This window comes from Myotis yumanensis, unplaced genomic scaffold, assembly GCF_028538775.1.
Source record: "Myotis yumanensis isolate MYYU_CA2020_CCGP unplaced genomic scaffold, mMyoYum1.0.hap1 SCAF_19, whole genome shotgun sequence".
In the NCBI taxonomy this organism is placed as follows: domain Eukaryota; kingdom Metazoa; phylum Chordata; class Mammalia; order Chiroptera; family Vespertilionidae; genus Myotis; species Myotis yumanensis.
The window spans coordinates 9,717,175-9,832,141 of record NW_027223770.1 but is presented as its reverse complement, the minus strand read 5'-3'; the positions used below and the strand labels follow the sequence as shown (position 1 = coordinate 9,832,141).

General features: G+C 45.4%; 3 protein-coding genes across 6 annotated transcripts; 2 read left to right on the top strand and 1 right to left on the bottom strand.

Annotated features, from left to right (window-relative positions):
- Positions 1–17,117: 17,117 nt before the first annotated feature.
- BRAP (BRCA1 associated protein) lies at positions 17,118–96,746 on the bottom strand. Of its 3 annotated transcripts, none has more exons than XM_070400226.1 (12): positions 96,496–96,746; positions 46,322–46,483; positions 44,981–45,179; positions 43,413–43,602; positions 37,204–37,317; positions 35,772–35,920; positions 33,142–33,217; positions 31,043–31,181; positions 30,311–30,420; positions 28,149–28,238; positions 22,443–22,546; positions 17,118–19,753 (listed from the first exon to the last, which is right to left on the bottom strand). In XM_070400226.1, the coding sequence occupies exons 2-12, from the start codon at positions 46,473–46,475 to the stop codon at positions 19,390–19,392; spliced, it is 1,689 nt and encodes a 562-aa protein (XP_070256327.1). In that variant the 5' UTR covers positions 46,476–46,483; positions 96,496–96,746; the 3' UTR covers positions 17,118–19,389. The 3 variants fall into 3 exon arrangements, with proteins under 3 accessions (XP_070256327.1, XP_070256325.1, XP_070256326.1); XM_070400224.1 differs by lacking the exon at positions 96,496–96,746 and adding an exon at positions 48,184–48,435; XM_070400225.1 differs by lacking the exon at positions 96,496–96,746 and adding an exon at positions 46,863–47,036.
- Positions 48,521–84,335, top strand: ACAD10 (acyl-CoA dehydrogenase family member 10). Of its 2 annotated transcripts, XM_070400222.1 has the most exons (21): positions 48,521–48,573; positions 53,638–53,837; positions 56,703–56,851; positions 58,900–59,094; positions 61,293–61,451; positions 62,165–62,324; positions 63,640–63,781; positions 64,666–64,734; positions 67,224–67,405; positions 68,324–68,474; positions 69,471–69,616; positions 71,646–71,819; positions 74,094–74,494; positions 76,555–76,695; positions 77,402–77,539; positions 77,640–77,730; positions 78,605–78,763; positions 79,372–79,544; positions 81,741–81,884; positions 82,885–82,962; positions 83,520–84,335. In XM_070400222.1, exons 2-21 carry the CDS (start codon positions 53,651–53,653, stop codon positions 83,658–83,660), a joined length of 3,180 nt encoding a protein of 1,059 aa, XP_070256323.1. In that variant the 5' UTR covers positions 48,521–48,573; positions 53,638–53,650; the 3' UTR covers positions 83,661–84,335. The 2 variants fall into 2 exon arrangements, with proteins under 2 accessions (XP_070256323.1, XP_070256324.1); XM_070400223.1 differs by lacking the exon at positions 71,646–71,819.
- ALDH2 (aldehyde dehydrogenase 2 family member) lies at positions 89,890–113,240 on the top strand. Its single transcript, XM_070400227.1, has 13 exons — positions 89,890–90,067; positions 96,635–96,739; positions 97,771–97,911; positions 99,003–99,082; positions 103,155–103,266; positions 103,688–103,816; positions 104,244–104,357; positions 105,210–105,312; positions 105,888–106,072; positions 108,833–108,997; positions 109,684–109,841; positions 111,427–111,541; positions 112,855–113,240. The coding sequence occupies exons 1-13, from the start codon at positions 89,945–89,947 to the stop codon at positions 112,885–112,887; spliced, it is 1,563 nt and encodes a 520-aa protein (XP_070256328.1). The 5' UTR covers positions 89,890–89,944; the 3' UTR covers positions 112,888–113,240.
- The last annotated feature ends 1,727 nt before the right edge of the window (positions 113,241–114,967 follow it).

Genomic DNA, 114,967 nt, shown 5'->3' with positions numbered 1-114,967 from the left:
CAACATGACTGTGCCATTTTACATTCACACTTGGAATGTTTGCAGGTTTATCATTAAAATTTGACTTCTGGCCCTAACCGGTTTGGCTCAGTGGATAGAGTGTCAGCCTGTGGACTGAAGGGTCCCAAGTTTGATTCTGGTCAAGGGCACATGTCCAGGTTGCAGGCTCCATCTCCAGTGGGGCGCATGCAGGTGGCAGCCAATCAATGATTCTCTCTCATCACTAATGTTTCTCTCTCTCTCTCCCTCTCCCTTCCTTTCTGAAATCAATAAAAATATATTTTTAAAAAATTGATTTCTGCTTTCATATTAAAATGAAAACCGAGAAAACTTCTATTGTCATGCTGTTTTATACACCCTCCCCCATTTTTCTTTATGGAAGGATTACCACCCCAAACCAAGGAATATCTATTATTGCAAATTCCTCACCTGAATTCTAGACATCATGGTTATTTAACAGCCACTGTGGTGTCAGAGGGCTTTATATCTTATGACAGGATAATACACCTTAAGACAAATAGTGTGGCAGGCAGCCTTTACGATGACCCCATATGAACCTGTTCTGGTGTTCAGACCCTGTGAAATACTCTCTACTTGAATATGAACTGGACCTAGCGGGTTCCTTATAACAAAAAGAAAAAACTAAGGGTTTTCACTTCCAAGATTAGGTTACAAAAAGACTGTGGCTTCTATTTTACACTGCCCTCTTTTGCCCACTTGCTTTAAAGAAAGACAGCTGCCATGTTATGAGCTGCCCTATGGAGAGGCCCACATGGCAAAGAACTGACGTCTCCAACCACAGCAGTGAGGACCGGATGGCTGCCTACAGCCACGTGAGAGAGACTGGAAGCAGATCATCCCCTAATCAACCCTTGATTATGACCTCAGTCCTGGTCAATGCACCTTCATTAGGCTTTGTTAGAGACCCTGAACTAGAGATGCTCTGCTAAGCCACACCAGATTCCTAACTCTTGGTGTTTAAGTTAATAAATTTTGGGGTAACTTGTATGAGACCAGAGATCATTCATATAGACGACCCCCCAAAAGTGATTTCCTATGATTTCCATGTGCATTCAGAATTCTTTAAAGACAAATGCTGAAGTCGGAAACGAATATCATATCCAATAAAAGTTAAATTTTTGAGTGCCCACTCCATCCCAAATGATTTTGGGGGCAGCCATCTAAACAAAACCAAGTAACATTGGAGATTTGTCATCAAAGACTGTGAGGAACACTGTCCTGAAAGAGTTCTGATATTAAGAAGTATTGCTAAAAAATTAACTTCTAAAAAAGCAGTGACCACCCTAACCGGTTTGGCTCAGTGGATAGAGCGTTGGCCTGCAGACTCAAGGGTCCCAGGTTCCATTCCGGTCAAGGGCATGTACCTTGGTTGTGGGCACATACCCAGTAGGGAGTGTGCAGGAGGCAGCTGATGGCTGTTTCTCTCTCATTAATGTTTCTAACTCTCTATCTCTATCCCTTCCTCTCTGTAAAATATCAATAATATATATATATATATATATATATATATATTTTTTTTTTTTTTTTTTTAAAAAGCAGTGACCATTTCAATCACTATTTCAGAAATGAAAAATAGTATCAAGTGAGAAGTCATATAAAGACTTTCAAACCTGGGAATTGAGTCCTGTGGATTATGTACTTGGTTTCTGAAACTCAATGACCCTTCAGCGAACCACATGGCCCTCTCATTTTCATCACTTCAATGATTAATCAAGTCTGAGGATTTGGGATAAAAAACTGATACAGCCATGCAAAGAATGATTTGCTATCACTCTGTACAGCAGCATGCATCTGATGATCCAGTATTTCCAGCAATTCATTTCTCTGCAATCATTTCTCTTCAGTGCTCTTCATTTGATCATGTTTAATGTATGATGCTACATTACTCACTCAATACTCTTGATTTCGCTTTCAAAAGCATGAAAATTAATTCAAATCAAAACTAACATGCACTGGCCCCCCATCTACAAAATCCATCCTCTTCAAATTTTTGCAAAGACCAAGCCTCATTTAAGAAAAGAGAGAGAGCAGATGTAATTTCAAAAATAGGACCATGGCTAATTAAACCAGTGTTGTTTCTTCTAACCATGGTTACTCGGAATTCTTAAAGGCTAATCTATTTGTAGACACTCCAGGAATCCCAAAAGACTAAAAGCAATAAAACTTTTTAAAGTGTGTGTGTGTGTGTGTGTGTGTGTGTGTCAGGGGGGTTGCTTCTAAGACGCATTATTTATACACCTTGTATGCAAAGTAACAACTTTCCCATAGGTTCAAAAAAAACCTGAGGATGTGTGGTAAAATAGGAGGGAACACAGCAACATTACTTGAAAAAGCTTTTAAATGAGCCCTTTCCTCCACACAAGCACACTTCTGGTGGTTAAGTTGCTCATTTTGTTTTACCTTGAGGGACAGAATAATGATGTGGTGACATTATTCACAAGGCAAAAGCGGATGCCAGCTGAAATAGATACAGAAGAAAGAATTCTTTATTTTTCATTGGAAATGCTTGTGCTGCAGAGAGCCAGAAATTTAAAGAAACTCAGTCTTTTTGTTCTTCCTTATTCTCCCTTTTTGTTTTCATTGGCCCCCTTTTTGGGGTGACTGTTGTGGGCAGCCAGTTGTTTCAAGGGGCCATAGATCCATGGAAAGCCAGAGATGTGAAGTATGCACCATTTGGAGAACTTGGGAAGGGATGTGGAACGGATGTGTGCAGCACCCGTGACAGCTGAACTGGCCATTAGCATGGGATCTTGTTAAATGTGCTACAGGATACCGGGAGCCCCACAATGGAACCCCGGAGGGATCAGACTATAATTAATACTGACATTGCTGACCTATGATCTTAGAATAGGGACTTGGATTCTTGTTCCGGAGTGGAATCAGATACGGGCTTAATAATGCTCCCTGTCTTGCTCAAGCCCCCATATTATCAAAACTATTTATTTTCCGTAAGGTAAGCCTTAGGGCTCAGGAGAGATAATGATGATAATAACTACAGGCCTTTATATAGCATTTATTATGTACCAGCTCTGTTCTAAGTGCCTTTTACATAATAACTCACTCATATAATCTTCACAGTAACCCACCGATGCTCAATGGGAGGGGAGAATTTTGCCTCCCCCGTCTCCAGGGGCCCATTCGGCAGTGTCTAGAGACATTTATGGTTGTCACAATTGAAAGGGAAAGGCCACTGGCATCTTGTGGGTAGAGGTTAGGGATGCTTCAGTGCACAGGACTGCCCACTCCCTCAAACAGAGAACCATCCAGCCCTACATATTGTTATGCCCAGATTTCAGGATCCCCAAGAAACCACATCAGGGAGCCAGCCATGTATGATGCAAAAGCATAAGAGTCTGTATTTCAAGCTAGCTTGAGCTCCCCGTCCACCACACTCACCGACACAACAGCAAGTCAAGTGGCCAAGAGAGAAAACTCTGTATGGAGACGGGTTTTATAGGGGGTTGGAGTAAGGGGAGGAGAAAGGACTGTGCTCTGCCGATTGGCCAGGCGCAAGTCGGTGTCTTGTTCCTGGGTGTGGCTAGCAGAGTCTTAGACTTCCAGGAAGAAGCTCTTTGCCAAGCACGTGGCCAACGTAAGATGGAGGGCGTAGCCCTTACCCTGGGGCAAGATGGAGGGCCTAGCCCTTACCCTGGGGCAAGATGGAGGGCCTAGCCCTCGCCCTTTCACATATCAGTAGTGCTGAGGGTGATTGAGAAACCCTGCAGTAACTCTATGAAGTAGATGGGATTAGTCTTTTTACCTGACAGACAGTTAAGTCACTTTGCCCAAGGTCATACTCAGTATGAGCATGTTAGAGCTGGGATTCGAACCCAGGCAGTCTGTCTCCAACATCTGGGCTATAAGCCACTTTGCTATATGAAATAGTAAAGGCGCAATTGCTCTCTGGGAAAAAGAAACCTCTCACCTTGGGTTCATCAAATGCAAGCTTCTAGTAAGCTGGCACCACCGATGACTGCCTGCTCATAGATTAAAGAGGGAGCTTACTATTATAAAAGTCACCATCTGCAGGGGACACGCTAGCAGTGCCTATCAAAACTGAAATAGCACCTACCCAACAGGGTGAAAACTGAATGTACAAGGATAATCATCACAGTGTTGTTTGAAACAGAGAATAGGAACTCCAGCAGGAGATGGTGAAATGCCTTGTAGGGTGTCCCAAATGCAATGGAATACAGAATGTTCCCAGCTGTTCAATAAGAAAGAGGTAGATCTTTGCACTGATCTGGAAGGATCTTTAAGAACCTGTGTTTAAAAAAAGAAAATTCAAAAGGTAACTATGTGAGGTGATGGATGTATTAATTTACTGGATTGTGGTCATTTCACAATGTCTACAAATATCAAATCACATTGTACGCTTTAAATACATACAATTTTATTTGTCAATTATACCTCAAGAAAGCTGGGCAGGGGAAAGACCTGGCCAGTGTGGCTCAGTTGAGCATTGACCTATGAACCAGGAGGTCACTGGTCGATTCCCAGGTTGCAGGCTTGATCCTCAGTGTGGGGCGTGCAGGAGGCAGCCAATCAATGATTCTCTCTCATCATTGATGTTTCTATCTCTCTCTCCCTCTCCCTTCCTCTCTGAAATCAATAAAAATATATTTTAAAAAATTATAGTAAAATAATGAAACGTACATAAATGTGCAGAATATTTTTATGTTGTACACCAATTTGTGTTAAACCAAAGGGATGTATGAATATATATAAATATGTGTGTATATGTTTCTATTTTTTACTCCATATGCATAAAAAAAAACTGATACTAGGAAGGAGGGAAACTTATTGTATACCTTTGGACTATTGGAAAATTTACTTTTGAAAATTTATTTTACTATGTACACATGTAACCTTTTCCAAAAACATAACAAAATAAAATGGTAGGGTATCAGAAGGAATAAGTCATATTTGTATAGCACTTCATGTTTACAAAGCACCTTTATTTGCATTGTTTCCTTTGGCGCTCACCCGGGATGGCAACACCAGAGCAGAGAAGTGGCATGTGCTCTACCCAAGGTCACTCCCTGCCAATTCCCCCACATGCTGCCCTTCCTCGTTTCCCACAGTCAGATCAATTACTGTCTGCACCACTTTAATTTCGTTTTATTCAACCACAAGCTGCCACTCTCAAGCTCTGGGCAGTAAAACCCTAAGTTACATAAATAGGAAGAAAGGCCTGTTTCAGGAACTTTTCAGCCTGCATCCCTTTCTGCCACATTTGTATTGTTTTCTCCTGAAATATCATATTGGTCAAATACAGAAGCTGCAGAAACAGATTCTTCTCTCCCCCATCAATGTAGAGTCCCTCTGTGCCTAATGGGCACTTAACAAACCTGAGTTGCTTTGATTGGATAGAGACTAATTCTTTCACTTTATCCACGTTTGCTTTTTTGAGCCTGAAATGCATATGCTTCCTATTCATACCTGCTCATTGCTACCAGCCATGGGCCCCCATGATAGGGCCAACATCCAGGTCGCCCCCTAATGACCCCAGCATTTCCAGGCAGTGAGGGGGACAGTTGGACAACTAGCCTTCCTTACCCATGTTTCACTCACAGGTGGTTTGGGCAGGGTTTGCATTCACCCCTGGATAAAGTTTAGCTCTCTTCCAGTGACTAGCTTGTGATGTGGCCTTGTAGGCAGTTGGGAAAGTGTCCATAGTAGTTCATCAGGAGACACTGGAGCCAAGAAACCATGATGGTCCTTCTGGAGAACTACTTTTAGTCACTAGCTTCCTGCAGGCTTACAGGAGGTTGGAGCTGAGGCCCTATGAGAATTGGTTTCACTCTCCTTTGATCAGGGTTTTCTTCTATTGCACATGTGGTTCATTTCTGTCCTCAGAGGGTCAATACAGGGCAAGTCTTCACATAGCACAGCAGTTCTCAACCTGTGGGTCGCGAGTCCTTTGGGGGTCGAATGACCCTTTCACAGGGGTCGCCTAAGACCATTGGAAAACACATATATAATTACATATTGTCTTTGTGATTAATCACTATGCTTTAGTTATGTTCAATTTGTAACAATGAAATTGGGGGTCACCACAACATGAGGAACTGTATTAAAGGGTCGCAGCATTAGGAAGGTTGAGAACCACTGACATAGCAGGAAGCAAATGCTAGGCTTCTGGTTTCCTGAAAATGACTCAGGAATCCTGATACTTGAACTTTTTTTTTTTAAGTTATATAAGTCTTTTTAAAAACATCCTGAATATTTGTGTATTGGTCAGCATTTGCTGTGTAACAAACCACCCCCCCAACATAGTGGCTTAAAACAACAAACATTATTTTATCTTAAAATTCTGTGGTTGGTTGAACAATTCTTCCATTCTGGGCTGGCTCATCTGGGATTGAATGGTCCAGGATGGCCTACTGTCACGGGTAGCAATTGGCTCCCTATCAGCTGGGGATGATAAAGACAACATGGCCACATGTCTCTAATCAGACAGCAGACTAGCCTAGGCATGTTCACATGGTGATGGTCACAAGGTTTCCCAAGAGCAGCAAAAGAAGACAAACCCCAAGGCACCGGCACTGTTCAAGTCTGTTCTTGTGTCCCATTTTCTAATGTCACATTAAGTCAAAGCAAGACATATGGCCAAGACCGGGTTTGAGGGTGGGAAAATAAGACTCCCTATCACTTGATGGAATAAGCTGCAAAATCACTTTGCAAAGGATCAGCATGCAAGGTGGAAAGAATTTGCAGCCCTTTTTTTGTGATCTATCGTAGTGAGATGGGATATTTGAAAATCAATTTTAAAACTTTAAAAACACACACACACACAAGATGTCTACTAATATTCAGAAGAAAGCTGAGAAGCCTACTTTTATCAATCTGATGACTTTCAAACCTCCAGTTCTTGTCACCTCACTCAGGACTGCTAGAACGATCCTGATGAAAATAGCACCAGGTATTGTTTCTGCAAAACTGACTGTGATGATTAATTTTTTTTTAATATATATTTTATTGATTTTTTACAGAGAGTAAGAGAGAGGGATAGAGAGTTAGAAACATCGATGAGAGAGAAACATCGATCAACTGCCTCCTGCACACCTCCTACTGGGGATGTGCCTGCAACCAAGGTTGTGCCCTTGACGTGAATCGAACCTGGGACCTTTCAGTCCACAGGCCGATGCTCTATCCACTGAGCCAAATGGTTAGGGCTGTGATGATTAATTTTATATGTCAACTTGACTGGGCCACAGGATGCCCAGATATCTCATTAAACATTATTTCTGGATGTGCTTGTGAGAGTGTTTCTAGAAAAAAAATTAACATCTGAATTGTTAGACTTAGTAAAGCAGATGGCCTTTTCCACTGTGTGTGGGCAACATCCAACCCATTGAGGGTCTGAATAGAACAAAAAGGTGGAGGAAGGGAGAATTCTCTCTCTGCCTGACCACTTGAGCTGGGACATAGGTCTTCTCCTGCCCTCAGACTGGGAATGATGCCATCAGGATTCCTTTTTCTCAGGCCTTTGGACTTGGACTAGAACTTATACCATCAGTTCTCCTGGTTTTCAGGCCTTTGGACTTAAGACTGAAACTATATCACCAACTTTCCTGGGTCTCCAGCTTACAGACAGTAGACTGTAGGACTTCTTAACCTCCCTAATCAAGTGAGCCAAGTCTGTCTCTCTCTCTCTCTCTCTCTCTCTCTCTCTCTCTCTCTCTCTCTATATATATATATATATATATATATATATTTCCTATTGGTTCTGTTTCTCTGGAGAACCCTAATAGACTGGTTCTCCAGAAAGGCAATCGCATGACCTTGGGAAGGTTATCCTCATTATCTTTTTTCGACAATGAGAACTACATTAGATGTTCTTGAGTTACATAGGACCTTTCAGAGGCTGTGTTGGAGGAAAAATGAATGGCCCAAGCCCTGCTCGTAGAGATAAGATGTCCAGGCATGGGGCTGAAATTTTCAGCTTTCGTCCAGATTTTTGGCATGGTCTTTGAGCCTGTGATTTTCAGCTTTTTCTCCTCTAGGCCTGATTAAACCCTTTGATCTCATTTTATTGGGCAATATTATTACACCACTTTGCAAATACACTATTTATTCTAGGCTGACCTTAAAATCTTTTTCTTTCCCCCATTCCTTGAAGGGCATTCATGGTTAGTAGAACATTCAACAATGCTAGATTAAAATGGGGGAAAGGCATATAATAGGTGCTGGAAAATATTCAAATAGCCCAACCGGTGTGGCTCAGCGGTTGAGCATTGACTTATGAACCAGGAGATCACGGATCACAGTTCAATTCCCAGTCAGGGCACATACCCAGGTTGCCCGCTTGATCCCCAGCCGGGGATGTGCAGAAGGCAGCTGATCAATGATTTTCTTTCATCATTGATGTTTCTATCTCTCTCTCCCTTCCTCTCTGAAATCAATAAAAAAAATATTTTTAAATGTTCAAATAAATGAAGACCAGGTAAGGAAGAAGGAGAGGAAAGCAAATGAAGAGAGTCCTTAAGATATCCAAGTTGGACTATTCTTTTTCTAGCTTTGCTGACATAAAATTCACATTCTAGCCGAAGCCGGTTTGGCTCAGTGGATAGAGCGTCGGCCTGCGGACTGAAAGGTCCTGGGTTCGATTCCGGTCAAGGGCATGTACCTGGGTTGCGGGCACATCCCCAGTGGGAGGTGTGCAGGAGGCAGCTGATCAATGATTCTCTCCCGTCAATGTTTCTAACTCTCTATCTCTCTCCCTTCCTCTCTGTAAAAAATCAATAAAATACTGTAAAAAATCAATAAAATATATTTTAAAAAATTCACATTCTATATAATTCACCGCTTTAAAGTGTGTACAGTTCAGTGTTTTTTAGTATCTTTACAGAATTGTACAACCATCACTACAGTGGGGTGGTGAGGCCCTTCCCCAAATCTTGGGAGGTGAATCATACTTGGCCTCATGGAATGAAGGAAAGTGTCTTAAGAGCGCTTCTGTACCTGGTCTTTGGTAAGGTTGCTAAGCCGCTCATTTAATCAATCCAGAACTTGACCTACCTCCATTCTTGCCTTGTGAGATAATAAACCCCCTCATTGTGGGAACCATTTTGAGTCGGGATTCTGTTACTTGCAGCGGAAGGCATCTCACACATCCATTCCTCCAACTCACACAGAATTTGCCCAAAGCAATACTCTCCAAAATTGCCTTAGCATTCCAGATAGAGACAGGCCAGAAGCTCTGTCCTTTCAGATTCATCCCAAATGCCACCACGTCCCTAAACCATTCCAGGCATGCACAGTCATAATCACCTTGCCCTTTTCTCAGTCCCTCAGGCATTTTCCTTATTGCCCTTTCCAATACATTGCCAGCGGCTATTACCGTACATTCCCCCATACATTCCAGGGGATGTGCTAGGTGCCAGCATCGTACAGGTGAGGATGCCCCTTACTTGCCTTCAATCATGCAAAGTCTGCTTCATTTCATCTGCTGAGCCTGTGTTGGTTCCTTCATGCCTTCCAGCAGTGCTGCGTTGAGAGGATTCTCTGGACCAAGCCTTGTGCAGATGAAGGAAAATGGTCCCGGCTTTCAAAATGCATGTTATGTCTAGCTGGGGGAGAATGACAGATATAAGCACAGAGGCCAGCAGGGAGCAGGATAGGAGCCACTAACACAACAATCTTGTGAGGGGCAGATATTTTTATCATCAGAGATGTCAAATAACTTTCCCTAGATCACTCAGCGAGCAGCAGCAGCGCTGGGATCTGAACCGAGGCAGGCTAACTCCAGGCCCAGGCACAAACCTCTGCACCACACTGCTGATGCAAGCTTGGTGGTATACTGGCCAGATCTCTGCTCGCCAGGAGAGGCCTGGAGCAGAGCCTTCCCCCACAGCCCTCAGGAGGAACCAATGCTGTAAACACCTCGATCTCAGACTTTTGGCTTCTAGACTGTGAGACAGTAATTCTCTGTTGTTTCAGTGTGCGGCCCTTTGTTATGGTGGCCCTAACAAAGCAATACACCATGTACGTCTCAAGGTAGCTGGGAAGAAATAGAGGAGGAGAGTGGAATGAGATGAGATTAGAAAGGCAGGTCAGGGCCAGAGCACACAAGACCTTGTAGGCTTAGGTAAGACTTTGGATTTTATTCTGAGATCCAGGAAAACCATTAATAGGTTTTATAACTGTTTTCAGCAGAGTTTAAAGTTGACGATGGGAACAGGAGTTGGCGAGGTGGAAAAGAATAGCTGTCAGAGGGAACAGAAGCAAAGATTAGTGTGCTAATTTCTGAGATATCAAAGTACCACAAACTGGAGGGCTTAGAACAGGGGTGGGCAAACTTTTTGACTCAAGGGCCACAATGGGTTCTTAAACTGGACCGGAGGGCTAGAACAAAAGCGTGGATGGAGTGTTTGTGTGAACTAATATAAATTCAAAGTAAACATTATTACATTATTTTTTTTTTAGTTTTATTCATTTCAAACGGGCCGGATCCGGCCCGCGGGCCGTAGTTTGCCCACGGCTGGCTTAGAACAACAGAAGTTGCTTCTCTCATAGTTCTGGAGGACAGAAGTCCGAATTAAGCTTTTTTAAAAGTTTCTATTATTATTATTATTATTATTTGCATATAATCGACCATGGAGGTATTCCCTGACTAGCCTACCTAAAAATAGCCGTGCCCTTCTATCCCTTTACACCATATCATTTTTATTCCTATCATTTATTACTATTAGAAATTTGTTTGTTTTGGGGATGGCAATGACTGGGACTGTTATATTTGCTGCTTCATCCTCCAAATCTAGATAGTGTCTGGCACTTAGTAGGCCTTAAAGTAATTACTAAAAGGACAAATAAACCATCCTATAATAAAAGGCTAATATGCAAATTGACCAAACAGCGGAACGACCAGTCGCTATGATGCACACTGACCACCAGGGGCAGACACTCAATGCAAGAGCTGCCCCTGGTGGTCAGTGTGCTCCCACAGGGGGAGTGCCACACAGCCAGAAGCCCTGAGCCGGGCTCATGGCTGGGGAGAGCAGTGGCGGTGGCAGGAGCCTCTCCGCCTACGTGACAGTCGGACATCCCCCAAGGGCTCCCGTACTGTGAGAGGGCACAGGCCAGGCTGAGGGACCCTCCCGAGTGCATGAATTTCATGCACCGGGCCTCTAGTTTAAAAACAATATGCATAGAAAATGCTGGAAGAAACACTATTAAAGCACTATAATGATTTTCTCTCTTGAGATAAGGGTGCTTTTAATTCTCCTCTGTTTTTCTGCTTTAAAAATAAAACATCCTACTTTTAAAGGGAGGTGGAAATGATCTACATCTTGATTTGGTGGTGATCACACAGCTGTATACAATTGTCAAAACTTATCCAACGGCCCTAACCGGTTTGGCTCAGTGGATAGAGTGTCGGCCTGTGGATTGAAAGGTCCCAGGTTCGATTCCGGTCAAGGGCATGTACCTTGGTTGCAGGCACATCCCCAGTAGGAGGTGTGCAGGAGGCAGCTGATCAATGTTTCTCTCTCATTTATGTTTCTACCTCTCTATCCCTCTCCCTTCCTCTCTGTAAAAAATCAATAAAATATATTTAAAAAAAAAACGTATCCAACGGAACACTTAAGAGCTGCATTCTATTATATATTAACTAGAGGCTCAGTGCACGAAATTCCTGCAAAGGGGGGGGTGTCCCTCAGCCCGGCCTGTGCCCTCTCACAGTCCGGGAGCCCTTGGGGGATGACCGACTGATGGCTTAGGCCCGCTCCCCACGGGGGGCCTAAGCCATCAGTCAGACATCCTTAGCACTGCCGCAGAGGTGGGAGAGGCTCCCATCACCACTGCTGCGCTCACTAGCCATGAGCCCGGCTTCTGGTGCACTGATCACCAATGCACGAAATTTGTGCAAGGGGCTCGGCCCTCTCAGCCCTGGCTTCATCCGGAAGGTCGTCCAGATGGTCGTTCTTCTGCTGTTCAGTCTAATTAGCATATTAGCTCTTTATTATATAGGATTATATCTCAAGAATTTTAAAATATACAAGTAATATACTTATGTATTTTAAAAATATAACACTCTTGTTATTACTTTATAGCATTTAGAATATATAATTATAAGTAGGATAAATAGAAATAAGAGTTACATAACACAATATAGGTATTGGATCTATAGTATAAATTAAATTTGACTGTTATAATATTTTAGAAAAAGCTCTTGGGAGACATTTGCACACCACACACATACCCACTTATACCTGCAAATTAGCACTGCTTTATAATATCCCTCAGTAGTTTAAAACAATTTTGTTCTAGGCTTTCTCTCTCCCCTATTTTTCTGTAATAAATTGAAGCTACCAATTAAGCTGATTGTGCCAGAATCTAAAGTTTCCAGTTAGCCTGTTTATGCCTGTTTGACAGTGCCTTGGCAGGCAGTAACTGAGTCTACACTCTTAAAAAGTCTGGACTTTTGTTCTAGAAGCAACTTTTCCAGCTAGGGAAGCACCTTGGTTTCCATGAAGCTCTGTATAAAAGAACTGAGGCGTCAGCTTAAATGGTTGGTGTGTATTGGGCCCAAAGCCTCCCAGAGTGAAGGGGCCACAATAGGCATTGCAATGATTTCCCAAAAGCCAGCCTTTGGACACAGTGGGGAAAGCCACTGGCATTGTTTATAACCTCCTTTATCAGCTCTGGCTCAGGTCCCGGTGAAGTGGGACAGAAGACAGTGAGAAGTCAGAAAGTCCCGTGAAGAGTGTAAGTATACAGGACGGGTTTATTTACTCAAACATGGTCTTAACTCAGTTTTCACCTTAGTTAAGCAGATGTACTGAGTTAAAGCAACCACAGAACAGACACTGGGAACGGTGTCCTTTCTGCTCCCAAGATCCAGAGTTAGGGGAGTAGGGAGGGGAGGAACCCAGGTTTGGGGGCCAGAGAATGCTGAGGTTGTGCACCACCCTCTCACATATTAGCTATGTGACCTCAAGTCAATGCCAGTCGAGTCCTGAACTGTCTTCCACTGAGCCCTGGCTTCCCGATTTTTAAATGGGGCAAACTCTACCTACCTCACAGGCTGATGTTGAGGATTGAATGAACACAGGACATGGCAAGTGCTCAGCACCGTAACTGTAGTTGGGTAAGTGGTTCGAAATCCAAGATGTGGAGCTAGGCTTGGAGTCAAACGTCCACAGGGCAGGACTTGCTTCCGCCTCTGGTTTCTCAGTGAGTGCCAGGTGCCTGGATCAGCTTTGGGTCCTACCAAATGAAACAGAGATTTTGGGTCTGCCCCTCTCCCTCCACATTGCCTACCTGGGGTAACCAGCACTGGAAGTGAGGTCTCTCATAGGAATGTTCTTCTAGGTTTTCCTAGTGGGGCTCCCACAGGAGAATAATAATCCAATCAGGGATTTTAGCGTCAATTGCCTCCCTTCCCACAAGAATGTTATCTCAGAAGGTGAAAATAACACTGGTTTTAAGAGTTCACCAAAAAGGCAGCTCTCTCCTGAGGGGTAACCAAGAAGATGGGGGGAGGGGCTTGGTGTGGGTTATCTTTTTCGAGCTTATTCTGGTTCTGAGAAGCAGGCATATTTACAACGGTGAGGAGCAAAGGGCTGCAGGAAGAGGAGGATCCAACATAGAGGGAGAAAGGCACAGGGGAGAGCTTTAGAGTTTCTCCGGCTCTAGAGAGCCAGGAATCTCGCCAAAGAGAAAGTGAAGTATTGGCAGCAACTGAGAGATCCTGTGTGGACTTTTAGGAAAGATTTTGGGCTGCAGCACGAGGCCTCCTTTAGCAGGGCCAGGAGAGTTCTGGCAGCAGCCCCCAGCCCAGGCATGTTCCCACATAATTGAAGTCGAATGTGCTGGGGGGAGGGTGGCCGGAGGAGGCCTCCGGGTTCTTCCTGGCTGCAGAATCTCAGCATTCTGCAGTTGGCCCTGTTTGGGATCCAAGCCAGTTTGTGTTGATTTTCCGCAGCATGGAAACAAATGCAACGAAGCTGTTTTCCTGAGGCGTGCATTTTGAAAAGAGGATTTTAATTTTTTCCTCCGAGGACAGGTGGAGTGGGGGTGGGGGACAGGGGAAGCTGTGACGTGGCTCTTCCATTGCTGTCCCTTTTGCAAACCCGTTCCGGCTGTTTCCGAGTAAGCATAAGCTAATGAGTGTGTGAGTGGGCATAGCTGTGATGAAGGCTAAGTCTTTCACAAAAGCTAATTCCTGGAAAATGCTGCTGGCGGACCCTCTGGCTATGTGCGATACATCACAATCCGCCTTCCGCTGGAATGTGTCCAAGAGAGCAACTCTCCTCCTTCCTCCTAAAATTTTCCGCTTACTCTTCTTCTCTTCCAGGTCTTTCTCAGTGATCGGTTCTTTCTGCCCAGAATTTAGTTTGCGCTTCTTCTTTTCAGTTAGCACCCAAAGTCTTTTGGTGCTAAGTATAATTATATTAATGATGTCAAGTGATACAGGAACGTTTTCTCGAGTGGCGGAAACAACTCGTTCTTTTAATGGCAGCGGTTCTCAACCTGTGGGTTGCGACCCCTTTCGGGTCGAATGACCCTTTCACAGGGGTCGCCTAAGACCATCGCAAAACACATATATAATTACATACTGTCTTTGTGATTAATCACTATGCTTTAATTATGTTCAATTTGTAACAATGAAATTGGGGGTCACCACAACATGAGGAACTGTATTAAAGGGTCGCGACATTAGGAAGGTTGAGAACCACTGTTTTAATGGCATTCACCTTCTCCCAACCCCCTAGGCAAGATCTGAACTTTTGGCTCATTGGGCCACAACCCAGGGATTGAGAATTTACAATCAGGAATTGATACAGCTGGAGAGGGGGATCTCGGTGGGCTCTTCCTTTTTAAATGAGGAGATTTGTTCTGGGACCTGCTGTTTCTTGCAGCCAAAGATGGCAAAAAACATGGAGGCTGCCCAGCTGGTGTGGCTCAGTGGTTGAGCATTGACCTATGAACCAGGTCAGGGTTCGAGTCCCGGTCAGGGCTCGGTCCCCAGTAGGGAGTGTGCAGAAGGCAACTGATCAATGATTCTCTCTCATCATTGATGTTTCTCTCCCCGTCTCTGAAATCAATAAAAATATATTTAAAAAACAAAACAAAAAAATGTGGAGGCCAAGCCAGAACTGTTTTTCCTATTCAACATTTATGTGCAGTGCTATAGGGTTATCTTTTGGAAAGAACTGCAACATCAGTCATGTGCTAGGGTAGATTTATCCTGGGTATCATAAACCTTCATGCTCCAAGACCTTGCAGGTGATTTCACACTTTGATTGGCTTCACCCACTGGACAAACCTCTGCATTTATTTTGAGAGGCTGAATCTGAAAGGAGTCTCAGGTCAGGGGATTTAGAACTTGGTCTGCAAAAGAGCAAAACAGCTTTAGTTCACTTAGTGAGCTTGGTAATTAGCCTTGGAGTAAGGCACGTTATCTGCACCAGCGCAGCCCCGTGCCAAGTCCCAAACCACATTTTCCAGATGAATCCAGTGAGAAGTTTCTGACCCGATGCAATTCAACATTAGGCCCCAAGGACCACGGTCATGTTGTGTAAAACAACAGCTTGTTCATCTCTCCCTGGCCTTCTTTACCACAGCAAGAATGCAAAATCCAGATTAAGAATCAATGCAGTGCCCCTTTCATGCTCTCCTAAGCTTCCGAATTACAGTGAGAGGCTGCTCCAAAAGTGTACTAGAGAAAATGACTCTGAAATAGTTTTGGCTCCTGGAACGACAGCTTTCAAAATTAATGTTTGACGGAACCCATTATTGGTAAGTGTGTGAGCATTCCGGGGTGGGCGTGAAGTTTCAGGCATGCAAAGTAAGGTTAGCATTAAGTGGTAAAGGGTTACCATTAATTTAAAAAAATGAAAAGAGCAGGTAAAGGAATAGATTATGAGATTAGCCAGAATAAAGAGGCCACAACCCCTCCCATAAAGATTAAAAAATAAAAGAAGCCCTATTAAGTTCCCCTGAAGTCCCCAAAAACTCAAATCCAAAGACTGGCTTTCCATTCGCTCCAAGCTGACCGCAGTACAGTGTTTGGGGGAAAATCAACTTCAGAGGACACACTTGGCTTTGGCTCTGGGGTAAAACTCAGGGTTCCTGAAGGGAAAGGCTTTTCTCCCTATTACCACTTCGCTCTTTCTTGTCATTTAAGCATTTAACTTTAAAAGCTCCATCTGCTGGTGAGGCCACTAGGTAGATATTCTGGGATTCTCGTTTCAGAAATTTTCGCAGGCAAGAATGAAGTCTGGCCAGCGCGGAGGCCTGCCAGGGAACACTTACTTGGTGGCTTCCTGAACTCGCCAAAGGTGATGTCTTTGAGTGGCTTAATTGTCCCTCGGCGCCATGAAGGAGCAGGAGTCAGGGCTGGAGACTCCTGAAAAATGCCCTTCTGCTGCCAAGAAAGAAGTACCATAGCAGAATCACCTCAACAGTTAATTCAGTTTTATCCTGGAGAAAACGAAATATCTTCCCTCAAATGCTGTGAGTGGCTTTCCTTTTTTAGATCAGCCCATGGACTTCATCACAAGCAATGTGGCATCAGGTATAAAGCAGCCAAATCTCAAGGGTAGTGTTTGTAGCTTGTGGATCCCAACTGCACTAGGAGAGGGGTTTCCAAGTGATGACAGACGGTCGTTCATTTGTGATCTGCCAAATTCTCCACACTCAGCTGGCTGGCTATTTAGGTAGGAGTTCCTCAGCCCTTTTGATGAGGACACTTTTCACTATGCAAGCAAGGAGGGGGTCTGCCTCAGTGTATCCTTAGGAAATCACATTTTGTGACAGTTTCCAAAAATAAAACAATCTCAGCATGGTGTCTGGCCTAGGAAAAAGTCTTAGGTGTATAAATTCATTGCTTTTGGTTTGCAAGAGTTGTGCCTGGGTCTTCTACCTCGAGCCTCCAAATTAAAGTAATTTTTCCTATCCTGTATCTGTTCAGGTACTTATTGTTAGGAAAGTTGGGAGCAAAGGGGCAGAAAAATGAATATAATCTAGCTGCTCACTACATTGTTGCAAGACTGAAATCCAGGCCACTGACACTTTCTTACATTATTTAGATATAAACTCCCAAGCAAATGTCAATAGGAGACACACAAATTTCACATGAAACAGAATCATTTCAAAGTTTGGTTACTTTAATGCAATGTCATTGTTCAAGGTAGTATGGGTATGTTAAGTGGTTCATTTCCACCCTGAAGAAAACACTGACAGTGTCTATCTTATGTAATTTTGTCAAATTCAAATATAACTCTTTAACAGCTTTTTAAAAAACATTTTCTTTCCATATCTTAATAAGATTTGTATTTTCTGCAACATTTTTTAGAAACCTTCAAGTAGTTTGGAAACATTTGCCCATTTGCTCATTTCTCTGGGAACAGGCTTCCAGAACATTTATCCCACCTATGCAGAAAATCTACATTTTCCCAGCTGGTGGTAGAGCTGCTTGATAGAAGTGATCACAGAGAAATGAGGAGTGTGCAAGCTTTGTAAAGCACTTGTAATTCTCTTCATTAGTATGCTACAATCCACCCCAGCTTCTGCAAGGTCAGACATGCAAGACAAGTACTTGGCCAAAAAAGCAGGATTCTAACTAGTGTAAAAATAGATTTTAAATAAAATAGAATCTCTATAGGAAAGGGAATTAGATTATGTTTTACATTCCCACTGTTGCTCTAAGATATCTGAGATATCTGGTAAGTCCAAAGAGGACTTACAGTCGGTCTGCCAAAAATTGAGAATGTCTTAAGTACATTCATTTTGCAAAGTTACAGGTAAGGTTCTTTGGGAATGCTGCAGCACATCCCACAACAATGGATGGTGATTAGCGATACAGTTGGTGTGCTAACAAGTAACTTGTAAGACATTTAGGTCAAAGGGGATGAGGCCTACCCATAGGCTGGCTAAAAAAATTCTGAAATGTGATAATTTGAACTTTGGCTAATTGTAAAGCAGAAAACAAACTCATCATATAACAGTATGTCTTGTTAACCTATCCAACTTACCACTTTTGAAAGCTAAATTCCAACAGCTCTTATTTTAATTTTGCTCATTACTGCATATTACGAATTATTTGGAGTTTATGTTTTTAGAAAAAGTACACAGCCCCTCCGTTGGCCTACAACAAGCATTACATGACAGTTTTAAAGGGGGCTCTGTTAAAATTCTAATTTTTGGATTTAGAAACACCCTTTGGTTACAGCTTGAAAGCATAATTGAAAATCTGCCCAAGCTCCCTCTAGCCGCAACCTGAACATGCAGCTCAATCTTTTGTAAACATTCAAAAAATACTGATTCCAGCAAAATACACAATCAGCTAGTCAGAGGCCTCACTCTACATTTTCACATGGATGATAAATCTGACTGCTCATTCTTGCTAGATGCAAGGAAATTCACTCTGAGATTTGAGTCTTGGAGTCACTATTAAGTTTCCTCCTTATTTGAGGTTCATGGGGAGGTGTAGAATCATCAAAAACAAAGTTGCCTTAGCCGGTTCAGCTCAGGAGACAGAGTGTCAGCCGGCGGACTGAAGGGTCCTGGGTTTGATTCCAGCCAAGGGCACAAGCCCGGGTTGTGGGATCATTCCCCTGTAAGGGGTGTGCAGGAGGCAACCAATGATTCCCTCTCATCATTGATGTTTCTCTCTCCCTCTCCCTTCCTTTCTGGGAGAAAAAAAAAAAAAAAGGCTTAAAAAAAGAAAAAAAAGGAAAGAAAAAATAAACAAAGTGGAAACACCATTTTTCCTACACTGGGTCTACTCAGTCTGCCCTGGATTGTTGTTTTTCCTGGCTAGCCCTAGAGCAAGAAGATATGGCTGCTGGAGACAAGCCAGTGCCTGGTTTACAGGCCCAGCCTCTTTTCATATAACATTCAACCAGTCCTTCAATTCCCTAGAGGAAGGGAGGGATGACAATGATATGAGACTAATGCTCCGGAATTTTCATAAATCCTCAGTAGCCAATGCAAACCTCTCTCTAAGGCGGCTTCTATGACCTCAGGGAGGTTTGGTGCTTTAGGACTAGGAATGTTACCCACCGACCCCATAACTGAATGTCAAAAACACCAACTCAATAAATACAACAGAAAAATGTACAGCAGATTTGGGGCATCTATCAAGTAGGAAGGCAAAATGGTCATTAGAATGTCTGAGGTTAGTGAACTATTAGGTTGAAAAAAGCAGCCACCATTTAAAACATTCCCCTTTCCATCAGTTCTCCTAGTTGTCAACCCTCTACATTCATTACACCAAACACTAGCAAATGAAAGATCCAAACAACTGCAGCTTGATCCTCACTTGTACTTATTTCGGGCCCACCCTCACATTTAGGCCCCAGCACGCCCTCGCCGTGCCAGGGAAAACAGTCTCAGGGACACCTGTTTCTGCAAAGGTCACTTGCCCCTCTTGCTGCGGCTCTTCCTGGAGGGCAGCTTCCCACTGCCCCCGGAAGAGGCGGGGCTCGAGGCTGAGGCCATGGCAATGTTGATCTGCCCCTCTTGGATTTCCTGGCGGGTCTCAGCAGGCAGGTGGTTGATCTTCTGCTGTGCCTCCAGGTAGAACATGACATCACGCAGCTGCTCCTGGATCTCGGTGATCTGCAGATCCTTCTGGTCACAGGTCTCCTTCAAAACCCTCTCCTCCTCCTTCAGCTTGTTCTGCAGGAGGACCTGATTGGCTCGCAAACACTTGTTCATTTCCTGCTCCTCTTTGAGCTCTGTGGTGAGTTTGGCTACTTTTGTGTTTAGCTGAGTGCACCTTTTACAAAACAAAGGAAGATAAAAGCACATTTTTCATTTGCTGACACAGACCTTTATCTACTGTGAGCTTGAACAGAGGAGCTATGATCTCAGAATCATTTAGGGTGGAATCCTCCCTACCTGTTCAGGGAGACTGGTTTGCTACCATTGCAACAGCTACACAAAGCAAGAATTTTGCACTACTTAACCCAAGTATAGCTTTAAGACAATTTTTCATTTTTAGGTATAGAAATTTTTCCATAGCAGAAACTATTCTGCGATTCATGGTTTATGGTAAAACTTCTACTGCTTCTCTTGTTTTGCAGTAGTGGTTAAATAGGTTTCAGAAAGGACAATGGTGATAAAGAAGTTATGAGGAAAAGTTACATTCTTGGAGAGTCAAGTGATCTGACCTCACTGCATTTATTACTCATAAGTAAAGAACCACAGATTTAAACACCATTTTTATGTATCAGAATGCCAAAGAGCTCACACACATGGGAAGAGACACTCCTACACATGGCACTGGAGTGGGAACTGGTACAAATTCTCAGAGTTAACTTGGAGCTAACTAGAAAGTCGAAATTTCACATGGTCCTTTGATACAGCTACTCTACTTTTAGGAACTTATCCTGTAAACTAGATATACTCAGGAATGCGCTGAAAAGACACACGGAGAAAGATGCTCATCACAATGTTGTTTACAATAGTGGAAGACCTGAGACAACTTAAATGTCCATCAATGGGAACTGCTTGAAATTATTATGGGACCGCCCTAGCCGGTTTGGCTCAGTGGACAGAGCCAGCCTGTGGACCAAAGGGTCCCGAGTTCAATTCCGATCAAGGGCATGTACCTTGGTAGCAGGCTCCCCACCCAGGCTCTGGTTGGGGCTTGTGCAGGAGGCAACCAATCGATGTGTTTCTCTCACATCGATGTTTCTCTCTGTCTTCCCCTTTCTTCCAACCTCCCTAAAAATAAATGGAAAAATGTCCTTGGGTGAAGATTAACAACAACAACAAAAAGTTTGCCTTAGCCAGTTTGGCTCAGTGGTTAGAGCGATGGCTTGAGGACCGAAGGGTCCCAGGTTTCATTCTGGTCAAGGGCACATGCCCAGGTTTCGGGCTCAATCCCCAGTGGGGGGTGTGCAGGAGGCAGCTGATGGATGATTCTCTCTCATCACTGATGTTTCTATCTCTCTCTCCTTCTCCCTTCCTCTCTGAAATCAATAAAAATGTATTTAAAAAATTATTATGGGACCTACACACAATGGAATACTACACAGCCATTACAAAGATCATGACAGAGCTAAAATGTGCCAGCATGAAAAAAATCTCCAGAGCATTTTACCAAATAGAATACGTAGTATTATTCTAATTGTGTAGAAAAAAAAGACTGTGTATGTGAGATGTTTATATAGGTACAGCAGATCTGTAAGAGTAAATATTCACTGGTACTGTTAAATAATGGTTACTTCCAGATATTGGGATCTAGGAAAACACCTCCAGTTTTCACTTTTTAATTCTTTAATATAGTTCAATTTATTAAGGTGGTAAAAGTATAGGAGGATTTTAAATTTGTATTTCTACTAATGTTGGGATTTTATCACAGTGGTTTTTTTTTTTAAACCTTTGGTGAAGAGTTTCTGTTTGTGGTGATGAGAAATTTTGGAAACAGATGGTGGTGACAGTTGTACAACATTATGAATGTATTTAATGCCACTGAACTGTACACTTAAAAATGGTTACAAGTTGCCCTAACTGGTTTGGCTCAGTGGATAGAGCATCAGCCTGCGGACTGAAGGGTCCCAGGTTCGATTCCGGTCAAGGGCATGTACCTTGGTTGCGGGCACATACCCAGTGGGTAGTGTGCAGGAGGCAGCTGATCGATGTTTCTCTCTCATTGATGTTTCTAACTCTCTATCCCTCTCCCCTCCTCTCTGTAAAAAAAGTCAATAAAATATATTTTAAAAAAAAAAAATGGTTACAAGTTTTTTACCACACACATATAAAAAACTATTTTTAAACATCCAACTTTTGGGGGAATGTGTGAAGGGTATACAGAAACTCTGTGCTACCTTATAACCTCTGTAAATCTACATTTACTCCAAGATAAAAGGTCTATTTAAAAAACTTTTAAGAAACAATTATCACCCTTACATTTTTTTATCCATTTGACTGGAGGTAAAAATCCAGTTATTATTGTGAATATAACATAGACCAGAAAAGTAATTTCAATCAGTAATAGGTATCTTCACATATAGCAGGGGTAGAGTGATGGTCTTGCCATGCTGTTCATGAGGTTTTTGCTCCATATTCAGTATCTTTGGCCTTTAATTCCTGTCGAAGGTCAGAACACATGCCATCTCCAGCTTAGACATGGTCTCTTTCCTATCATCTCTCAGCCACCATGGCTCAGAGAAGCTACAGGCTCTGGGAACAAGGAAATTACTTTCTACAGGCAAATGTAGAAGATATTTGCACATTTCAGGAGAGAACACTGCATTCCCTACAGCATCCATCTGGCATGAAACACCGTGATTTTAATAAATAGGAAGTCACAGTAAGTTTGCTCTACATATAGATAGACCCCTGAAAACCTGGTGATACACTTGAAAATGGGTATTTCCTTAGGAGTGAAGGAAATTATCTGTTTATGTTGCCTGTTACAATAAAATGCCTCCTTTAAAGAACAGACCAAGTATACCTACTTTCTTTCCATGGACTGCTTTTCTTTTAGAAGGTCATTTAGTCTGTGCTCCAGATTATCACATTTCTCAATTGTTTCTTTAAATTTGGTCTTCATATTGTTAATCTGAAAAAGCAAACAGAGATCAGTTTCATTTCACAAAGACAAAGTTGTGTGGCCTTTGGAGCTAATTTCTCAAAAAATTTTTTCCCAATTACCTGTGTATAACTTTGACAAGCCAATTTTAGAAAAGGTGAGATAATCATTTTAAAGAATTCCAGTAATAGGAATAAAATATTTAAGAAATTCTTTTTTTGGTTACTATTTCTCTATACCAGGATGAACAAAGGATCAGGAGCTGCTGAGGGTCAAGTGAAACTGCTCGGAAGTAAAGGAACAGTTCCAGGCAGTAGAGCAGGAGATAGTTTGTCAGAGACACTGGAACGGGGCCTCCCCTCCCATGCTCAACTCACCATTGTTTTTCTCCTCCTGAGATTACATTCCAAAAACTATTATCCAAATAATGCAAGAAACTCATCTACTCTAAGAATGATGTGATAACTGATTCTGTTTGGGGTTCCCCAACCCAACTCACTATTCAATTTCTCATGTACCATAAAGCCATATGGTACATGAATCGGTTCTTGTTTTATTGAGTTCATTTATAAAGGCAATATATATGAACTAATTCTTATTACACTGTCTTAAAAACTTATGAGAATTGAAAAATTCTGCTGTTTTATGTCAGATGGCAGCAATCCTAGCCAAGAGTCTACTGAAGTCTAGCTAGGCAGACAGTAGATTCACTCAGGTGTGAAAATTTGGGAAATGCCTCAACTCTACCATTCTAACAACATGGGAAGATTAGGTGAAAGGGGAAGTAGTGAGGCTAGGTCAGTGGTTGGCAAACTCATTAGTCAACAGAGCCAAATATCAATAGTACAATGATTGAAATTTCTTTTTTTTTTTATTCTTTAAAAAAAAATTATAATAAGTATTACGAAGGGTATTACATATGTGTCCTTCCCCCACCCCCCAACCTTGACAATCCCCTGCCCTTCCTTACCCCCCAGTGTCTTATGTCCATTAGTTATGCTTACATGCATGCATACAAGTCCTTCGGTTGATCTCTTACTCCCCTCCCTTCTGCCGAAATTTCTTTTGAGAGCAAAATTTTTTAAACTTAAACTATATAGGTAGGTACATTGTTATTAACTTAATTAGGGTACTCCTAAGGCTTAGGAAGAGCCACACTCAAGGGGCCAAAGAGCCGAATGTGGCTCTCGAGCCACAGTTTGCTGACTACGGGGCTAAGTGAATCGTGAGGCAATAATCATAGGAACTGATAGTAACTGAGAATTTAAATCCTATGGCCCAGGCACCTGCTAGGTGTTTTGTAAGTAGTATCTCCTTATAATACACCTATAATTAGGTATGTCAACTTTTTACAGAAACAGAGGCTTTCAGAAAGGTGAGGTAATATACCCAAGGTTTACCCAGCTAAATAAAGTGTGGTGGGTCCAGGACTGGACCCCAAGTCTGGGTCCAAAGCCAAGTTCTAAACCTCTCTATAGCAAAAGAAAAGTGACCTCCGGGTGAGTTCTAAACTCAGCAGAGATCCAGGAGAAAGGGCCATTGCTTTTAACATTTCCTTTTTAAACACTTGCCATATGGCCTAATAGGTCTGTAAAAGCACTGTCCACCTTTTTAAAAAATATATATTTTTATTGATTTCAGAGAAGAACAGAGAGAGAGATAGAAACATCAATGATGAGAATCACTGATCGGCTGCCTTCTGCATGCCCCTACCAGGGACTGAGCTCACAACCTGGGCATGTGCCCTTGACCAGAATCGATCCTGGGACCCTTCAGTCTGCAGGCCTATACTCTATCCACTGAGCCAAATTGGCTAGAGCTGTCTCCCTTTTTGAATAATAAGAAAAAAACTACTTTGGAAAAATTAACTTTATAGCCAACTACCATTAAGTTATAAAAGTATGCAATTAAAGGGAGATTTCTGACAGTTTTTCTATGTCATAAAAATAAAAATAGCCTTAAAATTGCTTTAATTCTAGTTTGGTATTCATTTTTCTCCTCAATATCGCTTTAACATAAAAGACCACTAAATCCTTTGACATTTTCTCCTAAACTGGCTCCTGTTAGTTTAGGGGAATTGGAAAGGACAGAAATGGAATCAAATTGTAATGTTTTGGCCCTAGTTGGTTTGGCTCAGTGGCTAGAGCGTCGGCCTGCAGACTGAAGGGTCCCACGTTCGATTCCGGCCGGGAGCACATGCCTGGGTTGTGGGCTCGATCCCCAGGAGGGGGCGTGCAGGAGGCAGCCGATCAATGATTCTCTCTCATCATTGATGTTTATCTCTCTCCCTCCTCCTTCCTCTCTGAAATCAATAAAGAAATATGTATTTTTTAAAAATTGTAATGTTTTGGTCATTAAAGTGACTTAAACCGAACACATTTAAATCAAAATGAAAAATATCAAGCAACACCAAGAAGCTTTCTAATATTGCTATAGATGATGTTACAATGGGCTAAATTAGTGCTTTTTAAAACATTTCTGACCATTAGCCCAAAGTAAGAAACACCCAGGAACATAAAAAGACACAACTGAAACAGGAGTTTTGGAAAACAATATTTAAATGTGATGCACTCTGATATTTTACGCCTATCCTATTCTGTTTAATAAAAATGCCAGTTGTGGTCCACCAAACTCATTTCCCACCCACAGCTGGAGAAAAACTGTCTGAAAACATGGGTCTAGAGTTCAGAGAGAAAAGTGGCACCTGTGTTCTTCATATGTGGCCCCATTAAAACTAAGCACCTTCAAGTGGGGATGAGCTTCATTTTCTACCACAGACTCTGCTCATATGCTAGAATAATTGTACTACCTAAGGCATTGGGGGACAGGAATAGTATTATAACTGAAGTTCACAATCCATTTCAACCTTCACCCTCTCCCTCCCCCTCCCCCACATTAACTTTTTATGAGGCCATGAACAAGAATCTCTGTCAGTGAGATCCAGGTCGGTTACTGTTAATCCTTGCACATGCTGGAGGTGCCAATGAGCAGAGAACTGGGCAAAAGGAGAACAGTGGCAGCAGGAACAAAAGGCTTGAACCATCCATTACCTTATGGATAAGCAACATTTGTTATTAGAAAACAAAGCATTCTTTTCAAGCCCTTCAAGCTTTTCATTTAGGGCCTCCATATTACCCCTTCCTAAATGGAAACACAAGTTTCACAGTTTTTAGCTCCCCTGTCCCTGGACTTTTCATGGGCATGTGTTAGAGAATGCAGTTAATCCTAAAGAATCTTAAAAGGCAGAGAATCCTGAACTTAGCTCTCAAGGGTCTGCATGAAGCACTTCATGGTCACGCTGGGATAGCCCGTGGAAAAACCAATTAGTGAGGGTGCTCGGGTTGCCAGCTCTCTCCTGAGTGCTGTCAGAGGTGTGTCCTTCCCCCATGTACCCAATCAAGCCCTATTCAGAACTTGAGCGCCTCTGGAAAGGCATTTCCATTACTTGGAAGGGTCGTAAAGAGTTTCATCAAGAACTTTGAACTAAACATCATTTTAAAGTTGGTGTTAAGCCTTATGTTTAAAAACCCAGTTTCTCCTCATTTGTAGGCATACCCAGAAACCAGGGCCCCTGGGCCTGGCATAAAGTGAGAGCTCGGCCCTGCCTGCTAAGCTCCAGGATAATGCTACTTGGAGGTGAGCCCCAGGCCCAGCTCTGCATTCTCCATCTGAAGACCCAGTTACTGGTGGGGATTCACAAAATTATTAAGACAATCATTTAAAACATCTCAAAGCCTTTATTTAATACTAAGGGAATTGATGGATTAAGAACACTGCCCATAGGTTCAGAAAATGGTTTCTAGCATCCTAATTATACATGAACCCTGCAATGCTCACTGGTTTTCAACCTCCTTCTTTGGGAACCTCTGGACTCCTTGTACATGCTGGAGACAAAGGGAAAACCAAGCAGGTGGAGCTCTGGGCCCTTCATCTAGGTTTCAACCAAAACTTTTCTCTTTTAAATATTGTAGTGAGTGGCATCTCTTTGAAAATGGCATCTTTGTTAAAATCTGAAGACAATGCCTGAGACCAGCAATTTTTAATCTTTTTCATCTCATGGCACACATAAACTAGTTACTAAAATTCTGCAGCACACCAAAAATGTATGCTTTGCAATCTGACAAAAAAAAAGGAGGGGGGGTAATACATTTTGATTTATTCACACCAGGCAGCTATTGCTGTATTGGATGTTGTCATTTTTTTTATTTGACAATCTAAGGCAGTGGTCAGCAAACTCATTCGTCAACAGAGCCAAATATCAACAGTACAACGATTGAAATTTCTTTTGAGAGCCAAATTTTTTAAACTTAAACTATATAAGAAGGTACACTGTTATTAACTTAATTAGGGTACTCCTAAGGCTTAGGAAGAGCCACACTCAAGGGGCCAAAGAGCCACATGTGGCTCGCGAGCCGCAGTTTGCCGACCACGGATCTAGGGGAAAAGAGGTCCATGCCCTTGACTGCATAGTCAGGTATTCTATGTTTTAAAAATTCTGCCAAAACTGGTTTGGCTCAGTGGATAGAGCGTCGGCCTGCGGACTGAAAGGTCCCAGGTTCGATTCCGGTCAAGGGCATGTACGTTGGTTGCGGGCATATCCCCAGTAGGAGATGTGCAGGAGGCAGCTGATCGATGTTTCTCTCTCATCGATGTTTCTAACTCTCTATCTCTCTCCCTTCCTCTCTGTGAAAAATCAATAAAATATATTTAAAAAAATAAAAATAAAAATTCACACTGGTGTGCCATGGAACAACCAGTTGAAAATCACTGTCCTAGACCAATAAGGAAACATGGTTACCATTGAAGTTCTAGCATTTCTGCCCAATTTTGTTCCCATCAACTTCTAGAAGTAACATCTTGTTGGCTCAGAGGCCCATGTTCAGTTCCCCAAAGCAGCTGTTCCCAAGTTCACAAACCAACTGGCTGACTCAAATTACAAACGCTCATGTATATACTTCTATTTTTTAAATAGAATAACACAAGGCACTAGAAAACTTTATTGAAATTACCAAATAAAACCCCAAGCCCAAAATTTAAAGCTTTTAAATGCAAGATTTCTATTTTCCTTTCTTTTTTTTAAGGTACATGCCAGGTATTTTATTTCTTCCTTAACTTAGTTTGGTATAGAGCTCAGTATACAATAAGATTTTAATATATTCTTTTTGATTTAGTAATCTTAGGTGAGAATACATGTCTGCTTCTCTCCCCTTCTTATACTATACCTAGCTGATTGCATTTGCCTTTTTTCTCTTCCTTTTTGACTAATTTCATTCTCATTGTGGTCTAGCTTGTCCCACAATAGTGCCTTCATAGGCTAAGTCTCTAATATAATGAAAATTCAGGTGTTTACCACTTCTCTCTGGAATCCTTACCTAGAGTTAGGTTACTGAGGTGAGCCAAATGATTCCAAATTGTTTTCTTTTCTTCTTTCCCCTAACTCCAGCTTTACTGCAACATAACTGACATACATAGAACAAAGGTTTCTTTTTAGAGGCAGAACAGTTCTTTACCTGTCTACCAGACTAAGAAAGATTCAAAGATTCCTTTGTCTCTGTACACTGCCTTTTCCCAAACCAACATCAGATTGCCCATGCCACGTGGCACTTCATCAGTCACTAAACCAGAAACTTACTTCTTCTGCTGTGTCCTTCTCTATCCGAACTATCTTGTTTTCCCAGTAGATTCGCTGTGATTCCAGCTGGCTTGTTAGTAAATATGAATACTGAAAACATAAATAATAAAACATAAGTCATTGTTGTCAGTCTCTGAAATCCAATTAAAAGCTTACTTTTAATGGTCTACAGAAGAGTAAGAGTAACCATCAAATATATATTACACCTTGGTTCCACTCTACTCACTAAACCACAATTATACTCCTGACCTCCTGGAGCTTACAATCTAGTCAGGAACAAACAGGGAAATGTGCAGTAAAAAAACATATGTTCCTGTTTAAACTGACTTTCAGAACCACATGGTGCCCTAGCTGGTTTTGCTCAGTGGACAGAGTGTAGGCCTATAGATTGAAATGTCCTGGGTTCGATTATGGTCAAGGGCACATGCCTGGGTTGTGGGCTCGATCCCCAGTAGGGGGCGTGCAGGAGGCAGCCAATCAATGATTCTCTCTCATCATTGCTGTTTCTCTCTCCCATTCCCTTCCTCTCTGAAATCAATAAAAATGTATTTTAAAAAAGAACCTCATGGTTTTTAAATCAAAGGGTAACTCAAATCAGGTTATCCATCTACCCTGTACCTCCCAGCCTTGGGTTACGTGCCCCCTTTCTCAGTTCCCACAGCACTATGCCTATCAATAGCACTTATAACACTAGCACCTAATTGCTGGTTTATCTGCCTGTCTTCCACAACTGGCCTCTTTGAAAGCAAGAGTTCTATCTTTATTTCTATATCCTCAGTGCCTGGCACATGCTGGACGTTAAGAAACATTTGCTGCCTGATTACATGGATGAATGAACAGTGCTGTGTAACTGCAGGGAAAGGATAGATGGCTTCTGACAGTAGGACATAGTAGGACTTCTGAAAGAAAGAGATTTGAGAGGGCTCTTAACAGACGGGAAGAGGAGATAAAGAGAGAGGTATGGTTCCAGAGAACTACTGGACCTTGATGTGAGCTGTGATGTATATGTTTCTTCAGAGATGAAGAAGTACCAATAAGGCTGGGGTGTAGGGTGTGGAGAGTTGGGGTCTATGGAAGGCTCTGGGTTATCACATTGAGAATGTGGGCCAAGGCTTGGTCAGATCACACCTGCATTTTGGAAAGACTATTCTAGGAGACTAGCAGAGATCTAACCACATTCTAGAGAAGAGACTGAAAGTGCAACAGAGGGAAAGGACAATCGGGAGAATATGTGTGTGTGTCACTAGAATGTACACTCCATGAGGGCAGGGAGTTTGTTTAATGCCACATTCCCACCACCAGGAGGACTGGCTGACAGACAGCAACCCTCAATGAATACTTATTGAATGACATACTATTATTAACTATTACGGAAGGGTTACTCATTCTAAAAACTTAATGTAAAAGATGTGAACTACTGTGATATATCAATATAATATTTTTTCAATATAATTTATTAACGGTAACAACATAAGCCTTATTTTAGGCCATTATACTGATCTATCAGACCTTAAAAGTCTGGAAATGAGCAAGTTTTTAAATGTCCATTTCCTCCCAAGGTTAAAATATTTGTTTTTAAAACAATTATTTTTTAATTTATATAAAATAGGACTTGTGTTAAACTTCTTCATTAACATTAAATGCACATGACATCAATTTTATAGTAGACGGGATTTACTGGTATGGAGAAAACACAGACTGTGCTAATTTTGTTGTTTCTTCAAATATATGAGTACCCAAAAATGGCTTTATGTATATAGGCATCAAATTCATAAAATGCCAGCCAATATATAGGGAAAAGCTCCCTGGAAAGATACTACTGAGGTTTCCTCATTCCAACCAAGTCTGCTCAATTTACAATTGTTACTATAATGCCAACAGAAAGATTCTTAACTTCCAGTTTTAGAGCAGCTACAGAGGACAACCTTAATACTGAAACTTGAGACAACTCAGAATATCACATTGAAAATAAGGCACAGTGAAACTTAGACTTTCAAGGAAGAAAACCAGAATAAAAATATTCTAATAATCATTTATAGCAGTAATAGAACTTTTTAAAAAAAAGTTGACATGCAGAGTAAATGGCAAAATTAAAAATCTAAAACACCTTTCAAGTTAGAATAGTAAAAAGCTATTTAGTAATTACTAATAACTTATCTTACCTCTAACTGCAAGGCATCTATTTTCTCTTCTTGGCAAGTATCACCCTCACATTCATACTGTACTATTTTTCCATCTGTTTTACTTGCAACCAGTCGATGGACATAATTATCTAAAGAAAAGAATGAGTCAACCAAGGTATATTTCTCTCAGAATGAAAAGGGTCTCCCATACTATTTTAACTGACATTTTTGTTTTCACAGATCTAAATTGCAGTATATCTTTAAAAGTGAGCTATCCCTAAAAATAATAAAATAATAAAATAAATAAATAAATAATAATAAAAATAAAAGTGAGCTAGCCCTAGTGGATAGAGCATCAGCCTTCGAACTGAAGGTTCCCAGGTTCGATTCTGGTCAAGGGCACGTGCCCGGGCGGCGGGTTCAATCCCCAGTGGGAGGCGTGCAGGAGGCAGCTGATCAATGATTCCCTCATCCTTGATGTCTCTATCTCTCTCTCCCTCTCCCTTCCTCTCTGAAATCAATAAAAAAAAATATTTTTTTAAAAAGTGAGCTAAAGCATTTGAATTTAAAAAAGAGTGAAATGCAAGAGTGGAAATATTAAGGTGCAAATATTAATTTCTTTATAAGGTGCAACTCAAACCAGTCATAGGAAATAGTGCCCTATAGGGCTTGAGTTTGCCACAGCTGTCAGAAAGGTTTCAAGCTGTGCGAGATTCTGACAGAGTTTTCATACAGAATGAACCCAAATTCGAGAATGAGAGTGGTGTTCACCTCCAGCATAGTCCCAGACTCGATGGTTGGTGAGCTGCATGGCATACGTGTGCTGGGTTTCCTCAAAGTGCTTATAAGCATGTCGACTTACATATCGTCCACATCCTATGTGGCCACATATTAAGCAAATCCAAAGGTTCTGCCAAGAAAAAGGTATGATTTTAATTATATAAAAATACATGACAGATAATCTCTTTGCTGTTAGAAGCTTCATTTTGTAGAAGTAAAAGTACTGGTACTTTGTTACAGTAATCTGAACAGAGTAAGACACCAGCCATTCTAACTTCTTCCACTGTCATCCCTGAGTCTAAGCCCCCATGATCGCTGGCCTGGACTATTCCTGCCCATCTACATTTTGTCCTCCACACTGCAACCAGAGTGAACTTTAAAAATAAATCCATCAGCCCTAACCGCTTTGGCTCAGTGGATAGAGCGTCAGCCTGCGGACTGAAGGGTCCCAGATTCGATTCTGGTCAAGGGCATGTACCTTGGCTGGGGGCACATCCCCAGTAGGGAGTTTGCAGAAGGCAGCTGATGGATATTTCTCTCTCATCGATGTTCCTAACTCTCTATCCCTCTCCCTTCCTCTCTGTAAAAAGTCAATAAAATATATCAAAAAAATAAAATAAATAAATAAATCCATCAGATAGTTTGTCCTGGCTCTGCTATATCCAAGCATCTGGGATGATGTCATGAAATCTCTGTGGGCCTCAGTTCCCTTATCTGTAAAATAGGGATGGTAATGGCATCGATCTCATAGGCTTGTTAAATGATTGAGTGCATAGCTGTAAAGCATGTAGAGCAGTCCAAGGACGTAGTCAGCGCTGTGTTTGAACTTTTCAAATATAGTAACTGAAACTCCCTTTCCTTCTCAGTACACTTAAAACTCCAGACTCCGCCAGAACCGGTTTGGCTCAGTGGATAGAGAGTCGGCCTGCAGACTCAAGGGTCCCGGGTTCGACTCCGGTCAAGGGCATGTACCTTGGTTGCGGGCACATCCCCAGTGGGGGCGTGCAGGAGGCAGCTGATCGATGTTTCTCATAGATGTTTCTGGCTCTCTATCCCTCTCCCTTCCTCTCTGTAAAAAATCAATAAAATATATAAAAAACAAAACAAAAACCTCCAGACTCCTTACCTTGAGTCCCTAAGGCTCTACTCTACATCAAGCATGTCAAACTTGCAGCCCACAACGAATATTTTTGCAGCCCAGTCAATATAACGGTATGGAAGAAACATTTTAATAAAAATTTCGTAACTTAATTTTTACAATATCCCGTTATACATAATTAATAACGAACTACAACGTTCACTAATGACTGATTACTATAATTGTGTTGCATTCATTTCCCTTACATGCCTACGTGCAGGTGCACCATTTCTCTCTACTAATACTAGCAGCGAATATTTTAGCAGCCGATGGCCACATCATTAGTCTTGTACTGTCTTGTTTGGTGTGCACAACAGGAAATATTTCGCTTTTGGAAAACAAGAAAAATAGGTTTATTTGTGTTACGCTTATTAATCTGTGCAGTTATTCAGTGTCTGGTAAGTTAATGTTCAAGAAAAAATATTTTTATTAAAATGTTCTATTATTTTATGTTAACAATTACTCATTTATTTCAGCCCTTTGTCTTCAGCATGTCTCTATCGAAATAAACCTATGTTTCTATGAAAAAATAAAATAAAATAAAAATACATGACCTGCCCGACTCATGGTAGGAAGGGGCTGACACAGAATAAGATTTAGAGTTGTTTCTATAGGAGCTTTGAATAAATATATATTTAAAATCCAAAAGTAAGGATGCTTTTTATGGGTCAATCATTTTCTTATTCTGACTTTAATGGAACTCCATGCAAATAGCAAGGAAAAATTCATAACTTATCAATAAAAGTATAGGCTTTTTCAAAGAACAAAAAATAAAACCATAAAGTATTTTGCTTAGGTGTCAAATAGTTTTTATAGTTATATTTCTTGCCTGACACTAGACAAAAAGAAAAAAAATCAGTCTCACAAAAGTATTTCAAGCCTCGCAAGGCAGAAAAAAATCCCAGACAATTAAAGCGGTGTTCATTATTCGTTCCCACCATGCATTACTTACTTCCTGAACACCACATTCAAAACACTTATTTTCTTCTACTGGCTCTGGAGTTTGACAGTACCGGCAAACAGGGCACCTATCCAAGACACCAAAAGATAATGACAGATTAAACAGAAAACAGCTGTTATACAACCCAACAGTAAAAAACTGAATTTTAAATACTCCTTCTCTAATATCTTTTATCATAACTAAAAATAACACTCAAAATATACTTCTGAGCTATTTGCAAACAAAATGAAAAAACAACAACAAAACCTTGATAAAACAGAGGAAAGGGAGAAATCTTCATCTGCCTCATACCTTTTCCCACTCTCCTGTCTAAAGCTTACATAATCAAAGGATTACATAATGGGCTAGAATTAGGGACTTGAGACAAGTTATTAATTTTTTCATGTCTAGGTACCCATAAGTTATTTTTACTTTAAATAATCTACCTTATACCCACTTCGAAAAGTTTAAATTATTTAAAATGAATCCAGTCCTCTCAAGGTTGCTCCTAAGAGTTGAAACTAAACTCTAGTAAATTTCACCAAATTAAAAATAAAGTAAGTCAATGTATTTCCTGAAATGCACATGACACTTTTACATATAAGGAACATCATGTGGAAGAAGATACCAGCACTCTGTGAGTACTCAAGTTTCAATTTACAAAATGCAATAAAAACAGCAGTGAAGTCCTAGCTGGTTTGGCTCAATGAATAGCGTAGACCAGTGGACTGAAAGGTCCCAGGTTTGACTCTGGTCAAGGGCACGTGCCTGGGTTGCAGGCTTGATTCCCATTGTGGAGTGTACAGGAGGCAGCTGATCAATGATTCTCTCTTATTATTGATGTTTCTATCTCTCTCTCCCTCTTCCTTCCTCTCTGAAGCCAATAAAAATATATTTTAAAAAAAAAAAAAAAAAACGACAGTGAAGCCAAACTCATAGATACATAGAGTAGAAAGATGGTAACCAGGGCCCAGGGGATAGGAAAATAGGAAGATGTCAAGGGATACAAAGTTTCAGTTATGTAAGATGAGTAAGTTTGTAGAATTGGTGCACATTAATGTGACTACAGTTAATATTATACTGTGTACTTGAAATCTGCTAAGAGGGTAAATCTTGGGTGTTCTTACCACACACACACACACAAAAAAAAAAAGGAAAAAGGGAAATGGTAAAAGTATGAGTGATGGATTATGTTAATTGGCTTGGTTGTGGTGAATATTTAATATTTCACAATGTAAACGTAGACTGGGTCATCAAGTCATACATCTTAAATATATAATTTCTTCTTTTTTAAAATATATTTTATTGATTTTTTACAGAGAGGAAGGGAGAGGGATAGAGAGTTAGAAACATCGATGAAAGAGGAACATCGATCAGCTGCCTCCTGCACATCTCCTCCTGGGGATGTGCCCGCAACCCAGGTACATGCCCTTGACCGGAATCGAACCCGGGACCTTTCAGTCCGCAGGCCGACGCTCTATCCACTGAGCCAAACCGGTTTCGGCATTAAATATATAATTTCTGACTGTCAATTATACTTCAATAAAATTGAAAAAGGGACAATGAAAAAATCCATTAACCCTTTTCAATTATACTTAAGACAAAGTGACTGAATTAAGTACTAGCCATTAATATTTTTGTCAGATGGGCAAAGATGATACAAAGTGAATTATTGTTGAGGCTAACTAAATTGGCACAAGAAGAAAGAATGCTCAAGAAACTAGTATCAGTTTGTTACCCAACTGCATAAATAAAACCAACAAAAGGAAATCAGGGAAGAACACAGAGTTCTTGTCACAGAAAGAGTCTTTGTTGCCCTAGCTGGTTTGGCTCAGTGGATAGAGCATCAGCCTGTGGACTGAAGGGTTCCAGGGTCGATTCTAGTCAAGGATACATGTCCAGGTTGTGTGCTTGATCCCCAGTAGGGGGCATGCAGGAGGCAGCCAACCAATGATTCTCTCTCATCATTGATGTTTCTATCTCTCTCCCTCCCCCTCCCACCTCCCCCTCCCAGAAATCAATAAAAATATATATAAAAAAGAAAAGTCTGTGTTCCTAAGAGAAAGCTAAAGGATCCAGTCTGTCTCTTTCTTCAGTATCAACAGAAAAGACAGAAGACAACGAAGAAATAACGAAATAGCAGCTGGTAAGCAGCAGGCGTCTTGTCAAAGCTAGAAACTAGCCCTCTGCCATCCCTGTGGTCTGTGTGGCAGCTGTAGTAGTGGTTGGATAAGAAAACAACAAACTAATTCTGAAATCTAAGTGTCAGAACGGCCTTTGTGAACTATAAGTATGACCCTGAGAATGAAAAGGAAAAAGGGAGCCCAGCCTGAGTGGCTCAGTGGTTGAGCGTTGACACATGAACCAGGAGCTCACGGTTCAATTCCCAGTCAGGGCACAAGCCCAGTTTCAGGCTTGATTCCCATTAGGGGATGTGCGGAGGCAGCCAATCAATAATTCTCTCTTATCACTGATGTTTCAATCTCTCTCTCCCTCTTCCTTCTCTGAAATCAATAAAAACATATATATTTTTTAAAGTCAAATACTTGGACTGGTTCACTTTTGGTGGTGGCTATTTTAATTCTGGGAAAGGGTCAGAGTGGGCTTTAATAGTTGGGAGATGAGCTCGCTCCTGTACTCACGTCGTGTCGTCCCAGCGCTGCAAACACTGGCTGTGGAAGCTGTGGTTACATAACGTGGTGAGGATGCCATTCACAGACTCATCCATGCGCTCCAGACACACCGTGCACTTGGGGAGCTCGGTCAGATCCATCACAGGGAGACTGGCACCCTAGAGTGAAACACCTCACATAAGCCTCACTCTTCATCCACTAGTTCTAATTTTTTAAACAACAGTTTTCCTATTGCCTTTTGACTCCTGGAAGGATATTCTCAACATTATTGCTCTGTGCAAATAATTTAAAATTTTTATTCAAGCCCTAACCGGTTTGGCTCAGTGGATAGAGCATCAGCCTGCGGACTCAAGGGTCCCAGGTTCGATTCCGGTCAAGGGCATGTACCTTGGTTGCGGGCACATCCCCAGCGGGGAGTTTGCAGGAGGCAACTGATCGATGTTTCTCTCTCATCGATGTTTCTAACTCTCTATCCCTCTCCCTTCCTCTCTGTAAAAAATCAATAAAATACATTAAAAAAAAAAAAAAAACTTCTAAAAAAAAAAAATTTTTATTCAAGCAACAAATACTGATTGAGCGCCTCCGATCTTCCCAGCACTGTGCTAGGCACTGGGGATACAGAGGAGAACAAAGCAGACAAAGATCCCTGCCCTCACAGAGCTGACATTCTAGGAAGGGAGACTGCCTCCAAAACCTTAAAACAGAGAATCTAAAATGTCAACAGACTCCTAACTCTAAGTGTAAAGGTCTATGATTATAACAGAATACAAATGAAGAAAAGCAGCAGAGTCTGGCTGGCAGGTATGGGCGTCAACCTATGAACCAGGAAGTCACAGTTTAATTCAGGTCAGGACACATGCCCAGGTGGCCGGCTCCATCCCCAGTAGGGGGTGTGCAGGAGGCAGCCAATCAATGATTCTCTCATCATTGATGTTTCTCTCTATCCTTCTCCCTTCCTCTCTAAAATAAATAAAAACATAAAAAATAAATTAGGATGGGGATTAAGGGTTGATATTTAAAATAAAGACACTTCTTTTAGGCTCTAGGCAATGTTTCATTGATCTAGAATAGATGAACCTAATTTTCAATGATATAGATAATATCCTTTTATTTATTTTTTTACATTTTTGGACAATTTTTAAAATGGACATAAAATTCACCAAAGTATATAATTCAGTGGGTGTTTTTTGTTTTGTTTTTTCGTTATTCACAAGTTTGAGCAACCATCATCACAACCTAATTCTAGAACATTTCTATCATCTTGAAAAGAAACCTCGTTTTCATCAGCAGTTACTCTCCTCTTACCCCAACCTCTGGCAATCATTAATCTACTTTCTGTCTCTAAGGATTGGCCTATTTTGGACATTTCCGTAGATATCTTACTGTTTAACTTTATACCATTCTGATATGTATATCAAATATAAGGATTATTTATACTTACATCTTCAGATTTCAGTACTTCAGCCCTTTCCACATAGACCAGCTGGCAAACATCATCTTCTATTGAGTTGAACTGGCGGCCATTGCATGCCATATAAAAACTATCTGCATCAGCCTAGGTACACCAATGGGGAAAAGGAAAAAACTGAGAGCCTGAAAACGCGCTTTATATTCAAGATGCATAGCTTCAATTATTCTCTTCATTGTCTTTTAAAACTTATACTTGAGAGAGAGAGAAATCAACGGCCAAAGTAACATCTACAGAAGCAGGAAGCAGGTTCATAGGCTAATCGAACTCTGCAGCTCAATATCCTACATCTCTACAATGTTTCCTGACACATGATAGTTTTACTGGAACAAGAAACAGCTACTAATGTGTAATAAGCTGACAGCTAGTATAATTTTATTATTCGACCAGCAATGGTCAATACTTCCCTTGATAGCAGTATTTTTTTCTCCTCTAGTCAGCACTTTCATAGCAGCTAAAAGCAAAACACTGATTTTTGCAAAGCCTGGAACCAAATCCTAATGGAAGATTGTTAGGGAATAGTCATTTTCAAAATATGTCAGCATCTATGTTCAAAAAAATAAAGGACATGTGGAACTGGAATGAAAAGCTAAGATCTCTTCAATAAACCAAGTAATAATGATACATGATAAGGATCCCATATGGAAATTTAAGCAACCCAGTGTGTAATACCAAAAGCAAAGCTCTTGGCTAAAATCAAGATGAATGAGCCTTTGAAATACTAAGCCTCCTTCCCTTGGAGTGATAGATAGATGGAATTAGAAGAAAAAGTCCCTTGCAAAGGCATGAGTGCATTTGTGAATATGGACACAAGTAAATCAAACCTAGACTAGCCTTAGTAGAAAGTAACAAAGAGATGATTTCAGTTTTTAAACTCAGTAATTTTTAGAGGCAGCTAGAGGCCAAGGCTTGTCTGGGTTTCACTCCCACACGGCCATTAGCCCAAACATAAGAAGTTGTGTGCTTTGGCCCTATCAATGTAGACAGGCTGCTTGTGGGGAGGAAGGGTATCTGCAAAAGGAAATGCCACATTGTTAATATCTAAGAAGAGATTCAAGTCTGTAGCAGGCAAAAATTGTCCTGCAGGTCTACCTTCATGGGGTTCTGAATCTTTAACAGCAAAAGCTTACAATAAGCTTTTCACAGCTTTAAATGTCATTCTAATGATGTAATCAAGTGTGGATTCTTGATTATTTATGCTTTCTTAATATGAGCAAGGGAGCTAAACAGCTGAGAAAGGACAACCAATTCTGAACAGTTATATTTAGGTGGGGGGTAGGGAGGTTTTCTTTCAGGAAACAACCTAGTGCACTGACTACAATTCATTTTAACGTCAAAATGTTAAAATGTTCTTGGATAATACATTTTCTTTAATACTAAGAAGAGGCAATCTAATGGCTTCCCCCATTCTTTAAGAGTAATGACTTCTTCCTGAAATGTTTATAGATGAGGAAGCAGCACAGTGAGCAAATGGATTCATGTTCTGAGGAAAGTGACGGGCTGGGAATGAGGGCCACTGGTCAGCTCTTCAGGGTCCCAAGCACCAGGAGCTGCGCCAGCTGAATGAGGAAAGGAAGACCCCTCTTTGGGCCTCCAGCTCTGTAAATGCTCACTAAGCAACTATGCCTCCTCAGAGGAAGGAACAAGGTTTGTGTGACACAGGGCATGTGATGAATTCTATTCAGCACCAGATAAATTAATCCTTTCTGGAGGGAGTTGTTTATACCGAAGAAATGTATTTTTTGAACACACTGATCTCTTCTTTAAAATCTTGGTATTGGAAATGTAGCTTCACTTTTTCAAATATTTACTGAGTACCTAGCATATGTCAGGCACTGTGCTATGCACTAGGACAAGAGTAGAAAACAAAATACACATGGTTCCCACTTCAACCCACCACTGAAGTGCACAAAAGCATGAAGCTAACTGCAAAATTCGCAAAATAAACAACTCTTTTATTTAAAATGTTTGCACTGTATAGAGCCCAAAATTTAAAGAAACCAGCTTTTGTTTTTTCCCTAGTCCTTGTTCCTACTGTTCCTGTCTCAGGATAAATTTGAGAAGAAGAAAAATCCATCATGATCAAGGTTCCTTTATTATCATGATGGTCACTATAGTATTGAGAACATATTTTTACTTCTCAAAAGAGGGGTCTTGCTGGGCCACGGTTGCTCAGTGGTTAAGTGTAGACCCATGAACCACGAAGTCACGGTTGGATTCTCCATCAGGGCACCTGCTCGGGTTGTGGGCTTGATCCCCAGTCTGAAGGCAGACGATCAATGATTTTCATCACTGATGTTTCTATCTCTCTCTTCCTTTCCCTTCCTCTCTGAATTCAATAAAATATACTTAAAAAAAGAGGGGTCTTCAAGGTTGCCCTAAGCATGCAAGTGAAAATGAGCCAACATACACTATCCTCTCAAAAGTTTTGTTCCCAAGAAATATGAAATTGAACCTCCTGCTTTCCTATGTCCTGATGAATTACAAATTCTTTAACTAAAGACTAAATTTCCTAAAGGTCACAGTAAACTTTGTGAGCCCATCCTATATAATAAAAGGCTAATATGCAAACAGACCAAACGGCAGAATGACTGGTCGCTATGAAGTGCACTGACTCACAGAGGGCAGATGCTCAACGCAGGAGCTGCCTCCTGGTGGTGAGTGCACCAGAAGGCGGGCTCGTGGCTGGTGAGCATAGTGGCGGTGGCAGGAGCCTCTCCCGCCTCCATGGCAGGGTTAGGGATGTCTGACTGCAGCCTAAGCCATCAGTCGGACATCCCCCAAGGGCTCCTGGACTGCGAGAGGGCACAGGCCAGGCTGAGGGACACCCCCCGCGAAGTGCACAAATTTTGTGCAACAGGTCTCTAGTCTCTTTATAATACCTCCAGCATAAAGCCGAGGCCAAAAGAAATTCATGAGGTTATAAAAGATATAGAGAAGGTCCATTATTTTTTTCTTTTTTATTATTTTTTATTGATTTCAGAGAGGAAAGAAGAGGGAGAGAGAGATAGAAACATCAATGATGAGACAGAATCATAGATTGGCTGCCTCCTGTACGCTCCCCACTGGGGATTGAGCCCACAACCCGGGCATGTGCCCTTGACCAGAATCGAACCCGGGACCCTTCAGTCAACAGGCCAATACTCTATCCACTGAGCCAAACCGGCTAGGGCGGTCCATTATTTCTTAATAAAAATTCTCTGGTGAGAAAAAGGAGTAAGAATATAGCCCGGCCGGTGTGGTTTAGTGGTTGAGTGTGGACCTATGAACCAGGAGGTCATGGTTCAATTCCTGATCAGGGCACATGCCCGGGTCACAGACTCAATCCTCAATGGGGGCATGCAGGAGGCAGCCAATCGATGATTCTCTCTCATCATTGATGTTTCTATCTCTCTTTTTCTCTTCCTTCCTCTCTGAAATCAATAAAAACGTATTTTTTTAAAAATATATTTTATTGATTTTTTTCAGAGAGGAAGGGAGAGGGATAGAGAGTTAGAAACATCGATGAGAGAGAAACATCGATCAGCTGTCTCCTGCAAACTCCCCACTGAGGATGTGCCCGCAACCAAGGTACATGCCCTTGACCAGAATCGAACCGGGGACCCTTGAGTCTGCAGGCCCATGCTCTATCCACTGAGCCAAACCGGTTAGGGCAAAACATATTTAAAAAAAAAATATATATATATATAGTTAGCTGCCCAGGCTATGGAGTCAGGCTGCCTGGGCTTCAATTCCCAACTCTGACAACTATTAGCTGTGTAGCTTTGGGCAAGGGACTTATTCACCCTTGTTCCCACAATTACATAAGTAACATAACAACATCTACTTCATGGCATTATTGAGAGGACTCAAGGAGCATGAAAAGCACTTAGCACAGGCCTGGCATCTATCTAAGCAAGTGTTCAACATGTGGTAACTATTGAGTCTATTATTTTCATTAGGGCCCAATATTAATTTAATAACATCAAGTCTTATACTAGGAAGGTGTTTGTAGGCCTTAGAAAGTCCCTGATAGGATGAGCCTCTGACCCTAAGATCCAGCATTAACGATAATACAACTCATGACACCAAAGTCAAGGGTTCCGTCCCCATGGGGAAGAGCATGCAGTAAGCTGTTTCAAAGTTTTAGAAAACATTCATCAACTTGAGCAACCTGCACTTGATCAAAAGACAGAGGTAGAGAGCCAGTGTGTGAGTACAAAGAAAATGTATTAACAGTAATAGCAAATTCCCACAGCATTATCTGCACACTATGAAGCACTTGTTACAGGAAAATTTGTGGGTTTATTAGACTTCAGACAAACAAATCTAGTATGTTCTTAAACATTTTCTCCAATCTGTTTCTGTGATTTTTCTTTTTTCTGATCGGCTTTGTTAAGTAGAAGCAGTAACTAAATCACTGCCATTACACAATTTCTTGCAGGCAGTGACTGTCTCCCCTTTCCCACACTTTCATACCACTCCTTATGGTAAGAGGGGTACACCCTAGGGCAGTGATGGCGAACCTATGACACGCGAACTCATTTTTTTGGTTGATTTTTCTTTGTTAAATGGCATTTAAATATATAAAATAAATATCAAAAATGTAAGTCTTTGTTTTACTATGGTTGCAAATATAAAAAAATTTCTGTATGTGACATCGGCACCAGAGTTAAGTTAGGGTTTTTCAAAATGCTGACACTCCGAGCTCAAAAGGCTTGCCATCACTGCCCTAGGGATTAAAAGTGAGGGGTCAATTCCCAGCTCAGTCACTTACATCTAGCTATGTAACCCTGGGCAAATTCCCAACCTCTCTCAGCAGCTAATTTCCTCATTTTGTAAAACAAGGATAACAACAGTACTTATCTACCTCGCAGGGTTTTAGTGAGGATGAAATGAGATAACTCACATTAAGCATTTAGCACTGTGAATGGTACAGAACAAGTAGTTTATATTATCTTTACCAGGTTTAAAAGGTTTGACATACCACTTGCCCATTTATTGCAAAACCCTTCAGTGACCTCGGGTCTCTTGACAATGAAAGCAGTTGTTTAAGTGCTTTTCCATTCTCAACTTGTAGGACAGTTGAAACATTTCTTTTGAATGTCTCGTTCAATGATAGGGTGCTTTGGAAGGTTAAAGATTAACAATTGTGCACCCTCTTGTACACAGAACTCCATTCTAAGTGTTCTCTTTCTGTGGGCCATGGAACATATAATATAACTCACTTCTCTTAACTTCCTTCCCATGAACAATGAATGGCTGCTACTGCTGTCAACATTGGGTTTTCTATAACGAAGAAGAAGGAAATGCCTAGTGGATCTTGTGTCATGGCCTCCTTTTCACCCACCAATCTCAGTGATCAGTCAGAGACAAAGGCAAATGACCCTACAGGAACATCCATCTTTGCCAATCTGCAAATGAGGTGAGACTGAAGTAATTTTTGACAAATCCGCATTTCAAAACTAATGAATAGACAAATATAAGAGGCTATTTAAAAAACCACACAGATTGAATGAAACCTACAGATAAGGTAGCTCTTTAATAACCTGTATAACACCTAAAGCTTACCTCATTTTTATATGCATAAAGAAATATGCATACTCCCAAGAGTATCTTTCTAACATCTTTAGAACTGAGACAGGTAAAGTATGAGTTATAATGCACAAGTGCTTTTAAAAACTGAAAATATCACCACTCTTTCAGTGTTTGTTTCTCTATTCTCTATTTCCAATCAGAATTCTAGAGCATCTTTAATACGTCAAGGAATGTCACAAAAATTCGTCACTAAAATTTAAAAAAAAAAGAGAGAGAGATCTTATCTTCTAAAATGTGCCAAAGAAGGTCTTTTAAAAAGAGGATGAAAGTAGCAGGGGCAAAAGTGTTATAATGGCAAATTAATAATTGCTGTCAACTTTTAAAAGTTTGGAAACTATTGTTCTACTGCAATAGTTACTATTGGATAAGAAAAAAAATACAACCCTAGATTTCATACCAAATCTGATTTATAAAAAAGTATGGGTATGAATTAGAAAATTCAGTGTCTGCTAATTAATTTAGAAGTAATTCTAGAATTACAATACCCTAGAAGATAAGTTATGAATCTTAAGTGCAAAATGCTGTAAACCACACACAGCTAGTATTATACAATTTCAAAAACACAGTTTCTGTGGCAAAGAGATTTTTAATATCTTAACTTTTACCTGTGCACTAAACTTTATCAGCACCATATATTGATTTGGAGTAGAGTCTCTGATGATTTTCATTTGTTCAATTACTTCATTAAATGGGGCGACAAACTTCATAAGGTCATGACTGGTCATTGTAGCAGGGACTGTGAGAATACACAGCATGGCACTGCGCCTCACATCTTCTTTTAAGGAGGTCATCTTACTAATAAGACAATAATTAGACTGTCTTGAATAGACGTATAGTTAGTTCACACAACACTAATTAGACAACTTTTACGTCCAATAGGAAAAATAAAACATGTAATACTTCACATATCAATTAAACAGCTTATTATTTTATTTGAAAATCCATACTATATAGGTAAATGCAGAATCCCTTAAATATATCTGCCATGGAGTTTAAGGTAAGCTTCGTAATGTTCTACATTATACACACCAGTGAAATTTTTAACTTTTAGTTAAAAGCTTGTTATGGTTACAAATCTGCATTCGGCAAATTTGCAGTTTGTTGTTTTATTTTCGTTAGTTGTTCTTGTTTAGTTTTTTAAATAATAATCTCTCACCCAGCTGGCATGGCTCAGTGATTGAGCGCTGACCTACGAACCAGGAGCTTACAGGTTCTCTCAGTTAGGGCACCTGCCCCGGTTGCGGGCTCGATCCCCAGAGTGAGGCATGCAGGGGGCAACCGATCAATGATGCTCTCTCATCATATCTCTCTCCTTCCTCCTTCCTCTCTGAAATAAATAAAAATATATATTAAAAAATCTCTCATTGTGTAACTTGGAAGCACAATGCTAACTCTGGACTTCTCTTAAGGGTCTAGAAGATAAAAGAGCTCTAAATATAAGAAAGAGAATTCTGAACCATGAAGATGTGACTCTGAAGATTACAGAAAGTGTTGCTGGGTTGTAATAGCTGGAATGGGGGTGGGGAGGATTCTCCCTAGCCTTTTTGAAATGGTGCAAACTCACTTCAACAGCTGTGATTCCACATGGCTACCTGAATATTCTGAGTATTCACTATTTCCCTGTAGGAACTTAGCATCCGAGTTAGGATAAGGACAGCCTTTAAAGAAATCAATTACTAATTATCCCAGAAGTTGATGGCCCAGCTCATAGATTTAGGCAAACGCTTCCTTTCTGTTGGCCTCCTGCAAGCCTACTGCTTGGACCACAGAAAAGGGTAAAAAGAGGTGATGAAATTGCTACCCGTTACCTGATTTCTTAGTTTCTTTCATAAAGATTTGGTGGGGATATGAGACTACTGTGATGTTAATGGATTATTTGTAATTTTCCTTTGCTATCTTCTTTCCTTTCCCTTTACCAATCATCTTGCATGCCTACCTTCTCAGGGAATATTTTCCTAGGAAGGCTATTTACACGTTTCTTTTATAAGGAGAAGCTCTGACCCAATCTACAAGATCAACCAAATGTAAAACATTTAAGAATTCTCTAACACACAATATATGAAAGTACTATGTTTTTGAAGCTTAAAATACACACTTCCCTTCAGGGTAAAAGATTTTTCTCCTCCCTAAAGCAAAAAATAGACCAACTCAAAAGGAAAAAGGTTTTTCTTACTTTGTCTTATATAGATGCATAATACCATGAACTATTTCAACTGATGGATTTCCACTGAAGAATGAAATCTGGTCTGGAAGCTGTTTGGATGGAGAATCGGGAGCAGTATTTACACTTTCTTTACTTTGATCTTTACTTTTCTGTGCAGTGGGGGATGCTTCTGAAGACTTTCTTTCTTCCATTGCAGCTTTCAGGTCATCTTTCACAAATCAAAAATTAGCAGATTATAAAATGATAGGAAATATGCTGAAGGATTCTAATTAGATTAAAATTTTGAGTCAGAATAATGAACTCTGACAGAGAAATTGTCATGTATTAAGAACTACATTCACAGAACAGCCATGTTTTGGGGGCATCTCAACTTGAAAGTGCTCTTTCCTCCATAAAAATCCCATTATCGCCCTCAAGGTGACTCTTACATCTATCTATAAAAGGGTAATATGCTAATTAGACCGGATGTCCTTCCTGATGAAGCCGGGGCCGGAGGGAAGCAGCCCGGGTCCTGGGTGCCTGCTGGTGGCAAGAGGAGGGAAGATCAGGTCCCAGGTGCCAGAGGGAAGCCGGTGCCAGCAGCCGGGGAAGGCCTACTCTTGCACAAATTTTTGTGCATCGGACCTCTAGTATATATATAAAAGCCCAATATGCTAAGTGTCCGCCTGTTCGGTCAACCGCTCGACCAGTCTCTATGATGCGCACTGACCACCAGGGGGCAGATGCTGACCGGTAGGTTAGCTTGCTGCTGCGGTCCAGCCTGTCCCTGATCAGAACTGGGCGAGAGGGGCCAGACACGCCCTGGAGCCCTCCCATAGTCCCTCCCCAGCCTCTAAAATATTTCTCCTAATTAATTTCCTTTCGATGTGCATGAATTCGTATACTGGGCCTCTAGTTTGTTAATATCATAATAAAACCAGGTGCCTTACATCATGCACTTTTAAATAGGACAAACATTCAGAGCTATTAAGTTTGAAAACCAACCCTACCAGTTCTAACCACCTCCGTGCTAAAGATGTAGTATACACTCACTCATCCACTCCCCTGGCTGGAGTGAGCTGGCAGAGCAGGGAGAGATACAACATGCTTATTTGGATTCATTCATGATCTGCCACTGACCTAGGTGGTAAGTAGCTCTCCTCACCGAATAGAGTTGTCGACCCAGATTGTTAGGATTAATTTAGAAGAAATATTTGGGGAAGTTGAAATGTGCCTTGGCAATCTCATATAAGGCACACAGTCAGTGAAAGATAAAAGTATGCTAAAAAGCATGGGCTCACTGACCAACATGTGTAAACAGGCAACCAGAGGTTTACGTGACAAAGGAGTCTAGGGTTTTAGAAAGCATACCTGGGTTGGACTTCATGGTCTCAATGATCACGTCTGTCATTTCTCGACGGCCAAGATGCTGATGTATGATTGCTGCTTTCTCCCCTGGTGACTTCCCTTCTAAACAGGCTACAGCTGAAGCTAGTGTCTTCTCTTTGATCTCCTCATCGGACATTTCCCCAGCTAAAGAACACATGAATGATTAATACCTGGTAATAAAACAGGCTCTTTTCCACTCTTAATGTATCCACCGATAGGTTTCCCTTTCCTCTGCTGCTTTCCTGACGATGCCGTTGCCGTGTCCATCTCACTCACTTCTGGGGCTCCTGCAGTGCCCAGCAGACAGTCAGTCAACACCCAGTGCAATCAATTCAGAAACGCTGGGCTGTCCTAGGGAAATTATTCACTTCTAAAGCAATTTAACGAGAGCAACCCCTTCAAGGAGGTTTGACAGTGATTATGCCCAGATGAATCAACCTTTTTGTAATACCTAGTAAAGCACAATTGTGTGCTGAACCCAAAATAAAGTACCACATCATTATCATTAATAAAGAAAACTTACAAAAATTTTTAGGGGTAGCCTTCTCCAACACCCTGTACTGGAGCCATCGCCTGCCAATCTGTGATCACTGTCTTCCGTCAATGGAAAAGGAGTTTGGAGACGTCACTGAAATATCCTCACTATCAGGCCCATCAGGGCAGAGACCAGGCCTGTTGTGTCCACCGCTCATCCCACAGCGCCTAGCACACATTTGAAGATTCCCTGAATAAATGACTACATGCATCAATGACTGAGCCATGCAGAAGGGACCATGTGGCTTAGTGCAGGTTTGGTGGACTTTCAGAACCCAGAGATCATTTTTAACCTTTAAAGATGGCTCCTCGCCCATAAAATAATACTCAATCTTTAATCTGCAGCTCCAACATTCACATACTCAGGGAAGTCTCCCACTGACGCCACCCCTACCTGCCTCGGCCCCCACCCCCACCCCCCGCCCCAAACCAAACGGCGCCTCCTGCAATAGATTTCCAGACTGTTTCTTCTCCGCCTTCATAGCTGTGGTTCTCTATTTATTCTGTAATTAATTCACCCGTCTCCCCCGGGAACTGCTGGTTCCATTACGGCGGGGACCACGTCTGATTCTGCACACCAACTACAGCTCAGCAGACAGGGTGCGTTCGGTAAGCGTTTCGGGGTGGATGTTACTGTTAGGCAATGGCCTGAGGTCCAAGGAACGGCCACGGCCGCTCTCACAGCCTGGGGGGCGGGGGGGGGGGGGCGGGGGGGGTCCCCGGGGCCGGTGCGGAAGGGCTCCGGGTCTCCGAGGTAGAACCCCAGTCTCCCGGATAAGTCGCAGGCAAGTCACTTAATCACTGGGTTTTCCTTTCCCAGTTTGTGACAGGGGCATCCGCCAATCTAACCGAACAGGGTTGTTAAGACAAAATGCATACAGTCCGGTTGTGGGCTACAGGAAATGCACCAACGGTAATTACAGGAACTGCCAGTGTTACACGGCGCCTCAATGAATAGTTTTTTCCAAAGAGGAACGATTTAATTAAACCAGGGACCGTCCGCGTCGCTGGGAATCCAGTCCCCGCCTTCACAAAGCCTAGAGGAAAGCGACTCACAAACTCGACTGTAACCCAGGGCGGGGCAGCGACGCGCCAGGTGTAAACAGAGTTCCCGTGGGCGGCGGCAGGAGGGAGGGTCGGGCAGGGCCTCCCCCCGGAGCCGCCTGGGAAGGCCCCCCACCCCTCAGCTTCTTCCTGAGGCAACCAACAGCCCTCCCCGGGGCCCTCCCCAGGCCCGCACTTGCGGAGGACAAGTCCCCCCGGGGCCCAGGCGCCGGCGACGCGGGGGGCGGCGAGGCCGCGGCACTCACCCGCGGCGCTGAAGCCGAAGCCGGCGGGGACGGGCGAGTGTTCCGCGAGCTCCAGTCGGATGACAACCAGTGACACACTCATAGGGCAGGCGCTGGCCGGCGCGGGCCCCGGCGGGCCCCGGAGAGGCTGGGGGTCGAGCCGAGAGGCCGGGCGGCCCGAGGCAGGCAGCGCCGCCACCACCTCAGCGCCGCTGCCGCCGCCTCAGCGCAGCAGCTCCTCACACCACCCCCCGAGCCGCCACCACCTCCACTTCCGCCTCCCGGCCGCCGTCGCTGACCCGCAGGGTTACGCATGCGCGGGCCGGCGCGCGCCCCGATTGGCTGGGGTGGCAGCCGCGTGACCGGCGTGGCAGCTCGGAGCCGGAGCCCCCGGGACCGGATCTCGCTGAGGTTGGGAAGGGGGCACGGCGTGGGCACGGCGGGCACTCCCTCCCCCCACACGGGGCCGATGGGCGGGTGTGCGCCCAGGCCCACGTTCACCTACCCGACAGGCCTGGCCTTCAGCCCCCCTCAGCTGGTGGCGCGGGGGCTCCCGCTCCGCGAGGTCCCCGAAGCGTCCGAGGACCCGCGGTCTGCAGAGAGCTCTGGCCCCTTTCCCCCTGTTTGACCGCTAGCTCTAGCTTGAGGCAGGGTGGCTTTGTGTCGGCCGCACTTTCCGGACGGGTCCTGAGACTCAGGGGAGTCCACCTCTCTGAGGGCCCGGGGGAGGAGCAGGGACTCGATCGCAGGGACGCCGGCTCTGTCCAGGATAAGGCTGGCTGCGGATCTGGGTCCTGCTCCCCGCCCCGTCACTCCACAACCGTTTGCGGAGAGCCGCGGGCACTGCTGGCATGGCGGGGATACATCCGTGAATAAGGCAGACACCCAGCTCCTTTTCGAATGCAGTCGCCCTTGACCACTAGTTGTGTGACCTTGATCTAGGTTTTGCGTAAGATTGGAATAATACCCTCATTCAGCTGTGAGGGTGAAGTGAACAGAGCCTGTGGCTCTGTCCAGTTTTTCTGAGATTCAGCCTTCTTTCCAGTATGCCTGTAGCACATGGATGGATACTGAGAGCCACCATCGATGCTTATGGTGCATACATGACCAGATGCTATTCTGAGTATGCTATCATGTCTAGATGTGTCACAGCACGTCCTGGACATATGAAGGTAGATCGAGGACATACACCTTGTGACTGTGCCCTATGGAATGTGCTTCAGTATACACTGCTTACGTTAGGGTTTCCCAGCCTCTGCACTGTTGACATTTTGGGTTCTGATCATTCTCCCAGGTGTGTGCTTCCTATGCTTTATAAAGTGTTTGGCAGCACCCCTGGCCTGACCCCTGAGGTACTGGTGGCGCTCCCCAAGTGGTGGCAAACAGAATGTCTCCAGACATTGCCAAAGGCCCCCTTGGGGCCAAAATTACTCCCTGTTAAGAATCACTGGCTTATGAGAAAGTACATGTGCCATTTGCACATAGTATGTGCATATAACATGAGACCTCGTGAACATTTTATAGTATTTTACAGTAGTAGATAACTTTTTTTTTAAATATATTTTTATTGATTTCAGAGAGGAAGGAAGAGGGAGAGAGAGATAGAAACATCCATGATGAGAGAGAATCATTGATCAGCTGCCTCCCGCAAGTCCCCCACTGGGGATCAAGCCCACAACCTGGGCATGTGCCCTTGACTGGAATCAAACCTGGGACCCTTCAGTTCGCAGGCCGACGCTCTATCCACTGAGCCAAACTGGCCAGGGCAGTAGTAGATAACATTTAACAGTGTGCCAGGTCCTAACTTGAGTGTTTTACATACTTTACCTCATGTAATAGTAACAATGACTTTATGAGACAGGTACTATAATTATTCCCATTTTACAGAGGAGTAACCAGAGGGAGGGAGGGAGGGAGGGAGGAAAGGAGGGAGGGAGGGAGGGAGGGAGAGAGAGAGAGAGAGAGAGAGAGAAACTTGCTCAGGATCTCACTTAGTAAGTGGAGGAGCTAGAATTTAAACCAGGCAATGTGAAGGCAGTGAGAGTGAGGAGAGAGAAAAAAAAGTAACATAGTCCACCTGGAAAAAGAAAGAAGAGCCCCTCCAGAGGGGAGAGCTGAGGCTGCCGTGTACAAGGGAATGGGAGTTCACCAGGCCGACAGCAGGGAGAGGCAGTTCAGTCGGTGGACATGGCAGGTACCATAGCCTAGAAATACAAGAAATCACAGCATTTTCCTTCGCCAAAGAAAGTATTGGGAAGTGGCCAGAACAGAACCGTCCTCTCTAAATGGAAAGAAGAAGCAAGCTAGTCATGGGAGCATTGCCCATCATCCATTAGCGGGAGTATGTGGAGGACAGTGTCCTCAGTGAGGATGGAAGTCAGTCCTTCAGGCCCCAGAGACACTTTTCACCTCTGCTAAGCCCTCACACAAAAGCTGTTGATGTTTTGGAGCCTATAAATAAATTTCTCCTCCTGTTATAAACTTTGGCCTTGGCATAGAAACAGAAGTAAAACTGAAAACACAAATCAACCTCTAAATTTTTCATTTCAAAATTCACTTCCCAATTCAACAAATTTCTAATTACATGAAAAACACAGTATATAAACTTGAAGAGTTACTCCTTAAGAATCTCTCCTTTAGATTCTTAGTTTATTGAATCCTTATGGTGGCCCTAAAGTGACTTATAAACTTGTAGGCTGTCATACCAATCTGTTTTGCTGTAACCTGAGTTTCAGTAAGCTTTTTTTAAACTGTAGAAATCACATAAAAAAGCTTAAAGAGCCTTGGCCGGTTTGGCTCAGTGGATAGAGTGTCGGCCTGCGGACTGAAAGGTACCAGGTTCGATTCTGGCCAAGGGCATGTACCTTGGTTGCGGGCACATCCCCAGTGGGGGGTGTGCAGGAGGCAGCTGATCGATGTTTCTCTCTCATCGATGTTTCTAACTCTCTATCCCTCTCTCTTCCTCTCTGTGAAAAATCAATAAAGTATATACATAAAAAAAAGAATTTCATGAGGGCCCTAGCCAGATTGGCTCAGTGGATAGAATGTCGACCTGCGGACTGAAGGGTCCAAGGTTTGATTCTGGCCAAGGGCACATGTCTGGGTTGTGGGCTCGATCCCCAGTAGGGGACGTGCAAGAGGCAGCTGATCAATGATTCTCTCATTGTTGATGTTTCTCTCTCCTTCTCCCTTCCTTTCTGAAATCAATAAAGAAATATATATTTTTAAAAGCAAAAAAAAAAAAAAGTTTCATGAGGAATGACTACAAGTTGAATTTGCTTTAATTATTTTGTTTCCCCCCCAGCTTTTTATATCAGACCTATAGAAAAGTTTAAAGAATAGTATAAGATCTCTCAAATCAAATGTGGCAAAATGTTAATAATCAATCTAGGTGAAAGGTATATGATGAAATATATATATATATATATATATATATATATATACATGTATGTATCTAGGTGTGTGTGTTATATGTATATGTTTGTTCTTTTCTGAAACTTTTGAAAATCAGTTTAGGAAAGAGGCAATGTTAGGAGGCCATTGCAGTCATCTGCAGGAAGGGTGATGGTGTGATGGTGGCCTCATTAGTGCTAGGAGGAGCTGAGTACAGGGCATCTTAGGAGTATACAGGAGAGACTCATCTATCTTTTCTGGTAGCCAGAAGAGGTTTCAGGAAGGAAGTGACAGAGAAACTGACCTAAAGGACAGTTTGGAAATAGCCAGGTAACAAGTAGAAGGGAGCATCACAGGCCAAGGAAACATATGAAAGGCCTGTAGCAGGAGGAGAATGTTGGTTGAGAGCTGCACATAGATGTGTGTGTCTAGATCATCCAGGTTAATATTGTGGACCACATGCTAACATGACAAGCTCAGGGAAGGCCCGCCTGGTGGTCTTGCAAACTCAGAGACCTAAAGTAACCACAAAGGATGGTCTGAAATTAAATTTGAACTAAAAGCAGTGATGGTGGGTAGTTACATCCTAGGCTGGTATCTTCACTGACAAAGTCAACCTTTACCTTAATTGAGCCTATCTATTTTTTTGCACCTATGATAACACATCCTTGAAATGTCTGGGTAACTTGTAACTTCCCTTTCTCTGGACTCCTTGGGGCACAACCTAATATGCTGGGCGCCAGAACAGATACCACAAATTCCTTCATTATCATGTTAATTATTCCTGTACCCACCTAAGTATGTGTCCATCATTTTACTTTTTTTTTAAAATATATTTTATTGATTTTTTACAGAGAGGAAGGGAGAGAGATAGAGAGTTAGAAACATCGATGAGAGAGAAACATCGATCAGCTGCCTCCTGCACATCTCCTACTGGGGATGCGCCGGCAACCCAGGTACATGCCCTTGACCGGAATCGAACCCGGGACCCTTCAGTCCGCAGGCCGACGCTCTATCCACTGAGCCAAACCGGTTTCTGCCATCATTTTACTTTTTATCCAATCCCAGGGTTTTCCTCGCTTTGCTTTCTCCCGCCTCTCTAGTCTATCACCAGGGGATTTCATGTAACCAACCTACATCCCTTTCCTTTGATTGCAATGTATAAATACAGATGTAACCCACCATTCTCCGGAGCATTTCCTCTATTCATTGAGGTTCTGCTTCCTGGCATATGTCGACAGTTTGGCTCAAACTCACAAAAATTCTTTACAGGTTTCAATGTTTTTTTCTGTTAACAATATGTAAAAAGTGGGGGAGGCAGATCTTAAAGGGCCTTTTAAATCAGGTTAAGAAAGTGTGTCTTGAGGGCAATGGAGAGCCATTGAAGTTTTTTTTTTTTTTAATGTATTTCTTTATTGATTTCCGAGAGGAAGAGAGAAGGAGAGAGAGATAGAAACATCAATGATGAGAGACAATCATTGATCGGCTGCCTCCTGCACACCGCTCACTGGGGATCAAACCACAACCCAGGCATGTGCCCTTGGCCGGAATCGAACCTGGGACCCTTCAGTCCGCAGGCTGACGCTCTATCCACTGAGCCAAGCCGGCTAGGGCGATTGAAGTTTTTAAATGGGGTTAGCATGTGATCAAATTTGCACTTTTGCAAGATTACTCTGGCTAAGGAGTGAAGAAAGAATGGAGATTTGGAAAGAGGCAAGGAGACCACTTAAGAGGCTGTTGCAATGATCTGTGGGCAAGAGAATGGCAGTGGAGAGAGGGCATGGGATTTTCAGGAGGAACTGACAGCACAGAACAACGAGTTGAGGTGGCTGGTGGAGGACTAAGGGAAGTCAGGTGCGTACTCCAGTTTTCTAGACGGGCAGCTTGGTGAATGGTGGAGCCCTTCACTGAGCCAAGGAACCCACCAAAAGGAGGTGGGAGGGCGGAGATAGAGCTCAATTCTGGTGTGGTTTGGAGTGTTTGTTGGAGATCAGTGATGTCCAGGTGGCACCCCTGCGCTCCAGGATGGAGGTCTGGATGGAGGCAGTGAAGGCAAACTGTGCCCTGTGCCTTCTCACACAGCTTTGGCCTCAACATGTGCCTGAGGCGGCTTTTCCGGTCCTCACATCTCCACTGGGCTTGGAGGGCAGCCTTCCTGAAACACAGCCGGTGTGGGCACCAGGGACCCTGGCGATGGACACATTCTGGAGGCGGCCCCTACAGAGCGGTCATTTTTGACATGGGTGGAGTTCTCATTCCTTCTCCAGGGAAAGTGGCTGCAGGTGAGCTCTTTGTTCTATTTCACTTTTGGAGACTGGGGTGGGGGTGGGATGGGAGTGGGGTGGGGGGATGGAGGGTGGTAAGAAGAGACAGAGAGGAACATTTGGTCAGCAGTGTGTCCCGGTGGGTAATATTCTGGCTCTTGAATCAAATTCTAAGCACCACTTAGTGGTTGATTGTGTTGAGCAAATTAATCTACTTCTCCGAGTCTTAGTTTCCTCATCATTGACTTAGGTCTAATACAGCGGTTCTCAACCTGTGGGTCGCGACCACTTTGGAGGTCGAACGACCCTTTCACAGGGGTCGCCTAAGACCATCCTGCATATCAGATATATTCATAACAGTATCAACATGACAGTTATGAAGTAGGAACGAAAATAATTTTATGGTTGGGTCACAACATGAGGAACTGTATTTAAAGGCTAGAAGGTTGAGAACCACTGGTCTAATATGAGTGCCTACCTCTTTGGGGTTTGGAAAGCAGAGTGTTCAGTTCACCTGAAATTCTCAATAAGTGACAAGCTGCCGTTGTTATTGATCGGATTTAACTAGTATCTTCCCCTGAGAACTGTGCTGCTTCTGAAATCTTGAACTCTGAAAGCCCCTCCCTTGATCCCAGCCTTCCCTCTTCCACCAACTTCCTCTAAACCTTCCAGAGCAAACCTCTAGTCTCTGATCCTTTCTTTGTCAGGCCCCTCCTGGTTTTACATTTTTTCCTACTTAGTTCAACTCACTTAAGTTTGACTAGTTTTAGCTCTAACAAAACAGTGATTGAAACAAGATAGAGGTTTATTTCTTTGGCAGGAAAGCCAAGGTATGTGGTCTGGGGCTGGTGTGTTGCTCTGTGATACCAGGGACTCAGGCTGTCTATTGTGCTGCTCTGCTGTGAGTTCATTTCCAGTTTCACCTCACGGTCTGTCTGGGCTGCATCACCTCCTGCCATTACATTCTCATTCTAGCCAGCAGCAAGGAAACAGGGCCAAACAGCTGTCCCTGTCCTCTGACCTGCTATGGTGGCTGGTTGGCAATGCTCCATGTTAAATGAACTGAAGTACAGGCCTAGTGGTTTGGCTCAGTGGATAGAACATCGGCCTGCAGACTGAAGTGTCCCGGATTTGATTCCTGTCAAGGGCACGTGCCCGGGTTGCAGGCTCAATCCCCAGTAGGGGGTGTGCAGGAGGCAGCCTATCAATGATTCTCTCTCATCATTGATATTTCTATCTCTCTCTCTCCCTCTCCCTTCCTTTTTGGAATCAATAAAAATGTATTTTAAAAAAAATAAATGAAGTCCAGATTTCCTATGCTCTTGGGTAAAAAGTTACCCAGCTGTGCAAATTGGCTAAGCGAGCTATTTTTTTTAGTTCCAGGGACAGCTGGGCCCTCAGCCTCTCTATTCTTCCACTCATTCCTCTCTCTTTCGCCGCAGCCGGGCAGTTCCAAACACCTCCCCCTCCAAGTCATCACACTCCCCCACCCCAAACCTTCAGACTTGGCAGACAGAGAACATAAAGGTCCCTGGGCAGGAATCTCCTGGACTTTCTCTAGAATATCTTGAGAACCTATTTGCTCTTCTCCACCTGCACTGCCTCCACCCATTTCTATCCCTGTCTCCTCCCACCTGCCTGATCCCATCAGACTCCTAACAGCTCTCTCTGCCTCTGGCCTCTGGGTTTTGCGCCACCCTCCACACAGCCCCCAGGATTACCTGCCTAAAACACAGATCTTATCCCTTTACTCCCCTGCTTCAAATCCTGAGTGCCTGCACTTTGTCCCTTAAATTGGGTCCAGAAGCTTTTTTTTTTTTTTTAAATATATTTTATTGATTTTTTACAGAGAGGAAGGGAGAGGGATAGAGAGTCAGAAACATCGATGAAAGAGGAACATCGATCAGCTGCCTCCTGCACACCCCCCACTGGGGGCGTGCCCGCAACCCAGGTACATGCCCCTGACCGGAATCGAACCCGGGACCCCTCAGTCCGCAGGCCGACGCTCTATCCACTGAGCCAAACCAGTTTCGGCAGGTCCAGAAGCTTTTGCCTGGCATTCAGCACCTCTCGCAATTAGCCTTGTATCCTGGTATCACACCATTTCCTACTGTGTGTCCCCATTTCAGCTGCCCTAGACTACTTGATGTTCTCTAAACTTAGCAAACACATGTACAGTGCGATGCCTTTGCAAGCTCTGTTCCCTCTGCTAGCAGCCACCCTTCCCTGCCTCCTCTATAAATGACTTGCTTAATCTTTATTCAGTCAGAAAACAGAAGTTTATGGAGCAGTTACTATGTGCTGGGCACTGCTGAGGCATGAAGGGATACTGTGTGCAATGTGACAGACACAATCCCCTCTGTAATCCCCACTTACCACATTTCAAGGGCTCAGTTGCCACATGTGGCTACTGGCTACTGTCTTGGAGATACAGCATTTCCATCAGTGTAGAAAGTTGTGCAGTTTACAAAATGAAGGTTGTTGGGTTTTTTGTTTTTTTTTAGTACTGTCAGTATCTGGCTTATTACCCTATGGGCTTCCTTACTGTGTGGCCAAGACTGTGTGAATGACCTAATATATATGAGCCAGCTAGTGAAAAACCAGAAAAGAAAATTTATATTAGAGTGTCCAGTGTCATCAAAAGCAGGTGGTAAGGATATGAGACTTAGCAGCAGTGTTCCCTCACTCACACAAATCAGTACTGCTGTTCCCTTGGAGATCTAAGGCTGAGATGCGCATTTCCTGGATTTTTTCAGATTCCCAATAGAGCCCACTTGGCACCATAGTGATGCCACAGGAACTGGTCTGGTAATTCCCCTGAGCTCTCTAAACTCCAGCCATCTGTTAATGAGTTTCACTTATTGCATATTTTTCTTCCTACAGAATGGGAGGTACAAAATCATATCCCTTCCGGAACTATATTGAAGGCTTTAATCACAGGTGGCGAAAATGGGCCCTGGCTGAAATTTATGAGAGGAGAAATAACAAAAGAGGATTTCTTACAAGAATTTAGGAGAATCTGCTCTGAAATTGTGAGTGATAAACATTTTTTGTTTGTTTGTTTGAAAATATATTTGTATTGACTTCAGAGAGGAAGGGAGAGGGAGAGATGGACAGACACATCAATGATGAGAGGGAATCATTGATTGACTGCCTCGTGCACACCCCATACTGGGGATCGAGCCCACAAACTGGGCATGTGCCCTTCACCAGAATTGAGGGGACCCTTCAGTCTGCAGGCTGACACGCTATCCACTGAGCCAAACTGGCTAGGGCGATAAACATTCTTGAATTTCCATATTCTTTTTGTCCAGAGTAATGGATGTAACGTAACACTCGTCCATATTTATTAAACTGCAAATAAAGAAGTGAAAAATCTAATAATCCATTATAAGTTTTTAAGCTATTTCTTCCACCCTTGGGTACTCAACTTTGACAACACATATGAATAAATAAAAATATTCTTTCACTGCCCCTCCATCAGCCATTATGCTGTCTGCCTAATGAGAAAGCTTATTTGAGGCAATAATATTAATAAGCCTTTTCTCTGTACTATGCATTTTCTAAGCTCTTTATATTAACTCATGTAACTTTCACAATAAACCTGCTAAAATATAATTTAAAATATAGTAAATAAAGTTCTGTGGATAGATGATAGAGATGGGTACATAATAATGAATGTACTTAATGACATTCAACTGTACACTTAACGTGGTTAAAATAGTAAATTTTATGTTATGTATATTTTATCACAATTTTAAATATATATATATATAATCTTAAAAACATTAAGCTAAGTGGAAAAAAAAACAATAAAAAAAAAGACCACAGATTGTATGATTCCATTTATATGAAATGTCCAGAAACAGAAAGTAGGTTAGTGATCTGCTCAGACTGGGACTATTGGAGGTGTGGAAAGGAATGGGGAGTGACTATACTAATGGGTATGAGGTTTCTTTTTAAGGGGATGAAAATGTTCTAAAACTGATTGTGGTGATGGTTACATAACTTTGTGAATATATTAAAAACATTGAATTGTATGGCTTAAATGGGTGAGTTGTATGGTATGTGAATTGTATTTCTTTAAAGCTGTTGTAAAATGCGAGTGTGTGTGTATAAAGAAAATAGCAGGTCTGCCTTTACAGATTTTAAAACATGATAAAATAAGAGTTTCAAAACCCACACAGATTGAATTAAAAAAAATTGATCAGAAACTGAAGTTCATAATGGTGAGTTAAGGCAATACAAAACCATTAAATGTCTTCTGGATCACTGAAAATTAAATTACATCAACTTATTACACTTTTAAAGTTTAATGTATCCTCTTACGGTATCCTGCTACTTTTTAAAATTGACAGCCCATGGTTGAAATAAAGAACTCCTTTAACTGGAATATTGATATAAATAGCTCCATACCCTAACCATTGTAACTCTAATTCTTTTTTTTTTTTTTTTTCGCTAAAAGTATTACAAAGGGTATTACATAAGTGTCCTTTTTTCCCCCCCACCCTTAACAAGCCCCTGCCCTCCCTTACCCCCCAGTGTCTTATGTCCATTAGTTATGGTTATATGGATGCATACAAGTCCTTCGGTTGATCTCTTACTCCCCTCCCTCCTGTCCCCCAACCCTCCCTGGCCTTCCCACTGCAGTCCGACAATCGGTTTGAGGCAGCTCTGCCACTGTATTTATTATTGTTCAAAAGTTTGTAATGGTCTTAATTATCCATGAAAGAGTGAGATCATGTGGTATTTTTCCTTCATTGACTGGCTTGTTTCACTTAGCATAATGCTCTCCAGTTCCATCCATGCTGTTGCAAATGGTAAGAGTTCCTTCTTTTTAACAGCAGCATAGTATTCCATCGTGATTGTAACTCTAATTCTAAGTCACTTTTTATAACCTTATATGCAAAGCTCTGCACAAAGGCCGAGGGAGAAGATTCACTTAGGCAGCAAGCCAAAGGCCCGGGCTCTTACAGCCAGCTAGCACAGGAAGCTGGGAATATTTCTTTTTCTCTGTTTGCGATAAGCTGACTTTTCTCTTAGTGATTGCTGCTTCGTCTTTCCCTTCCTCCTTTCCTAGTCAAATACCTCTGTGCCTGTGGACAACTTTTTCTCTCTGCTGACCAGTGAGCAAGTGGCGAAGCAGTTCCCAGTGATGACTGAGGCCATAATTCAAATTCGGGCAAAAGGCCTTCAGACTGCAGTCTTGAGCAATAATTTTTATCTTTCCAATGGCAAAAGCTTTTTGCCCCTGGACCGAAAACAGTTCGATGTGGTAAGTTTGAAGTGATACTAAACAATAATCAAAACAGCCTGTCCTTGCGTCGGGATGCAACATTTAACGCTGCCCTTTAGCAGGTCTTGAGTGAATGGGTTTTTTATTCAGACACTTGACTAAGTCAGGTTTAGATATAACAGGTTGAAAAGAGGACTTGTATCACTGAGCTCTTAGCAAGGTCAAACATTTATGGGATTTGGAAACTGGTTGAGACCTCAGCTTTAGAGACTTCCTTACATTCTGGATTTGAACCTCAGTCACCACATAACACACACACTTCTGTCAGCCCTCGTAATGGGCCCTTTGACCTTTTCTTTTCAAAGACCAACCATGCTGCCCTCTATTTCTATGGCATCAATCCTTAGACCAGCGCTGTTCAATAACACTGAATGCTGTAATAGAAATGTCCAATACAGTCATATATGGCTATGAAGCACTTGAAATGTGGCTAATGTCACCAAGGAATTGAACTGAATTTCCTTTAATTAAGTGTAAAGAGTCACATATGGCTAGTGGCTATTGTAATAGATGGTGCTGGACTATCCAAGTACCCTGAGAACATACTGAGCCAAAATACAGTTTTCTGCCCTAGCTAGTTTGGCTCAGTGTATAGAGCGTCGACCTGTGGAAGGGTCCCGGGTTTGATTCAGGTCAAGGGCACATGCCCAGGTTGCAGCTCAATCCCCAATAGGGGGCGTGCAGAAGGCAGCCAATCAATGATTCTCTCTCATCATTGATGTTTTTGTCTCTCTCTCCCTCTTCCTTTCTCTCTGAAATCAATAAAAATATTTTTTAAAAAAATCTGTTTTTTGAATGAAGTTTAAGCAAGTCATCTATCAATATATATATATGTATGCCAGGATAATGATCTATTTTCTCTTAGGGAAATGGGGAATTCTTCACAGATGAAACCTTCTAGCACAGAAGATCATATCTTAAAAAAAAAATACATATATATATATAATATATGCATTTTTAAATTGATTTCAGAGAGTAAGGGAGAGGGAGAGAGAGATGGAAACATCAATGATGCGAGAGAATCATTGATCAGCTACCTCCTGCACGCCCCCTACTGGGGATTGAACCCTCAACCCAGGCATGTGCCCTTGACTGGAATTGAACCTGGGACCCTTCAGTCTGCAGGCCGTCCCTCTATCCACTGAGCCAAACCGGCTAGGGCAAAACAGATTTTTATTGAGCAGTTACTATGTGCCCTGGGGATAATATAAGAGGGGACTTCCCAGAGGTGCTGACTCAGAGATAGCCTGACACTGAGATGGCTTTTTCAGGGTTCTCCTCCCCGCTCCTCTGGTTCCGGATCAGAGACAGAATGGAAATTAGTCTGTCAGGTTCCAAGGAAAGGAGCGTCTTTGCCACTAACAGGCTCTTTGGTGACAGTCAGCCCTCTGGTGGGGTTCAGTCATATAAACTGAGTCTGGGTCTTTTTTAACTTCTGAAATACAGACATTAAAGCCATGTTTCTTTTATAACAGTGAATAATGCCTTCTTTCTGAAAAAAAAAAATGATGACTTTCCCTAAAACAGAAATATACCGCTTTTCTTCTGCTTGGTGTAGGCACAGTAGCTAACAGCAAAATGCTTTGTCATTTTGGAACTCATTCAAGTTAAGTTTCACAACAACCATAAGATAGATAAGATGGCTGTTAGTATTCCCACTTGACTGATGATGAAACAGGCCACGTGGCTTCACCATGAGCACAAGGTCACTGTATCTGAACCAGAATTTTGGTTTCCTGAGTTTGCTCCCAGGTTTGCCCCCAGTATGTTCAAATCACTCAACGTAAAAAAGCAACATCACTTTCTATCATAATCCCCTTAAGTTACTTATTATAACAAATCTCAACTGTTTCCTTTTGCACTTTTTTTTTTAGAAATATATTTTGATGGATTTCAGAGAGGAAGAGGGGGGGCGCGGAGAGAAACATCCATGATGAGAGAGAATCATTGATCAGGTGCCTCCTGCATGCCCCACACTGGGGATCAAGCCTGCCACCCAGGCATGTCCCCTGACAGGGAATCAAACTGAGACCTCCTGGTTCGTAGGTCAATGCTCAACCACTGAACCGTGCCAGCTGGGCTCCTTCTGCACTTTAAAAAATATACTAGTATATCAGCGTGCCTGAGGGAGCACCGCTTTTAGGGACATTTATTTCTCATCTCTGCCCCTCCCTCAGGTCGTGGAGTCCTGTGTGGAAGGTGTCTGTAAGCCAGACCACAGGATCTACAAGCTGTGCTTGGAGCGGCTGGGCCTACAGCCTTCGGAGTCCATCTTTCTTGATGATCTTGGACAGAATGTCAAAGCAGCTGCCAGCCTTGGTATGCGCACCATTAAGGTAATGGTCACTAGTCTTTGAACTCCACTCTCCTCCAGGCCCTAGTGTGAGCATTTCTGTGCAGTCCTCTTGCATGCATTGCTGTAGCTGCCTTCAGTGGGTTCCCCCGTGTCGCCGTGGTCTTTTTTAATTAGGAAATCTATGTGACTAGCTGCCTGTACTTTTAATGGAAGGAAGACAAACACACAAGAAGGCAGCTTGAGAAGAGTTACACACGGAGGTGAAGGAAAGGCTGTAGGCATTCGGGATGGCAGTCAGACTGTCCAGGTGATGCTCTTCTGGGTGGGGAGCCAGCAGCACCAGCCACATGGACCACCCAGGAGACCTGTGAAGCGCGAGAGGCCACGTGGGAGGGTTCTTGGTCCACATTGGAGTTTTCCTTTTGACACTGACGGGCTCACGGGACAGAGTGGATGCTGTGGTACGAGGAGGGGCTCAAGGACGTTCTTCCCTCCTGGCACGAGGCAGTGCCATGACTCTTAACCGGGACTCTCCCCAGTAGGGAGAAATCTTAATGCATTTAGGAGTCAAGGAGGAAGAGGAAACAGTATACGGCTTCCTCATTAGCTGAATATCCTGACTTCAAAGGCCTTGCTCAGAGAATGGAGTTCTTGGTATTTCCTCCTAAAAATTACCATCTTAGAGAACAGACAGGAAGACAGGCCAAGGCTGACAGGTCAAAGTGGCATGTTCAATATTTCCTCTGACACCAGGTTAATGACCCAGAGGCTGCAGTAAAGGAGTTAGAAACTCTTTTGGGCTTTACCTTGAGAACGGTTATTCCAAACACGCATCCCGTGAGAAAGACAATGGAGATTCCAAAAGATTCCTTGGAGAAATACCTCAGAGACCTCCTGGGGACCCAAACCACAGGTATGTGAGTTTTTGTATTTTGTAACTCTTCCCAAGCCTAGCCCTTCAGGCTGCTTTTCACTGTCAAACCCCAGTGTGGAATGCACCAGAGACAGAGGCAATATGGTGAGGAGACAGCCCCCGGGCCGCCCAGGGGATCTGAGCGCTGCTCTCAGTGTTGCGTGGGGAAACGCATTCGCCTCCTCTCTTATGGATCCCGAAAGTCTACTTGTCTGCCCTTCCACTGACAGCGGATGTGGCAGCCGCGCCCGCAAACAGCTGTCAGGGAGGAGAGGAGCCTGGGGACTGTAGGTGGCCCAGGGGCGCTTGAATGTTTCTCATTTTTTCGAGATGACAGCCTGCTTGTAAAGAAAACTTCAAAGTTGCATAAACAGAAAATGTGACAAGTTGTCTCCATCTCTTCAAAGGTCCCACCCTCCTTCACCTTCCACCCTCAGAAAAACAGGTGCCTTGTGAGCTTTTGAAGACATTTCTACCTGGTGATAAAGTTTCGCCTCACCCCGTTGATCCCTGAGAAAGGCTGTTTGTATGGAGTTCATGTTATGACGTGCCCTAGTGATTAGCACATTCTCAGTGCCTCCACAAAGCTGAGGGGCCCGTTACCTATCCAAGTCCTAGGCAGGCCTGACCCCACTTAGCTTCTGACCCCTGATCGGCGTGTTCAGGGTGGTAGGGCCACAGGCTGAGGGGCCCTTTCTGACCAACAGAGAACTCTGGCAAATGCCCATTTCCTGCTCTTCTGAGCAAGTGAAATGAATCCACGTCCAGAGTTTAGTCTTACTATGAAGCTGAGGGCTAATTAGGATGTTTCTGTAAGAGAGACAAAGCATTCAGCCTGCTGGGCAGGGAGATCGCATACTCATGAAAGCAGCTTTGGCTCTGGCTGCGGGCCCTGCTTCGCTCCTTTCAGCTGTCGCACCCGTGTCAGGCGTGGTTGGGCTGAGCATGGGCTGAGGGACACACAAGGGCACGTCTCATCTTCCGGCTTCAAGCATTCCATTTAGCAAGTTGGGTTGCCATGACTGTGCTTGTGGTTGATAAACACAGCTAAAAAGCTTTTCTTCACAGAGCAGGAGTTGGCAAGACGGACAAAATTGGACACTATACAAAGTGAGGACATTATTGTGGTGTCAATGTGGTGTCAATCCAGTGGCCTAGCCACACTGCAGTGGCCTGCGATTCTGGACCCGAGCTGGTGGGGCATGGTGCCATTCCTCAGTGCATCCCAAACTCTGGACTCATTACAAAGAAAGAACGTCTTTCCCCGTCTGCCCTTCAGAGCTGGTTTGAGTTTTCTTTGTTTTTAAACTTACAGGCCCATTGGAACTCCTTCAGTTTGATCACGGGCAGTCAAATCCAACGTACTACATCAAGCTGGCTGGTCATCAGCTGGTTCTGAGGAAGAAACCCCCCGGGACACTCCTTCCATCTGCCCACGCAGTGGAGAGGGAGTTCAGGTAAATACCCAGGGCCAGGCGCACTCCCCCACCCCCTTCGCAGCTCAGCCCCCAGCTCACCAGTCAGCACTCCGTCAAGTGCCTTGAGACATTTAAAACTACAAGTGTGACTCTCCAAAATTATTTCAAGTAAGAACAGTAACCTAGTTTCATTTTTAAGTTTGTTTTCGTTTCTATACCTAAACCTGTAGGAGTCTAGACTTTTTTGGGACTTTTAGATGAAAAAAGGCATTATTAAGAAACTCTTTAGTCTTACCCTTAGCCTTAAAGACTCTAAGACCTTTAGTCTTAAAATCAATATGTTAGTGAGGCTACAACCCAACAAACATGGCCATGAGTTGACTGTTGTTGGAACTGAGTGATGGGTACATGGGTTTGTTTTTTATATGACTCTCTCTACTTATGTTTGATATTTTCCATAATAAAATGTTGAAAATAATAAAAGTATTATAACTCATCCCAAGTAAAATAGTTTGTTTTGAGACAGGAAAATTTAAATGGAGTAGGCTCACACAAAACTAGCTCTAAATCTCTGGCGAGTGGGTACTGAGGCAAGGAGTGGGCTCTGGGCTGGGGTTTCCTCTTCCTCCCAGTCTCTTACTGCTCTGCAGAAGGAAAGGTGCAGAGAGTAATATGGACAATGTGAGTTTATTCTAATCAACTTAATGTAGATATTGACTGGTTGATGTAGGCCTTTAAGTTCACTATTTCTTTTTTGTGTTTCATCAGTTTTATGTTCTTCTTGCCTACTTTTGGGCCAATTGAAATTTTTTTAGAATTACATTTTAATTTCTGCACGGAATAATTTTTAAATGAGAAAATAATTGTAAGGAAGTCTCAGCAGTCCTTCCAGCAATGGTGCTCATTCTCCTTTGTCCTGGCAGGATCATGAAAGCCCTTGCGAGCGCTGGAGTACCTGTCCCCAAAGTTCTTGACCTCTGTGAAGATTCAAGGTGATGTTCCAATTGATTTATTTAATATGTTTTTATTGATTTCAGAGAGGAAGGGAGAAGGAGATGGAAACATTAGTGGTGAAAGAGAATCATTGATCAGCTGCCTCCTGCATGCCCCGACTGGGGATCAAGCCCAAAAGCCAGGCATGAACCCTGACCTCCTGATTCATAGGTCAACACTCAACCACTGAGCCACACCATCCTAAACAGATTTATTTTTCCCGTTGTCTATTCAATCTACAAAAGAGAAAAGCCAGTACACTAACTCAGATTCTAGTTTGTTAGAGTAAGGACAAATAAATTTGATAGAAAATAAACTTTATAGTAACTCCCCCAGAAGGTCATAGATATTTAAGTTATCCTGAAAGATAAAGAAATGCCTGCTTTTGTGAGAATTGGTAGAAAACATATTTTTTCTTTTTCTTTTTTTTTTTTTAATCTTCACCTGAGGGTATTTTTCCATTTATTTTTAGGGAGAGTAAAAGAGAGAAGGAAAAAGAGAGAAACATCGATGTGAGAGAAACACATCAATTGGTTGCCTCTGCATGAGCCCTGACCAGGGCCCGGGCCGTGGAGGAGCCTGCAACCAAGGTACATGTCCTTGACTGGAATCAAACCCGGGATCCTTTGGTCTGCAGGCTGATCCTCTAGCCATTGAGCCAAACCAGCTAGGGCAAAAACATCTTTTTTTTTAACCTTCTAAAAATATATATCCATCTAGCTTATATTGTTTGCTTTTGTTTAATTCTTTTATTGTAGCCTTTCTAAACTTTTTAAATTGCTTTGTAATGTTTTTGAGTCTGTCCTTTTTCCTAACTTTATAACTATGAGAATTGTGAAACATACAGAAAGAATTGAAAGAAGAAATATTGTTTAAAAAAAGAAATAATAGTATAATGAGCACCCATTTATACTTCATCTAGATTAAACCATTGTTAACATTTTGCCACATTTCCTTTCTATATATGTGTGTGTGTATGTGCATATATAGATGTGTATGTGGATTATATCTATAAATTAATTTTATATAAATAGTAACAATTATATGTAAAATATTGGATATATCATAATATAATTAAATATAATTATTTTATATATAATTATCTTATAAATAAGTATATTTTATGTGTATAAATTATTATTTTATTTATATAAATTATTTTTAGCTGAACCTTTGCAGTTGCAGGCAGCATACATCTAAAAGTAAAGACATTTTCTTTTATAAACACAGCAGCATTATTACACTTAAGATAATTAAATATAATTTAATAGTCTAACTCAGTGGTCGGCAAACTGCGGCTCTTTGGCCCCTTGAATGTGGCTCTTCCACAAAATACCACGTGCGGGCGCACATGTACAGTGCGACTGAAACTTCGTGGCCCATGCGCTGAAGTCGGTATTTTGTGGAAGAGCCACACTCAAGGGGCCAAAGAGCCGCATGTGGCTCTCGAGCCACAGTTTGCCGACCACTGGTCTAACTTAACTAGCTCATGTTCAAGTCAGGATAAAGTTATAATGGTAGAAGTTTCAAAACAACTTTTTAGAGTAGTAAACTGATTTATAAAAATGACTAAAAGATGACATTTCAGTGTGTCACCTTGATCCTATAGCAGTGATGGCGAACCTATGACACACGTGTCAGAGGTGACACGCGAACTCATTTTTTTGTTTGATTTTTCTTTGTTAAATGGCATTATATAAAATAAATATCAAAAATATAAATCTTTGTTTTACTATGGTTGCAAATATCAAAAAATTTCTGTATGTGACACGGCACCAGAGTTAAGTTAGGGTTTTTCAAAATGCTGACACGCTGAGCTCAAAAGGTTCGCCATCACTGTCCTATAGGGTGGTAGATGTGCCATTCATACCACTGGATAATAGTAAAAATAACAAGATGGAACATTTAAAAAAGGGCTTCTGTGTGAGTGGCACACGTAGAGCCCAAAAAAAAGAAAAACGGTGGGGGGGGGGGGGGGGAAGAAGGGATGGTTATTGAACCCTCATTAGAACCAGACACATATGCCAGGCACTCCATATATACTTGCTCATTTAATTCATAAAACTACTCTTTGAAGTTTTACATATTTAAAAACAAAAACAAAAGCTCAGAGAGGTTTAGTAAATCTCTCAGAATCACACTGCTAGAAACGAGTAGAGATTCTATATGACCCCAAAGCGCCACCTCTCAACATGCTGCTTTCCTATGTCATTAACCTTAAACCCATTCCAGTGGCTTCTACCTGCAGACCAAAGAGAAGAGAGGCATGCAGACCAGAAGTATGGGCAGGGCTGTGTGTGTGGATTGGTTTGGGAGGGAGAATGTATAACCGCCCTGTGCTTATGTACCAAGGAAAAAGGAAATGTCCAGAACGCTGGGTCGAATCCTTCCCCAGCGCTCAGCGTACACATGGGGTAGAAAGAGCGGTGCCATGACCAACAGCCTCCACCTGTGAGCCACTGAAGCACCCTGTCTGTGTCCCTCCCAGGGTCATTGGCACGCCCTTCTACCTGATGGAGTACTGCCCAGGCCTCATCTACAAAGACCCCTCTCTGCCAGGCTTGGAGCCCAGCCAGAGGCGGGCCGTATACGCTGCCATGAACAGAGTCTTGTGCAAAATTCACAGTGTGGATTTCAAGGCTGCGGGCCTAGAAGACTACGGGAAACATGGTAAGCATGTGGCCGCCTGTCTTTCATGCTGAATGTTTCCTCACTGCTGCCTCTGCTTTCGGGATTTGCCTGGTGTCAGGGTGTTAATGCACCAAGCGGTTGCTCACAGTGAGGTGGGCTTACTCGCTTCCTACTTGGACATCCACTTTCATTTTACTGGAGGGGTTGCTTACCTAGACATTTTATCCTAGGATGAATCTCTTCATGGGCTACAGAATCTCTCTTCCCTGCAACTTTTATCTCACCAGATCATTTAAATCTTTATTCCAATACTGGCAAACGGTAGTTAAGGTACCTTCACAACAGTACACTCATACAGAGGAAGCAAGGGAGGAAGACTCAGAGAGGTTAAATCAACTGGAGACCTTGACTGTGAGCCAAGTTCACTCCAGAATTCCTTTCAGTGTCCAGTCCCAGATATAACTTATAAGTTCGTCAACTGTTGTATGTCTTGGGTTTCTTAGCAAATCCTGATGTAGTTCTTACTACATGCTAGGGAAAGCTTTGAGGGCTTTTCACATTTTATCCTCCCAACAACTCTATGAGGACCATCTCATCAACGAGGATACACTGAGGCACAGAGAACAGCAGAGCTGCGATTCAGATCCAGGCAGTCAGGCCCCAATGTCCATGCTCTTAGCCAACCACTGTTTAGCCTAAAGGCTATTAGGGAGTTCATAGGACCTCTGAGAGGGCCAGGGAGAGGCCACGTGGCTGGGAACCATGCCCAGATCACACTGATGGAGCCAAGACAAAACAGCTGGTGGCTCTCACCTGGAACTATCCTGTGGGATACCCCCCAGTCATAGGATGATGGTGCTACAGGGCATTGCAAAGGGTTTCACGGCCCTGGGTAGTTTTTGAAACCTTTGGAGCTTGTTGGAACGGCACACCCTGCCCTAACCCTCTTTCCCTCAGGGGACTATATTCCACGCCAGGTGCAAACCTGGATTAAGCAGTATCGAGCCTCAGAGACCAGCACCATCCCGGCGATGGAGAGGCTCATCGAATGGCTGCCACTTCACCTTCCCAGGCAGGAGAAGATCACGGTGGTGCACGGGGACTTCCGGTAGATGCGATGAGGGGTTAATATTTAATGTGAAAAATGATGGGAAGGGCATCTTAAGGGGAAATGAAGCAGCTTGGCCCAATTGACAGTTGTGAATTATTCCCATTTCCTAGGATCACCCTGTGCATGGCCTTTCAGGCAGGTTTTCTCAGCCTTGGCTCTTCAGCTGTTTGGGGCCAGCTAATTCTTTATATTGGGGGGGCGGGGGATCTTCATGCTGGGGTGGTGGGGGCGCTGTTCTGTGCAGCTGCCGGGGTTATTGCCACACCTGGGTGTGAAGGTGCAGGCCTGTGCTCCGGTTATTCTACTGCATAACCCACGCCACCAACACTGGCTGTAAACCATGACGGCAGTTTTTCATTTGCAAGTCTGCTGTCTGGGGACGGAGAGCTTGCTTCAGCTGAGGTGGCTGGGAAGCTCGGGGCTGGACCCAGAAGGCTCACTCACATGCCTGCACTGGGGCGGAGGAGACTGAACAGCTAGACTCCGCGGGCCTCTCTGTCTCTCTGTGGTTTCTCACATGGGCTCTCCAGGATGGCAGCTTCTGGGTAGCGGGGCTTCTTACCTGGAGGCTCAGGTTCCAAAGGCGTGTGTTTGAGAGAGAGGGCCGGGCAGGAGGTCGCCTGTTCCTTCAAAAGGCGAAGAATTAGAGTCTTTCTTTTGTGGAAGGAATGCCAAAGAATGTACAGACCTGTTTTAAAACCGTCACAGGGAGGGAGAAATTACCAGGTCCCAGAGAGGTTAGCTATGTAGAGAGGGCTCCCCGACCAAAGCCGTGGCCTGTGGGGGAGGAATACCGCCTGCTGGCCCCTTCCCATCTCCTGCTAGGGGCCCCATTGGCAGAGCCCAGCTGAGCCAGATGGCAAGGGAGCAGGTGGCTATAACCACAGCCCCTGCAGCTCAGGCTCCAGAGGCACACAGGGGCCACAGGAGCAAATGCCCTTGGTGACCCGTCTTCTTAGTACTGTCTCTCCATTCCTTCTGTGGCTTATCCAGGCTGGACAACCTGCTGTTCCATCCAGAAAAGACCGAGGTGCTTGCTGTCTTTGACTGGGAACTTTCTACCTTGGGCGACCCCCTTTCGGACGTGGCCTACAGCTGCATGGCTCACTACCTGCCACCCAGTTTTCCCATACTGCGAGGTAGGAGCTGCTCGTGGGGAGAGGGAGGGATTAACTCAGCTCCATTCCGAAAGCATTGGGCCCCACTCAGCAGAAGTAGCTGTGACTGGGCTAGTGCATGGAATTGAGGTCCAGGCGGTTTGGGTGGAAAATGCCTTTGGGATGCATTCTTGTCACAATGGGGGGAAGTGGGTGCAGAGAGACTATGAAGTGAGAAGGATATGCACATAGGCACTGCTTATGCTTCTATACAACTAATTTCTAAAATTAAAAATACAGGTTTACTTAAAGTTAAAAATCATCAGTGGCACAAGAGATAATCACTACCAATCTTTTCATGTCATCTGTTTTCTATGTGTATTCATACATTTATTTAAATGAAAACGTAATTATGTGATTTCATGACTTGCTTTTTTCACTTAATTATATGCTTTGGACATGTCTTCATGTCATTAAGTATTTCTTCTACAGCAGCGGTTCTCAACTTGTGGGTCGCGACCCCTTTGAGGGTCGAACGACCCTTTCACAGGGGTTGCCTAAATACATCCTGCATATCAGATATTTACATTACGATTCATAACAGTAGCAAAATTACAGTTATGAAGTAGCAATGAAAATAATTTTATGGTTGGGGGTCACCACAACATGAGGAACTGTATTAAAGGGTTGCGGCATTAGGAAGATTGAGAACCACTGTTCTACAGAGTCACCTACACTAATAAAAGAGAAAGATGCAAATTGACCAGACCTTCATAACGCCCATCAGCCAATCAGGAGTGAATATGCAAATTAACCCAACAAAGCTGGCGGCTTAATTTGCATACGCAGGCACTGAGCAGCCGGGGGCGGGGCGGGATGCTTGCATCGTTGCCATGGCGACAACACAGGCGTTCCACACCACCCCAGCTGCTCCGGGCCTCTGGACAGCATGGGAAGGCGGAAAGGCGGTTCGGGGAGGAAGGAAGGCAGAAAGGTGGCTCCTGGCCTCTGGGAAGTGTGGGAAGGTGGCTCTGGGCCAGAACAAAGGTGGAAAGGCGGCTCCCGCCAGAGCAAAGGCAGTGCCGGCAGCCAGGGTAAGGACGGCCTATTCTTGCACAAATCTTCGTGCATCAGGCCTCTAGTTTTTAATAATGGCATAGGATTTTATTGTATAGAATTAACTTAAAACATTTGGTTTCACTCCTATTTGAATATTTATTTTGTTTTCAGTTTTTTTATATATTACCCCTTGTCTTCACAAAAAAAGCAGTGAACAACTTTGTATTAATATATTTACTTATATAGCCCTAGCTGGTTTGGCTCAATAGAGTGTCAGCCTGTGGACCTAAGGGTGTTGAGTTCAATTCCAGCCAAGGGCACATACCTCATTTTGCAGGCTTCTCTGCAGCCTGGGCCCTGGTACGGGCACTTGCAGGAGGCAACCAATTGATGTGTTTCTCTCACATCAATATTTCTCTCTGTATTTCCCTCTCTCCCACTCTCTCTAAAAGTGAATGGAAAAATATCCTCTGGTGAGGATTAAAAAACACACAAAACAAACAAAAATGAAAAAACAAATGTGTGTGTGTGTGTGTGTGTGTGTGTGTATTTGGCATACTCCTAGGATAAATTCCTAGGAATGGAATATATTACCTGCTTCGGAACCATGAAAATGTTACAAATGAAGCAGATCTATAAAATGTTTTATGTGTTGTAATTTTCTTTTTCATAATTTGGTGGGCTCTTTCTCTCAATACCATTCTTCATCAAATGACTGATCAAAAATAATATGCATCCACGCTGAACTGTGGTCCAGATGGAGTTAGAAGCTCCTCATTCCTTCTCTTACTGCCAATTTAGCCTGAAACTTCCAAGAGCCAGTTTGGGACTAATAGCCTCATGCCTGGATTCCAGCCGTCTGAGGGAGGAAGAGCCCTTGAAATAATGAGCTAACCCTTTGAACTGGCTGGGAAGCTAACTTCCAGGCGAGGAAGTGATTTTCAGAATTTAAATTCTTGTGGCCACAGGGGCATGGGGGTCACTGACTGCCCAGGATGCTCTGTCACCACAGGTTTGCGTGACTGTGACCTGACTCAGCTGGGCATCCCTACTGCAGAGGAGTATTTCAGGGTGTACTGTCTTCACATGGGGATCCCTCCCACTGAGAACTGGAACTTCTACATGGCTTTCTCCTTTTTCCGAGTGGCCGCGATCCTGCAGGGAGTCTACAGGCGCTCGCTCACAGGTAATGGGGTGGCCTGGGAGAGCCAGCTCGAGGGTCCCAATCAGCTTCTCCCCTGGAGACCCACAGAGGCATCAGAGGGACGGGTTTGGCCAGAATCTTTAAGATTCCATTAATTCAACCATTTGTCATTGAGTATATATATCATATAGTTGTTTTTATTTTTATTGACTTTTTACAGAGAGGAAGGGAGAGGGACAGAGAGCTAGAAACATCGGTGAGAGAGAAATATCGATCAGCTGCCTCCTGCACACTCCCCACTAAGGATGTGCCCGCAACCAAGGTACATGCCCTTGACCGGAATCGAACCCAGGACCCCCCAGTCCACAGGCCGACGCTCTATCCACTGAGCCAAACCGGTTAGGGCTATCATATAGTTTTGTTCTTTAAAATATTTAAACTTTAAATTTTGAGATAACATACATAAACATTTTAAAGTGAAAACATACATGATAAGTTCAATCATATAGATGATATAAAATTATTTTCTTTTCTTCTCAGCGCCATCCCTCAAAGTTAAACACTATTGTTAAGAGTTTCTTGGGCCACCCAGTTTTTTCTATATGTCTACCTTCTCTCACTTTCTCCAAGTTTTATAAAAATTTGATCATCTTTCAAGGTGGCATGTACAGTCTGAGTAATGAGAGGGAAATGCAGTCCTGTGGTTTGCACCCTGCTACAGAGCAAATGGATAGGTTCCTAATTTGTAAGGAATAGCATATCTTTAACACCAAAGCTGCATGAAATGGTTCTTTTGAGAAGTTTGCCATGGCAGGAGCCAGAAGAAAAATAGGCCTCCATGAAGGTCCAAAGAGAATCAGGGAAATGGTCTCTTAGAGCAGAGGTCGCCAACCTTTCGGACCTCACGGACCATCAGTGGTCCGTGGACCACCGGTTGGCCACCGCTGTCTTAGAGCAGGGGTCCTCAAACTACGGCCCGCAGGCCACATGCAAATACAAATATTGTATTTGTTCCCATTTTGTTTTTTTACTTCAAAATAAGATATGTGCAGTGTGCATAGGAATTTGTTCATAGTTTTTTTTTTAAACTATAGTCCGGCCCTCCAACGGTCTGAGGGACAGTGAACTGGCCCCCTGTTTAAAAAGTTTGAGGACCGCCCTAACCGGTTTGGCTCAGTGAATAGAGTGTCAGCCTGCGGACTCAGGGGTCCCAGGTTCGATTCCGGTCAAGGGTATGTACCTTGGTTGTGGGCACATCCCCAGTGGGGGCTGTGCAGGAGGCAGCTGATCGACATTTCTCTCTCATCGATGTTTCTAACTCCCTATCCCTCTCCCTTCCTCTTTGTAAAAAAAAAAATCAATAAAATATATTAAACAAAAAAAAAGTTTGAGGACCCCTGTCTTAGAGCATGGAAATGCGGAAAACCATCCAGGAGAGCCGGCTGTAAAAGGGCCCGCCACAGGGAGGCAGTGTCTGCACAGCAACGTGGATGGGCCTCCGTGCGGTGCCCTGAGAGAAGCCTCACTGAAAAGATGGTGTACCCTATGATGTGTGTGTGACATTCTGGAAGAGACAAGCTATAGGGACAGAGATGAGTGTTACCAGGGGCGGGGGGAAAGGGACACTGGAAGTAGGGATGATGGGAGTATTCTGTGTCGTGATAAGGTAGTGGTTACCTGACTCAACTCCCAGAATTATACGCTTCATAAAGTGGGTGTATGTACACTGAACCTTAATTTAAAATTTTTTAATCCTTTTTTTAAAAAGTCTTGAGCATATTAAAGAAAGCAGAGACAGTGAGAGCATGACTAGAGGGAGTTCTGTGATGCTGGTGATGGCGTTGATCTAACAGAATGGTGCCCAGAAACTGGCCATTAATCCAGCCACTGGTGACGCTTATTACCAATGTCACAGCACGGGCAGCTCAGGGTAACACAGGGCTTCCTGTCACCCATGGCTGGCAGCAGAAGTCATTGGGGTGTTAATGATGTAGTTTCTTTAGGAAAAGAAGAGAGAAAGAACAGGAAATACACCAGCCAGGATCAACTTCTGGATCTCAGCCCATAAATGAAAGCTTGGGCACATTTCCTCCCTCTCAGACGCAAATCCTTGTCTTAAAGTGAAGATTAAAACGGTCACATTGCTCCAGGAATCCAATAAGCTATAATAACACATGTAAAGCACTTAATACCATGTCTTGGACATGGCAAGTGCTCAGCAAATGGTAGTAGCTGCTAAAATAATGACAACATTCTCACGAGTTAGTAGTAGTATTAAGGGCGATTTGGGAGTAATCACTGTTTTTCTTTGCTTAGGGCAAGCCAGCTCGGCAACTGCTGAACAGAGCGGAAAGATGACTGAGTTTATGTCTGACCTGGCCTGGGAGTTTGCAGTCAAAGAAGGATTCCGGATTTTCAAAGGGATGCCGGCCACAAAGCCATTAACGAGGTCCTACCACACGTGGGCTGGTCCACGGTCCCTGCCGAGCACCCCAGGAGCGAGGAGTTATATCCCCCTTCCAGAACCTTCCTCAGCTCATGCCTCAAAGGGAGCTCTGGTTATCTCTCCAGAGGGCCTTTCCCCACCGGTCAGGGAGCTATACGAGCGGCTGAAGCAGTTCATGGATCGGCACGTGTACCCCGCTGAGCCAGAGCTGCGCCGTCACCAGGCCTCCGCTGAGAGATGGACCCCTTCCCCACTGGTCGAGGATCTCAAGGTAAAGCAGCCTTTTGCGGGTCAGGAAGACCCTGTCACAGCGGCAGAGCATCAGCTCGCTCACCGGGCAGATCTGTCCCCTCCCCAGGCAGTGAAGAGAGCGGGCTGAGCTGAACTACCTTCGCTTTCCACCACCACCATTCCTGGTCCATGGTTTATGACCCCGGGGCAGGTGGGCTTATTATGCATATTTGAATTAGTAAATTTGGAACAGTGATATTATAGACATCAGTTAATAAAGCCTCTCTTTAAAGAATTTATAATGTCAAAGCTAAAGGGCCAAATCAGTTATAAACTGCTTGTGCTCTTGTCACATGGCGACACCACTTTAGCTGAAAAACGGTAACACCCACTGTTCTGTCAGGATTGGTCATGTCTTAGTTTTTAAGTTGAGATCTTCAAGAGCACATGATACAGCCTATGATACAGCCATCATCTACTTAAAAAAATAGCATTATCACTTTTTTCTAATTACAAACCTATTGCAAAATTAACCAAAGCTCAAACGTGACAAAGTACATAACATAGAAAGAGTTCTCTAACACCCTCCCCCTCTGAGATAACCACTGTCAACAATTTGGTGTATTAGGCTCCCAACTTCTTTTTTCTATCATATACTAACATATGTTATTATTCCTATGTGGGGTTTTTTGTTTTTGCTTTTAAATATATTTTATTGAGCCCTGACCTGTTTGGCTCAGTGGATGGAACGTCAGCCTGCGGACTGAAGGGTCCCAGGTTCGATTCCAGTCAGGGGCATGTGCCTTGGTTGCGGGCACATCCCCAGTGGGGGGTGTGCAGGGGGCAGCTGATCGATGTTTCTCTCTCATCGATGTTCCTGACTCTCTATCCCTCTCCCTTCCTCTCTGTAAAATATATAAATATATTTTATTGATTTCAGAGAGGAATGGAGAAGGAGAGATAGGAACATCAATGATGAGAGAGAATCATTGATCGGCTGCCTCCTGCACGTTCCCTACTGGGGAGATTGAGCCCACAACCCAGACATGTGCCCTGACCAGGAATCAAACTGTGACATCCTGGTTCATAGATTGATGCTCAACCACTGAGCCACACTGGCCGGGCTTATTCCTATGTTTTAATGGAGTCATCCTATACATTCGAATCTCCTGCTTGCTTATTTGACTCTACGATATATCACCTTTGCATGCCAGCCAGCCCCTGGAGATCGACCTCCGAGGGGTTCTGCAGTGTGGGTGCACGGTAATTTGTCTGCCCTCCGCCTGCCTGAGGGACACTGGTGTCTCAGCCTACAGCAGTGATGGCGAACCTATGACACGCGTGTCAGAGGTGACACGCGAACTCATTTTTTGGGTTGATTTTTCTTTGTTAAATGGCATTTAAATATATAAAATAAATATCAAAAATATAAATCTTTGTTTTACTATGGTTGCAAATATCAAAAATTTCTATATGTGACACAGCACCAGAGTTAAGTTAGGGTTTTTCAAAATGCTGACACGCCGAGCTCAAAAGGTTCGCCATCACTGGCCTACAGTCATGGTGCAAGCCACAGAAGCCAGCTCAGGGTCAGTTAAGGAGCCAAGGCTGTTAGCAAGCTGCTAACATGGACAGGGGGGCTAAAGACACAGCCTCAGAAGACAGTAGATGCTGATTCAGGGTTCTCCTCATGCACCAGAGCAGAGCCACTGGGGCTGCAGACAAGTGTACTGGGCCTGGTCCCTATCAGGTGTGCTGAGGAACCCCCAGTCTCCTGCCCACATGGAGCTTGTTCTCAGATTTGTCATGACATTAGTCATGCCAACGGTGATGGCAGGTGGGGCAGAGGGGAGTCTGGGAAGTACAGACTGGGGGAGTGAACTGACGGCCGTCAATGCCAGGACTTGGCCGTCCCAGGTCTCCTCGGGCTCATGCCACCTCCAGATCCAGCCGATGGTGCGGATTCACATAATTATTTTTGGCACACACCTCATCTTTGGCTGTCTTTTCTCTTCCCTCCGGTCCCTTTCATCATTGGTCACAGGCCAAAATGAAACTAAGCCATCCACTCTGCTTCCCTGACTCTTTTTCCCATGCTAGGAGAAAGCCAAGGCCAAAGGACTTTGGAACCTTTTCCTACCCTTGGAGACTGACCCCGAGAGAAAATACGGAGCAGGACTGACCAACGTCGAGTATGCGCACCTGTGTGAACTCATGGGCATGTCTCTGTATGCTCCCGAGGTACCTTCTGTGATGTTCTCCGTGTGTGAGGATGTCCTTGTCCCCCATAGCCTGTGGGTCACCCTCCTGGGCAGAGAGCATTTCCTCCAGCTCGGGCTGGACTCAGGAGCCCAGATACAAACTTAACTTTTCCAGTGAGGGAGGGCAGCTATGGCCAGGTGGCTGGACAGAGCAGGAAAGCAGCTAGCGCTGGAGTCTTCTGGGAAGACGGGAGCCGTGTGAGGCATGAGCCTGGCTGGCGTCTGAGTCTCCAGCCCACTAGCTCCAGTCTCCTTCCAACAAAGGAGGTCGATGGCTGGGCTTTATAGGCTCTGAAATACTATCTTCAGAATGTCTGTGTCTTTGCGTTTCTCTGGGGAGAGGAAGAACTTTTTTTTCTCCTTAATATGTTTGATTTTTTACAGAGAGGAAGGGAGAGGGATAGAGAGTTAGAAACATCGATGAGAGAGAAACATCCATCAGCCCTGCACACACCTCCTACTGGGGATGTGCCCGAAACCAAGGTATATGCCCTTGACCGGAATCGAACCTGGGACCTTTCAGTCCTCAGGCCGATGCTCTATCTACTGAGTCAAACCAGTCAGGGCGGAGGAAGAACTTTTGCTCAGGGTGTCAGAGGGCCTGTGACTTGGAAGATGCCCTGTTCCTAGGTATCTGAAGTGTTAAATATGGACATGAGAGTCACCTTCATGCTTTTCCTTTTCAGATATTTAACTGCTCTGCTCCAGACACGGGGAACATGGAGCTCCTGGTGCGCTACGGCACCGAGGAGCAGAAGGCCCGCTGGCTGACTCCGCTGCTGGAGGGGAAGGCCCGCTCCTGTTTTGCTATGACTGAGCCCCAGGTACCACCCACAGGGGCTTATCGGGCCACACCCTCGCCAGGCCCAGATGGACTCCGCGTGGGGAACCTTGCCATCCTAAGTGGAGTGTGCTCTCACTCAGGTTGCCTCATCAGATGCCACCAACATTGAGTCTTCCATCAGAGAGGAGGATGGCTTCTATGTCATCAATGGTCACAAGTGGTGGATCTCAGGTATTTGGCCTAAAATCATCTTTCAGTCACACTTCAGTGGGTCTGTGTGATGAGCAGGTCTCTCTGTGCCCTGCTGAAGCAGGATAGCAGCTTCATTCCCAGTTGATGCAAAAGGGATTCCGTCTCTGTGCTCCCAGCCAACGCCAGGAGAACAGGAGGTTCTGCGTGGGGCAGGATGACCGCACCGGGGACAGTTCTAGGAACCTCTCACCCACTCCCCGCTCTCTTCATCCTACCCTCGGAGAGGCAGAAGGTCACTTCCTCAGTGGCTTCTCCTTGCTGCGAGGTCAGGGGGCTGCATCAGAAAGCTAGTGATAACCCGCCATTCATCGCAAGCTGACTCCGCAGGGCCCTCCATAGGTGCTGCATGAACCACACCTCACTGAGTCCTACACCTCCCCAGGAGGTCATATTATCATTCCCATCCCCACTTTACAGAGGAGGAAACTAGGTCAGAGAAGTGATAGAAGGTACCAGCTCCCCCCTGACAAGAAAGTAGGGAATCCGGAGTTCAGGGTTTGCCTGATTCTGAAGCCCGTGCCCAAAGCCATTATGTTCACACCGTCTGTGGGAACAGCAGAACGCTGCCAGGGACAGAGTACCAGTTTTCTGCCTCTTGTCTTTATATTTTTCAACTCTGCATGGCGCTTTTTAAAAAATTGCTCTTATGATGTTGGATTCATTCCTCACTGGGATGAAAACCAGCCGCTCTCATTCCTGGTGCAGGCCTGCATGTAGGCATCTGATTATGTGAGTCTTAAAGAGCTCTGTCGGCTGCTGGCTTTGGCTTTCCTGGACCAGGACTGCGTCTGTGAAGAGATCTGATGGCCTTGGCGTCGGATGGTGAGGGTCTGTCTCTCTCCTTTCCTGGCAGGCATCCTGGATCCTCGCTGCCAACTCTGCGTGTTTATGGGGAAAACAGATCCGCACGCCCCACGCCACCAGCAGCAGTCCGTGCTTTTGGTTCCCATGGATACCCCGGGGATAAAAGTCATCCGGCCTCTGACGGTGTATGGGCTGGATGATGCGCCAGGTTAGCCCCCACGCCTCTCCGTCTGCGTATGAGTCTGGGCCTGGGAAACATCTGGATGCGGCACCTCTCAGGGCATGATGACATTCGGAGGGCCTCATGCTCCTGCCTTTCATTTCCAAAATATCACCACACAGGCAAATTCCATACAGGCAGTTCAGCTTTCTAAACTCAGAAGATGAGCCCGAATCTGTGAGATAAATGGTCACTCAGGACAGTGGTAGGAAGTGCACTCCAAACCTTCTCTTCTAGATCAGCTGACCAGGCTGGAGGTCCTCTTCTGTCAGCTAACAGCATTCACGTGTTTCCTTTCAGTGACTGAGGGATCGCTACACAGTTAGAGTCCCATACTCCCAGGAAGGTTCGCTTACAGTAGTCATTACGTTTTAGAAGAGGAATGATAGACTATTTATTTGTTATTATAAGTCAGTGATTATTTTTCCATCTTTGATAGGCTCCTTCCTGCCCTACTCCCCAACCATGCCCCAGTTAGAAGGCTGAGTAAAAGGCAGGAGAGTTGCCAGCAGGTAACTAGAACTGAGGCAAGGGATAAACGCATCCAACGTGGATAGTAGGTGGATCTCTCAGGAGGAACTGTTTGGATCTTTCAGGTGGCCACGGTGAAGTCCTGTTTGAGCAGGTGCGCGTGCCCAAGGAGAGCATGGTCCTGGGTCCTGGCCGAGGCTTTGAGATCGCCCAGGGCCGACTGGGTCCCGGCAGGATCCATCACTGCATGCGGCTGATCGGGCACTCAGAGAGGGCCCTGGCGCTCATGAAGGCCCGCGTGAGTGCTTCCCCTTGCGCCTGGATCTGACCCAGGGCCTGCTGTCTCTCTTGCTGTCGGACCTTAAATCCTAACTGTTTTCTGAGAGCCGACTTAGCAGGTGAAGCAAGGTGACGTTCTTGCCAGGAAGCTGTGTCCCTCTTTGCTTTGCATCTGCTATTGTGCTGAAGTTTGAAAGTCGGAGTAGAATGGGTCTTACTCTGTTGAGGTGGCCAGAAGGAAAAGGCTGGGCTCTGTAGCAGCAGAGGGCAAGGTTCCAAGGTCCAAAGGGGCATAGGCTGCAAAGGGCCATTCCTGCTACTCACTCATCTTTAAAAATCAGATACTAGAAAGAACCCTCGTCAGTGGCTTATGTCCCTGGAGTTCCAGCCGCTAGCCCTGTACCATCCTCTTCCCTGAGCATGTCCAGAAAACTGTTCTGCTGCGACCCCCCTCAAAGACTGGAAGCCCACGCAACAGAGAGCTTTCACTGGGAGTGATCATTCATATCAGCGGTATCGATTCCACAAAGTTGAAGCAAACCCTTGAGACCAAACAAATCTCTCATAAGAAACTACATGAAGATCAGAGGCAATGCAGTGCATTTGGATTACCGAGCAAACCTCTGTGATTTACAACCTTTTGAGTTGAGGCTGACCAATTTTTTCCTCCCTAAATAAAATGCTCTTCTCTAAGGGCTCAGAATGGCACTTCAGCCCCACCCTCCACTGGAATGCAGACCAGCCTTGCTGCAGAGCATTCTTTGTCCCACGTCTTCAGGAGGACGGGGCACTGATGTGGCAGCTGCACACGCAAGACTTGGCCGCAAGGGACTAACTAGGAGTCTACAAAAGATTTGATACTAGGAGGTTCACCACAGCACTGAGCATAATAGCAAAATGTTGGGAACAATCGGTAAGACTAATAATTAGAGCCTGGTCAGATAAACCCTGGTATAGGCATGCACAGAAATTCCAGAATGGATCTGTAGAAATCTATTTCTTAACATAGAGAGATGTTCACTGTATACTCTTAAATGGAAAGAAGCAGGCTACAAAGCCATAGAGTATGACTCTATTTTTATTAAAAAACTAGAGGCCTGGTGCATGAATTCGTGTACCAGTGGGATCCCTTGGTCTGGCCTGCGGGATTGGGCTGAAACCAGCTCTCCAACATCCCCTGAGGGGTCCCGGATTGCGAGAGGGCGCAGGCTAGGCCCAGGGACCCCACTGGTGCACGATTGAGGCTGGGGAGAGACGCAGGAGATTGGCCAGCTGGGGAGGGACCGTAGGAGGGCTCCAAGGTGTGTCCAGCACATCTCATTCAGTCCTGATTGGCTAGACCCCAGCAATAAGCTAACCTACCAGTTGGAGCGTCTGCCCCCTGGTGGTCAGTGCACATCATAGCGACTGGTTGAATGGTCAAAAGTCTGCCCCCTGGTGGTCAGGGCACGTCATAGCGAGCGGGTGAGCGGCCTTAGCATATCATTAGCATATTATGCTTTGATTGGTTGGACGACCAGACACAGCATATTAGGCTTTTATTATATAGGATGCATACAAAAAGTCTAGAAGAATAGCCACCAAATAGCCACTGTAACTAACTAGATGATAGGATAACAGGTGTTTCTATTTTTATCTGAAAATTTATACTTTTTCTGCCATGAGGTATTATATATATATATATATATATATATATATATATATATATATATGTTGTTTTTAGTTAAAACAAATTAATAAAACTAAACTAACAACAACATAAAAGAATCCCTTATAAGCTTTTCTGATTGCTGGTGTCCTTTGCAATAACAGTTGCCCACCATGGCACCCAGGTGCAAAGCTGGGCCTTGGTCAGCAGAGGGCACCCTCCCTCACCTGTGTGAGGTGCCCACAGTCATCACCTAATTCTCAGAATAGCCCTGGGCCAGATGCTGGCTCAGATCCAAAAGAACTGTTCCTGTCTGACACCCAGAAGGGGCTGAATTGCTGGAGTAAAGGAATTCCTGAAAGTAACCTGTGCAGCCACCACGTTGACTGGCTCTGCAATATACATGAATGCTGTCTGCATCTGGATCTTCTCCCTGGAAATGGACTGTGGCTAGAGGGCTAGCACACTGGCTGAGCTACACACTCCTGCTTCCGCTCCCTGCCCTCTCCTGTGCACGCCACACCCCTCCTCTGCGGGTGTCTCAAGCTGTGTCTCTTGTGTCCACAGGTGAAGTCCCGTGTGGCCTTTGGGAAGCCCCTGGTGGAGCAGGGCACGCTCCTGGCAGACATCGCCCAGTCGCGCGTGGAGATCGAGCAGGCCAGGCTGCTGGTGCTGAAAGCTGCGCACCTCATGGATGTGGTAGGAAATAAGGTAGGAGGCCAAAGGGCCTCACAGATGATGGGTCCTGAGGTCAGTCACATGAGGGAATTCATTCTGGGAATCTACAACCACTGGCCTGCCTTCCCCACTCAGCAAACCCTGGAGAAAGAGCCTGGCTTCTTGACACTAATAACTTTGCTTCAACTCTGCTTGGAGCTGTTTGGGCAGCTTTTCAAACATGGAAAAGGCACACTAAAATAGGACTGGGCTCCCCATTTACTGAGCCAGTGAACTTTGGGGCCCAAGACAGTGGGCCTGACAGGGTCACACGGCCCCCTGGCCTCAGCTCTGCCCCAGCCTAGACTACAAGGCCCTGTCAGTGCAGGCATCAGGCAGGCTAAGAATTCACCACAAGAGCAGCTTTATTTTCAAGCCTGACATTATTCCTTAAATGGCTTTCTGAGAGCCTTGAATGGCACGATTGACCTCTGCCCTCTCCAGCTCTCCGTGGGACAGCCTTTAACCCTTAGCCAAGAGGCCTCAGTAATGAGGGGGGATGACACAGGCTCAAATTCCCAGCTCCTTGGCGCTCTAGTGCTGGGTATGGTGGAGGCTCTCGGGCCTGGTGCCAATGCTCCAACACAGGGCAGAGTCTTGCAGCTTGGTCTCCAGAGCACTGGTTGGTCAAGGTCCACTGTCAGGTTGGAGCTGGCTGACACTGTGATCAAAGCACAGGCCACTCCCCACTCTGCCTTCAGAGTGAGCTAGTGATGCTCCCCATCATCTGGGAAGACATCTGCGTGCCCGAGTCTGTCCTTGACCAGGCACCTGCTCACACCTCACCACATCCTGAGTCACCCTCACAGTCCCCACCACTGCGCTTCCCTCCTCCCAGGTGCTGGGCATGGGCTGCCTCATGGAGCTTCTGGTCCAGCTGGACCTCAGGTCTCTGTTCTGGGCAGTGTTTCTGCAGCTCCCGTGAAACTGCTTATTCCTCTAACCATTCTGCCCCGGGGTCTGCCCGTCTACTCTCATCTCCTCTTCCTTGCAGGCTGCAGCGTTGGATATTGCTATGATTAAAATGGTGGCCCCATCCATGGCGTACCGCGTGATTGATCGTGCTATTCAGGTGAGCAGACTGTGGAGCGTGGGCTCTTTGAACCACTTACAACACATGCAGAGCTCCCTCGCCTTCAGCTGCCCCACCTCCTGTAAACTCCAGCAGTTGCCTGTTGCCACACACTCACCACGCATGTCGTTTTCCTTTGGCCTCGGGACAACCCTGCACGGACGGCCACATTCCTACTCCCACTTAGAATATGAGGAAACAGAGGCACAGAAAAGTGAAGTGGCTTGTCCAGGGTTACTTGGCTTGGAGGTAGCTGATCTCAGATTTATGGGAACTTGGTCCTTGTTACACCAGAGCCCTGCCTCCTAGCCATGCGGGATGTCTCCTTCCCAAATCTTAGCCCCTGGCCCCCATGTAGACTTCCCGGTGGCATAAGTTATTTACCAGAGCGGGTGTGAGGGGACTGGTGTCCATGGGATGGCAAGTGTGGCCCCACCTGACGTCTTCCACAGGTGTTGTCACACAGGTGTTCTGAGCCATTCCGTGCAGGACACGGTTCCCGGGGCTCTTAGATGAGGGCTCACCGGGACTTCCTTCCCTCCTGCCCTGTCTGCCAGGCCTTCGGAGCAGCAGGGCTGAGCGGCGATTACCCGCTGGCTCAGTTCTTCGCCTGGGCCCGAGCGCTGCGCTTTGCGGATGGCCCTGACGAGGTGCACCGGGCGGCGGTGGCCAAGATGGAGTTGAAGAACCGCATTTAGGCTGCAGGACAGCAGGAGCCAGAACGTCCCTGCCGGCCAAGACACCCAAACACTCAATGATGCGTTTTGAAAGGCCTGCTACATGTGATTTTTGCACCCTGTCGGCAGCTGGATCCTGGGACAGTCACTGCACACACCTTTCTGGGTCCCCACAGAAGGCGTTTCTGTGAGAAGCCCCGGGTCGGCGGTGTCAGGCAAGGAGGAAGGGCATTGGCTGAGAGCTGGGGGGTCGGGACAGAGCCTGGGAAGCTGGTCTCCAGTCTCAGTGCTGGGCAGGCAGCCCGTGCTCCCTCTCTCTCTGGCAGTGGTGTGCTAAGGTTGTGGGGATCTGGGTAAATAGTAGGAGCCCTGCTGGATGGTGTACCTGTGCTTGCACCCTGATACGGGGGCGCTTCCTGCTGTGTGGGACCCTTTCCCTCGAGCCGAGGGGCAGCCATGATGGGCTGCATCTGAAGACCCAGGCCAATGGCTGCTGGGAAAATGAAACCGAAATCATGAAGCCACTGCCATCTGATTTTCTTTGTTTGAATATCCACAACACAGAACACTAATTAAGATACTTTGTAAAGGGGCTTTGGGAACACAAAAGAGTAAGAAAATACATCTCAGAGACTTCATGAATGTCTATATGTAATACAAAAGGAATTGAGAATAAAGGTTCAAGGAGACATGTAATACTTTCAACAATAAAGATTAAAAAAAAAAGAGAGAGAAAATAAAGGTTCACAAGTCAGCCCTCTGTCTCAGAGTCATTTGTCTCCTCACACTTGTGTTTACACAGGATCCTGCCCAGGGCATTGGCCCACACATGGGCCACCACCACTGCTCATGTGAATGTCACCAAAGGACTATGGCTTTCTGAGGACCCCTGTGCCTTCGCCAATCCCATCCACGCCGTAGTCAGAACATGTTGGGGGTGGGGAGGTGGCAGATTATATGCCATTACAATGTAGAAAGCAGCGTCCTCCCCTGGGAAGAGGGTAGTAATGCTCACTTTCTTGAGGTCTGAGTTCTTCCAGAAATGGATGCCCCAGGAGCCCAGGTAGCTTGCGGAGATAAGCCTTGAGCTGCTAGGACCCCGTCTGCTAATCTCATAATTCATGGGGATCTGGCCCATTTCAGGTCAGACCAGATGGGCGGGGACCGTCCCCCTAATCTGCTGCTTCACCCAAGAGTGCCCACCTGCGTCAGCCAGAGCCACGTGCCTTCAGGGCGCTGGAGAGTCTTGGGGGGCAGGTGAAAGGGCTCCCCAGTGATTTGGGGAGGCAGGCCCTCTCCAACCACTGCTTGTTGCTCATGAAAGGTTAAGTTGAAGCCCTCACACTAATGCTAGCACAGCACCAGCCACACTGGTAAAGAACCTTTTGCAAAATCTGTCGGGTTTCCAGCAGCCTCAGCTCTTGCTCCAGGCCTCAGCAGGAAGGAGGGTGTCTGGCTGCCTTGGCCAGTGCCTGACATAGCACATGCCCCTCAAATTCTCCTGCTTAACTAGGTCACAGGCTAGTGCGGCTGCAGGGATGAAGAGGAGCCATGCTGCGGGGTGACCCATGCCTCCCTCAGATACTCTGCTGCAAAGGTGGGGCAGCGAGCACTGCCTGCAGAAGGTCAAGGCACAGGGACACGGCTCCAGCCCTCAGCCAGGTCTCCAGTTCTGTTCAACTGTTCCGCTCACACTGTCAGCGCACCCCAGCTCTGGGCCCCGGCACTGTCCTCGCCTTGGGGATTGTGCGGGAAACAAAAGCAGGCAAAGTTACTGCTCTCAGAGCTCACACCTCGACTGGGGGGTGGTGGTGAGTGGCGAGACTGTGGTGGGCCGTGTGGTAGGCACTGCCAGCAGTTGGGGAGCTGGGGGTTCAGGGGAGCGTTCTTTCCAGACCTGCATGACAAGATGGGGCAGGGTGCTCCAGAAGGAGCCGTGAATGCAGAGGCCCCGGGGAGCTGGGATGTCGCCCAGTGTGTCTGGGATGAGGAGCTGAAAGAGTAGGAGCTGCCCGGTTATGAAGGGCCACAGGGACCTTGGTCAGGAGTTTGCTGTTGATTCTAAATGTGACAACACAGTGAGTTTAGGTAGTGGTTTGACAGGGCTTGATTTGAGTTTAAAAATATCCCCTGTTCCTCAAAGTTCACCCGGACGAAAAGGAAGAAAGGAGGCCAGCAGCCAGCTCACAGTGGCTGACACTGGAGAGGACTCCAAATGAACCACCTGCAAAATTTTTAAAAAGGTAAAAGGAAGGGTGGGCGGGGCCTTCAGAAGATATGAATAAAGGATCCAAAGATCCTCTGCACCTTCAGCAAACAATGGGCATTTCCGCTTGGCCAAACGCGGTAAGCGATCTGGTGATGGCCTGGCACTGTGCTTCTCTGGAGTGGAAGTGAGTGTGCGATTGGGGGTGCGTGCTTGGGCATGAGTGAGCGTAGGGTGATGATCGTGCCTGACCAGTTTATCTGTGGAGCACATCTTGGCACCACCCCTACGTGGTTGGACCTGCCTGATTAGCCTGTCTTGGGGAAAGGAACAAAATGTGATCATAACATACTTATGACTTTTCCTCTCACAGCAGTATTCTACCCCAAAGCAATTGAACACACTCTTCTGCTGCTATCTTGGCAAACAAGGGGGCTACTGAGCCGTCCCCAGCAGTCCTGCGCCAGTCACAGGACCACAGGGTTCCACCAAAGATGCCAACTCTGGTGGGATTTTTCATCCTTTCCTGCTCTTCCTTCTCCTCATCCCCCCTGCATCCAATTGTGGTCTTGGCATTCACAAACTGCCTGTGTTGCCAAGTGCTGACTTCAGATAACTCCAGAATAACCCTACAGAGGCAGAAAGAGACAATTTCAAGCAATTCGCTTGGGTGGGGCCCCTTCAGGACAGCAGCTAGAAGTTATGCTGAAAGAACAGGTTCCAGTGTTCTCCTCTGTGGTTGCCTAGAGATGGCCCTTGTCTGTCAGCACCCAGGCCTTCAGGGTTCCCTAGGGAGGCCTTGAGGATGCCAGGGCCTGTCTGTAGTCAGAGCAAAACGCTGCACAGGCCCACGGCTGAAGTGTTAATTGAGAACCTCAGAGACATCTAGGTCTGTGTCTATGCTGCCCTGTGTGGGGCCACATGGCTAGTCTCCTCAGTCTTTGGCCCTCTAAGGATACTTTGCTTTTTTCAGCTCCATTTCTGGCAGTGAGTCCACAGATGAGGGATAGTGAACAAGAGAGAAAGTTGAACCTAGAGAAAAAGAGATTTAAAAAACAATCAGGCCGAAACCGGTTTGGCTCGGTGGATAGAGCGTCGGCCTGCGGACTGAAGGGTCCCGGGTTCGATTCCGGTCAGGGGCATGTGCCTGGGTTGCGGGCACGTCCCCAGTGGGAGATGTGCAGGAGGCAGCTGATCGATGTTTCTCTCTCGTCGATGTTTCTAACTCTCTATCTCTCTCCCTTCCTCTCTGTAAAAAAAATCAATAAAATATATTAAAAACAAACAAACAAAAAAACAAAACAATCAGAACAAAGAATTTAAGAGTAAGAAAATGGAAAGAATGGTGGAAAAGAGAGAAGAGCCAATACAGACTGTCAGGGAGAAATCTAGGTTGAGAGTTACATTGTACTATTAAGTTTGTATTAATGATTTGGACAGACCGAGCCACATGAGCTACGATTATATTAGGTCTTCAGCACATCGATGCTTCTCCTTCCGCCCCTCCCTTCTACTCTCTCTAAAATTCAATGGGAAAAGCCTGGCCGGTGTGGCTCAGTGGTTGAGCGTCCACCTATGAACCAGGAGGTCATGGTTCGATTCCCAGTCAGGGCACATGCCTGGGTTGTAGGCTCCATCCCCAGTGTGGGGCGTGCAGGAGGCAGTCAATCCATGATTCTCTCTCATCATGGATGTTTCTATCTCTCTCCCCCTCTCCCTTCCTCTCTGAAATCAATAAAAATATATTTTAAAAAATCAATGGGAAAAAATATCCTCAGGTGAGGATTAACAACAGCAGCAAAAAAGAAAGCATTGGCAAAAAAACCCCAAAACAAAACAAAACAAAAAAAACCCCAACCCCCCCCCCCCCAAAAAAAAACCCTGTAAAACAAAAACAAAAGGCATAAACTAAATAAAGATACATGAGGATTGGCAGAAAGTATTTGCATCAAATATGGCAGACCCAATGTTAATTGCCTTGATATCCATAAAACACCTACAAATCAATTTTAAAGAAACCAACAATCAGTCTGATGAAAAAATGAACAGCTTATAGCAGAGGAAGAACAGGTGGCTTCATACTAGTATAGGCAAAGACGCCCAAGCTCACGCCTAAGAAGATAAATGTAAATTCATGTGATAGAGAAATGTTGTTTTTCACCTGATTAGCAAAGCTAAAATCATCTGAGAAAATGTATCCGTGAAGGTGTGAGGAAACGCAGTCATGACAGCAGACGGGGCATAAATCAAACCTCTATGAAGGGTAATATCATAACATCTATATTTAAATTGTAAATATCCTTTGACTTAGCGGTTCTATTTTTATGACTTTCTCAAGTATGTCAAGGATATACATTTCTGAGTTGTTTGAGTTGGCAAAAGATTGGGAACAAGCTAAATGTGCCCACCCACAGGAAATTCATTAAATAAAAGTGATACATGTATCTGATGGCGTTCTGTGTAGCTGTTACAGAACCATCTCCCACACACATTATTAAGTGAAAAGCAAGCTATTTTGGGAAAGAGGAGGTGGGGCTGGGGATGCATTCAGAGGAGACAGAGAGACTCATTTTTCAGTTTATCTCTGCAACAGATCTCCAAACCTATTTCCCCTTCCTTCTGGGCATACAGCTTGACGGACTTCCCCAGACTCCTATACATGGAGGAATGGAAATACTGAATTCTAGCTAATGAAACAGGGCTCAGCCCACAAAACTTTCCCATGTGCCAACCTTCATGCTTTTTTTCTCCTCTGGTTGTGACTTTGGGAATCAGGTGTTGACACCAGAGTCACACAAAGAAAAGTGCCCGGGTCCCTCCTTTCGCCTGTAGGGGAACGAGAGTCTCAATGGGAACAGGGACTGGATGCCGTTAGGCACTGGAATTCACGGCATGTTTGCTTTGGCAGCTCTGTTAATTATTATGATGTCCTTTTGATAATCACACTAGCGCTTCAAAGGAAACTAGAAACCACACACACACTGCTGGTTTCTTTCAGACTGTGGATCAACACCTTTGCCTGGTACTTCATAGCTGGGCCTTGGGCCACCTCTTTGGCCTCAGTCCAGGGGCTGGAGCCTCAAACAGCAACCCAGGCACTTGCCTGGATGTGTCCCTTTCCTCTGCTCCCCTGCTGTGGAAACCTCCTGCCAGGTGTCCTCACCCCTTCCTCCGGCTTTTGCTGACAGTTATCTGGCTGGAATGCACACATTTGACAAGTACCCATCCTCCTCACTATTCAACACGTCTCACTCCTCCCAGCATCCTCAGTGCCCAGCCCCGGATGTCCATGGAATAAACTGTTTGCGAGATCCTAACCTCCACCCCTGCCTTCCTGTGGTCCATTCTCCACAGACGAAGAAATCAGTAAGTTTAAGAGGCAGATGAAGTCATCCTTCCGTTCTAAACTCCTAACCACCGCCTCTAGGCCATACCTGCCTGGGCCCCGCCCACCTTCCTCCTCGCCTCCCCTCCCAACACTCTCCCCTAGTTCACCTGGCTCCATTCTTTCCATTTCTCTAACACGTGCCAGGGTGATCCCAATTCCAGGCCCCTGCACTTGCTGCTCTTAGATCTTTCACTTTACAATCCAGGCCTCACATGCCCCTTCCTGGCCATGGGACCTAAAAATCAATGCCTTCTGCCCCACCCTGTCTTCACCCAGTTCATTCCCTTCTCATCCCTGCACCCTCTGCAACCGCTCGCCTTCGGGTTAACGTCGGCCTCCCCCACTAGTGCAAGGCCCGGAAGTCAGGCCAGGGGCGCTGCGGTGCAGGCCTGTACACCTGAGGTTCCGTCCGGCAATCGCGAGGACGGGCCATCGCACACACGCGGGGCCACACGAGGAGTGCGGGGCACCGAGGGGGCACGCGAGGGACGGCCTCAGCCGCGGGCAGCGGGGCTCCAGCCCCATCCCGGCCACTCCCCTCCGCGGGCGCTGCAGCCTCGGGGCAGCTCCGCCCCGAACGTGGGGGAGCGGCGAGCACGCCCCCCCGCGCCCCGCTCGGCGCCAGCTGGTTGGCGGCCGCCAGGGGCGGGGAGAGGTCGGGGACGCCGGGAGCCCTCCGGCCGCCGCCCGCACACCCGCTCCGGCTGCAGCATGTTGCGCGCCGCTGCGCTCGCCGCCACGGGCCTCGGGCCGCGCTGGGGCCGCCGCCTCCTGTCCGCCGCCACCCAGGCGGTGCCGGCCCCCATCCAGCAGCCCGAAGTCTTCTACAACCAGGTGAGGCCGCCCGGCCCGCCGGCGCGTGGTTCTCTCCCGGGGACGGAGCCCGGGTGGGAGCCCCAGGCCTCTCGGGGCCTCAGTTTACCCGGGTGCCCGCGGTTGGACTCGGCGCGCACCTTCCCCCCTGCACCGCCTCTGACAGCCCCTGTGGCAGAATCCGCCTGGGACCTGCGTCCCACCGCCTGCGCCGCCTGCGGAACGGCGCCTGCCCTCCGTGTCCCCATCCTCCCTCCGTGTCCCCATCCTCCCTCCCTCGGCCTTGGCTTTCAGGCCTCGGCCGCCGCCGCGTCTGCGTAGGGTCTTCGTCGTCACCCACTCGAAGGACGTTTTTGCAGGTCGCTCTTTGCAGGAACTTCTACGTCGTTTCCTTGGTCATTGTTGCCCCCTCCACTCCTGCTCTGGCCCCAGGGATTCCGGACGGAAACACCGGGGAGGGGGAGGGCTCTTCAGCGAAGGCTCACGACTCTGCTAAGGCGGAGGCCAAGGCCCTGGGCGCCCCGGCTGCTTTGGCGCTGGGAGTGGGGAAAGGCGGGGCCCCTGGTGCCGTTCCGGGTCGTGTCCGCCTCCCAAGAGCTGGCTTTCTTTGACCAAACCGAGGGGGGCCTTCCCCGGGTAACACCCGTTCCCACGGGCGATGCCTTGCTCACACAGGACTTGGTGATATTCTCTCTTGACCTGTGAGTTTGGGGAAAGTGCTGGAATTCGCAGAGAAGGGAGTCAGTTCCGAGAGTTCGTTTGTGTGTGCAGAGGTGGAGTTGCTGACCCTCTCCGAGCCCTGGTTTCTTCTGTGAAGTGGGAAGGGGGTTGTAGGCCATGCCTTCCGCCAGCACAGGGCCTCATCCACTCCTGATGGCACTGCCAGAAGTAGCAGCTTCCAGTTCCCTGCACAACCTTTTGTACTGGAACCATCCTAAGCATTTACTGTTTTGCTGTTTAATCCTTACAACAGCCTTTGGAGGTAGGTACTGTGGTTATCTCCATTTTACAGATGGAGAGACTGAGCTACTGAGAGGTTTAGTGCCTTGCCTCAAGGCTGAGGTCCGTGGCAGAGTTGGCGTTCACATCTAGATCCGGAAGAGGAAGCTCCTACCCAGACGTCCTATGGTGCTGTTGATGCACCTCTGGGGGGGGGGGGGGGGGGGGGCGGGGGGACGCTAAAGGGAGAGTCGGCCCCCAGGTGACTACTTTCAATAGCAACGTCAGGCCCAGAGTTCGGCTGCAAAGCTGCACACAGGTGATGGGTAGAGCCACATTCACTTGATGTTAGGGAATGTTTCCAGAGAATAAAAACAAAGTGTCCTTTGTATAACACAAGCCATAAGTGCTGCAGCTTTAATTCCCTCGGTGTAGGCTGTGTAAGAAGTTCATGCTTGAAAGACTTGACTATCAAAAGAGAGTTGCCCTAACCGGTTTGGCTCACTGGATAGAGCATCGGCCTGTGGACTCAAGGGTCCCGGACTCAAGGGTCCCGGGTTTGATTCCTGTCAAGGGCATGTACCTTGGTTGCGGGCACATCCCCAGTAGGGAGTGTGCAGGAGGCGGCTGATCCATGTTTCTCTCTCATCAATGTTTCTAACTCTCTATCCCTCCCTTCCTCTCTGTAAAAAAATCAATAAAATATATTTTTTAAAAAAAGATCAAGCAGAAATATCATGTCATGGAGGGAGAGGCTTCAGCACCCAGAACCTTTGTGGCCACATGGAGGTGAGAAAAAGGGGTACAAACATACACAGGTCTGGTATATAACTTGAGTCCTGTTCTCCAAATTTAGTCTGGGAATGTAAGTTGGGAATGTAAGTTGGGGGAGTGGAGTGAATTCTTCCTGAGGCTTTTTCCCCCCAAGTTGTTGTTTTTTTAGATCTCACCACAGGGTATTTTTTCCCATTTATGTCTAGAGAGAGTGGAAGGGAGGTAGGAGGGGGAGAGACACACACACTGATTGGTTGCCTTCTGCAAGCACCCCCACAAGGACTGGGAAACCTGCAACTGAGATATGTGCCCTTGACAGGGAATCGAACCCAAGACCCTTCGGTCCACAGACCTGAGCTCATAACCAGCCAGGGCACCTGTGGCTTTTTTCTATCAGATTTTTGGAGATCATAAAAGTAACACGTGCTCACTGTATAAAAATGCATAGAGTACTGTAAAACTTCCCCATACCCTAAGGCATTTCCTGTTAGCAAATAATTGGGGAATGACTTGCAGACATTTTCTCTGTATTTGTGTGTGTGTGTGTGTGTGTGTGTGTGTGTGTGTGAGAGAGAGAGAGAGCACCAGATTTTTTTTTCATAGATGAGATTGGAGCACTTTCTGTTCTGAAGCTGTCTCATTGAACAATGTATCTGCATTCTCTCTCACAGTGGGTACTTTCACATGTTCCTATTCTCCCCAAGGACTGCAGTCTCCCAGCATGTTGGCACTGCTCCTCTTAAAGCTCCTTGGGCTGTTTTTTTTTCTCATCTGAGGGTATGTTCCCCATTGATTTTTAGAGAGAGTGGAAGAGAGAAAGATAGAAACATTGATGTGAAACACATTGATTGGTTGCCTCCTGCATGTGCCCCAACCAGGGCCTGGGCCAGGGAGGAGTCTATAACGGAGGTAAAGTGCCCCTGACAGGAACTGAACCCGGGACCCTTTGATCCGCAGGCCCACAGTATTTATCCACTGAGCCAAACGGGTTAGGGCTTGTTTTCAGTGTTGAGTTATTGCAAACCTCGCTGGCAAGAATGCCAAGGCCTATTCCTAAACTTTTGAGCTTTTTACCAGGGGCTGTGGATACAAAGCTGACATTTCCCTGGGGGTTATCAGTTGCTTGACATTCAATCAGTTCTGGTGTCTAAAGTCTGGAGTCTCCCCAAAAGGAGATATTCTGACCTTTTATGAAGCTGTGAGGATGCAATGGCGTTGTCCTCGTACAGCCCTTAGCACCTGCCTGGCTCATGACTACTGGTCCTTCCACTTTTACCGCAGCCTTAAATAGCAGTGGGGATAACAAAGCTGTTAAGTTTTCAAGATAATATGATAAAACTCCATTTTATGCGGGTGCTGTTGGAGTTGTAATTTGTTTCCTGAATGAGGGTTTGGGGTGAATTAAATTTATGTCTCTATTCTTAGCCTCTTGACATCAACACTCAGGAACTAAAGAGAAAACTGACAAAAAGGGAATTAGGAAAGGATCTCTCTATGAACTTTCTGATGACAACAGTAATACATCCTCAGTGAAGCATGTGTGTCTTGAGGACATGTGTAGGTATCCCCCAATCCAGTCATTTTCCATCACTTATGATACATCAGGCCATGAGCCGAAGGCCTGTACCTACATTTTTATTTTGCATTCTACCACCAATTCTGTGAGCCAGGCGTCACTGCTGTCCCATCTTACAGATGAGAAAACCATCTCTAGCATGCACGCCCTTAGCCTCCTGCTGCCTCATGACCAGGCTTTATGGTCAGGAAAAGGCTGTAAATATTTAAGGGACAACGGAATGGACTGTTTGAAATTAGGAGGGAGGAGCTGTGCTCCTAGCACTGAGATTAGACTATTGACTGCTGCTCAGTAAATATTTACTGAGGGAAGGAATGATTGGTTACCATTTATGAAAGCATGTTTACACTTTGTGCTCTTGTAGCAGGGAATGGGAAACGAATATTTCACCCCTTTCCCAGCCCTCCTGCCCCTCCTGAGGGAGGAGAGTGAGTTACAAACTAGAAGTCTGCTGTTCCCTCCAGGGCCCTAGGCTAGCAGCTCTAGGTACACACCCAGAGGTCCCTCTGCCCTCCCTTCCCCCTCTGTTGCCCCCTGACCCTGAGGTCTGTTCCTCACTCCTGCCTGTTTGTTTCCACTTGTCACTTTGTGGGTTTGCTGGTTGACTGAGTCTTTCCTGCCCAGGATGGTAGCGCAGGAGGCAGGACTCGGCCGTTCACTCAGTGCCTGGCACTCAGTGCAACTTACTGACTGTGGAGGAGTGAATCCAACCTCTGTGAGTTTTGCCAACAGTCCAGATTCAAAGTGTCTAGAGTGGCTAGAGTGTCGCTCTGCTTCTAGAAACTAATGAGGAAGTGGGAGCTGGGAGGCCCCCTATCCCAGGGTGACCGAGTTACGCGGTTATGTAAGTCAAGCTTTGGGTTTCTGGCAGGAGGTTGCAATGTGTTTGGCGTGGACTCTGCCCTGGTGCTTATTCAAGAGAAATAACTGAAACTCCTCACTGGGAGCAGGACTTCCGCAGAGGCTCGGTTCCAGAACCTTCCTGCCCTGGTCCCTCCCCAGAGGAAGGGAAGTCCCCTGAAGGCCAGCTCCAGGAGAAGGGAAATGGGAACCCTACGCAGAAGGAAGATTCCAGGTTCCTGCAAACCCAGGATTATCTTATCAGTTTGGAGGGAGGATGATTGTTGACAATTCAACAACGGAGACTGAGCCAGCAAATTCAGGGCTTTGAGAGGCAGATAGGTGCCAGGGAGTGGTCTTTCCAGGTTTCGTAGTCGAAGATCGGGGACGGGTGAGGACAGTGGGAATTTAGCCAGACTGGTCCACCTCTCTGCTTCATCCTTCATGATCTTTGCAAAATAACAATCAGAACTTTTCTAGGACAAACTAATTTAGTATGCTGCTGTGCAGGACCAACACAGAACGATACAGACCTACCTGGCCCTTGCTCCTAGGAATCTCACACCCGAGACAGCCTCAGGATCTAGAGTAGTGTCTGTGCAGGGGCGAGACTCCACTATGAGCGGGGGCGGGGGGGGGGGGGAGGGGGGCTTAGCAACTTTACACCCCCTGTTGCATTTAATCCTCACTTTAGCCCCCAGATGTTGGCTCTACTCCTCCCATGAGACTCCCTCTCCTCCACACCCCCCAGGAGGAGGAGGCTGACTCTCAGGGCAGGTGTGCGGGTTCCACCAGGGCACAGCCGACCAAGCCCAACTTGAACTCCGGTCTACCTGGCTTCAGGCCTGAGCTCTTTCTGCCACACCTGTTTCCCCCACTGGAAACTACCCATCACCCACTTCCCAGCCCCCCTGCCCCTCCTTCGGGAAGAAAAAAGGTGTCATTTCTTTAAGATTAAATGATCAGCTAACCAATCTGAAACCACACAAACATATTTCCAAAGAATCTGACTGGTGTTTACCCACACTCTCCTGCCAAATGCCAAGAGCCTTTTGCTGTAGGTGCACAGCTGCGGATTCCCCCGTGATGGCGGGGCAGGGATTGCGCTGAAATACCAAATTTGAGCCTGGGAAAGTGACCTTTGGTCGGCCCTTTCCTGACTGGCTCCTTGCTGTCACCACCGTCGTCACAGCATTGCACTTCCTCCACGGGAGGCTTGATGCAAGCACTGGGAACTGTCACATGCCCTTTATGAGGGTTGCTATAGTGATTTCCAAAGGCTGGGGGTTGGGGGGGGGGGGTGTGTGTGCCTTGCCCCATGGGACACAAGTAGGAGGAAAAGTGCCTAGATTCATCCGGGTTCTAGTCTCGACCCCTGCTCTTGAGCACGGAGCTGGGCCAGCCCTCCCTGGGCCCTGCTGGCCCCGAAATCTCTGCCCTGGATTGAGCTCTGCCCTTGGCTTTGCTTGGTGCTCCTTTTTATCAGTCAGGCTCTAGTCAAATGCCCGCTCCTTAGAGGCCCTTCCCCGTCATCCCAGCTCAAGTTCTCCATCTCCCCCCACCCTCTAGAACCGTCCCTGGATCCAGTTTTTCTCCTTTGCACTCGCCCTGGCAGTCTGAGGTTGCCTTGTGTATTTGATTGCTTCTTTATTTTCTATGCCCAACAGAATGCCAGCTCCATGAGAAAGGTCCTCATGGGGTTTGGTTTCCAGTGTCCGCAGCCCTAGAACTGTGCTGGCTCATCGCCGGTGTTTACTAAATCTTTGCCGAGTGGACAAAGGAATAATCTGCCTCGATTCTCCACAATCCTGTGCACTAGTGTGTTAAAGGAAAGATGGTTGCAAATTCTTTGCAGCTTCTCCCAAGGAGAGGTGGGGCCTCCTCTTTTCCTTCCCCTTGAGTCTGGACTGAGCCTGTGACTCACTTTGATGAATGAAATTGGGTGTCAAAAATGAGGCCATGTGACTTCTGGAGCTAGATCTTATGAAACCTGTCAGCATCTGCCTGGGTCTCTTGGAACATTCTTTCTGGGCAAGCCAGCTGTCATGAGAGTCTGACTAGCCTAAGTCCACCATACGGTCAGGAAGCCCAAGCAGCCATGTGGTGCCAGATGCAAGTGAAGAAGCCATCTTGCACATCCAGCTCCAGGCACCCTCACTTTGCAACCACCTGAGCCCAATCAATGGACACAACTGTTAGATAATAAGTCAATTTAAGCCATCACATTTTGAGGTGATGTTACACAACTGATAAGGTAGGACGATAACTCTTCATTTTTTAGATCAGAGAAACCAAGACACTGAAAGATCCAATGACTTACCTGAGGTCAGTCGGCGGAGTGGGCTTTTAACCTCGTGGTCACATCATTGAATTAATTTATATGTTCCTCCTGATTTTTTGTTTAACATCAGTTTCGGGTTGAGAACTTGTCCTGAGAACTTTCTGCCTTCTCATTGTAGATCTTCATAAATAATGAGTGGCATGACGCTGTCAGCAAGAAGACGTTCCCCACCATCAATCCCTCCACTGGGGAAGTCATCTGTCAGGTAGCTGAAGGGGACAAGGTGAGAACTGGTGGCTTACCTCGGGGAAGGGGTGGGCAAGGGTAATTTAATTTTCTACTTAATATGTTCTTGTATGATGGGAGCTTTGCCGTGTGTGTATTGCTTTCAAAACTAAAAAATGGCAATTAAAATTTTTGAGTAAATGAATCAACAGAAACTCTTCCTTGCAGATAAAGGTGCTAGTATGCGAGTTCACTACCTATTGTTGTGGATTGTAGACATGGAATTGAACTTGAGAACATCTGCTCCAGTCTCTCCTTCCCAGAGCTAGATGGAAATCTTGTTGAGTAGAATTTGGGTTTCCTGAGATCTAGCTCTGGTGTTGGTAGTATGTCTTGTTTTCATTATATTATACTCATAGTAATTACATAGTAATAGTTAACTAAAATTTTTTATATTATACTTTTAATAAAAATATGTATTAATAGAAAAGGCATTACAAATAATTCAAGAATGCCTCCTTCCCTCTGCTTTAAAACAGTCTTCTACATTCATGATTAAGGCCTGCTGCCTTTGCTAAAAGCAAATGTGAATACTCTTCTGGGTTGTAGGGTAGTCTGACAGCAAATGTGATGAATAAGAACCGTGCTCCCTACTTCCTGAGATGCATCTCTCTTATCAAAAATGCTAGCTGGTTTAGCTGGGTTGATTTTACAGCTTCCCAAGGAGAGGGAAGCTGGTACACCTGCACTTGCTGGACACTGCCAATTGTCTGAGGGGGAATGTTAATTAAGTTCATGGAGCTTGCTTCCTTAGGAAGGGGGAACATGGTCAAATCCTCAGCACTGACCCCGGAGTGCCTTTCCCTCCAAAACTCACTGGGGGGTTTTGAAATAAAAATACAGAAATGGAAACGCCAGGGTCCTCATTCCCTCCGTGACTCCTGGGAAGGAGAGCCGGGAGCTCAGCAGGTGGAGCCCTTCGGAGCGGGGAAGGACTGTACAGGCATTGCTGTTGGGCAGTGGGGTGGGCAGTTTATGGAGGTGGCTGTTGCTCAGAAGGCCTGAGCTGCCTCGCTGGGTGTTTTCCAGGAAGATGTGGACAGGGCAGTTAAGGCCGCTCGGGCCGCCTTCCAGCTGGGCTCGCCCTGGCGCCGCATGGATGCCTCCAACAGGGGCCGGCTGCTGAACCGCCTGGCCGACCTGATTGAGCGGGACCGGACCTACCTGGCGGTGAGTTCTCAGCCCCCTTCCCTCTTATCCCACATGGCGAATGGGTTCAGAGCATCCCATAGACAACCAGGAAGGGGCCACAGTGCTGACAAGTAACTGGTCAGAATGGCAGAGGCTGGGTCCCTTTGGGATATGCCCTTGCACCAACCAAAGGAGTCTCTCTTTTGATGCAGTGGGTTTGGCTAAGCAAGGAGGAGACTAGGGGAGAGAGGAGAGCCATGTTGGGGAGCCTTCCCAGGAGAGAAACCCCCAGGGATGGACACATCTCCTGTGCATCCTTCTCCGTGACTGCCAGAGGCAGAAAAAGCCAGGAGGCAGTACCCCTTCCTCTCGCCTATCCATTCTGTACATAGCGGCCAGAGTGACCCTTCTAGAAGGCAAATTATGTCATGGAGCTCCACTCCGAGGCCTTCCATGGCATCCTGTATCCTTAGGATAAAGTCCTGTTTCCTCAACGTGGCCTGCAAGGCCCTGCCTGGTCTGGCTCCATCTCCTAACGCATGCTGGACCATGGCCCTCACACATAGCTCAGCTCACCTGCCTGCGCCCAACTTCTTGACTACCAAGCTGCTTTGAGCATCAGGGCCGTTGCACATGCTGTTCCCTCTGCCTGGAGTGTTCTTCCCTTCATCGCCATTTGTACCTCCCCCCTTTGCCCAGTCACCTCCTACATGTCCTTCAGGTTGGAGTTTCTCAGACTGGATTGGGCAGCCTGGCCTTCTTCTTCCTAGCACTCTTAACCCATGTGATTGATGATTCCTATCTTTCTTCACTGGCTCTTTGCTCTGGAAGCTCCTTGTTAGTCTCTGTATTCCCACCCTGGATCTGGCATAGAGCAAACTGAAAACAATGTGTTTGTGAAATGACTGACTGAGAAGTTGGTGCATCATTCTCCTCATCTCCCTGCTCATTCTCCCTGCCCTGCCTTTGGAGAGGGAGGGCCACTGGCCCAGAAATGCTGTGATATTCAGTGGCCCCAAGTGGCCACAGCCCTTCTCAGCCCATGCTGAGCATCTATGCTGCTTGTCACTTATTTGCTTTGTTTCATTCCTGTGCCAGTATGTCTGTGCTGATCTTGTTCTTTTTTTTAGGCTTTGGAGACCCTGGATAATGGCAAGCCCTATGTCATCTCCTACCTGGTGGATTTGGACATGGTCCTCAAATGTCTTCGGTAGGGCCTCAGGCTTCCTGGTCTTTGTCCTGGCCATGCCAAAGGGGAGGGAGTGCTGCTGGGGAGGTAGAAATAGGATAATGTAAACAGATCATGAGACTTGGAGAAATGTGTTCTACTGGACTCCATCTCAGGGGAAAATCCCTCAGTACCGAAATTATAATCCTATACTAGAGGCCCAGTGAATTTCGTGCACTGGTGGGGTCCCTAGTGGCTGCCGGCTGCTGGCCGGGGCCTCCCTCCCTTCCCCTGGTGGCCGCAGCTGGCCAGGGCCTCCTCCTTTCCCCCAGCTGACCCCACCCCCTGGTCGAACTCCCAGACGAATTCCAATAAATTTATTATATTTATATAATAAAAGCCTAATATGCAAATTGTCCCCTTGGGCAGTCGTTCAATCAGGAGACCGGGAGTACGACCACTTGCTATGATGTGCTGACCAACCAGGGGGTGGCGCAGAACATGGCAGGCATTGGCGATGCACTGCAACCTCTTGCTGGCTACCTGGGGGCAGGGGTGACGGGGATGGAGGTGCGGTGAGAATGCGGGGTATCCATGAGCCCTCCCCACACCTGCGCAGCTTCTTCCTGGTGAGCTGGGCCGCAGCCACCGGGACCGCAGGGGCCAGTCGGGCTCCCTGTGGGTTCACACAGGAGCCGGTCTGCGAGGCCGGCAGGGAGAGAGCGCGCTGCCCGCCCGGCTTCCGTGTGGTGCCGCTGGGCAGCCCGGAGGCCCATGCTGCACCCTGGCCTGTGGTGTCCGGCCACGCTCACTGTATCTCCACATGGGGACTCAGGGAGAGGGGGGTGTGTGAGGACCCGGGGGCCCAGGGCCCAGAGGTCTGCTGGGACCTGCCTTTCCACGCCAGACGCTTGCTCTTCGATTGCCAGCCAGGCCTAGGAACTGCACCTGTGTATGAATTTCGTGCACTGGGCCTCTAGTCTAGTCATAAATGTTTCTCAATTCTTGAGTCAGTTTTGGTAGTTTACGTTGTAGTTGGATTTGTCCATATCATCCAGGTCAGGGGTAGGGAATGTATAAGGCCTGCGAAACCATTTTGTCTGGCCCTGCCAAGGCATTAGCGTAAGTTAATTAAATATCTGACCAAATATAGCAGCCTAATGTTTAAGTTGATCATTTTGTATGGCCCTTGAATGATGTTCTAAATATCCAAATGGCCCTTGCAGAAAAAAGGTTTCTAGGTTGTCCAGTTTATTGGCTTCAATTGTTCATAGTATTCTCTAATAACCCTTTTTATCTCTGTGAGTTCGATCAGAATATCCTCACTTTCATTTCTGATTTTAGTTATTTATTTTTTCCTTTTTTCCTTAGTCTAGCTGAAAGTGTCAATTTTGTGAATGTTTTCAAAGAACCAACTTTTGACTTTGTCTATTGTTTTTTATTCTCCATTTCATCTATCTCTGCCCTAATTTTTATTTCCTTTGTGTTAGTTTGATCAAAAACATTTTAGTGACCAAGAAATAAAAGATGAGGAATGGGAGCTTTGTTAGAGCTCTTTGTCAGTCTGATCTGGACCACACAGGGCAAGGACTCTTTAAAAAAAAAAAAAAACAACTTTTTTTTTTTTGTATTTTATTGATTTCACAGAGGAAGAGAGAAACAATGGTGAGAATCATTGCTCAGCTGCCTCCTGCATGCTCCCTACTGGGACTGAGCCTGCAACCTGGGCATGTGCCCTGACTGGGAATTGAACTGTGATCTCCTGGTTCATGGGTTGACATTCAATTACTGAGCCACACCAGCTGGGCCAGTCAGAACTCTTAAAGCCCCTAGGCCTCACTCTGCCCACTCCTACCCCTAGCTTCTTTCTTTTCTCGACCACCACCAGACTCCTTCAGGCCAGTCTGCATGTTGGAATCTGACTGCCCACACGGGGACTTGCTTCTCTCTGTGATTCTAGCCAGACCAAGTGGCATTCTCAGTCTCTTAGAGATCACTGTGCAAGTAACAGCTGTTTCCCATGACCACATGGACTGAGGTGGAGAAGGAGAAGCAGCACCAGAAAAGTCGGGCTGGGCAACATAACAGGTTCTCAGCCAGGGCAGTTGTGTCACGGGGAGACAGTGGGCAGTGTCTGGTTGTCACAACTGGGTGGGAAGGGGTGCTGCTGGCATCTAGTGTGTAGAGGCCAGGGACGCTGCTAAACATCCTCCAAGGCACCAGATTTCCTGAAATAAAAGCAGACCTGAAAGCTCCCACCACAAAGAATCATCCAGCCCCACATGTCAACAGTGCCCACATCGAGACCCTTGACGCCCCAGAGCGAGCAGCCTGGCAAGTCTCGGGCAGCGCCCTCGCCTCCCTGGGTTGCAGCAGTGTGCCTCTGTGCTGATTAAGTAACTTCTGAGGCGTGCAAAACGTATAGTACAGACCTGGGAGGAAGAGAACAGCGACGCCTTAACCTGGATAGGTTGGCAACTCCCTGGCTAGTTTTCTCCCAGGGTCACAAACCCGTGCTCAAACCCTGGTCAACTTTGGTCTCAGGCTAACTGTCAGACACAGTCATTTCAGACATCTTTCTTTTACATTTTTTCTACTTCCCTGGAAACTTAACCATCACATGCTATGCACACATGCTGTTCTTTTCTCCCCTGATTTGCTGGATCACTTGTGCCCCTGTGTCTAGGTAATAAGCTTTGCGAGGCGTGGGGCCCAATTGATGACTTGTTTTTCTTTTTTCTTTTTTTAAATTTTTTTATTGCTTAAAGTATTACAAAGGGTATTACATATGTGTCCTTTTTTTCCCTGCCCTTGACAATCCCCTGGCCTCCCCTACCCCCCAGTGTCTTATGTCCATTGGTTATGCTTATATGCATGCATAGAAGTCCTTCGGTTGATCTCTTACCCCCCTCCCTCCTGCCCCCCAACCCTCCCCGGCCTTCCTGCTGCAGTTTGACAATCTGTTTGAGGCAGCTCTGCCTCTGTATCTATTATTGTTCAAAAGTTTATAATGGTCTCTATTATCCATGAATGTGTGAGATCATGTGGTATTTTTCCTTCATTGACTGGCTTATTTCACTTAGCATAATGCTCTCCAGTTCCATCCATGTCGTTGCAAATGGTAAGAGTTCCTTCTTTTTTACAGCAGCATAGTATTCCATCGTGTAGATGTACCACAGTTTTCTGATCCATTCATCTACTGATGGGCACTTAGGCTGTTTCCAGATCTTAGCTATGGTGAATTGTGCTGCTATGAACATATGGGTGCATATATCCTTTCTGATTGGTGTTTCTGTTTTCTTGGGATATATTCCTAGAAGTGGGATCACAGGGTCAAATGGGAGTTCCATGTTTTGTTTTTTGAGGAAACTCCATACTGTCTTCCATAGTGGCTGCACCAGTCTGCATTCCCACCAGCAGTGCACGAGTGTTCCTTTTTCTCCACATCCTCTCCAGTACTTGGATGACTTGTTTTTCTGGTGACTGCTCTGCATACAGGAAGTGCCAGCTGTTAGATGGGTTTGCACGTTTCTACCAGATCTGACCCACGGTTATCAGATGCTGGGCTGGTGCAGCAGTCAGTTTAATAAATCTGAATGCTTATTAAAAATACCCATTCCATGCCCGGCTGGTGTGGTTCAGCGGTTGACGGTTGACCTATGAACCAGGAGGTTACGGTTTGATTCCTGGTCAGGGCACATGCCTGGGCTGCTTGATCCTCACTGGGGGGCATGCAGGAAGCAGCCAATCAATGATTCTCTCTCATCATTGATGTTTCTGTCTCTTTCTTTCTGAAATCAATAAAAATACACTAAACAAACAAACAAACAAACCGATTCCTGGGCATCCACCCCAGAGAGCCAGCTTGAGAAAACGAAGTGTGCTCTTGGAATTTGGTGTTTTCTATGAGCATCCCAGGAGAACGTGGGAATCAGAGGTTAGCTCCCTGGAGTGGATTATTGTGACCTTAGCAGTTAAGTCGTTCTGGGAACAAGCCAAGAGCAAGGGCAATGATCAGAAACACCCAGGTAGACAGTTTGAGGTTTCTCTTTCTGCTGGGATATATAGGGGTTCCTGACAGTCACTGATTAAGTTTGGACTTTTTCTTTTAAAGTTATTATGCCGGCTGGGCCGATAAGTACCATGGGAAAACCATTCCCATCGATGGGGACTTCTTCAGTTACACCCGCCACGAGCCTGTGGGTGTGTGCGGGCAGATCATCCCGGTGAGTGTTAGCCTTATAATAAACCAGTGAAGTGTATCGGGAGCGCCCTGAGGTGTAGCAGTCTCCAGCAGGCTCGGGGGTGCAAATGTGGGCTCTGACAAAGCCAGCTTGGGTTCAGGGCCCTGCCCTGCCACTCATGAACTTTGTGACCTCGGGGTGAGTCACTGTCCCCCGTAAGCTTGAGTTTCCTTATCTGCAAAGTGGGAGGGAACACAGACCTGTCTTAGGGTGGAAGGGCAGGGAGGACTGAATACAACAGTTTAGCTTCGTACGAAGCAGCACTCAGGAAAGTGAGTCCCTATTTCACCCTGCCTCGGCCATCTGTCTTAAAGCTACGATTGAGTTGGGGGAGGGGGACAGAAGGGGTTCAGGGAGTCACTTTCTGTGGCCTGGGTCCGGGAGTGACTATTGTTTACTGCAGTGGAACTTCCCACTCCTGATGCAAGCGTGGAAACTGGGCCCTGCCTTGGCGACTGGGAACGTGGTTGTGATGAAGGTGGCTGAGCAGACGCCACTCACCGCCCTCTACGTGGCCAACTTGATAAAGGAGGTGTGTGGCTGTCCGTCTGGACCTCTGGGTGCTCTTCTACAAACTTTCTCTCCAGGAGTTCTGAGGAGGGTCCTGAGTCCAAAGTGAGGGGTGTTTGCAGAGCAGGGGCTAAGCACCCTGTCACCACACTTCAGCCAGAGGCCCCATCTTCCCTGTTTTCTACCTTGGGCTTCCTTGTAAGACTCCTTTGAATAATGAAATTGTTCCAAGTGAATACCATGGGGGGAGTGACAACAGCCACAGGGAACCCCGAGACACGTGCTTCTTGCTGTGCTGTTAGCATCCCGAGCGGCTCCCCATAAGACTCCTTCTGCTCACCTGTGTCCGGGTCCCGCTGCCGTGGCGTCTCTGGGAAGGGATGTGTGCTCCTCTGCCCAGGCTTTGGAGTGGGAGAATGATGCCGTGTCTCCTGGTTGTTTGCACTCAGGCTGGCTTCCCCCCCGGCGTGGTTAATATTATTCCTGGATTTGGTCCCACGGCTGGGGCTGCCATTGCCTCCCACAAGGATGTGGACAAAGTGGCCTTCACAGGCTCCACCGAGGTAAGGCGTCCCCAGGACCTCAAGCTTGCTGGGTGTTGGGTTCAAGTTCTCACTATCCCGAAAGGATGATGCATTCGAGATACATGTGTTCATTCAACAAGTAAGTACAGTGGTGGCTCTATGCCAAGCTGAGAATGTAGAGGTGAGGAGCACCCCGTCCTTGCCCAGTGTGCCGTGTGCAGGGGACCACACTGCACACATCGTGGGAGGGAGGCAGGGTAGTGGGTTTGAGCTCTGCTAGACATGGGTTGCCTGAGTGTGAATTCTGACTCCACGTTAACCAGCTGTGTGACCTTGAGTAAGATGCAGCTCCCACACTTTTTAAAAAAATATATTTTTATTGACCTCAGAGAGGAAGGGAGAGGGAGAGAGAGATAGAAACATCAATGATGAGAGAGAATCACTGATCGGCTGCCTCTTGCACGCCCCACACTGGGGACTGAGCCCGCACCCCTTCAGACCGCAGGCCGACGCTCTATACACTGAGCCAAACTGGCTAGGGCAGCTCCCACACTTCTAAATCAAGGAACAGAGTCGCTCCTACCTCTGAGGCCATTGTGAGGATTGAACTCAATGCACACAAAGCACTTAGCACAGTGCTTGGTATGTAGGTGGCGCTCAGTGTAAAAGCCACACAGCAATAACTCTGCTGTGTCATTACTATCACTGTCATCCTAAGAGCTCAGGGTGGGGCAGCGATGGTACGTGGATGGCCAGATTTGGCGACATTCTCCAGGTCTCTTATAATCTAGCTTCTCACTTGAGTTGTGGGTCCTCTGTTGTGTGTCTATGAGAGCATTTGGTTGTTTCTCCCCACACTGAGAGCTGGTCTCTGTTTCTGCTTCCCGGCAGGTTGGCCGCCTAATCCAGGTCGCTGCGGGGAACAGTAACCTCAAACGAGTGACCCTGGAGCTGGGGGGGAAGAGCCCCAACATCATCATGTCAGATGCTGATAGTAAGTTTGCAGGGTGAGGTTTGGCCATGAAGGGAGCCACTAGCTGCCATGCTGTGTTCCTTCCATCTGGCAGTCCTCGTCGTCCATCAAATCCATTTCTGGGCCAGGGCCTTGGGATGAAGGCCAGGCTCCTCAGCAGGCCCTCCAGCCAGCACGACCCAGCCTCTCCCGCTTCTCTCCTCTCTGCTCCCTGTAACCCAGCCAGCTGAGCTGCTAGTGCCCAGCCGTGCCCACGCTTTCTCAGACCAGACCACTCTTCTTCCATGACATCCTTTCTCCTGGTCCTACTGAGGAGCTCCCAGACCTGCCCTTCTCGAGGGAGCCTTCCCTGTCCGCCATAGGCTGGCTGGGCTGGTCCCCCAGCTGCCCCTGGTTCCGTCACCACTGTGATCATGTCTGTTTGCCACTTGGTCTCTACACACAGAAGGGAGAGATCTGGTCCTCCGTGTCCTGGCACATGGTCTGGCACCCAGCAGGCGCCATGCTGTCAGTGGCGTGAAAGGGTTGAGGAGGTCGGCAGCCACTGGGGCCAGGGTCGTCCTTCTCTCCTAAGGGTCGTCTGTCTGCCTCCCCAGTGGACTGGGCCGTGGAGCAGGCCCACTTCGCCCTGTTCTTCAACCAGGGCCAGTGCTGCTGTGCGGGCTCCCGGACCTTTGTGCAGGAGGATGTTTATGCTGAGTTTGTGGAGCGGAGCGTTGCCCGGGCCAAGTCTCGGGTGGTTGGGGACCCCTTTGACAGCCAGACTGAGCAGGGGCCGCAGGTAAGCCGCAGCCACAGGTGGGTCTGGGTGTCTGGAACCAGCATGGAGAAGTAGAAAGGGCCTCGGACTCAGAGTCAGGCAGGAATGGCTTAAAGTCTAGGCCAGCGATGGTGAACCTATGACACGCGTGTCAGAGGTGACACGCGAACTCATTTTTTTGGTTGCTTTTTCTTTGTTAAATGGCATTTAAATATATAAAATAAATATCAAAAATATACATCTTTGTTATACTATGGTTGCAAATATCAAAAAATTTCTATATGTGACACGGCACCAGAGTTAAGTTAGGGTTTTTCAAAATGCTGACACGCTGAGCTCAAAAGGTTCATCATCACTAGTCTAGGCTCTGCCATGTACCAGCTGTGTGTCCAAGAAGCCACATGCCCTCTCTGAGCTGCCATTCTCCCATCCTTAACACCTGCCCTTCATAATTCAAGGTGGCTGTGGAGTGGAAATTGATGAAAAGCACTTTGTAAATTACATATACATAGTAAGTACTAGCAGTGTCTGTGCAAAAGCAAATGCTTGCTTCCTAGACCTTGGCCACCTATGAAATGCATCTACCGGGACACACGGATCAGTTAACCATGGTTATTTCTGGAGAGTGGGGTCGTGGGTCATGACATGACAGGGGAGGGTCTTTACTTCACTTTATATTCTTCTGAGCTGTTTGATTAAATTTTTTTAACCAGGAGGCTATGTTCATTTTAATCAATAAAACTCTAGTCAATGATAATTATAAGAAAAAGAAAACAGCACCTCTCTACCATTTCCTCTGCATCCTGGTCCTTTTTCCAGCGTTGTCCTTAGACCCAACCTGCCCTGGGCTCACTCTCCACAGGGCCCTGCGCTGGCCTCCTCCAGCCACCCTCCTAGGGACAAGGAGTCTACAGGGTCTGGGACGCTCCCTGCTCCCGCATGGCCCTGAGCCTACTCCCAGGGCCCATGGGTGCCTCTCTGCAGGCTCCATCCTCCTGAGGGAGGTGTCTGTGCTGCAGGTGTTCACTCCCCAGGCACCAGGACGGCCAAGGAACCTTTTAAAAAAAATTAACAGACTATAAAAAAAACTACAGAAAAATGAGCAGAAACTATAGAGTTCCCATATACCCCTTAACTCCCCCTTCACCCCCCTAGTTTCCCGTTACTAATATCTTGCATTAGTGTGGCACATTTGTTATAATTGATGAGCCCATATTAATGCGTTATTATTAACTAAGTCTGTAGTGTACCTTAGGGTTCACCCTTGATGTTTCACATTCTGTGGTTTTGACAAATTATAAAGATGTGTCCACCATCACACTATCATACAGGACAGTTTCACTAAAAATCCCCCGTGCCCCTGCTCATCCCTTTCTCCCTCCCCCTAACTCTGGCAACCACTGATCTTTTTACTTCTCTACAGTGTTGTCTCTTCCAAAGAATGTCACGCAGTTGGAATCATACAGTATATTTTCTGTGGGCTTTCCCCCTCAGATTGGCTCCTTTTACTTAGCAATGTGCATCTAAGGGTCCTCCCTGTCTTTTCGTGACTTGATAGCTCATTCCTTTTAATGGCTGAATAATATTCCATCGAATGGATGTGTACCACATTTTGTTTATTCACTCATCTACTGATGGACCCTTGGGTGGTTTCTATTTTTTGGCTATTTGAATAGGGCTGCTAATGAATCTCAACATCTCTCTTTCTCTCGTTTTTCTTTGTGGTTTATGGATATTTAATTATCTAGTATTTATTATGTATATGTAATTTATAAAGTGCTTTCCAAATGTGTATACAAATTTAATAAAACAAATAATAGGGGGTGGGGGTATGTGCTGGGGGGACAGGAGCAGGCGGGGAGAGGTCAATGGGGGATAAAGGAGACATATGTAAAACTTTCATCAATAAAGAATTAAAAAAAAAAGCCATGGTACATTTACACACACACACACACACACACACACACACACAATTTAATAAAGTATTTAACATGTAAGATCCCCCTCCCCCTTGTTCCCTTTCATGTCTATTCTCCATAGGTAACCACACTCACACAGAGTTAGGTTTCTATATGTTTTAACAAAAATAGGATTATGTAATATGTATTGTTCTACAAGCTTTCTCCCCTCTTTACAAAATATCTTAGGCTCTCTTTCTATGTCAGTCAGTTCACAGATCTATTATTAATGTCAACACAATATATGGATGTACCTGAGTTATATTAACCTGCCCCTCTACTAATGTATACTTAGAATTATTTCTGTTTTTTGCTTTTACACAGTGCTCCCCAGTGAATGTCCTTGTTTAGGTCCCTTTGTCATATGTAGAATGAATTCCTAGAAGTTTAAATAGTTGGGTCAAAGGGAATGAGCATTTAATTTTTGGCTGATATTAATAAACTACTTGCCAAAAGAGCTATGCCAGCTTATAGTCCTCCTTTTTAAAGATTGAGATATAAGTGACATAGAACATATTTATTAGTTCTAATAATGTATGATTATTAGTGTGTTTGGCGTATCTTTGCCATCAACGTATTTTCTCACTATTTTAAATTTTTAGTAATTTCATAGTTGAAAAATAAAACCAGAGGGTTTGCTGTGCAGTTCTTTGAGGGCCAATGAGGTTGTTTGAACTGTTTTCTTATATTTATTGGCCCTTTGTATTTCCCCTGAGCCTTGCTTATTCATTTCGCAGTTGTCTCCTTGTCAGTGTAGTTCTAATCCTGAAGCTAGGCGAGGTGTGGCTCCAGCATCTCTAACTCCGGGCTCCTTCTCCTGCAGGTGGATGAAACTCAGTTTAAGAAGATCCTTGGCTACATCAACTCTGGGAAGAAGGAGGGGGCGAAGCTGCTGTGTGGTGGAGGGGCGGCTGCTGATCGCGGCTACTTCATCCAGCCCACTGTGTTCGGAGATGTGCAAGATGGCATGACCATCGCAAAGGAGGAGGTTAGCACGGGGCCAGAGCTCTGGGGAATGTTCTTAGAAGGGGATAATTCAGTCTAACATCTTGGCACTGTGACCAACAGCTGGCTTTGGCCAAATCCTGGCTCTGTTCCTAGGACAGGTTATTTACAATTCACATCCGATCTCGTCACTCTCTTCTCAGGGCCACTGATGACGTTTTGACCACGTACAGTTTCCCCAGTGCTTTCCCCTGAGAGGGCTGAGCGCGGCTGCACCCGACAGCAGCAAGCACACTTAGCTCCCGCATCTTGGTTTCTAAATCCCATTCTTCACACAAAGGAACCAGGATTCCTTGAAGAAATGGCTAATTCCAGGGAAAGTACAAGATAAACCTGGAATGTCCTGAGAGCAGAGGCTATATTTTGTTCAGTTGTTTCTTCAGCATCTAGTGTGTGCCTTGCTGAGGGATTGACTTAAATTTTAGACATTAAGTCTGTGTAACATGCCAGTAATGCAAACATTGCAGAATTGTTTAGAAATAGTATACATATGTCAAGCACGTGGCACATGGAAGGTAACTGACCCCATTAACTTCCTTCCTTTTGGGTTTCAGTCAGCTTGGGAGCTGTTGTCTCTGGGACTATTAGGGTGCCTCTGGGGACTGGGAAAGCTGGATAGCAGGTGGTTCCATGTCTCCCACGCCCTCCCACTCTGCTCTCTCACCACAGATCTTTGGGCCAGTGATGCAGATCCTGAAGTTTAAGACCATAGAGGAAGTCGTTGGGAGAGCAAACAATTCCATGTATGGGCTGGCTGCAGCTGTCTTCACAAAGGACTTGGACAAAGCCAATTATCTGTCCCAAGCGCTCCAGGCTGGCACTGTGTGGTAAGAGCCTCCCAGGCAGGGGTCCCCAAAGCCAGGGTCTTCCAGAACCCAGTGCTTACATCCCAGAATTTGGGGTACTGGGCTCAGTTGCTCTGGGCTCAGGGAGTGTGTGGTACAGCAGACAGATGGAGCTTCCCTGCCCCTCTCCAGGAGACTCAACTTCCCTCCAGTCCACATGCTCGTGCAGTTCTGCTTGGGCAGCAGATGCATGACCGGGGGCTCCTTACCAGACTGTAACAAGGGTGGGGGACCAGAGCTAAGGGCCCTTCACAGGATCTTAAAAGTTTAGCATCTCCCCCACACTCATTAGGATGGCTACAATTTCAAAATCCAGAAAATACCAAGTGTTGTGAGGATGTGGAGAAATTGAAACCCTTGCACATTGCTGGTGGGAATGTAAAATGTTACAGGCACTATGGAAAACAGTCTGACAATTCCTCGATAAGTTAAACAGAATTACCATAGGACCCAGCAATTCCACTCCAATGTATATACCCAAGAGAAGTAGAAATACACATCCACACAGAAAAGTGTACCCAAATGTTCATAGCAGATTATTCACAATAACCAAAAGGTGGAAACGGCTTAAAAGTCCATCAGCTGATGAATAGGTAAACATAATGTGGTTTGTCCCTGCAGTGGAATATTATTTGGCCACAGACAGGAAAGAAGTGTTGACACATGCTACAACATAGATGAATCGTTAAAACATGAAACTAAATGAAAGAAGCCAGACACAAAAGGCCACATCCTATATAATAAAAACCTAACTGCAAATCGACCGAACAGCAGAATGACTGGTTGCTATGATGTGCACTGACCACCAGGGGGCAGATGCTCCATGCAGGAGCCAGGCTCACAGCTAGGAGTGCAGCAGTGGTGGCAGGAGCCTCTCCTGCCTCCACTGCAGGCAGGCAGTAAGGAGCGAGGGGGTCCCGGACTGCGAGAGCCCCGGACTAGGAGAGGGCACAGGCTGGGCTGAGGTCCCCCTCGCCCCCCATTGCATGAATTTTGTGCACCGGGCCTCTACTACTATGTGATTGCACTTATAGGGAATGTCCAGAATAGGCAAATCCATAGAGTCAGAAAGTAGATTAGTGGCTTCCAGGGGTTGGGAGGGGGGATGAGGAGTGACTGCTTATAGGGTACAGGGTTTCTTTTTGGGGTGATAGAAATATTCTGGGATTACTTAGTGGTGATGGTTTGGACACCACTGTACATATGCTATAAAACACTGAATTGGACCCCTTAAAATGGTGAGTTTTAAATTCAATTAAAGTTTTAAAAATTGCAAAAAAAAAAAAAAGCTTAGCATCTAATTAGCAAAAATGGATTAATAAAATGAGATGGTGTCACGTGGTGTTCCCTGTTATACTGACATCCATCTGTGACCACGTCATGAAGGATGAAGATGGTGTATGGCTTTATGTCATGTAGCTTGCTTTCAACTCCTATGTGGCTGGTTATTACTATTCTTCTTCCCATTCATTTTTCCTCAGTAAAATTTTAGAGCAACAAAGGAGGTCTGAGGGGTATGACACATATCCCCGAAAAGTTATTTCTGAAATCTTTTTTCAACTTATAGGATCAACTGCTATGATGTGTTTGGGGCCCAGTCACCGTTCGGCGGCTACAAGATGTCTGGGAATGGCCGGGAGCTGGGAGAGTATGGCCTGAAGGCATACACTGAAGTGAAAACCGTGAGTATGGGCACCTTCTCAGCCCTCTCCATCACGACAGACCATCAGTAGTATTTATTACTAATTTCTTGTTTTTAGCTAGAGAAGCTACTACTACTCTTCCTATAGTCTTAAAAAAAAAAAGGGAGAGAGAAACATCAGTGATGAAAGAGAATCATTGATTGGCCGCCTCCTGCATGCCCCCCACTAGGGATCAACCCCAAAACTTGGGCATGTGCTTTTTAAAACAAATTTATTATTATTTGGGGGGGGGGGGGGCGCATGTGCTTTTGTAGAAAGAAGCGGCAGCACTTGATTCATCAGCCAGCACTCATACTGTGCCAGGCACTGTGCTTAGTGCTTGTGATAAACAGTCCTGTATTTTGAATTTGGAACTCAAGTGATGATACTAACAAAAATAGGGATTTTTCAGGATAGGAGTCAAGTTTGCAGGGAGGACCAACGAGAAAAAAATCTTCTTTTAAACTCATTTTTACTAAGTGCTTATGTTGTGCCAGAGTCTATGCTAGACTTTCTTAGGTACGTCACCTCGTTTAGTGCTCACAGCAACCTCATGAAGTAGATACTGTTATTAGCCCATTTTACGGATGAGAAAACAAGGCATGTAGAGATGAAGTACTTGCCCAGTAGGGGGTAAGGTTGGGCTGAAACCCCAAAGCCATCTGAATTTGGAATCTTCCCATTTAACACACTGAGACACCTGCAAGCTTCAGCACATTGTTTTTTCCCCCTTTGATTCTTTTGGGGAAAAATATGGATCTAGGTTAGGGTCTCAATCTTGGCACTGTTATATTTGGGGCTGGATAACTTAATTCTTTGTTGTGGGGCGGACCTGTGCAGTGTAGGATTGTTAGGCAACATCCCTGACTTCTACCTTCTAGATCAGGGGTGGGGAACCTTTTTTCTGCCAAAGGCCATTTGGACATTCATAACATCATTTAATACAATTCACTTAATATAAATTTCTGTTGCTATGAAAAAAGCTCCTAGATTTACTGAATTTCGAGTTCCACCTGTGGTTGCCTTGGCAGAGTCAGACCAAATGATTTTGCGGGCCTTATACCATGGCTCCTCCCCTCTCCCCTCCCCGCCCCATCTAGATACTAGTAGGAATTCCCCCTCCCCGCTCCCATGACAATCACAGATGCCTGGGTTAAGGAAGGCAGAGTGCGATCTCGTACAGAACACAGCCCTAGTGGCTCCTGGGTTTGGCCACATGGTCGTTCAGATGTTAGAAGGAAGGACACCCTGCCTTCTGAAGATGCCTACGGGTCAGCATGGAGATGTAACAGCTTCTCTGCATCCCCTTACAGGTCACAGTCAAAGTTCCTCAGAAGAACTCATAAGAACCACACTGGCTTCCTTACTTATCCAGTGACTGGGCGTTCCATGGAATCAACAACAAAAACAAGAAAAGTGACCCTACACCCTAAGTCTCAAGAGAGAAATTCTCCCACACAATCTCTTGGATCAACAAAGGCCCAGAATTTGAATTCCTTTTGGGTGGGGGTGGGGTGAAGAGGTGATAGTTTTTCAGAAGTAGCCGGGAATGTCTCATCCCATCTGTCTGACACACTTTTGTAACTTGCCTTTAAGGGGGAAGGAACGCCTTTGTTCACAGCTGTACTAACACAGGCCACAGCTAGCACCTCGTTTTGTATTCTGGGCTAAAACTCATTAAAAACAATGCTACTCTTCACTTTTCGGGCGACTCTTCCTCGGTCTCAGTAACCCAAGGAAATGCTGCCACACAGGTATGTGTCCCTGTGTTGGCCTGTCCCCCTGGGCAGGCTCCGTGCTAGGCACTAAGGATGACACCTACACAAGACTCCCAGCCCCTGCTCTCAGCGAGGTGGAGTAAACCAGGAAAGAGACACTTCACTCTGAGCTGGTTCTCTGTGCTTTAGGTTGAAAAGCATGATCGGATCAAAGGAGACAGAGTCTTGCTGGACCCATTTCACAAGATTGATTTGGAAAGCAGATGTCAGTGTACTCATTTTAAGGGAGGGCTGTATTTCCTTTCGAATCTTCCATCCAGAACACTGCCTTTCTTCAGTCAAGGGATCTGGCAAAATTTGTATTGTGAGTAAATTAGGAATCACAAGATTCCTTGGTGAGCAATGGAATCAGAGCAAAATGAGTGGAATCGCAGTAGTAGTTTGTGAAGTTAGTGATCACCTTTGGATCACAGAGTCCTTTAAGAATTTGAGGAAAAGTTTGCTCCTCAAGAAAAATAACATCTGTAATTTTTGCAGACAGTGTCAGCAAAGTAATGAAGCTCATTGGTTGACCCCGGCCTTCCATCACTCAAGCTAAGCCACATCTTGATAAATGATCCCAGTCCACTAAAGAATAATTTGACTTATTTGAATAGCATGTCACACTTTTTGTCATATGTGCATATACCTATACTATTATTTACTTTCTTTACTTAAATCAACTCATTCGGATAAAATTAAAAAAAAAAAACCACCTTATTGTCATATATAAAAAATAGCATTTAACTGCAATCAATAGAAGGCATTATATAAATGATGAAAACAAAACCATGTTACTAAATTTAAAATGAGATACAAATAAGCCTTATCATTTAGATTATACATGCATATGCAAATAAATGCAATTATTCTACAACTATTCATACCTGAAATAAGTGTGTTTCAGGGAGGAAACCAGGATTTTATTGACAACAGCAGGCTAGTTCAGTTCATGTTGCTTCTCAATGAATGGGGTTAAAACCAAACCCATATTCTAGCTCTGATGATGACTAACAACAACATAGCAAAGGGTAAAACTTTGAACTCCCTGTTCTCTTGTCCTGCTCTGTGGCCTCCTCCCAGGCTTGGGTGGCCCACGCCTTGCAAGCTGGAGTGTACGGCGGCACCAGGGACAGACTGGTCAGCTGAAATGGCTGTCCCTGCCCTCATGGCACTTGCAGTCTTTCAGTATATTCTACAGGCTAAAGAAAAGGCCTCTTTACTTGAGAGTTAGGGTGATGCCTGCCCCATGACTAACCTTACCACCAAATTAATGCAAAATCTCATGATGTTGGGTGAGATTACTTCTGGGAAGGTTTTTTTTTTTTTTTTTTTTTAAAATACAAATAGTGTATCATTTAAGAATATTTTAGCTGTGTTAGAAAACTAAATTTAAACCAGTGTAAAAAAAAAAAAAAGATGGCTCCCATATTTCAAAATCCTGGGATCTTGGTTTTGGCCATGGCTTGGTTCAGAGGTTCAACAAGTTTCCATCTGTTGGTTCTACCTCTGTCATGTGGGCTTCATTTTCAGGCCATACCCATCCATTTTGTTTCTGGCGGGTCTAGATCCTTAGAAGAGCCAACTGCCCTTAAGAGCTCCAGTCTCACGCCCCGTCAGGCTCAAGTCCACTGGCTGGAGAAAGCTCCTTTTTGCTGGCTCAGGCAAA

What these genes read in the sequence shown, in the direction of transcription:
- BRAP (XM_070400224.1), bottom strand. Translation starts at nt 48,265, where the DNA reads ATGAGTGTGTCACTGGTTGTCATCCGACTGGAGCTCGCGGAACACTCG. An exon ending in CTTCGGCTTCAGCGCCGCGG is followed by an intron (nt 46,484 to 48,183) that starts GTGAGTGCCGCG and finishes TGTGTTCTTTAG; the next exon opens with CTGGGGAAATGTCCGATGAG. An exon ending in TAGATGCCTTGCAGTTAGAG is followed by an intron (nt 28,239 to 30,310) that starts GTAAGATAAGTT and finishes TTATGTTTTCAG; the next exon opens with TATTCATATTTACTAACAAG.
- ACAD10 (XM_070400222.1), top strand. Translation starts at nt 53,651, where the DNA reads ATGTGCCTGAGGCGGCTTTTCCGGTCCTCACATCTCCACTGGGCTTGG. An exon ending in ACCGAAAACAGTTCGATGTG is followed by an intron (nt 59,095 to 61,292) that starts GTAAGTTTGAAG and finishes CCCCTCCCTCAG; the next exon opens with GTCGTGGAGTCCTGTGTGGA. An exon ending in GCAGTGGAGAGGGAGTTCAG is followed by an intron (nt 63,782 to 64,665) that starts GTAAATACCCAG and finishes TTGTCCTGGCAG; the next exon opens with GATCATGAAAGCCCTTGCGA.
- ALDH2 (XM_070400227.1), top strand. Translation starts at nt 89,945, where the DNA reads ATGTTGCGCGCCGCTGCGCTCGCCGCCACGGGCCTCGGGCCGCGCTGG. An exon ending in CCGAAGTCTTCTACAACCAG is followed by an intron (nt 90,068 to 96,634) that starts GTGAGGCCGCCC and finishes TTCTCATTGTAG; the next exon opens with ATCTTCATAAATAATGAGTG. An exon ending in TGGCCAACTTGATAAAGGAG is followed by an intron (nt 103,817 to 104,243) that starts GTGTGTGGCTGT and finishes GTTTGCACTCAG; the next exon opens with GCTGGCTTCCCCCCCGGCGT.